General features: G+C 50.5%; 2 protein-coding genes across 4 annotated transcripts; both read left to right on the top strand.

Annotated features, from left to right (window-relative positions):
• The first annotated feature begins 13,562 nt into the window (after positions 1-13,562).
• Lrrc20 (leucine rich repeat containing 20) lies at positions 13,563-85,406 on the top strand. Of its 3 annotated transcripts, none has more exons than XM_077105352.1 (5): positions 13,563-13,648; positions 18,012-18,156; positions 46,721-46,870; positions 61,079-61,246; positions 83,009-85,406. In XM_077105352.1, exons 2-5 carry the CDS (start codon positions 18,075-18,077, stop codon positions 83,161-83,163), a joined length of 555 nt encoding a protein of 184 aa, XP_076961467.1. In that variant the 5' UTR covers positions 13,563-13,648; positions 18,012-18,074; the 3' UTR covers positions 83,164-85,406. The 3 variants fall into 3 exon arrangements, with proteins under 3 accessions (XP_076961467.1, XP_076961466.1, XP_076961468.1); XM_077105351.1 differs by having other exon boundaries at positions 83,006-85,406; XM_077105353.1 differs by lacking the exon at positions 18,012-18,156 and having other exon boundaries at positions 13,579-13,648; positions 83,006-85,406.
• A 12,393-nt stretch (positions 85,407-97,799) lies between these two features.
• On the top strand, positions 97,800-120,608 carry Npffr1 (neuropeptide FF receptor 1). Its single transcript, XM_077105355.1, has 4 exons — positions 97,800-97,856; positions 109,838-110,180; positions 116,731-116,830; positions 119,732-120,608. Exons 1-4 carry the CDS (start codon positions 97,800-97,802, stop codon positions 120,606-120,608), a joined length of 1,377 nt encoding a protein of 458 aa, XP_076961470.1.
• Positions 120,609-125,292: the final 4,684 nt, after the last annotated feature.

Raw genomic sequence — 125,292 nt, 5'->3', positions numbered from 1 at the left:
TTCTGTTTTTCTGACCTTTAGTATTATTACTATTAGTATTAGTAGTACTGGGGATTGAACTCAGGGGTGGCTTACCGCTGAGCCACATCCCCAGCCTTTTTATTTCTTATTTTTTATTTTGAGACAGGGTCTCACTGAATTGCCAAGGCTGACATCAAACTCTCCATCCTCCTGCCTCAGCCACCTGAGCTGCTGGAGTTGTAGGCATGAGCTACTGCTCCAGCCTCTGCCTGACTTTTAGAATAAGATATCAGAAGATAGAGGAATAGATGGAGATGCTGAGGCAGGAGGATCACAAATTCAAGGCTACCCTAGGCAACTAGCAAAACCTGTCTCAAAATTAAAAAAAAAAAAAAAAATTAAATGGCTGGGAGTGTAGCTCAGTGGTAAAGCATCCTTGGGTTCAATCCCCAGTATGTGTGTCACACACACACACATACACACGCACACAGTAGAAAATTCTTTTTTAAAAAAGAATTATTTTTTAGTTGTACACAATACCTTTATTGTATTTATTTATTTTTATGTGGTGCAGAGGATCGAACCCAGGGCCTCTCACGTGCTAGGCAAGCGCTGTACCGCTGAGCCACAACCCCAGCCCCCCCCCGTAGAAAATTCTTAAGGTTATATAAGGTTCCGAACATCCTCTAACACACATAGAGGAACTAAAGACAGTCTAAGGAGCTGCTGGGACAGTTAAGAAGGCCCTCAGTTAAGGGTGATAGCAAACTCCCCTTCAATGTCTGGAAAAAAAAGCCACAGAACAAAATGTCTGGCTACTGCAGCTGGTGGGGACTCCTTTCTCATCACCAGGGGTTGGTGGCAGACGTTGTACTATCAAAAGGCAGGAGGAGAGTCATCTGTTTTATCAGCAATGTAAACACTTGCCCAGAAATCCCCAACTGATTTCTGGTTTTATTTCAGGGGCGTTACAGGTGGAGTTCTATCCTGCTCCTCCCCCATCCTCCACCCTACAAAAGATATGGTGGAGTCCCAACTCAGAACGTGACTTTATTTGGAGATAGGTCTTAACAGTGGCAATCGAGTTAAAAAGAGGGCATTAAGGTGGGTTCTAACCCAACATGAGTGGTCTTTATAAAACGTGGAAATCCACAACAATAAAAATTAATTTAAAAAAAAAAAAGTATTCACACAAAAAAAAACAAAAAAAAATATCAAGAACTATGTAATGTTTTGAACAACCAACAATAATAAAAATTAATTAAAAAAAAAAAAGAGTATTCACACACACAAAAACAACAACAACAACAACAACAAAAAAAAAAAAAACGTGGAAATCCAGACACAAGCAGCATGCACAGCAGGAAGGTGGCATCCACAGGCACAAGAGAAGATGGCCATGCACAAACCAAGGACAGACACCCAGAACAGGTACTTCCCTCACATACTCAGAAGGATCTCATCCAGCTGATACTTTGATTTCAGATTTCTGGCCTCCCAAACTGTGAAACAGTACATTTCTATTGCTTAACCTATGCTGTTTGGAGTCCTTTGTTTTGGCAGCTGTAGCAAACTAGCACAAGTTAACAGATCATGACACAGAAGAGAGGCAGGGAAAGTGAGTGCTTGGCTGGCATACTTCTGCCCTACAAAGATGAGGAGCAGTCGGGCGTGATGGTGTGCGCCTGTAATCCCAGCATCTCAGGAGGCTGAGGCAGGAGGATCACCTGTTCAAAGCCAGACTTGGCAACTTAGTGAGGCCCTAAGCAACTTAGTGAGAGCTGTCTCTAAATAAAAATAAAAAAGGGCTGGGGATGTGGCTCAGTGGTTAAGCACCCCTGGGTCCAATCTCTGGTACCAAAAAAAAAAAAAAGAGGATGTAGTGGTAAGGAAAAAGAGAAGGGTGGATATTGGACTAGCAACAAAGAGCAGCACCTGCTGATATCCTGGTAAGTCGGGGACAGAAAGGCTGGTCTACAAAAAAGACTGAAGAAGATGGATGAATTTATGATTTCCTGGCCTGCTGGTGACTAAACAGTTGATCAATAAACACTTCCTAAGCATGGAGGGGATCTGCATCCCTGTGCTTTGTAGCAGATTCGTCAGTGTCGGTCTCAGCCTTTCTCTCAAGTAGCTCATAATTAGAGAGGGGACACATGGTCTGTATTTACATCTATATATTCATGGGTCTCAGTAGCCTGAATATGAAAAATAATGTTTATTTCTTTGGCTTGGTCCTCACCTGCTGAATTACAGGAACCTCTATCTCAAATCCCTCCTTTTGTAGAGATTGCTAATTTCCTCTTAGTATCCATTTCACCTTCTTCATTTCAGTAATAAAATCTATAGGTTTTAGCTGGGCACTTGACCACCCAGCCATAGACTAATTTCTCAGCCTCACTTGTGGCTGGGTGTGGTCATATGGCTAAATTCGGACTTGGAGATATAAATAAAGTGATGTGTGCAGCATCTGGGTCATCTCCTTCAAGGCAAAGTGGCTTCCTCTGGTCCTGCCAACTCAGAACTGGTATAATAACTCACCTGCCTCCTTGGACCCAGAGAGGCAGGGCCATGTTAAAAATGACAGAATAGGGGCTGAAGTTGTGGCTCAGTGGTAGAGCGCTCGCCTGGCATGTGTGGGGCCCTGGGTTCAATCCTCAGCACCACATATAAATAAAGGTATTGTATGCAACTACAACTAAAAAAAATAAATGAACTATTCCATTTAAACTGCCCAGTGTTGTGGTGGTCTTTGTTATAGCAGCTTAACTGTACTAATTGGTATACAAAGTGATATACAAAGCAGGTATCGCATGAGTACTTGCAGACATAGTTGTCCTCTCCACCCAGACACATCTTTTTATTTTTATTTTTTTAGTTGTAAATGGATACAATATCTTTGTTTTATTTATTTATTTTTGTATGTGGCGCTGAGGATCGGACCCAGTGCCTCATGTGAGGCCAGTACTCAGCCATTGAGCTACAACCCCAGCCCCAACCAGGCACATTTCACAAGAGCTTCATTTCCAAGTCACGTGGCAGACCCACCTTTGGATCTTAGTTTCTCCTAGGACCCAGAAGCTGGGGGTGGGGTTAGAGTGAGGCAAACAAAGCAATGGGTGCCAGACTTAAGGAGGAACTTACTTTCAGTCTTCTTCAAGGAATAGGGTTGGCACTGAAAAGGGAGTGCCTCCTTAAATTTTGTAACAAGGGTGACACTGGTACCTCCCTAAAGGCTTGTTCTTTGACCTAACTGCTACTGAACTCTGACTCCACTGCTAGGAATTCTTCCTGTGGAAATAAACCAACAGGTTTTTAAGCCATATGTATATAATGATTGTTTTCATGAAAAAGTATAGAAATATATAACCACAACGACAGTCATCTAAATGATAATGGGCTGGTAGTTACCTTTGGAAGGTAGGATCACAAGTGAGTTTCCCCATTGTCTTTTTTAATGTTTTGCCACTTTCTGCACACTGCAAATAGCATTTTTGTAGTTGGTGGTAGTGGGGATATTATTTAACAAAATTTTAAATTGTCCTTTTTTTTTTTTTTTTTTCCAAATGTGACTCATCAGGCTGGGACTAATGTGACAGGTCCATTATAGACAGGCTGGGACAAGCATGCTGGGCCTGGGCCTTCCTGAGGGCTTTGTGGGAGGAGATGTGGTAATTTGGGGGCACTGCGTGGTATTGAGTTGCTCCCTGGGGGGGCTCAGCCTACCTGGCACCACTATGGCTGGAGTATAGTCGAAGGACGCCCTTTAGTCTCTGCTCAAATTTTCACATCCCTAAAATGCAGACAGCACAAATGATCCTTCCTTGGGTGGTGTTGTGGCTGGAGTAAGAAAATGTGTATAAAGTGTGGACACAGCCTGGCTCACTCATGGTGACTCGGGAGGTGGGCACTGACATTGTTTTGGACACCCCTGCCTGGATGTGTCAGTCTGACCTCAGACACATCATGAGACATCTCCATGCCTGATCACTCCATTCTCCAAACCTGTTCCTCTCTGTGGCACCATCCCATAATGGCTTGAGCCCGAAGCCAGGTGGTTTCCCCAAATCCAAACCATTGCCCAGCTCTGGTGATTCTTCCTCCTGCTCTCCTGCATCTTCTGTGTGCTGTTGCTATCACCTCTTCCTTGGAAGACGGGGTCTCCTCATTGTTCTTCCTGGACCCCACTAACTCTTCTCCTCATTGCAGATAGAGGAAACTTCAAATACAAACCCGATCGCGTCATGGCTCTGTTCAAAAGCCTCTCGGATTTCCAGTTGCATCAAGACACACCAGATGACCAGGACCAGCGCAGCCTGACCCCTGGTCACCCCTCTGTCTCTAGCGTTCCCTCTCTTTCTCTGACCACCAGCCTAAGGTTCTGTCGGTTCCTCGCAAAGACCAGCGCTTTGCAGCTCTGATCTGTTCCTTCCTCTGCTTGGGACCCTCTTCTTCTCTTCTTCTGGTTCACTCAGGCTCGCTCTCTCTTTTTAAATTTTTTGTAGTTGTAGGTGGACAGCATGCCTTTATTTTATGTGGTGCTGAGGATGGAACCCAGTGCCTCACATGTGCTAGGCAAGCGCTCTGCCACTGAGCCCCTGCCCCAGCCCTCAGGGTCTCTCTTTAGGCCTCTGCGGGATGCACTTTCCATAAAGAGGCCTCCCCAACCACACAATCTAAATCAGCCCTCCCTTTTATTTTCTCTTCCTGTACTTTCCTGCAAGAGACTTTTCACAAACTGTAATACTGAACATGTATTTGTATGTTCCTTTAACATCTGTCTCTACTTTCAAATTAAAAGCTTCAGGCCAGGCCTGGTGGTGTAGTCCTGTAATTCTAGCCATTCAGGAGGTTGAAGCAGGAGGATTGAAACTTCAGGGCCAACCTCTGCAATTCAGTGAGACCCTGCCTCAAGATAAAAAAACTAAAGGGCTGGGGATGTAACTCAGTAGTAAAGTGCCCCTGGTTCAACAATCCTTGGTACTAAACAAACAAAACTTTCAGGAAAGCAGCAATTTTTTTCCTAAACTCTATAACACCTAACATAGTGGCTGGAAAAAAATGCACACTCAGGGGGCTGGGGTTGTGGCTCAAGAGGTAGAGCGCTCACCTAGCAATGCGTGAGGCACTGGGTTTGATCCTCAGCACCATATAAAAATAAATAAAATAAAGCTATTGTGTTCAACTACAACTAAAAAATATTTATTTAAAAAAAGATCAACACCATGGTGCATGCCTGTAATCCTACCCTCCTGGAGCTGAGACAGGAGGATTGCAAGTTCAAAGCCAGCCTCAGCAAAAGTGAGGTGCTAAGCAACTCAGTGAGACCCTGTCTCTAAATAAAATACAAAATAGGACTGGGGATGTGGCTCAGTGTTTGGGTGTCCCTGAGTTCAATTCCTGGTAACCCCCCCCCCACAAAAAAAAAAAATTCTACTGGCCCATGAAGACCCAAATCTGGGAAGTAGTACCCAACAGGGCACTGAACATGAACACCGAGCTGGGAGAAGATGTGCAGAATGAGCAAGATCCTGGAGCCTGAGTGAGTGACTCAAGTTCACCACTGGGTGGGGCTCAGATATAGCAAAACTCAGGAAGGTGGCAGGGCTAAAGCCTGAGAGATGCTTGTTCACAGTCACTTCTGTGTGACTCTTGCTTCCCACAGTAGCATGCATGCACCTTGAGGGCACTGCCTGCTTCTGCAAACCCTGCAGTACCTGGCTTCTGCTGGGTCCCTCTCACCAGGGCGAATCCTGTAGAAGAGTGACTGGGCGAACTGCTTTTCAGTCACAGAATGGCAGAAACTTGAAATGACCTGAGTTCCTGCTGTTGGTAACTGAGCTGCAGACAGAGATGTAGGCCCAGATGGAGGACACAGGGACAGGAGGATACATGGAGGGTCTGACTCGCACATGTCTTCATATTTTGCTTCCATCTGAATATACTTTTCCCTTAAGAGTTGAGAGATGAGCCTGGTGCAGTGGTGCACGCCTGTAATCCCAGCAGCTCAGGAGGCTAAGGCAAAAGAATCCGAGTTCAAAGTCAGCCTCAGAAACTTAGTGAGGCCCTAAGCAACTCAGTGAGACCCTGTCTCTAAATAAAGTATAAAATAGGGCTGAGGATATGGCTCAATGGTAGAGTGCCCAATCTCCAGAACCCACCTACCCACCCCCCAAAAAAAGTGTTGGGGATGTGGCTCAGTGTTCAAGCACCTCTGAGTTCAATTCCCAGTACCAAAAAAAAAAAAAAAAGAGTTCAATCTCCAGTACAAAAAAAAAAAAAAAAAGTTGATAGATGAGGGCCTACATGTGGAGAAGGAATAGAAGGGGAAATGTAAAGCTTTGTATTTGTCTACTAGGGCTTTTATAAATTGGGTGGCTGAGCAACAGGAATACATTGTCTCACATTTCTGGAGGCTAGAAATCCAAAATCAAGGGGTCAGCAGGGTTGATTTCTTCTGAGGGCTATGAGGGAAGAATATTTCTGGACCTCTCTTCTTGACTTAGGTGTGGCCGTCTTCCCTCTGTGTCTGTTCACGTTGTCATCCCCCTGTGTGTGTCTGCATACAGATTTTCCCTTTTTATAAGAACCCCAGTCATATTGGATTAGAGCCCACACCAATGACCTCAATTTTAACTCGATTATATCTTTTTAAAAAATATTTTTTTTCTTTAGTTATGCATGGACACAGTATCTTTATTTTGTTTATTTATTTTTATGTGGGTGCTGAGGATCGAACCCTGTGCCTCACATGTGCAAGGCAAGCGTTCTGCCACTGAGCCCCAACCCCAGCCCTTGATTACATCTTTAAAGAGTGTATCTTCAAATGAAGTTACATCCCAAGATACTGGGCTTTAAGACTCCAACATAGCTTATGTGTGTGTGTGTGTGTGTGTGTGTGTGTGTGTGTGTGTGTGAGAGAGAGAGAGAGAGAGAGAGAGAGAGAGAGATACTAATCAACCCATAATAGGCCTTGAGATTGCTTCTAGAAACTGTCTAATGGGAAGTGGTCCCCATCAGGGTCTTCAGTCACAGAAGTTGAGCTTAGTCTGCAGAGTGGTGCCCCTTTCATAAGTACCCTAGAATTGAGATTTTTTTTTAAATATTTATTTTTTTTAGGTGTAGATGGACACAACACAATGCCTTTATTTTGCTGAGGATCGAACCCGGGTCCTGCCCATGCTAGGCAAGTGCTCTACCGCTGAACCACAATCCCAGCCCCTAGGATTGAAAATTTATGCTGTTAAGTGCAGGGCAGACCCTTCAGGGAGCAGTTATATAACAACTTTGTAATTGCACAAGAGGTTTCCTTGGGCAATTGGAAAATTCACAAGGCTTTCCAGTACCAATCAGGGCTATGTCTAAGGCCTAGTAAGCATTTAAGTCCCTTTCTGTTTACAGGTGAAAGTGTATGGTGTCTGACTCAGGTGGCCAATCTTGGACAAGGTCTCTAAGGATTCCGGACCTCCAAAGATGTTCTGGATCTCTTCAGAGGAACCTGCTTGAAGCCTGTTGAGGTTTTTTTGTTTGTTTGTTTGTTTGTTTTTTCACTGAGAAGTCTGGGTGGGGCTTCCCTTGTACAATCTACCTTTGTGACCCCCTTGTTTTTGCTATTCTGAAACTGAAGATGGAAATGAATGGCTTGCAATTTCTAGTCCCTCCCTGGCAGTGAGAGATAAAAATCTCATTAATTGACTGCCCTAACCAGAGTCAGTAACTGATGTGATTAAAAATCTTAGCACTATTGATAAATACTTACGGAGTACCCATTGTGATCTAGGCATTGCAGAGGTATTTATTGAGCCCTGGTGTAGATTGAAAAATCAGATCAATTCTCCCCTCATCTGTGTACTCACAATCTTTGCAATGTGACTCTCCTCTCTTCCTATCAGGAGATGGGAGTGTCTGTCCTCAACTTGAACCTGACTTTCATCTGTGTAGTTGACATAACTGTGAAAGTGAAGAAGTGTCCGTCTTGAGCCCACAGCTTGAGAGGATGTGCCCAAATCCACTCTCGTTCCTGGGACCTTGCAGTTCCATTTGAGCAACCCTGGGCTGGCCTGCTGGTAGATGAGAGACAGGTGGCCCACTTGCCTCAGCTGACAGCTAACCACCCCCAGAAACAGAGGCTACTGGCTGCCTGGCAACTGGTCACAGATGCATATGGGAGTCCAGCTGTGACTAGAACCACCCAGCTAATCCAAGCCTAAAATGCTGACCCAAATGCATTTTGCTGTCATTTATTTTTTTAAAAAAATCAATAAAATAAAATGCTGACATATGAGACCAGGAACTAAAGCAGTGTTTGTTGTTTTAAGCTACTTCTAAGTTTTGTAATGTTTTATTATGCAGCAAAAGCTGACTGATACAAGCACTTATGAAACACCAAGCTCTGGTGTTTAAAATCAGAGTCTTGCTAGAAAAAGGGCTTGTACAGAGTAGTTCACTCGTGGGTGTAATGCAATAAGGTGTAATGCTCTGGAGAAGTGGACATGGTAGGCATTAGAAGAGGTGGCCTTTGAGCTGGGAAGGAGTACTGTCCCTTTGGAGTTGAAAGGATTAAGATGAACTTCCTGGGAGAGGGGACTGAGCCAGGTAAGGAACGAGTGTGAGAAACCTAAGTTGAGATCAGGAGTCACAGTGTTTGTGGAGCCCTAATTATGGCCACACAAGCCCTGCACTGGCTCTCTCTATCTGGCCTAGCACACACAGAGGAAGACATCCAGATGTGTAAATTGGCCAGAAATGTAAGGCTATTTTTTTGTTTGTTTTTGCAGTGCTGGATAGTAAACCCAGGGCCTCAGGCACATTAAGCAAGTGTGTTGAGAGCCACAGCCAGTCGGAATGACCCCTGGCATTTTGCTAATAGTATGGTTGAGAGGCGACCATTAAGATGATGCTGGATTGATTCAATTGTATATTAGACCTTTATTGTCCACCTGGGCGCTGGCTACTTTGGAGTTCTTGAGAGGATTGCCTGGGGAGTTCTCATTGGTTGGGGAAGTTCGGGGAGAGGGAGTTCTGGTTGGTGTATGGTGTTCCTGGAGGAGCCGTGTGGGTGGCGTTAGGGAGGGTTCCCGGGGAGTGTGTGTGGAGTGCTGTGGGAGTTAGGAAATAAAGTTTGTTCCTGCTTGAGTGGCTCGTGATTTGTGCCCAGCCAGACTGCGGCACAAGTGCTCTACCACTGGGCTATACCCAGCGCTCTAAGGCTGATTTTATTTTATTTATTTATTTATTTTAAGAGAGAGTGAGAGACAGAGAGAGAGAGAGAGAGAGAAGGAGTGAGAGAGAATTTTTTTTAATATTTATTTTTTAGTTTTCGGCGGGCACAACATCTTTGTTTGTATGTGGTGCTGAGGATCGAACCCGGGCCGCACGCATGCCAGGTGAGCGCGCTACCACTTGAGCCACATCCCCAGCCCCTCTAAGGCTGATTTTAAGTGAAATAAAAATATCAGTGTCTGCTTTGTCCAGAGTAACAAGTCTCTTGGCTTGGGCAAAATTGACTCTACCAATTTGTTATTTATATTTGGTGCTTGGTATATATCTGGTGGGGGCGGGAGGAGTGGAGAGAAGATTGAGAGAGGGAGGCCTTCATAAGTCTTGCTGGGAAGGTTGAAGGGGTCAAAAAACCATAGCTGCTCAGGCTTCCACTCAATTAGAAACTCCTTGAGGGTAGGGTCTGTGTCTGAGTTATCACAGTGTATCTGGAGGCACAGGGATCTTGCATATCTTGAGCATTAGTTTTGAAAGATTTATTCTAGAGGTAATTTCCATTCTCTTCCTTTTCCTATAAACCCATTATACAACTTGGGTATCCCTTGTCTGAAATGCTGGGGACCAGAAGTCTTAGATTTTGGATTTCTTTTTAATATCTGTACATACTTAATGAACTATCTTGAGGATGGGACCCAAGTCTAAACACAAAATTCACTTATATTTCCTATGTACCTTACACAATCTAATTAGTGCACCTGCATTTTCTGTTCTGTTCCCCACTTTTTATTGGTGCATTATATATGTACATAATGATGGGATCTGTTGTTACATGTTCATTCATGCACACAATATAACAATATAATTTGGTCAATATCACTTCCTGGCCTTCTTCCTCCTGCATCTTACCCCTTGGACCCTTTCCTCTACTGATCTCCTTTTGATTTTTTAAAAATATGTATTCTTAAGCTTTAGATGGACACAATATCTTTATTTTACATTTATGTGGTGCTGAGGATCAAACCCGGTGCCTTGTGCATGCTAGGCAAGCACTCCAACACTGAGCCACAACCCCAGCCCCTCTCCTTTTGATTTTAATGAGATTCCCTCCCCACACATACCTTTCTTTTCTTTTTCTTCTCTAGCTTTTACATATGAGAGAAAACATTTGACCCTTGACCTTCTGGGTTTGACTTATTTCACTTAACATGATGTTCCTTTGTTCCATTCATTTTCCTGTAAATGACATAATTTCATTTTTATTTATGGCTGAATAAAACTCCATTGTGTGTGTGTGTGTGTGTGTGTGTGTGTGAGAGAGAGAGAGAGAGAGAGAGAGAGAGAGGTATCTTACATTTTCTTAATCCACTCATCCATTGATTCCATAGTTTGGCTTTTGTGAATTGTGCTGCATGGGTATGCCTGTATCACTGTAGTATAACTTTAATTCTTTAGGCTAAATACTGAGGTGTGGTAGAGCTAAGTCATATAGTGGTTCCATATTTAGTCTTTGAGGCACCTCCAAACAGACTTCTGTAGTGGTTGCACTAATTTACAATTCCACCAACAGTGTAAGTGGTAAAAGTGTTCCTTTTCCTCCATATCCTTTCCAGCAGTTATTATTATTTGTATTTTTGATGCCTGCCATTCTGACTGGGGTAAGGTAAAATCTCAATATATTTTTGATTTGCACTTCCCTAATTGCAAATGATGTTTAACATTTTTTTAAACTTTTACTTCTTTTATATTATCTTTATTTTTTAATTTTTATGTGGTGCTGAGAATCGAACCCAGTGCCTCACGCATGCTAGGCGAGCATACTACCACTTGAGCCACATCCCCAGCCCTGTTTAACATTTTTTATTTGTTGGTCATTTGTATTTCTTCTTTTGAGAAGTATCTAATTCATTTGTCCATTTATTAATTGATTACTTGATTATTTTGAAAGTTTTTTGAGTTCTTTATATATTCTAGATATTACACCTCTATCAGAAGAATAGGTAACAGATATTATTTTTTCCCATTCTGTATTTCTTCCCAATCCTGTTTCCTTTGCTTTGCAGAAGCTTTTTCACTTGATGCCATTCCATTTATTAACTCTTGGTATCATTTCCTGAGCTTTAGAGGTCCTATTGAGAAAGTCTTTGCCTGTACCTATATATTGGAGTGTTGACCCTACCTTTTCTTCTAGGAGTTGCATAGTTCTGTTCTAATTCCTAGGCCTTTGATCCATTTTGAGCTGATTTTTTGTGTATCTATATTTTCACTGTGACCCAACACATGAGGTCAGATGTGGAATTTCCCACTTGTGGCATCCTGTTGGTATTCAAAAAGTTTCAGATTTTGTAGAATTTCAGATTTTGGATTTTTGGATTAGGGATGCTTCAACTGTGTTTCTAGGGTTACTATAATAAATTGCCACAAACTGGGTAGTTGAAAAGAAGAGAAATTTATTCTCCCACATTTCTGGAAGCTAGAAGTCTGAAATCAAATTGTTGATAGGTCTGGTTCCTTTTTGGAGGATCTGAGGGACAACCTGTTCCTTGTCTGTTCTTGTTTCTAGTCCTTGTAAAGGATTCTTTGCATTCCTTGGCCTGACACAAAATTCCAGTCTCTGCTTCCCTCATCACAAGTGCCGTGTCTCTTCTCTTCTTTTTTTTTTAGCTGGCCATAGAAATGACTCTCAAAGTAATTGTGGTGCCTTTCAAGGGGTAGTCCCTGAATCTCCTCAAATAATACGCTGCCCCTGAGAGCAGCTGAGCTCTCCCTTTGCCTGTTAATATATGGATGTTCACCATTGTGGCTGGATAGGGGCAGTCTGCACCCTGCACCAATCCTTAGCTGTTATGGCCAAGTCCATAGTTGTTATCCAAATATTGGGCTATCATTGTCTTGGGTGAATCTGTACCACAGACAGACAGACAGACACTCCTGGACACTGACTTCATAGGCCACTTGCTCACCCTTTGAACCCAACATCAAAAATCCTTATACTACTAAATACTCCAGGTGGGTCCAGAGGGAGGACAACATCAACTTCCCTTGTACACTGTACTGAGAATCCTGGGGTGAGAAGTGAAGAGAGGAAGGGGGTCCAGGGTTATTCGGGCTTTCAGAGATGAAGGTCCATTTGGTGTGTGTATAGGCACTCTAACCACTTGTAGGGACCAGCTTTAAATTTACATTCCAATTGGCCCAAGCCTGCATAGTTGTGACCAAGGCAGAAAACCTGTTGGATAGTCTGTTGACCACCATGATGCTCCACCCTCACATCTGTCTGTTTGTAGGAGGGGCATGGCAGTAGCCCCACCACCAGTTCACTCACTGGACTGGGGTTGTCCCCCAAGATGATGGCCAGTGCCTTCCCTGCAGTTGGGGGGGCCTCCCTCTATCCAGGTGGGCCAGGTCTGCAGCCTTGGGGGGCAGCTGCAGCTCCACTGAGAAGTGTGTCCCTTCTCTTCTACGAACAAGTGTGGTTTTGGATTAATGGTGTGCTCACTCCAGTATGAGCTCTTCTTAACTAATTACATCTGCAATCACCCTATTTCCCAAGAAGGTCATATTCGGAGATCAGGCTCTTAACAAGTCTTTTTTGGGGGACACAATTCAACCCATAGCATTCATTAATCCCCAAGGGAATATATGTTCCTTGTCAGACTGCTGAGGCTTCTGGAGGCCGAATTATTGCTTCTTCAGGACTCAGCATACTCAAGACATGCTTTTGCTTATTGGAGCACTTGTCAGGCTTAGCCTTTCCAATTTTCACTGTCGAGGCAGGGCACCCTCTCGTCTTCCCACCTAGCCTTTGGCGGATATGGGGTGTCCTCTCTAAGTGAAGGTCAGTGAGGCAGCGACCTTTGAGCGAGGGGTCATGGCTTGGTTTGGAGGCTGTGTTAAGCATTCGATGTATCAATCCCTTCGATAACCCTGTTAAGTAGGTATTTATATATGTAATTCCTATTTTATAGATGAACACATTGGGCTTTCAAGAGGCGAAATAACAGCCAGAATTATTATTTCTAAAAACCTGAATGGGCGGCAGAAAGCCCCAGATGAAAAGTTCCCCATTCTTCGTCTTCACGTTTTCCGAAGGACCCGGGATCTGGCTAATTCAGTCCATCTCTCGAGAAAACCAAACCTGGAACCTCAATTCTATAGATTCTGGGATGCGGTGCACACTCGAGTCCACACGCGGGGGCCCGCCAGCGCTCCTTTCTCCAGAAGCCGCACACAAAGCGGTTCCTTTCTGCGTTCGGGCGCGCGCGGCGTGAGGAGGGCACGCTGATTGGGTGCGCGCGGCCCCCGCTCCCGCCCCGGCGCCTGTCCCGGCGCGCTGATTGGCTGATCCGAGGTACCGCGGAGCCGGCCGCCCCGCGCGCCCCGGCCCGCGGGCTCGGAACTTGCATGGGGCGCCGCCGGTGGCCGAGGGAGCGTGACTGCGCTGCGCAGGGCGCTAGGAGGCATTGTCGCCGTAAGTGGAGCCGAAAGCGGTCCGGAATCGGGCCACACGCTTCGTGCCCCGCAAAGGAAACGTAGTATTGAGGCCAAGCGTTGAAGGGGCTGGGGGAGAGAGGGAGAGAAATACCCCGGTTTATGTTTCGTCCCCTCCCCGCCCCTCCCCCAGGTCACCCGCGGGAATAGAGCAGCGGCGCACCGGCAGCGGCTCCGGCGGTGCCAACCGGCCTGGAGGCGCCGGCTCTTGTTTGCACAAAGCGACTGCATCGCAGTGGCTCATGGGGAGTGGGTGCAACGCTACCAGGGAAAAGGGAACCTGGGGGCGCGCTCCCGGACGGGCTTCCGTTCCCCTGGGGAGGCGCCTGAGCTGGGAGAGGTTACTGTGTATTTCGTCCCCAAGTGACAATTTCGGGGTTTGCTTCCGCCCTGGAGAGCTGCAGATGCCTGCTCTGGAGCTGCCTCTTGGCCCCACGGCCGCTGTGGGGATGCCTCAGTCCTTAGCTTTATTTTCTCCAGTCCCCGCCTGCCGGGCAAGCCGTGGGCCCGGGACCGGGAGTCACAGAGGGCATCCGGCTTAGGCCAACAGTGCAGTCCTGGAAGGTGCAGTCCGAGGATGTCAAGAAGTCCATAAGGGAGCTCGCACAGGTCTCCTCAAACCCCGTGGCACAAAAAACAAGGCGTCCCGTTCCCAGCCCAACAGGCTCTTTCCCCCGGGTGTGAAAGTGGGTCAACTCTGTACTGGCCTGAGTGGGCCTTTAGAGCTAGTGGGGTCCAAGCAAGTCCTCTGCCCTTCAACTCCCCACCCGTTCCCTAGCTTGGCACCATCGAGAGAACTGGCTAGAACCATGGATGGGAGCAGCTCGAAACACATGGCTGGGGAGGCTCAGGTTGTCATTCGGAGTGGCTGCCAGGCTATAAAATTCCCAGTTGACCACACCAGTAACTAAATATAGGAGCAGCTGGTGCAGATGGGGGTGTTGCAATGGTTCCTTTGCAAAGTTTTTGGGACTGCGGAAAAGGTAGAGTTTTTGCTGGTAAGGGCTGAGTCAGAGGACCACTGACAGGGTTTAAGTACACCCCACCCCACCCCAGCTTTGAATTGAGATGAACCCAGGTTCCGATGTAGACTAATAGCCAGTATTGCCAGCTCCCACAAAGTCAACGATTTTTTTTTCTGGCATTCAATTTATTATATTCAAACTTCCTGTCTACACCTGTTTGATATTTGGAAATGCCTTCATGTGGGCAGCACTTCATGGTTTCTAAAGTCTTTTCTCAGAAGTGATGTATCAGGTATTTTTTTATAACCAGTTTAAGGATGGTGGTATTTCCATTTTGCAAATGGGGCTGCTTCACAGTCCTGGAAACTGTGCATGAATTAGTTGCCCTCCTCAGAGGACAGCCTTGTAGGATGGCCTCCTTTATTCTGGTAACAGACGGGTGGCCTGCTCCCTCTCTCCTGCATCTCTTTGTGTAGCTGGTGCTCAGATCTTGCCTTATGCCTTCATTGAGGTCCCTTGGGCCTGGCATCATAGCTGCAGTGGCATCTGGCTCATTCTGCCTCCTGGTGGGAAGCTTGTTCTGGCCCATACCCTGTTCCTGTTCTCTTACTTCTCAGTGTGTGCCTTAAGGAAGGTCCCACGAGATGTTCATTGGATTTAAACGTATCCTGGGACCATGGTGCACACTCATAGGAAAGGAGAGTTGGGTGGTGTGGAGAGGACCATATGGGGACAGGAGCAGTGTGAGTGTGGGCTAAGACCCTATGTCCAGGGGTCTCTGGGGTTTAGAGTGCTTTCTTGACATATTTCAAAGCCCCTTCCAGTACCTGGAACTGGTTGGGATTGGTAGTACCATCTATCTGGAACATTCCATGCCTAGGCTAAACCCATGTGTGCTGATGATTCCTGTTTCTGTCCTTTGGAATGTTCTCTGGTTCCTTGCTATCACCACTCCTGCACGTGGGGATGACCAGATGCTTCAGGGAGCTCCACACTTGGGCCTATGGGGTGTCCTGGAGTCCTGTGGTTGGGTTTTGGTTCCAGGAGGGGCTGCCTTATGTGCCGGTTGTTCAGATGGTGCTGACATGCAGATTGTAGGTTGTTGACTCAGATTATTTATCTAGACAGGGGCCCCCACAACCTAGGGGCAGCCTTGCCTAGTCCAGAGTAGGTCCGCAGCTCTCTGCCACTTGCATGACTTGGACAATTTTCTGTATTTGGCTGATCTTGTCCATGCCCTTTTGGAGTCCCAGAGGCCCAGTCCAGCTCCTCATTATCCCAAGTTTGTTAGTTTGGACCCCTCTGACCCTGTACTGGGCCCTGAATTACATGGGGTCCTGCTGCCCTTCCATCTCGCAGCCCTGCCTCTCTCTGTCCTCTGGCTTTGGAGAGGGACTGCCCATGGACTTAATTCTCCCTTGTCGGGGGACGAGGAAGTTTTAGGTGAAGGAAGGGTGATTCCTGGCTAAGTAGTGAGGGTGGTGATTTTAAGCACTTAATATTTTAAGTGATGATTTTAGATCCCCTTTGGAAATCTGGGGCACCTTTGTGCTGTGCTCAGAGCATGGTTTGGAATATTAGAAACCCTTCTTCCTAGTGAACTATTCTGACACTTAGACTTTACATGTTGATCCTGTTTAGGCTTTTTTGTTCCCTCTGACCCACAACATTGGGCCTCAGAGCTTACCACTACTGGGAGTTCCTCTGCTTCAGCCTCCCAAGTAGCTGGGATTATAGGCACGTGCCACAATGCCCAGTTGTATGTGTATGTTTGCATGTGTGTCTGTCTGTTGGCTTTTAAAAGCTCAAAAGCAACCCAGATGACTTGTGCTAAGTCATTAAGTGCTGTGGAAACTCACAGGGAAGAGAGAACACTGAGGGCTGGGGAAATCAGGGAAGACTTCCTAGAGGTGGAGAGATGGGAATTCTCATTCCTCAGAGGTGACTTGCTCAGTTTCGCGTGGCAATGAGCTGGGATTAGAAGCTGCTGCCATGCCTGCCCATGTGCTGCTTTATCCTCTCAACTGGAATTATGGAGTATTCAGGTAGATCTATAGATTTTGTTCAATCGTGTTTAACTCAGCGAGGTGGGTATTAATAGACCTACTAGAAGAAACTGGGGCTCAGAGTAGTTAAAAAACTCTCCCAAGCTGCCTTAGCTACTAATGGTGGAGTTGGACATTCTGTCTATCAAACAGGCTTTCCCCCTGCGCCCGTGTGTCTCTGGCCTTCAGTGTCAGCCTCCCCGGTGAAACACACACATGCGAAACACCGTTGACTCTGCTGGGCAGGTAGATGGGCTTGGCCTTGCTCTGCGTGTCCAGCTGAGCCCGTGGGCGCTGCTCTTGGTCTGCCAGCAGCTCTGAGCACTGTCTCCCTCCCTTTCTCCCTGCCTTTCCCGTCTGCCCTCGGAACAAGCTCCCTGGAATCCCTGAGTTATCTGGGAAGCTGGGATTGGGGCCTAGGGACAAAGACCTTGACCTCAGGTTCCTTCTCTCCTTGGGGGGTGCTGCTGTTATCAATATGGAGCAGGCCTGGTCATTGTCACTCCCTTTGACCTTGTTCAGGCCACTTAGCCACTTCCTATGCCTTAGTTTCCTTCTCAGTAATAAACAGAGGGTTGAGGACGTTTTTATATCTTAATACCATATAATTTTATTTTAGCCCCTTATTATTTTATCTCCCTTTCCCTTCTCAAAGGCGTCCTCCCTGGCGATCAGGTCCCCTTCTCTCGTTTCTAGCACCTCCCCCTTTTCTTGGAGATCAACCCAGCATCAGTCTGATAATCAGGTCTGCAGGCTGATGCTGTAACCTTCCCTTCCTGTTGGCACTTGGGGAGGCAATTTCTAGAGACCCATCCACCTGTCACACTGAGCTCCAATTTGCCTTGGTGTCTCCACCTCCTGCCGTGCACGGGGATCCTGGCAGATGTGGGTGGGGTGAACAGGGGAGCTGGAGCAATTGTGCAGATAGAGCCCTGACTCAGAGGTCGCAGTATGGAGGGACAGGTGTCTTTCCCCTGCCCTTGGCTGTGTCCTGCCTCCTCCTTGGTGCCCCACCTGTTGAGTCACAGGCCAGTGCACATCTGAGTCCTTACACCCACCTGGCTACTGATGCAGGCCCGGGCCCTGCGTCCGATGAGGTCACACATGTTGATCCTCCCAGAGAAGCAGCAGGGCCCAGCTGCCCTCACCCTCTGACAGGCGCATCAGCTGTTCCAAAAGCTGAGCTGCCTGTCTCCTAGGTTCTGAGTTCCAGAGAGGAGGTAAGTGGCCTGAGGCCCCCTGTAGGATTCCCGGCTGCCTGGATTCCTGGGGAGGAGGTGCATGGGGCGAGCCCCAGCAGGAGAGCGCTTTCACTGCCCTGCATTTCCTCTAGGCACAGGCCCCTTTGTGAGCAGCAGACCGGCCTGGGGGCTGGCAGCGGGACACCCCAGTCTGCATGCTGAAGAAGATGGGTGAGGCTGTGGCCAGAGTTGCACGGAAGGTCAACGAAACGGTGGAGAGCGGCTCTGATACTTTGGGTGAGTGGGGACAGGGCTTTTCCAACTGACCTGTGGAGTTCAGTGTAGAGATGGTCTGGGAAGAGCTGAAGGGGACAGTCTCAGGTGCGCCTAGTCAGGAGGGAGTCATGGACCTTTCCCTGTAGTGGTGGAACCGTGTTAGTCTGTTCCTGCTGGGTCCAGCATATGACACATTTCTTACCATAGGTCATGGCCAAAGAGGTTTAAAAAATGCTAGAAAATGGGGTCTGGGGCTGTGGTTGTGGCTCAGCGGTAGAGCGCTTGCCTAGCACATTCGAGGCGCTGGGTTCGATCCTCAGTACCACATAAAAATAAATAAATAAAATAAAGGTATTGTTGCCAACTACAACTAAAAAAAAAAAAAAAATAGTGCTAGAAAATGGAACCTGAGGCTGGGTGCGGTAGCACACACCTGTAATCAATCCCAGGAACTCAGGAGGCTGAGGCAGGAGGATTGCAGGTTTGAGGCCAGCTTCAGCAAATTAGTGAGGCCCTCAGCAACTTAGACCTGTCTCAAAATAAAAAATAAAAAGGGCTGGGGATGTGGCTCAGTGGTAAAGTGCCCCTAGGTTCAATCCCCAGTACAAAAAAAAAAAAAAAAAAAAAAAGAAGAAGAAAGAAAAAGAAAATGGAGAGTGTATGCTTATCCTTGGACTGCAATGATTCTGAGTGTGTGTACCCCTGGACCAGCTGAAGATACTGGGCCAGCGCTGGCTGAGTAGCCCTTGTGCATGGCCTTGTGCTGGGTGCCTCGGAGTGTTCTCTTGTTGAACTTCCCTGTGATGAATCATACCTGCCGGGTGTGGCCTGCCCCCCCACCTGCAGATGAGGAGAAGATGCAGGAACAAGGCAGAGTGGGCTCTCTTGAGATCGCTCAGCCGGGAGGCTCCTTTGCACTCCCTTTACACTGCTTGAACTGTGTCGTTTGTGCCTTTCTTTTTAACCCAGAGGCACTCTACCACTGAGCTACATCCCCAGCCCATTTTACTTTTTAATTTTTTTTGAAGTCCTCCTGCTCAGCCTCCCATACAGCTGGGATTACAGTTACACACCACCACGCCCGGCCTGCCGCAGGGGTCTTTTGCTTTGCACTGCTCTTAGCCTGGTAGCTGCTCAGGTACCCCAGGACAGACCATCCCGTTTAATCAACAGATACTTATGACAAGGGTCAGCAGGGGATGCTGTGCATCTACCTAGGTGTGTGTACATGAAGGACGTGTGTGTGTGTGTGTGTGTGTGTGTGTGTGTGTGAGAGAGAGAGAGAGAGAGAGAGATTGATCCCTAGAGTGTAAGCACCACTGCAGAGCCACAGCTGTATTCTGGGAACCCAGAGGACAGAGGACTAGGGCAGTCTTTTCTTGGGGATGATCATGCAAATAGTCAGGTGGCTTTGAATTGGCCTTTGGCCTTTGACACAAAGAAAGGAATTCCATAGGCAGGTGTGTGTGTGTGTGTGTGCGCGTGTGCGCGCGCGTGCATGTCTGTCTATGTTTTTCTGTCCATCTGGCAAAGGAGCATTTCTATACTGGTTACTGCCAGAGCAAAGACCCAGACCCTGGCATTTCTGTGAGCAGCCAGGTGTGTCTGGAATGCAGCTCCCAAGGCAGGGGGTGATGGCTCAGGAAGTGGAAGACACTTAGTCTTTTGGATGGGTTTGGTCAGGGTCTCTTCCAGGAAGCCCTCACCCTGACTCCGTTCACCCCTGCTGGCTTCCTGCTCTCTAGCACTCAGCCAGCATCCCTAGAGGTCAGGGACCCTGTGATCTTTTGCTCCTGTCTCCCTGCCCCAGCCGGAGCCCAGCACAGGGTCAGGTGCTGTGTTGGCATAGGGAGGTGCTGGCTGAGCTGAGCCGAGGAGGGCGAGGCGTCTCCTCTACTAGCAGACTGACTTGACGATGACCCTGGCTCTGGAGGGAGCTCTGATGAGCCGCATGGTGGGGAGCTATTGGCTGTGGGCCCTGAGTCAAGGAGCCCTGGATTCTGCACTAGTCTCTGACATGGTTGTGCTTGACCCAGTATTTGAGGCTGACCACCACTGATACTATAGCTGACAGCCAGGCTTTGGCTCTCGGGGGGCCTGGAAGTGAATCCCCACTCTGTCACCTGCTAGCTTAGTACCTTTGCAGATTGCTTAACCCGTCTGAACCTCAGTTTCTTCATCTGTAAAATGAGCTTGGTAATTGTGTCTACCTCATCAGGGTGGTTAGGAGCAATTATAAAGCCTGTAAGGTGCTTGGTATGTAGGCAGCTCAGTAGATGGCAGTGATTATTTTTAATTTTTTCTCATCCCTGAAAACTAGAGGTGGGGCCTAAATCCTGCGTGACACAAACACTACCTCCAGGTGTCAGCCAACCAGGTCTCTCTCTGCTGGGCTAGCTTCTATTGGCGACTTCAGTACAAATTGATAAATCTCTGGGTCGAATCACCTACACCTATGTTAAAATGTCAGAGGTTAGAGGGACACATACAACTCTATCTCATTCAGTTGTGGCAAGGGTACAGGGGCTGCGGGGGTGGGGGGGGAGGCTTCCTGGGGACAGCTATGAGGACACAGGTATCCCAGGCAGTGGGAGGGAGGGAGAGGCCCCTGCCGAGGTGTCACTGCTGCATGGGGCAGAGGGTGAGGGATGGTACCCAGTAGATACACGGCTTGGAAGGCTATGCTAGGGAGTTTGGGCTTCAGCTTCTGTGGACCAGAGATTGTGAACTTGGATGTCCCCATGGGCCCCTTGAGGGTTTCTGTGAACTGGCAAATTGGCAGCTGCCTTGGGTGAGCTGTAGGGGGCGGTTAGGGGAGGGAGTGCCACAGCAGCTCCTCTGCACCGTCCAAGGTCCATGCCCACCAAGGAACTCAAGCCAGGCCTCTGGCTCCCTGCCAGGCCACTAACTGAACAGCACTAGAGCTAGGCCTTTGCCCTACCACGCAGCCCTCGGTGGGTGTGGAAGTTCAGTGAGTGTGGCAAAGCCCTCACCAACCTGCGCGAGCCATGAGCCATGGTGGCCCTGGCTGAAGGTGGAGACGCCCAGGCGGTGGAGACCAGGCCTTTAAAGGTAGGATTGGACAGTAGGGGGCCTTTTTACCTCTGTAGTGGTCAGAGAAGAAGCAAAATATCAGCGCAGGCCACTGTGGGTGCCTAAAGTCCTGACCCTTGGGAAGTAGGGCTGACCAGGCTCATGCAGCCTGGGAGGTCTGTGATCTAAGCAGTCAGTGGGTAGTAGTGCTCTGGGCCTGAGCCCAGCCCACCACCCATGAGATAGAGAACAGCAACGCGTAGGCTCCAAGCTCGGCCATCAGATGGAGCCCAGGTTATAATTCAGAGGAGGAGTGCGACTGGGAGTTCATATAGTCCAGGAAAGTTTTCTGGAGGAGGTGGAAATGGAACTGGCTGATTCAGGATGGTTCCTGTGTGAACCAGCAAACAGTCTAAGCAGCCTCAGCAACCCGCTCCAGACGATGGCTTAGATCAATTTTGTCACAGCTGTACAGTGTCAGTTGTGTAGCCATTAACCACGGTGCGTAACCTTCCAACATATGCTTAAATAAAGACCAGCACATTCTTATATATGATGTGCTTAGAAAAAAAAAAAAGGATCCCAAACTGTGTATATGATAATCTACCAAATATGTTCAATATGTGTATTTATGTAGAAGAGAAAATGAAAGAAAACAAAACAAGATACAAATGAAAATTAGAAAACAATAGTTTGTATTTTATAAATGTTCTGTGATAATGCATTTTTTAAAATTAATTTTTGAAACAAGATCTTGCTCTGTTGCCAAGCTAGGCTTGAATTCGAAATCCTTCTGCCTCAGCTCCTGAGTAGCTGGAATTACAGATGGGCACCATGGTGCCCAGTTCCTCATATTTCTCTTAAAACTAGAGGAGAATAGAGTTTTAAGAAGGACCACCTGGTACTATAGCAGGTGGAAAGAACACAAGTCAGGGGTGCTCATCTGTTTTTTTTTTTTTTTTTGTACCAGGGATTGAACGCACTCAACCACTGAGCCACCCCCCAGCCCTGTTTTATATTTACTGTGAGACAGGGTAGGATTGGACAAGGTAGTTGCTTAGGGTCTTGCTAAGTTGCTAAGGCTGGCTTTAAACTTGCCATCCTCCTGCCTCTGCTTCTGGAGCCGCTGGCATTACAGGTGAGCGCCACCACCCCTGACTTGGGGTGACTTTAAAGTGGGATCATTACAGCAGAAAAGCAGGACGTGGAAAGGCCTAGGAACTGGACCAGGAGGCATGGCTGCCTTGCGTGGAGGCATTGCCGTGGGCCGGGAAGAGAGGAACCAAGCTCACTTGGGCCGCGGTGTTGGATGGCACCTTTGGTACCTTTTAATCCTTTCAAGAGTCCTGTGTTTTCTGACTCTGAGGATTCCTGTCTGTTCATTTATAGAGAACTCCCGGTTACTAGCTGTTGGTGTGTTGCTCTTACCCATCCCTTGAGTCTCTTCTGTCAGGAATCCCTGCAGGCCCTCCTCTGTATCTCCTTTTTTTTTTTTTTGAGGTACAGGGCTTGAACTCAGGGACACTGGACCATGGAGCCACATTCCCCAGCCCTTTTCTTTTCCTTTTTGATTTTTTTTAGTTATAGATGGACACATATCTTCATTTATTTATTTTTATGTGGTGCTGAGGGTTGAACTCAGTGCCTCACATGTGCCAGGCAGATGCTGTACCACTAGGTACAGCCCCAGCCCCAATTCCCCAGCCCTATTTTGTGTTTTATTTTTAGAAACAGGGTCTCACTGAGTTGCTTAGGGCCTCACTGAGTTGCTGAGGCTGGCTTTGAACTTGCCATCCTCCTGCCTCAGCCTCCTGAGCTATGGGATTCCAGGCATGTGCCAAGGTACCTGGCCTCCTTCTGTATCTTCTTGCTTTCTTTGGGCCACAGCTGAGGGATTTCTTCAGGTCTGCCCTCTATTTCACTCTTTGCTTCTTTGTGTTTAACCCACTGAGCCTTCCATTACATTTAAATTTTTTAATTCCGTGTTTTCAAAAGTTCTATTTGGTTCTCTTAATAATCTGAATATGCTCTGGGTTCTCTTCAGATCCAATGAATTTTATGCCTCTTAGTAAAAAGGAATTTGATTTAAAGGAATAACATCATTTCTTTATTAAGTGTTCAACTCTTATTTCTCTAACTATGACTTCTTTGTACTTATCTTTTGGAACTTTACTTCTTCTGTAAAAGAGTGTTCTTAAGGTGCAGGTCTGTTGTCCCGCCGACTCTTGTCACAGTGGGGGTTGTTCTGGGTGAACCTTAGGTAGTTTTGGGCCCTGGGCTCATGTCTTTATTTATTTATTTATTATTTTTTTTTAACTTTATTTTTTTATTTTTTAGTCATACATGACAGCAGAATGAATTTTGACATAAAATACAGACATGGAATGTACACACATCAATCATATTGTCTATTCTGTTCTGCAGCCCTTCCTATCCTCCCGACTCCTCCCCTCTTCTCCCATCCTTTCTCTCTATCCAAACTAATGTGACACACTGTTTTTTCTTTTTCTCATTACAACATCATATACCGTATTCTGTATAACAGTGAGCTTCTCCTTCCATCTTCCGTGTAACTCCCCTTCTCCCTCTTTTTCCCTCCCACCTCTCTTCCCTATTTAGTGGTAGTCTTCCTCTCATGCTCTTACTCTCTATCGCATTTTGAGTCACCCGCCTTATATCAGAGAAGACATTTGGCATTTGTTTTTTAGGGATTGGCTGACTTCACTTAGCATAATCTGCTCTAATGCCATCCATTTACCTGCAAATGCCATGATCTTGTTATTTTTTAGTGCTGAGTAATATTCCATTGGGTATAAATGCCACATTTTTTTAATCCATTCATCTACTTAAGGGCATCTAGGTTGGTTCCACATTCTAGCTATCGTGAATGTGAATTGTGCTGCTATAAACATTGATGTGGCTGTGTCCCTGTAGTATGCTCTTTTTAGGTCTTTTGGGTATAGTCTGAGAAGGGGAATAGCTCGGTCAAATTGTGGTTCCATTCCCAGCTTTCCAAGGAATCTCCATACTGCTTTCCAAATTGGCTACACCAGTTTGCAGTCCCACCAGCAATGTATGAGTGTACCTTTTTCCCCGCTTCCTCACCAGCACTTATTGTTGTTTGACTTCATAATGGCTGCCATTCTTGTTGGAGTGAGATGGTATCTTAGAGTAGTTTTAATTTGCATTTCTCTGACTGCTAGAGATGGTGCCTGGGCTCCTGTCTTGTGGTGCCTCTTCTGTGTAGTCCTAGGTTGAAGGGCTGTCCTTGGAGCTGTGTTTGTGACTGTGCGAGTGACAGCCCAGGAGCCTGTCTTCTCTTGACTTCTTAGCCCTCGGGGTTTCTGGGCCTTAGGGGTAGTGACTCCTCAAACCCTAAGGATAGGCCTGTGATTTCAAGATCTTTGGGGGAGGTGTTTTGTTCAATTCAGTGCCCAGGCCAAGACAGGACAGCTCTCCAGTTGTCAAAAAGGAGATTTCCCCTGGTTTATTCTTTTTCTGAGAAGGTGGTCCTTCAAACCCCAGCTTTTCGCAGGGCTCTTGGCTCCCCACCTCAAGCCAGGCTCAAAATGACATTTCTGGGCCCCTTTGGGCTTTGAAACCTAGGCCCCTGGGTGGCCCAGACTGACCTACCAGCCCAGGGCCTTGGAGCGTCTGCACCCGCCCACCCTCTGCCTCCCAGACTCCTCGGTGGGGCCTGCTCTTATGAAATTCCAGGCATCATTGTAAGCACCTTTCCAGTTTTGACTTTTTTCAAGTCAAAAAAAACCAGAGGCTAATATCTACTGTTGTGCCTGATGTCAACAGAGTTGTCAGGATGACCCAGGTGATGGTGAGGCAGTGGGGACCACCCCCTGGGCCACTTCCCCGGGACAGATGTCCCTTGGTCAGTTCCTCCACTCCTGCAGGGTCTTCCAGAGGGCAGGTCCTGGGCACGTGGCCTGAGGACTGAATCAGTTCTGGTTAAAATGCCTATCATGAGCTCTGCTCCAGAGCTTTGAGATAGAATCTCTGCGGGTAGGACGGGGGTGGCCTGCCATTTAGCCAGCCTCCCAGGTGACTCTCCTGGGCCTTGAGTGCCCTCCTGTCCCCAGGTTCTGTGTCCTTGGAGTCAGTCAACTAAGGATAGAAACTGCTTAGAAAAAAACTGGGCCTGTTCTGAACACGTACAGACTTTGTTCTTGTTATTATTTTCTAAACAAGGCAGTGTGACAATTTATGTAGCATTTATATCATTTAGGTACTGAAAGCAATCTAGAGATTACAGTCTACAGGAGGGGATGTGGGGTTATATGCAACTGCCTGCCATTTTAATTGAGAGACTTGAGCATCCCTGGATTTTGGTATTGGTGGGAATCCTAGAACCAGTCCCCCGTGGATACCAAGAGAGAACTATTTATTTTATCATGGTATCATTTATATAAATCTATTATTTTAAGTGTGCAATCCTGAGCGTTTTGACATATAATCACGTATCACCACATCATGGTCCCAGCCTTTCTAGCACCTCGGAAAATTCCCTCGTGCTCCTTTGCAAACAAATTTGCCTCTGTTCCCTGTACCTGGAAGTGACCCATCTTTTCCCCACCCCTATGTTTTTGCCTTTTTAAGAAATATGCAAGTGGGATCCTGTAGTATACAGCGCCTGAAGCCGGGCTCCTTGTACTTGGGCATATTGTGATTTGTTTGTGTGAATCAATAGGTGGGTTCCTTTCCTTCCCCCTTCCCCCGCTTCTTCTGCTTCTCCCTTGACCCCTGCCCCTTTCCCATACTGGGGATGGAACCCAGAGTCACTTTACCACCAAGCTACATCTCCAGCCCCTTTTATTTTATTTTGAGTCAGGGTCTCACTAAGTTGCCCAGGCTGGCCTTGGGTGACTGGGACTGTGTGCCATGCCTGCACACCTGGCTTAGAGGGTCCCTTTTGGTCTGAGTAGTATTATGCTGCATAGATTACCATCTTCTCTTTACTCATTCATCTGTTGGAGGACATTTGGATCATTTCCAGTTTTTTTCCATCATAAGTTAAAGCCTGTAAATGTTCACATACAGGTGAAGGCAGGTTTCATTTCTCTTGGGCCCATAAGGGGGTAGGATTGCTAGATTGCCTGTGTGAGAGTGTGTTTGGCTATTAGAACCAGCCCCACTCACAGCCAGAGTTCCAATTCCTTCTTGTCCTCTTCAACACTGTTGGGGTTTTTTTTGTACTGAGAATTGAACCCAGGGGCGCTTTACCCCTGAGCCACACTCCCAGCTCTTTTTAATTTTTATTTAGAGACAGGGAATTGCTGAGTTGCTGAGGCTGGCCTTGAACTTGCCATCCTCCTGCCTCAGCCTCCTGAGCCACCAGGATTATAGGAGTGTGTCACCAATGCCCAGCTCTCTTCAACACTCTGTGTGGTTTTTAATTTTATGTGTTCTTTTAGTTGCATAATGGCACCTCCTTGTGACTTTAATTTACGGTTCTTTGATGAAAAATGATGTTGAACGTCTTTTCATGTGCCTCCTGGCCATCTAGCTGTCTTTGATAAAATGTCTATTCAAATCTTTTGGCCATTTCAAAGAATGGGTTTTCTCATTAAGTTGCAAAGTTCTTTATATATTCTAGAGGCAAATTCATTATCAGGTACGTGTTTTGATAGTACAGTTTCCAGTCTCTGCCTTGTCTTTTGTCCTCTTAACAGTGTCTTTTGAAAAGCAAATATTTTTAATTTGGTGGTAAAGTACAATTTATCATTTTTTTTTTCTTTTTTTGGGAGGGGGATACCAGGGATTGAATTCAAGGGCACTTGACCACTGATCCACATTCCCAGCCCTATTTTATATTTTATTTAGAGATAGGGTCTCACTGAGTTGCTTAGGGCCTTGCTAAATTTCTGAGGCTGGCTTTGAACTTTCGATCCTTCTGTCTCAGCCTCCCAAGATGCTGGGATTATAGGCATGGGCCACTGCACCCGCCCCTCATTTTTTTCTTTTAAATACATTTATTTAAACATTTTTTTTCATGTATTATTTTTTAGTTGTAGGTGGACACAATTCCTTTATTTTATGTTTATGCGGTGCTGAGGATTGAACCCAGTGCCCCATGCATGCCAGGCGAGCACTCTACCACTGAGCCCCAGCCCCAGCCCTTAAGTACATTTTAAATACATTTCTTTTAATTTTTTTCTTTTTAATAATACAGCACTTCTGTTGTTATATCCGGGGAATCTTTGGCTGGCTCAAGGTCACAGAGATGTCTTCCTATCAGATCATCTGGGTATTTGGCTATTGGGTAAACATTTTTTTTTAAATTTTATTTTTAATTTTTTAGTTGTAGATTAACACAATACCTTTATTTTATTTATTTATGTGATGCTGAGGGTCAAACCCCGTGCCTTTCAGATGGTAGGCAAGCGCTCTACCACTGAGCCGCAGCCCCGGGCACAGGGTGATTGTGTGGGTCATGTGCCTTCTCTAGAGCTCTGAAGGTACATTCTCGGAGGGAGCGCCTGCAGATGTACATTTGATGAACTTTGCATGAGTTTTCCCGACCTTGAATTTTGAGAATTCCTGGCTTACTATTTACAGTTTGGAGATTTCTGGGCAGGGCTCTGGGTGTGTGTGAGTGTATGTGAGAGAGAATATGAATATGACATGTTCCTGAGAATCAGCAGCTAGTCTGGGAGCCATGAAATCCCTGAGTAGGGAGACCAGGGCTAGTGAGGGGTAAGGTGATGTGTGGTTATATCCCCCCTCCACACCTGCTCTCTCCCAGGCTCACCTGCACTTCAGCCAAAGTGCTGTTGTCCTAGACCCGCCAGCAGGTGGCACCCTTTCACCATCCCAGCAGGCGACAGGAACCTGAGCCCTGACCAGGTTGTTGGTGGGGGAGTGCCAGGTCCTCACAAGGGCATCCCCTCCCGCCAGCTCACTTCCTATATTTACACTTCAAGATGACCCTGCAGGGATGTGATCTTACAACCTGCTTTTTGGAACAAGGGTACTTAGAAAAAGAGAGCATTCAGGAAGCAATTTAATACCCGATAACTGGATCATAACTGCCTTCTTAATTAAAAAATCCACTTCTTGCTGGGCACCTTGGTGCACACTGTTATCCCAGCAGCTCAGGAGGCTGAGGTAGGAGGATTGTGAGTTCAAAGCCGGCCTCAGCAACACAGTGAGAACTTAAGCAACTCAGTGAGACCTTGTCTCTAGATAAAAATACAAAATACGGCTGGTGATATGGCTCAGTGGTAAAGTGCCCCTGGGTTCAATCCTTGGTACCCCCCAAGATAAATAAATAAGCAAAAAAACTCAATTAAACACACATTGAGTACCTGCTGTGTTTGCTCTGCCCAGGGCACCTGCTTGCAGAGTGTCCAGTCTGGAGGGGGAAGCAGACCACTCTGTCTGTCTGTCTCTCACACATACACTGAGGAGGACGAGTGGCCAGGGCTTCAGCAGGAGCAGTTTGTCTGCCTTGTTGAGTGGTGGCCTTGGCCTTGGTCGAGGCTTGTTGGCCTGCAGTTCTAGGGCAAAGGAGGAAGCTGTCACCTGGGGGGCGTGGAGGGTGTGGACCTGGGGAGTCCTCAGGGTCAGCCAGGTGATGTAGGCCGCTTACACACCTGCATGTCCCTTACCTGTAGGTGTTTTGTGGGCACAGGGGAGAGATGGACTCCCAGGGCAGCCCCCAGACATGGGGCTCCTCTCTCTGCTCCCCACTAGGGTTGAATTCTTGGCTCCGCCATCTTGCTCCCTGCCTCTCCTGGGGCTGCAGGCTGCGGGTTGGCCAGGCAGGGAAGGGGGACAGAGATATATACCCACTGCAGAGCCCCCTGCTGCTTTCCCAAGGGGAGAGCCCTCTCCCAGCCCTGCTCCATGTGGTACGATGTCAGGGGTCACCAGAAACCTTCTTCTTAAAATGCCATCTTTAGACACGGTCTCTGGATTGAGGGTCCTGGGAGGCCAAGAATGACCCTCCACGCCATCTCTCCTGTGAGGGCTTTTCTATTGTGAGGGCTCAGTATTTATTTGAAAGGCAGGCTTTGAGTCTCTGGGCGGGCCTTTCTGTGTCCTGACACTGTTGAGCCTTGGGCTGAATTGCTGGTGGTGGGGGCTGTCCTGTGGTGGGGTGTTCAGCCACTTCCCCAGCCACTGCCCCCCACTGCTGGTTGTCTTCGTCCGTCTGTCCAGGCTGCCTAGCACAGCACCATGGATTGAGTGGCTTATACACAACAGAAATGTACTTCCCGTGGTTCTGGAGGCTGGGAAGTCCGGGACCACGGTGCCAGTAGATTTGGTGTCTTGGAGAGGTTTTATTCCAGCTATTTTCTTGCGGGGTAATCTGACAGTGCAATGGGGGAGGGACCTCTCTGGGGTCTCTCTTCTGAGGCTGCTAGTCCTGTGTTTGAGGGTCCCTTCACAACCTACTCACGTCCCCAAGGCCCATCTCCAAAGGCCATCCTTTTATGAATTAGGTTCCAACTGATGAATCTGGGGGAGCACCATTCTGTCTGTAGCCCTAGTAGTACCCCTCCCCTAGTTGTGACTACCAGAGTTGTCTCCAGACAGTACTAAGTGCCTCCAGGGGGCAAAATGGCCCTGGCTGAGACCCCTCTCTAGGAGGCCAGCCTGTAAGCTGTTAGCACGGGCCTGGTGCTGGCAACTCTGCAGGGCAGGCTTCTGCCACGTGGAGTTTGGTGAGCTGCAGGAAGACAGCTGCTCTCTCGTAGGAAGGGCTTCCACCTAGAGGTTAGCAGTTGGGGTCCCAGACCGCAGGCTGACTCCCAGCTGATGGGCCAGGTTCCCTTCTGTAAAACATGGGACCCCAGCCCTGGCCGGCTGCAGCTGTCTCTGTGTTAACCCTCGATGGCTTCCCTCCACCATGCGGCCAGCGCAGTGGTTTCATTAATGAGGTTCTTGGCATAAAATTTAGCTAGTGAGATCGAAATAAACACACAGACTTGGTTACCTTTTTCTATGACCAGGTCCCAGATGGCTCCCCTCTGTGGTTTGTACCTCTAACCGCCCGGCAGGGCAGCAAGGATTACTCAGGGCTAGCAGGAGAGAGAGAGAGCGAGCACGCCAGGGAGTAGCCTTTTATTGGGGAACAAGAAATTCAGGGGATAATTCCATCCAATGAAGGTTGAAGGGGGGCCGCACTCCAAGGTCAGGGTCAGTGATTGGGCCTCCGGGGTCAGTGGTCAGTCACACCCCCACACAGACAGGTTCTCTCAACAGGAGAGGGCCGGGAAAGCTCCGACACAGCCAGAGCGCCTCAGACCCTGACCGGGAGTCACCCAGTCACGTGTGAGAATGGCTCCCGACACTTCCCCTTACAGAGTAAAGCCCAAACTTGTACCACAGAGCCTCAGGCCTGCTGGGCGGGGTGGCGCAGGCCTGTAACCCCAGCAGCCCAGGAGGCTGAGGCGGGAGGGCTGCAGGTTCAAAGCCAGCCTCAGCAACTTAGTGAAACTGTAAGCACCCTAGTGAGACTCTGTCTCAAAATATAAACTTAAAAAGGGCTGGGGATGTGGGCTGGAGTTGTGGCTCAGTGGCAGAGCACTTGCCTTGCACATGTGATGCACTGGGTTCGATCCTCAGCACCACATAAAAACAAACGAAATAAAGATACTGTGTCCATGTATGACTAAATAATATTAAAAAAAAAAAAAAAAGGTCTGGGGATGTGGTTCAGTGGTCAAGCACCCCTGGGTTCAATCCCCAGTACCAAAAAAACCCTCAGGCCTTTGCGATGCTGCTCCCTTTGTGGAGGGCTCCCCTCTCTGGGCCCCCTGTGGCTGAGCCCTTCTCAGGTTCTGAGGCCCAGCCTGATTTTTGGCCAGGTCTCCCAGACCTTCCCCTTTAAGTGTGCTTCATCCAATCATGTTTCTTTATAAAGCTATAAAAATTTATGTACTTACAGGAAAGTCCATAAGTTCATTGTTGAATAGAACGGTGCAGCGCTCAGCAGCGCCACCACCCAGGTGTAGACACAGACCATGAGCAGAAGCTCCTCCTGTGTCCTGTGTGATGAGCCTTCCCCGTCCTTGCTTTAGTTTTATCATGTGTGTCTGCGTCCCTGTGTCCTGTGTGATGAGCCTTCCCCGTCCTTGCTTTAGTTTTATCATGTGTGTCTGCGTCTCTGTGTAGTCGAGTTTGTGTTGTTTTTACGCTCCATGCGCATGGATTTGTAAGGCATATAGCTCTGTCTGTTTACTGCTCCGCCTTGTGATTTTGAGAAGCCTCCATGGGGGCACTTGTAGCCGTATTTGTTCACGGTTGTATGATATTCTACAGTGTGCACAAACCCCAGTCACTCAACCCATGCCACTGTTGGTGGACGCGCCATGCTGCTGTGACCGTCCCTCGCGCACCCCTGGAACACGTGTGCAGTGTGCACCCGGCTCTGGGTGGTGAGTGCCCCTGGGGAAGGCGTCATTCAGCCTGGGCTCTGGCTACACGTGTGGCACGGGGCACAGGGAGAGCTGGTGCGGTCCATGCCCAGTGGGTCTGCAGAGAGTGGCCTGCGGGTTCTGTCCGTGGCTGCAGAGGCAGTCAGTAAACTCTTGGGGGGACCAGGGGGTGTGAGCCTGGCAGGATGAGCCAGTGCAGAGAAAGGGACGTAGGGGACACCTGGTGTGTGTGTAGGCGTTATTCAGAGGCAAAGAGCCAGTTGGAAAGGAAAATCAGTGGAGCTTTCAGGGAATCGGACAGCTTCAATGACAGAGATAGGCCCCGTGTGCAGCCGGTGAGGCAGAGGGGCAGGGCCTGGCCTGGGATGTGCGATTAGTGCCAGCTCTCCCCTGGGGACCTGGGGCGCTCTGACTGCTTCTGGACTGGACGCCAGAGCAGCTGGTGCCTGCAAAAGTGGATGCCAAGCGCCATGTCCCCGTGTTGGGGGTACAGAGCGCACTGTTCAGGAGCGAGGAGAGGGCCGGGTGGGGCTTCTGGCAAACCCTGCCCCCTAGGCCTGGGTCGAGTCTTACCTCCTTGTTCCCTGGTCACTGTAGGACTCAGTGGGAGCCTGTGTGGACCCCGCAGCCTCAGGGACAGGAGGAGCCATGGCGGGAAGGGGATCAGCTTGATGACAGCCTGTGGCCCTGGGAGGGAGGAAGAGCAGACGTTCCCAGGGATATGGAGAGAGCGGGTGGCTCGGCGGTGGGGCACCCGGGGTCCGTCCCAGCCAACTCAAAAGCACAAAGCAGGAGTGGGGTGAGTGGCTGAGCCCCAGCACAACTGGCCTGTTCCTTGGGTGTCTGTCTCCTGCCAGGCTGCGGGTGCAGGTGACCTGGGGTGCCCTTACAGACTGGGTGAAGGAATTCCTGGTCCCATGGGCCCGACCCTCAGTTCTCCCTGCCTCACTCTTCTGTCTGCGGAAATTGCCCCAGGTGGGAGAACCGGCCTGACCTGAGCGGTCTCCCGGGGAGCCCCACGGATGGTGACAGTCCCTTCACAGGGAGGAGGTTGAGACCCACAGGGTGCAGTGACTTTGGAACCCGGAGACAGGTCACTGGATGGTTGGACAGTCGCTTCGGTTGTGCGACACTTGCAGAACGGAGTGTGAGCTGGGGAGGACTGAGTCCTGCCTTCGCTGTCTTGAACGGTGTGCACACGCGACATCAGTTAAGCAGCCACACTGACGGGTTTGCATGGTGACATTGCTGTCAAACCTTAAAGGAAGAATTGGGGGGTAGGCTGGCAGCAGGGGACAGGAGTGGGGGCAGTCTAGGTGAAGGGTCTGTGTGGGCAGAGGCTGGGCGGCCTTGAGTGGAAGGCTCCTGTGGGGAGGGGAAGGGCTGTGACATAGGAGGGTAGAGGTGGGCACGCAGTGTCACCCTGACTGCCATAGGGCAGAGCCTCAGTTGCTGGTTTGTGATGTTGCTGGTTGGTGCAGTGCACAAGGTTTGGGATCTGAAGAGGGTCTGGCTGGGCACAGTGGCACACGCCTGTAATCCCAGTGGCTCTGGAGGCTGAGGCAAGAGGATCACCAGTTCAAGGCCAACTTTGAACTCAGCAACTTAGTGAGGCCCTAAGCAGCTCAGTGAGACCCTGTCTCTAAATAAAATATAAAAAGGAGGGGGCTGTGGCTGTGGCTCAGCGGTAGCACACTTACCCGGCATGTGTGTGAGGCACTGAGTTTGATTCTCAGCACCCCATATAAATAAATAAAATAAAGGTCTATCAACAACTATTAAAAAAATATAAAAAGGGCTGGGAACGTGGCTCCGGGGTCGAGTGCCCCTGGGTTCAATCTCCAGTTCCAAAAGCAAAGTAAAGTAAAACAAAACAAAGAGGATCTGAGGACTGAAAACTCAGAGAGTCAAAATGACCTCTGAGTAACACTAAGAGCTCACATTTATTTAATACCCCCCGGGGGCCAGGCCGTCCCCGCTGCTCACCGTGCATCTCCTTCCAGCCCCACAGCGGCCTTGTGATTTAATCATCCACCAGCTGTAAAATGGTCCCTCCCATTTTACAGATGAGGAAACCGAGGCAGAGAAGGTCTAAGCGACTTCTCCAAGGCCACATCTACCAAGTGCCGGCAGGGAGGGGGTTAAACCCAGGCCCTCAAGGGCAGCGGAGGCCACTGTTTTGCTGGCTGGGAGCCAGGTGACGTGGCTGGTTTGTGACTAGCAAACCCATGTTGTAGTGAAATATGTGTCTTCAAGCCTGGAGTCACACACACCGTCTGAGTTCAGGAAGTTAAATGAGTGCGTGAGCCGCCTCTGCTGTCCCTGATCTGGGTGGTGATGAGAGTCTCTGGTGGTTTCTGAGGACAGTGACGGAATCGGGGTTTAGGAAGGTCACTGCAGGACATGACACGGACGTGAAGCAGCTTCGGGGAATCCAGGGAACAAACGATCTGGTGCCTTCGTGGGGTGGGGCTGTGGGCGGAGACCCAGGACAGTGGCTGCCCGTGGCCGGGGGCAGCTGGGTGGCTGTCTGCTCACGCAGTCTGAAACCTGGTCATGTTTCACCGGAATAGAGACCTCTGGGCCATCTGGGGTGGATAGGTGGATTCCAATGAGCTGGGGCCCCCAAGGGACACCAGTGAAGCGCATAGCAGGGGACTGGACAGATGGCCCTGTCTGCTGGAGCCGGAGATTCTGCAGAAGAGCCCCTGCCCCAGTGGCCTGCCCCAGGTGTCTCTGGCGCTTGGAGCAGCATGTTTGGAGGGGGGAAGCACAACAATATTGTTTGAAATTGCATGGGTAGTTGGGCATCTTGAAAAAGTGTGTGTTGGCAGAATAAAAATGCACGACCACAGGGAGACTGCCAAGTAGATAATTCTGTCGCATTAAAAGCTTGCATTGCTCAAGTGTGAAGGTTCTCGCCTTGGGGAGGTGATTTAACAAGGCCAAGGAGTTTATTAAAACCAGAATTCTGACGGAAATGTAAACATGGCTCTGATGAGGTGGCGGGGGACAGAAGTGCATGCTGGGGGCGGACTAGCAAAGCCAGTCATTCTGGCATCGGGCCCCCAGCAAACCCTGAGCTGCGGGTGTGGTCACACATACACAATGAGCAATCTGTCATCTGCTGCAGAGGTTAGGGGGTGGCGATTGCTTCTCAGGGACAGGTGCAGCCGAAGATCAGTAGCCTCCTGATGAGGGGGAAGTTAAGATCCTTTTAATTGGCATCTGCTTGGTCTTGGATGACTGCGTTTTGCTAAGATGCACATTTTTGTCGTGTTCCGATTCATCCCCAGGGTCCCTTGTTTGGTCAGGTTGTTTCAGGCAAATGTTCATTCACTGTGGGCCGCCGCTGTGCCTTTCTGTGCACCGCCCTGCCACCAGGATGGGACAGGTTGGGCGAATGAGCGAGGAGGGAGGGAGGGAGCTCACTAGGGCGCGGGCAGCTGTCCCATCAGCTGTTGTGCTTGCTGTTACTTCGTCTGAATCATCCTCTCCTCGCATCTTGCCATGCCCTGTGCTAAATGTCCCTCCCTCTCCAAAAGCCCTCCCTGGCCACCCTGGTAAGGTTTGTCCCGTCTCCACCCCTGTGACCTGCTGTCCCATGATACCGTTTGGTTTCCTGGGGGCAGTAGTCACCGCACAGCCTTCCCCCGGGTACCCGTCTCTGTTCGCTGCTCTTCTTCGTTGCTAAGCATGTGCTCCTGGCGGGCCAGCTCCGTCTGGCTCACCGTCCTTCCTCGGACAGTGCCAGCTGTACTGGGTGCCTATATTCGTCAGGAGAATGACTCTACCTGATTTTCCCAGCAGCCCTGGAGAGGTGGGGTTTGGCATCATCCAGAGAAGGGGAGCTGGAGCTCTGTGGTCTGCAGGGGTTTGCCTAGAGTCTCACAGCCGGCAAATCTTGTGCTGGAATTTGAACTTGAGTTTCACGCTCTCTTAAATATGCAATCCCTCTCAGTGGGACCCAGTTTCTGCCCTCGAGGACTTCTCTGTCCTGCCAGGAAAAGCAAGACAAATGCATTCATAACTGTCATGCTCATTCGGTGGAAGAAAAAAACAAAACAAAGCAAAAACCCTCACATAAGCGACAACTGGACAGGGCCCTCACAGAGCCAGTGAAAATGCCACTAGAGGTTCAGTTACCTTCGCCAGGCATTTCACAGATAGGGAGTGTGAGGCCCTGACAGTGACCTGTCCAGTGACTTGATGAATGAAGGGTAACAGCAGACCAGAATCTGGGTTCCTCAAGAGGAAAGCAAGCTCCATCTTTTTACTTGCTGTGTGACTCTGAGCAAACTCTTAACTTCTCTGAGCCTTAATTTCCTTATGTTTCCTCAGAAGTGGTTGCCAGGACTACATAAAGTGACAGTGTTGCCTGCTTTTATTCTTGAAGATGACCTCAGGGCCACTCCAAGGTCTGGGTTGACCCCATGGCCTCTACTTGGGCCAGCTGAGGTCCCTTCAGAGCTGTTGGTGGCCACGCTGTTGGCATGAGGGTGGCTGCTGTTTTGATTCCCTTTTGTGTTTGCCGTGAGTCGTTGATTAAATTAAAATAACCTAATGTCAAATATGTCGTTTGATTTTGCACTGGGCGTGGAATTAACTTTTGTTTTAAATTAAATGTTGGGTGGTTTTGTCTTCATATTGTCATCTGGCTTGCCAGGAAGGACAGGATATTTTTGGAAAGTTCTGGATCCCATGCTCACACCTGTGGTTGTCCCCTTGTCCTGAGATGACTAAGTGCCCTGCCAGGTGGCCTCATCCCCAAGGCAGGACGGGCCCAAGGCACCTCTGCCATGAATTCCCAAGCCCAGGCCGGATCTTTGCGCCTTGCAGCGATGTTTCCTGTGGACTGTCTGCAGGCACCTTGCCAAGCACCGTGCAGACATTTCATTTCATGCTCACAACAACCTTGTCGTGGGATCGTCTTGTCCTCGTTTTGTTTTAGTCCTGCTCATGTAACATAAAACTCCCATTTTAAAGTCTGTTTTAGAATATTCACAAGATTGCTGAGCATCACCACTGTCTGGTTCTGACCCATTTCCATCCTCCCTAAGGAAACCCTTTGCCCATTGGCCGTCGTTCCCCATCCCCCTCGGCCCTGGCCACCCTTCCTGTCTCCTCTCCTCTCCTGGATGTTTCACAGAAATGGGGTCAGCCGGTATTGGACCTTTTGTGACCTGCTTCTCTCACTTGACCCAGTGTTTTGATTTTGTCACCTGTGTGAGGATGGCACTCCTGTTCTGGGGAAGTGGTATGCCATTGAAGGTGTCTCCCACGAAGGTTCCTGCATTGGGCAAGAGAAAAGAACCGGGTTTCAGCCCGGCGCGGTGGTGCCTGTCATCCTAGTGGCTTGGGAGCTGAGGCAGAAGGATTGCAAGTTCAAAGCCAGCCTCAGTAATTTAGCAAGGCCCTAAGCCAATGGGTGAGATCCTGTCTGTAAATAAAGTATATAAAAGGGCTGGGGACCTGGCTCCACGGTTAAGCGCCCCTGGGTTCACTCCCTGTACGGCACCTGAATCTGCACCTTAGCAGGAAACCTGCGTCATGGTTCCGGAGGTGCCGACGGAGGTGGCGTTCACCCCGGCTGCACGTCAGAGTCACCTGGGGGAGCTTTGAAAACCCGTGATTCCCAAGATCCAGACTCTGCTAACTGAGTCCCCCGCTGTGGGAGGATACTGTGGCATCAGGGTCAATCTGTCCTTTCAGTGCCTGGCCATGTCACTTTGGCAACCGCCGGGATCTTGAGACGGTGGGCTAGAGCCCGGCCTGTGATGGAGCTGAGGGCCGAGGGCCATGGGTGACAAAGCCGGGACCCTGACAATCCTCACCAGCTCTTCAAGTCTCAGTCCGTCCTTGGCGTGCCAGCGCTCATAGGACCCCACCCTGAAGCAGGAGGACCGGTCTGCTCATTGGAAACGCACGAGCCCTTGTTTTTTTGCCAAGCAGCAAACCATCCCAGGAGAGTTACATACCCCAGGAAGCCGGGTAGACTGTGGTTAGGGGCACACCCGGAGGCCCAGCTCTGCCTCACACTAGCCAAGGCCAGCCGCTCTGTGTCTGTGTCACTATAGAAAACAGGAATGGTGACGATCCATCTCCTGGGGTGATAAGGAGTCCATGAGTTAATGCAGATGGCGCTGAGCGCTGGGGCTTGCAGACAGAAAGCCCCTTGGAAACGTTCTTTATTATTTCATGACTGGGTGACCTTGGATAAGTCATGTGACGTCGAGCATGTTGTGTCATTTTTCTGTAACTCAGTTCATTGTCTGTTAAATAGGGACGAGCCTGGTGGTGATCTCATAGAGAGATTTCAGGGAGTCAAGGAAATAATAAGTCCGAAGCTGAGTGTGGTTTCCGGCCCCCTGGCCCGCAGCTAGCATCCGTGGGCAGGGGCAGCGGTTAATGTTGAGCTGAGGTGGGCGCAGGAGAAGCCTCTGCTGGCCGAGCTGGGCAGGTCCTGCTTCTCAAGTGGAGCATCTGGAAGGATCCGATTGAAGGTTCTGGGATTATTATTATTACTTTTTTGTACCAGGGATTGAACCCAGGGGTGCTTAACCCCTGAGCCCCCTCCCCAGTCCTTTTATATTTTATTTAGAGACAGGGTCTCCCTGAGTTGCTTAGGGCCTTGCTAAGTTGCTGAGGCTGGCTTTGAACCTGCGATCCTCCTGCCTCAGCCTCCTGAGCCACTGGGATATCAGGCGTGCACCCCCGTGCCCTGCTCTGGAATGTTTTTGCCTATAGAAGTTTATGTGTTGTGTGGGTGCCAGCAGCTGGGGCTGGGGAGATGGGGTTGTTTAATAAGGGTAGAGGTTCATTTTTGCCATATGCAAAAGTTTTGGAGATTGATATTACAAAGATGCTTAAAAATGGTAAGGAAGTAATTTTTTAAAGAGATGGAGATGTAATTTTTTTTAGAGCAGTTTCAGGTTCCTAGCAAAACTGAAGGTGCCGAGTTCCCATACCCCCACCTCCACGTCACAGCTTCCCTGCCATCAACACCGGCCGTGATCACCTGCCCAGACACATCCTTGCCACCACGAGGCCGTGGTTTACATCCAGGGTCACTGTGCTGTTGTACATTCCGTAGGTTTGGGAGAATGTGTAATGACACGTGTCCACCATGTTAGTATCATAGAGTATTTTCACTGCCCCCCAAACTTTGTGCTCTGCCTATTCACCCCTCTGTCCCCCACCCTGGACCCCTGGAAAGCCTGATAGGATTCTAAATCTTTGTTATGTGCATTTTATCACAGTTAAAAAGAAAGTTTGGCTGGACGTGGTGGCTCAAGCCTGTAATCCCAGCAACTGGGGAGGCTTAGGGAGGAGGATCGAAAGTTTGAGGCCAGTCTCAGCAACTTAGTGAGACCTTGTCTCAAAATAAAAAGTAAAAAGGGCTGAAGATGGGGATCAGGGGTTAAGCACTCCTGGGATCAATTCCTGATACAAAAAAAGATAAAAATTAAGTCGACAATGTCCTCCATGCTCATGGGTGTAAAGGATGGCCGTTGGGGGGGCAGATACACCGTGTGGGGTGGGGAGGGTGGTAGGACAGTGATGGTGGGGGGTGGCTGCTCTGGTTTGAATATGGTCTAGGTGTCTCCCCAAAGGTTCGTGTGTCGAAGGCTTGAGCCCCAGGGAGGCAGTGGAGGTGGTGGGACCCTTAAGAGCTGGGCCAGTGGGAGGTCGCTGGGTCACTGGTGGCGAGCCTGGGAAGGGGTTGCGTTCTCCTGGGGCCCTGGACTAGTTCCAGCAGGAGGGTGGTTCCTCTCCCTGCGCCCTGGCTTCTGGCCAGCCCCACGTGCACTCCTGCTGTCCTCATGCCTCCACTGTGAGGGCCTCCCCAGCACCAGAGCCCTCAGTCGCTGCCTGCAGGCTGACGAACCTCTTTGCTTTATACCAAGGACCAGCATTAGAGAGTTCATTACAGTAACAGCAACTTGACGCAGACCGGGGCAGTTATCAATGTAGTTTATGAAGAGCTCTCTGACAGCTCGAGCCATTCTGTGGAGGGGCCGTGGCGCCCTGTCTGCAGTGTTGGAGGGGGGCTCTTTGCCCTCCAGTGGAGACGGGGAATCTCAGGTCTCAGGTTGCAGGCTTCATCATTCAGTATTTCTCAGTTTTGCCTATTGATGAGAATCATCTGGGGATACATGTCAACAAATTCCTTGGCACATCCCCAAAGCATCCACTGAATCTCTGGGGGAGAAGGCAAGAACCAGCCTCTCTAGAGGAACTTTTTTGATGTTGTTTTTTTGGTACTGGAGATTGAACCCAGGGCACTGTACTGTGGAGCCACATCCCCAGCCCTTTTTTACATTTTATTTGGAGACAGGGTCTCCCTGAGTTGCCTAGGGCCTTGCTAAGTTCCTGAGGCTGGCTTTGAACTCGCGATCCTCCTGCCTCAACCTCCCAAGCTGCTGGGATTACAGATGTGCACCACTGTGCCTGGCTCCATAGGGTTTTTACTGGGAGTTTGGGAAACTTGGGCTAAATGCTCTCTAGTTTCCTCCTAATCCTTAGATTACATGCGGAAAGATTTCTTATGGATGTGGTCACGCTGGCCAGTTTCTTCCTGTAACCCTGACAGCTTTTTTTTCTTGACCACGCCACAAGCCCATCTGAGCCCCGAATCTTGTTGGCTGGGGCCCCGTGACCCTCTCTGCCTCTGTGTTGGGTCCTGCCACCAGGCCCACCTCCCAGGGGGACTGGCAGGGGTCGGAGTTTGTTTGTCTGAGTCAGGCGCGAGCTCGGCCCCAGTGGTGCTCGCTGCCCGAGTGGCGCTCGCTCTGGCTGGGTTCTGCCCGATCCTTTTCATCAGGCATTCGTTAGGATTAATGAGGTAGCCATTCATAAAAGACCCCTGCGTTTTGAATGAAAGGCTTCTTCAGGAACGCAGAGGACTGTTCTAATGAGCGGTTGGGGCATGCCGTGTGGCCCTCTTGCAATGATGGTAATTATGGGATAATGATGCCCTGTGCCTTCTCCAGGGGTCTCTCCGCTCTGGGCTGCAGCCCAGCACCAGCAGCTGGAGGTGCTGGGGACAGGCGCTGGAGTCCAGCTGCCAGCTGGTGTTGGTGGCAGGCCCTGTGTTGTTCCCCTCTCCACTCTCCAGCCCCTGCCGGGGTCTATGGACCTGCACCCCAGGTAGCACCCCGTTGTTCTGGTGCCAGGGGCCTTCCTCCCTGTGCTCGGGGTAAGACCAGGGCTCCGGGAGATCGTGGAAGGCAGGGGCAGCAGGAAGGTAGAAGCCCCCAGGAGAAAGTCCTGGGCGCCCCCAGGTTGCCTCCTCTCTCCTCTGTCGACGTCTGTCCTCCATCAGTCTGAATTTAGGGTGACCCAGCATCCCTATTTGCCTAGGCCAGAGGAGGGCTTCCCCAGGAGGTGGGACTCTCAGCGCTTAAATTAGGGGAGCCCTGAGCAGGCTACCCTGCTGGTCACCCAACTTGACCCTTTGGTCAGGAATCTTTGCATTTGGATTTTTTCTTTGGTGTCCTCCTGGCAAAATGGCCTTGGACAGTTCGCCTGTCATTTCCTTCCGTGAGGTTAACTCGCAGGTTGGGGGAATTAAATGAGTTACTACATAAGCAGTGCCTGGTGCCTTGTAAATGGTGCTGTTGGCTGTGTTTGAGTCCCGTGGGAGCTTCGAGGTCACAGTGGCCTTGAGGCCTTACTGCTGTTTCCCCTTGGTCAGGAGCACTTCCTCTCCGCACTCTGGAGACGGGGCCCACTTTGTGACTCTTCAGTGGTGTCTGAGGCCAGCAGGTGTCATTCCGCAGTTTTTATCCCTGTCCAGTCAGGTCCCTGGCTTTCTCTCACGAGCTCCTTTTCTGTTTCTCTTGTTGATATGGAACTGGCCGCCCTCGATTTTCCTTGAATTTGCCAGATTGCTTTTTTCCAATGAAAGTTCCTGTCGAGGTGACCAGCACCCCAATAAGGCAGGTTCCTGCCCAGGAGGTGTGAGCCACCTGGGAAAATAAAAAGTCTGAAATAATCAGTGAGAAATACAGACAGAGCCAGAGATCAGATGTAAAAAGAGGAGCGCCTGGCGGGCCTCCCAGTCCTGTTAGGAGCTGGAACTAAACAACCCAAACAGGACCCCATTCCCCAATTTAAGGGGGAGCACATCAAAGGCAGGGATAAGGGCTCAGCGGGAGGAGTAGGAGTCTTGTTTGGTGCTTGCAGTAAACAGGTTGATGGGTGTCACTTGCCAAAACGCCTTTCTCTGGTAGCTGTGTGGCTCCAGCAGGTCATTCCTATCCCTGGAACTGTGCTAGCACCTGAGTGGTGAGCTAGGACAGGGTGCCCCAGGAACCGGGCGTCCCGACACCAGCAGGTTCCTACTGGGAGATCCCGATACCAGGCTTTCATCGCTTTAGTTCACACACACGGTTCACAGATGGCTCCCTGCAAGTTCCTTTTATGGTGGATGTATTTTCTATTTTGGGGGAGGGTACCTGAGATTGAACTCAGGGGCGCTCAACCACTGAGCCCCATCCCCAGCCCTATTTTGCATTTTATTTAGAGACAGGGTCTCACTGAGTTGTTTAGCGCCTCACCATTGCTGAGGCTGGCTTTGAACTTGAGATCCTCCTGCCTCAGCCTCCTGAGCTGCTGGGATTACAGGTGTGCGCCACCGTGCCCGGTGCTATACTTTTCTATTTTAAAAGAAGTTCCCTCTACGTGAACTTGACCAGTGGTTTACATAAATATATAGTTTCAGTCTATTTAAGTAAACAGGACTACAAATAGTAACAAGTTGTTCACATCCTCTGAATTAATCACTCTTGACGTGGTGGTCATTTTCATTTCTGTTGTCTTTCCCAGGCAGGTTTGCTTTTTTACCTAGTTGGAAGTACAGTGTGCATATGATTTTTATAGTTTGCTTTAAGAAATTCTTACACTCCATAATAATTGTGAACTGTCAAACAAAGGAAACAACAGACCTGGGTCAGTGATTCCAGTTTAGAAGTTTTACCAGCCTTTGGGAGAAGGAAATATCAGAACTCTAAATAGAAAATAGTGAGAGCCTGGTGCAAAGGTGTGCACCTGTAATCCCAGAGGCTTGGGAGGCTGAAGCAGTAGATCGCAAGTTCAAAGCCAGCCTCAGAAACTTAGTGAGATCCTAAGCAACTCAGTGAGACCCTGTCTCTGTATGAAATATAAAAAAGGGCTGAGGATGTGGCTCAGTGGTTAAGCATCCCTGGGTTCAATCCCTGGTAATAAAATAAAGAAAGAAAGAAAGATGAAAAATAGAGACACCAGCAGGATGATTAATTAACTATTACATATAATTAGTCTCATTACTGAAATCATTGCAAATTAAAGAAAGGGATGTCATTTTCCTGATTATATTAGCAGAGGTTTTTGGGTTTTTTTCCCTCCCTAATGATCCTATTACTTGTTGAGCAGGTTGTATGTAAATTGGCATAAATATTCTAAGAAGCTGTTTGGCAGTACCTATCAGGCTATATATTTGTTTACTAATTATGTTTTTCCCTTGTGAATATCTTATGTCCTTTTTATATCTTGATCAGTTTTCTTTATTCAATTACTTCGAGCATTTTCAACAATAAAAGGAACTCATATACCCTATTTACAGATCGTTTTTCACCATCTGTTGGTCACTTTTTGGTTTGAAGCGGTCTCACTCTGAGTTTGGAAAGTCATTGTCACATATTTGAGTCTATGTACTTCTGATTATTTTAAAAATATATATTTTTTAGTTATCATTGGGACTTTGTTTTATTTATTGATATGTGGTGCTAAGGATCGAACCCAGTGCCTCACACATGCTAGGCAAGTGCTCTACACTGAGCCACAACCCCAGCCCACTTCTGATTATTTTTGGTTGGATTTTTTAAAATACTTCACGGTGTAACTCTACATTGGATTTCTTTCTTTCTTTCTTTCTTTTCTTTAATACTTTTTAGTTGTTAATGGACCTTTATTTAATTAATTTATTTATATGTGGTGCTGAGAATCGAACCCAGGGCCTCACGAGCACTCTACCACTGAGCTCTACCTAGGATTTCTTTTGATTGTTACACTGAGTTTCTCTTTTTTTTGTTCTCCAAAAACTGTTAAGTGGTTATTCTGACATAGTTTAATGAACCCTTACCTTCCCCAAGTTATTTGTGAGGCTTCCTTTAACATTTTTTCCTTTACATTTTGAGACAGGGTCTTGTTAAGTTGCTTAGAGCCTCACTGAGTTGCTGAGGCTGGCTTTGAACTTGCAATCCTCCTGTCTCAGCCCCTGAGCTGCTGGGATTACAGGTGTGTGCTGTGTCCGGTGCACAGATGCATTTTTAAAAGTATTTTTGTGGCTTTTTCTCTTTTTCTTCATATTGGTTGGTTGTATTTCCCACGATGATCGTCTCTCTGTACTTTATGCTGTTGTTGTCTGAAATTGGATCTTTTAAGACTTTATTGCCAACGTATAGGAGTATTATTGTCTTTCCTGTTTATTTTGATTGGCAGCTTTACTGGGCTCTCTTTAATTCAGGTAGTTTTTCAAGTGACAGTTTTTGCACTTCTGATACGGTCCTGTGGTCACTTCATTGGCGCATCATGACCATCTTGTCTGCTCTAGCAGCTGTGCCTTCTGCTCATTGGCCAGAATGTTCGAGGCTGTCTTCAGGGATACTGGTGATGGACGGCCTCCTTATTTTTATAGGGAAGCTTCTGCCTTCCCTTGCTGTTGCTTCTGGTGTGTGTGATGACACCCGCTGCTCCCACCCAAAAGCACAATAAAAACTCCTTTCTGGCCCTTTGTACGCCTGACACCAAGTGCAAGCGGGTTTATTGTTTGAGAGTGTCCCTCTCTAGAATCCCCAGCCTGCCCCAAACTCTGGGCCTGTGGTGCCGGTCTGCTGCCAGCCCAGCCCTGATCCCTCTTCTGAAGTGTGACCTTTAGAGACGTGCCCTTCCCTGGAAGGACGTGGTGCTCTTTTCTGCCCGCCCCACTTCCAGAGCCGGTGCCTGGCGCTGGACAGCTGCGGGCTGAGGTGCCCTGGACCTGAGGAGGCTTCCCAACGGGTTGTCCAGAGCGGGAGGCCGGGGATCCTCGGCCATTTGAACTGTCGCCCTTTCCCAGCTGTGCCAGCTGTCCTCTTGCCTTCTCACACTGTGTCAGCGAGGTCACTAGCGCCCCTCCTCTGCTCCAACCTGTGGGGCTTCTGGCACCGTGCATTGGCGTCCTCCCAGACCAGAGGGAAAGCAGACGCAAGGTCAAGTTTAGGGGCTGGGGATGTGGCTCAAGCGGTAGCGTGCTTGCCTGGCATGCACGGGGCACTGGGTTCGATCCTCAGCACCACATAGAATAAAATAAAGATGTTGTGTCCACCGAAAACTAAAATATAAATATTAAAAAAAAAAAGATCAAGCTTAGTGCCGTGCAAGGTGAGGGGGTCTCATTTGCATTGAGGCTCAGGGGCTGGAGTAGGCGTGCTGAGGGGGCAGAGAAGGCTCCCGGAGGAGCTGACCTTGAACAGGGACTTGGAGCCAGAGGAGAAGTTCTTGGGGTAGTAGGGTGAGGGCTTCAACTGGGATTTCCACATACTTATTTATTATGGTGTTAGAAGTAGGACCCTTAAAATTGTATTTCATTGCTAGCAATGAGAATATTACTGAATTTTGCATATTTGCTTTGGAATAATCTGCAAAGGCCCAGAGGCCTGGGAGAGTCTGGCATCTTTGGGGGGAAAGTCAAGAATTGCCGAGTGAGAGGGACAGTGCCGTCAGTGAGTGAGGGGTCTGGGGCCCAGGGCTAGGGAGCAACATGGGTGCCCTGGAGGCTTCTGAAAGAGGTGGGGTGAGAGCTGGCCTGGAAGCATAGAGAGGATTTGGATAGAGGGGGAGGGCTGGGAGGAGAGGGACGACATGGCGATGTACCTGCTAGGCACTTTATCATTTGATACATTTACTCTTCCCAGGAGCCTTGCCAGGCAGATGATGATATCCCCATTTTACAGATGAGGAAACAGGGGCTCAGGGAATTGAAGTGACTTGTAGGAACTGGACAGCCTAATTTGTGAGCCTCTATGCTGTTGGGGCCCCCCTACTGCTATATATATAAAAATGTACACATATATGTGTACATATATATATTTATTGGCTTTATTGAGATGTAATTCATGTACTGTATAATTCCTGCCTTTAAAGGGTACCAATTTTAAAAAATATTTTTAGTTGTAGATGAACACAGTAACTTTAATTTACTTATTTATTTTTTTATGTGATCCTGAGGATTGAACCCAGCGCCTCACACATGCTAGGCAAGTGCTCCACCACTCAGCCCCAGCCCCAGCCCCCTAACCTACTTTCTGTCCACAGACTTGCCTGCTCTGCACATCTCGTGTGAATGGAAGCATATAGCATATGGGCTTTGTGATGGACTTCTGGGGCGTGGCATGTTTCCCATGGTCTGGTCACATTACAGCGTGCCTGGTGCTTCATGTCTTCGTTGCTGAATAATATTCCTTAACAAGGCTCCATCCCGTTTTGTTGGTCTGTTCTGCAGTTGATGGTCCTTGGGTTGTTTTCACTTCCAGGCTCCTGTGCATGGTGCTGGTGTGAGCACCTGCGGGTAGTGTGGCCATGTGTCCTCATTTCTCTTGATATGTAGGAGCGTGTTTAACACCAGGGAGCTGCTGGGCTGTCCTGGGGGGCAGCTTCCCTCTTGCGACTTATCCGAGGCTTGCATGCAGCGGGATGGGACTGGAAGGTCAGTCCGCGGAGCCTGTGTGCATTTCTGGTTGTCAAGCAGCTGATGTGAAGTGGTCTAAAGACGCTGCTGAGTCTGATGATTCCAAAGGGACTCGGTCCTTCAGGGTTTGAAGGACGCGGCTATGAATGCCAATTGTCATTGTGCCAGCAGGTTCGGCTTTCAGTGTGTTGCAGCTACTAGGCTGTGTGGTAGAGAAGGTGCGCGGCTAAATCCTGAGGTTCAGTCTGCAAAGGAGGGACAGGTGTGAGTTAATGCTGATGAGGGGACTCCTGGAGAGGGAGGGCGGGGTCTGGAGCCTGTCCCTGAAGAGACAGGCAGGAGGTGCGGAGGCTGGGCAGGAAGATGGGCTTTGGGTCCGTGTGGGTCTGAGGCACGTTCCTGGGCAGCCAGGTGGGTAACTGTCATCTTTCTCCTCTGGCTGCAGACCTGGCCGAGTGCAAGCTGGTTTCCTTCCCCATCGGCATCTACAAGGTCCTGCGGAATGTCTCCGACCAGATCCACCTCATCACCCTGGCTAACAACGAGCTCAAGTCCCTCACCAGCAAGTTCATGACCACGTTCAGTCAGCTCCGAGGTAGGCCGCAGTCAGCCCAGCAGGAGGGCGTGGCCAGCCATCTTCCTTTAGACTGACCCTGTGTGAGTGGTGTCACTAGAGCCAGTCCCCAGTCATGAATCACCCACGAAGTCCTTTCTGGGGAAGGCTTTCGGAGGGGCCTGCGTCCTCCCTGCAGCCTGGAAATCTCCAGGGCGGCTTCTGTGCCTTGCTGGCCAGGTCTCTTGTTGGGAGCAGACCAACGGGACATTTGCTCTGAGGTACAGGAAGCGTTAATCCTCCGTAGGCTCAAACAAGCTCCTTGCTCTCCTGAGCTGCTTCCTGGGTTCAGGAGTGATGAGGGCCAGGCCAGCTGGCACATGTCTCTGAGCATTTTCTCTGAACACGCAGAACAGTTGGCCAGGCACCTAGGCGGGAGATTAGCAGGACGAGCATTGTATTTCTTTTGAAACGGCTCCTCTGAATGGATGAGCAGTGAGCACCAGCTACTGTGGCCCTACTCCCGTCTCTAGACGACAGTCCCTCCATCCTCTGTCACCTGGGTGCTTGTGTGTTGTGAACTGATGGGCGGGAGAAATGCCAGAGGTGGTCCTGGAGTTCCCCATTGAGGGGTACGGAAAGGGTCTGAGACCTGTTGAGAGAAATGAGTAAAACAAAATGCTGGTGCTGCCTCAACCGCTTGAGCAAGCAGGTCTCAGCCAGCTGAGCTGGGCAGCTTCCTGAGGAGGCGTGGGCACGGGGCAGAGCCCAGAAGGGAGAGGGAGGCACCGGTCAGCAGACATGGCTCCACAAGGGGAAGGGGCTTATGCAAGGACTCCAGCAGGAGCCAGGCAGGACCTGGAGAGGCCACTGCCCAGGTGCACACAGAGGGGCCAGGAGGAGGGCTTCGTGTGGGTCCTCACTTCTGAGGGACGCTCATAGAGCTCATTGCTAAAGCACCTGTGACTAGGGCGGGGCGGGCCCTCGGTAAGGCTTGCTGCCCAGAGATGCCCACAGGTGCTGTCGCCTGGCCTGGCCTCCCTTCTTTCTTTTCCTGTAGCTGATGCTTTACACAGGAGAGATGGGGCTGCAGAGCCAGCCAGCTCCCCAAAAAGGTAGTTCACATTCCTGCTGGAATTAGAATCACATGAGGAGCTTTTCTGATAATACAGTCATCTTCTTTCCTCTCTTTTTTGGTACTGAGGATTGAACCCAGGTTCACTTTATCACTGAGCCACATCCTCAGCCCTTTTTATTTTATATTTTGAGACAGGGTCTTGCTTAGTTGCTGAGGCTAGCCTCAAGCTTTTGGTACTCCTGCCTCAGCCTCCTGAGCCACTGGGATTACAGATGTGAGCCACCAAACCTGGCACACTGTTTTCTTGATCAGATGAATCAGAATATCTGTGTGGGCCTGGGCCTGGGCATTCATTAGTACCTGCACCGGCCATTCTGAAGTGGTGTCAATCACAGTTAAGGGTTATAAACACAAATACTAAGAGGTTAGCATTTATTGAGTGACTTGGATTGGGCATGTGGCAATAGGGAAAGGTGGGGACTATGGCAAACTAGTCCATGCTCTATTAACATCAGCCAGGGGCGTCATGAGAGGAAAGGGGCTGGCATTGCCCACACTTCTGCTTATTTAATGAAGCAGGAAATGAGGATTTTATGTGAATTTTCCTAAGTTTTGCCTAAAATGAAATCCAATAAAACATATTTGCAAGCTAGATTCATCCCACAGGCCACCAGCTGAAAGATTCCCTGTACCATATCAGCATGGCCTCTCTCGTCGCACTTCATGGACGGAGAAAGGAGTCAGGGAGGGAAGGGCCTGTCCAGGCCTCAGAGCAGTTGCTCACCTTGTCGGCCAGGCTGCTTTTCTGGGCCACCTGGGTCAGCTCGAGCGTCCTCTAGTGCTGTATCTGCCAAGGCAGGGTCGGGCCTTTGCTCTCCAGAGGAGGACAGAGGGTTGAGAATGGACGGTGGGGTGCCTGGGGCCCAGGAAGAGCTCAGCCAGGCAGCAGCTCCCTGGGCTGGACGAGAGGGCCTCCGTGCTTCCTTCACCCGCCCCTCGAGCACCTGCCACCTTCCACACCTGGGTCTACAGCAGGGGACACAGGACAGTACGCCAGGGTGTCACCCCGAGGGAGCCCAGGTTGGCAGGACGGCTCTGAGGCCCGGGATGCGGGTGGGGACGCAGTGCGGGAGGCCACTGCGGGAAGAGGATCGGTCCCTAAGAGGGCGTGGCTGGGCAGGTGTGGGGCAAGAGCTTTCCAGGGACTCGATGCTGAGGTGGTGGCCCCTGGGATCAGTCCGTGGGGCCAGGCCAGAGCCTGGTCGGCAGGGCCTTGGGAACGCCTCTCAGAGCCCGCTGTGGAGACGTGTCTCCTGACCCGCTTGCCGTCCAGTCTGTGGGAGGGTACGGGCCTCCTTCCTCCTGACGCCCCCCACATCACCAGGATATGAAGGGCGGGCGAGCACCTGCCGATTGGATTCCACACGGTGGGTGGCGGGATGTCCTGGCCAGGGCGGGGATGGAGCCGAGTGCCTTACTTGCTCTCAGCGAGATGGCTCTGGTCTGAGTCTTCGTTGTGATTTCTCTTTGATCAGAAAAACCCTCTTCTTTTATGTGTAAAGAGGAGGCCCTGGGAGGCCACGCCAGCCCCACGGGAGAGAACCATCTGCCTGCTCCCAGGGCTTCACTGGGGACTCTCCTCTGAGAGGTTCATGTCCCCCCACCAGGACTGGGTCATTGTTAAGTGATTCCTTCCCCTTGATGGACCCACCGTAGGGAAGGAAGAAGCAAGACCCAGGAGGCCCCGGGCCCAGACAGGTTGGCTGGAATGGCAGGTGGGCCCTGTGCAGAGTGGCCCCGGGGTGCAGCTGTGGCTCTGCTGTCTTCCTGTCTCCCCACTTCCTTGCTGGTCACTCAGCTCTTTAGAGTGAGTGGTCCTGGGCCTGCCAGGCCGTGAGGATACGAGACAACAGCTGTGGAGGTGAACCGAGACGCCCGAGTGGGAAACGCAGAGGCCTCTTGTTCTGCACTGGGCTCGGCCCCTCTCACCTGTACTTGGCAGAGACGCGAAGGCAGGCAGAGGAGAGGGAAGGCTGTGGGTCTGAGTGGTGGCTGCTGGTGTGGGGGAGGGCAGTGGCTCCCCGGAAGTGGGCCATCCTGAATGTCTGTTGGGGGCCCGTTGGTTCTCTGGTTGGCGCATGGTTGGACGTGGAGACAGAAATCAGGGAGCTGTCAGTCTTTAGTGGAGCCAGGCTGATCCTCACAGGGTCCTCAGTGGCTTGCTGCCTCAGATTCCTCCAGTCTGACTCCTCAGGCCCTTGTCCCTGGGAGGACAGGATACCCAGGCCCTCCCAGCCCCACACTTGGTGTGAGATCCTTGTAACCCCATACCCTTTGGAGATGCTAGAACAGCTAAGAGCTGCCCGCGGTCCCAGAGGGGCCCCTGTTGGCAGGGAGGCAGGAGTGAGGGGCGCAGGACAGTGTGAGGGGCGGAGCTGAGGCCACAGTGGGCGCGGAGGAGGCGAAGTGGGCTCTGTTTGGGGCGAGTGGGGAACCAGAAAGCCTCCCGAGGAAACAGCTGAACACCGGGGTTGACAGATGGGTAGGTGTTTGCCGAATAAATAAGGGGGAGTTTTCAAAGCATCTTTCGGAAGATAAAAGGTATGTTTGGGAAACAGCTGGAAAAAATGGTACCAGATTGAATGTTGCAGACCAGCAGGATACAGGGTTGTCAGGGCCTGGCCCTGGGAGCTGTCCACCTGGGGAACATTCAGGAAGGGTCCTGGAGGGACGGTCGGGGTAGCCAAGAAGCTGAGAGAGACACGAGGACAGGAGGAGCCTGGGCAGCAAGGCACGAGGTCAGGAAGGCTGGGGAGATGGCTGGCCTCAGAGGCCAACCCCAGGCTTTATCCTCCTCCAGATCCTGAGGCCCCTCTGCCCTTCACAGTGTGAGGAGCTGCTGTGGGCACTGCTAGGGCTCTGGCTGGTCCAGGTGGAGACCAGCCCACCCCAGGATCCTGGAGCTGGAGGAAACCCGGCCCAGCAGAGGCCCACGGGTCAGAGCTGGCCCCAGAGGGTGGGGGCCGAGTCACTCTGACCTCTGGCCAGGTGGAGCTGAGATGTTCTCTTGGGCTTGTGGCACCTTCTCTGTGATTCTGTGGCAGTGACGGGCTTCTGGTCCCTTTTCAATGTTTCCTTCGGTGTGTGCTCTTGGAGGCTCCTGGCAGGAGATGCCAGCCAGCCATCAGCATCTGGGTAGGACGCGCAGGATCCTCCCCAGGCTCTGGGCCTGCAGCAGGCGGGCACCCTGCCAGGCCTGTCTGCAGAGGGCCCCTGCTGCTCCCCAGGCAGCCCGCCCGCCTCACCACAGGGCTCTTCCCACAGCGGCTCCTTTGAATGTTGCCAGAGAAAACCGCAATTTTCCTCTTTGCCTCAGCCAGCAGGGCAGGTGGGAGGGCTTCTCTTCCCCTCTGGCGAGCTGCCTGGGTCCGAGGGCTGCAGGTCATTTCTGCTCCAGCCTCGCTCCATGGCCGGTGTCCGGGGTGGGTGTGGGCAGAGGGCATGGAGGAGCTAGTGTGACGCAGCTGGGGTCACTGAGGCAAGGGTGAGTGGGACAGGCGGGTCCTCTCTTCCTTGTGTTGTTCTGTCCAAGCTGCCACTGTCCACACGGGTCAGGAATCTTAGGAGGTGTCAGGGGGCCGAGAGGGGCAGTAGACCGTGGGGAAGTGCTTCTCAGGGGCCTGGAAGGGCATCTTTCCTAGGTTCTGGGAGGGGAGGATAAGGAGCAGGTGTCCCCTGTACAAGATAAGTCTCCAGAGCGGGGAGCGAGGAGTCCTCTTGGGAAAGGCCACAAGGCCATCTCCTCCATCAGTTTTGCCATCCTTTCTCAAGGGGGCCTGGCCCCTGGGGTTACTTAGATGACCTCAGCAGAGGCCCAGCCCTGGCCCCTGCATGCTTCCAGGCCGGGGGTCAGCCCTCCCGGCAGAGTTAGAGGGACCCAAGTCCACGGGCCTCCCCACCTTTAGGATGGAACCCAGAGGTGGGATCACCGAGGTCAGAAGGCACGAGCGCCAGAAGGCTGTGCTGCGGAGAACAGAAGAACCGCTGGGCAGAGGCCGGCCAGCTGCAGAGCCGGAGGAGTACGTTCCGTCCCCCTGGGAGGGAGCTGGCCGCGGCCTGGAGAGGAACTCCTGCCGCACTCGCAGGCCCTGGCAGCCTCGCAGCCCACCCCGCAGGGGCTTCATGCAGTGCACATGGGACCCGCCTGGGACACTGGACATCGTGACTCTGATGCCCCTGTCCTCCAGGGCCCAAGCTCACGTGATCCTGTGTGACCCAGGGTTTTGCAGTCGTCGTCCATCCGATCCCCCCGCTTCCAGCTCTAAGTGCCCGCCTCCCCTGCTGCGCACTGTGGTCTGGATGCCCCTCCCCCCACTGCCCATTCAGTTTTGGACGTCCTTCCCGTCCCTGCCATACCCACCCGCTCCACGGCTTCATCTGTAAAAGTGTGTCCTATGTACTTGTTTATGTTTTGAACAGGCACTAGACGCATTCAGGCCAAGAGCTAAAAAGGACACTCGGGAAAAATAAGGCTCTCTCAGTCCTGTCCCCAGATGTCCAGTTCTCTGTCCAGGCACCCTCCATTACCAGTTCTAGAGATAGCCTCTGCTTCTGTGAGCATTTGCTGTTAGCATTTGTAGCCTGCTACTCTATGGGCAGGCGTCCTTGAAGTCATGTTACAAGTATAAAATTATTCAAATCTTCTTGCTTCTGTCAGGTAGATTCTCTTAGTATCTCTCCTTACATGAGGAAAGAAACTGAAACAGAGAGTGTGAGTAACTTTCCCAAGGTCACACAGCAAGCGAAGATGGTGTTGGGACTATGGCTCCAGACCCAGAGCTCTTTGATAGGCTGGGCATGGGAGTAGGACTGCACTGCTTTATGTCTTGCTTCTTGGACTTGGTGGTATGTGTTAGATGTTGGCTCACGTTGGTACAGCGAGAGCTGCTGTAGTGTTTTCTTGGAGATAGAATGTTCAGTACCTCATTTCGCCCTTGACCCAGTTAAAGGAGTGTTTTCCGGCCTACTGTGGAGCAGAGTGGCTTTCGGGAACTTCTCTCCTGCCTCGTTACCCGCTGACCCTGCGGGCAGTAGTGTCTCTGGGTGAAGTCCTCTTGCACTAAGCACGGGCCGTTTGAAGGACACTTCACTGCCAGACTCCACGTCTGACGCTGGCTTTAGGGGATCCAGGAGGTGGGGGCGTGATTGCTGGGTGACACGGGGTCAGAGCCGAGGGACTGATTGACCCTTGATGGCAGGTGTGTTTGGAGCTGCATTGTCCCTGAGGACTGGCTGGGTGACGACCGCAGGCCAGCCTCGCCGTGCCTAATGGAGTCAGCAGGTGTCCCTGCTCTGTCCAGGTGGACCTCAGCACTCGGAGCCAGCCTGGCATCTGTCCAGGTGAGTAATGCAGAGTAATCAGGGGGCTTGGGGAAGGAGAAGTCAGTCCTGCAGGAATAGGACATGAGGACGTGCCATGACTGGGGCTCAGGCCAGGACACCGTGGCAGTGGGATGGCGTGGGTCCATCCCGAGAGCCCAGTTGGTTCAACTGTGAACCTTGTAAGAAGAGAGGAAGGAAGGAACCTTGGGAGCCCATAATGTGGCCCCAGGAACCTGAGGCCCTTGGCCCTCTCTGCCCAAGAGAAGGGCTGGGAGACCCTGGGCAGGAGGTGGGGTGCCATGACCTCAGAGTAAGGAGCAACACTAGGCCTTGCTATGCCTGTGTTCAGTTGGGAAGCTGGCACAGGAGAAGATCAGGTGACTGAGGCTGTGGGCCTCACTGTTGTTCTTCCTCTGAAGTGGAAACAGCAGAGAAAGTGCCCAGGGCAGGCTACATAGGAGATAAAAAGAAAGTAAATTCATCAGCATCCTCCTTGTTGATCTGACTGACCTCACCAGGTCTCAGTTTCCCTGAGAAGTGGAGTATATTAGTTTGTTTTGTGTTGCTATAACGAAATACCCGAGGCTGACTAATTTATAAAGTAAAGAGGTTCTTTTGACTCAGAATTCTGGTACCTGGAGGATCCAACAGAATGGTGCTGGTGTCCTGATGAGGGCCTGCAGCCCCGTCCCAACATGGCTGAAAAGCAAAAGGAAATGGACCACGTGCAGAAGGAGGCAAATGCGTGGGGTGGTCTCAGTCTGTAATAACTCTCTTGAAGACTGATCCATTCCATAAGACCAGCATCAATCCTTCCTAAGGGCGGTGTCCCCATGATCTCTTTACCTTGCACATGACCTAGCTCTTAAAAGTCCCACCACCTCAGCATCACCACACTAGGGACCAGCCTTCTAGCACAGGAAGCTCCGGGGGCACAGACAAACCACTGTCTAACCCGTAGTGTGGGAAGACACCTCCCTATTCCACCCAGGGTCTTGTGAGGTTGGATTGATGGACACAAGGTGCCGGGCGGAAGGTTCTCGTGATGGTGGTTCCGACGCTGAGATGATGGGGATGCTGTGGGGTTTAGAAGTCTGACCACACTGTCAGCAGGAGGGCCAGCCACAGAGACCTGTCTCCACCCAGGGAATCCGAGATCCCAGGCCAAGCCTTCAGGAGTGGACACCCTGAAACTCAGAGGGAGAAGTGGTCTCTCTGACCCACCTCCAGGCAGACGCGAGGCAGGACCTCGGCTCGAACTCTTCGCCAGGGAAGTGGGCCATCTGGTTGCCAGAAGTTTGGCTAATGCCAAGGGGGTCTTGGGGGATGGCACGAGGAGAAGTGGGCTGCACATGATCTTTGGTGGCAGTGGCAGGATTTGGCCGCAAGCACTGAACCTCCTGCATCTTCGTCCTCTTGTCTGTGAGAGGGTGGGTGACGTTGGCGGGTGGCCTTGCAGAGTGGTCCTGGAGACCAGGGGGCCATGTGTGGGATCGGCGGAGACGGCAGGGGGAAAGCAGCGATGCAGTCTGGGTTCTCACTGGGAGTGCGGTAACTGCAGTGATTGTTGGGGGGCTGGAGAGCAGAGCATGGCAGACCCCAGATTGGCCCGTGAAGGCGGGGCCACCAGAATCACCTTCCTAGGTGGGACAAAAGAAAGTACAGGACACCCACTTAGATGGGAGTTTCAGACGAGCAGGGAATGATTGGTAATGTGAATATGTCCCGCGACGTATTTGGGGTGTCCTTGTACTAAAAATGATAACGCTCAAAGGCTGGGGCGGGCAGCTCTCCTGGAGGTGAAGGCCTGGCCACCTGCCAGGGAAGGACAACAGCCTGTTGTGGGGTTAGCCGTGTGCTGGGCTGGGACCAGTAGGGGGAGCTGGGGAATTCAAGGTCAGTCAGCTTGTTTGTCCCCCGTTTACTTGTTCATTTGTGCAGCACACATCTCCCGAGTGCCCGCTCTGCCTCAGGCCCTGGGCTCGCTATGGAGGGTCCCAGCTGAACCCCCGGCCCAGGTCCTAGATCCGTAGCAGCTTCAGTCTTTCTTCTTGGAGCCAAAGCCTGACATCTTTCCGTACTTTTCCTGAATCCAGCCCAGGAGCCTCCTGGGGCACCATTATCCTCTTTGCTGGACCATGTCAACCCTGCCTGCCCAGCACCCCCACATGGCCGCTGTCCCTCACTGCCCCATTGCTGGTCCTTTGTCCTCTGTCCTCAGTGGGGAGCTGCCTTGCTCTCTCTGGGCGATACTTGCTAACCAGCAGTTCCCTGGTCTCCGTGGTGGAGGGGCAGTGGCGTCACCGATGGTCAGCGTAAGGCAGCTCTAGGGAACAAGGAGCCCCCATGCTCCACCGTACCCAGCTCCTGAGGCCTCTCACGTGGGGGCTCCAGTGAGCCTTCAGGGACACCAGGGGCAGCGACTGTCCCAGGTGAGGGCGACGTGGGTAGCAAGCAGGAACAAAGATCCTTTCGCTTGGCTTCTGTCTAGGGTCTTTGGAGCCAGGCAGAGGGCCACACACACCTGTCCCCCTGCCTCACTCCCTCCCTGAAGCTGGATGTGGACAGCCCAGGAGGCAGACCCATTGGAGCTGCAGGCAGGAAAGCCTCTGTGGCCCCCTGAGACCTTTCGAGGGTGTCGTTGACTTTAACACAGTTATGAGGAAGACCAGACGTGCTCCCCAAGCAGCGGAGGGACACCAGGACCTTCCTAGACTGGCTGCGACCCGGGTTCTCATCTCCAGAGCACTGAACAAAGCCTCTTGGCTCTAAGCTTCCTGATGAGGTGGCCCTGCCTGTCATCCCTGTGCTGATCCGTGGCAGGAAGTTCCTGCCCCAGGCCCTGGGAGGGAAGAGAGGCTCCACCCAGCCTGGATGCTGCCTCAGGTCCTTGTGGTCAGAGCTGTGCTGCTGGACAAGACCACTGAGACCTCCAGAGAGCACCCCTGGGATTCTCCAGAGAGACAGAACCAACGGAGGTCAACCATCGATGGAAACAGACGTCGCGTACACGGGAACATCCACAGTACAGGCCAGGCCCACGGGCAGCTCCCGTAATGCCCTGGGAGTCACCTTCAGGAGGAGATGCTTGGGTTCTGAGTCACTAGGGTTATGATCAGACTCAACCCTGGATCGTCTGATAAAGGCTATCTTTTTGTTTTGTTTTGTTTTCCTTCTTTGTCTCTTGGTGCTGGGGATTGAATCCAAGGGCGCTTTACCACTACATCCCCAGCCCTTTAAATTTTTTTTTTTTTTATTTTGAAGCAAATTCTTGCTAAATTGCTAAACTGGCCTTAAACTTGTGGCCCTCCTGCCTCAGTCTCCTGAGTAGCTGGGATTACCGGCATGCGCCACCCTGATCTTTTTTTTTTTTTTTTTTAATAAGAATTCTGAACATGTCAGAAAATTATAGGTAACAAACTCCCCACTATCCACCAGTTCCCCTGGCCACCTCCTGAGCTGTGGGGTCTGGCCTCTTCTCTTGAGGGGACTGGGCCAGAAGGTTCTGAGACCCCTCAAGCTAATGATGTGGCCACATTTTTCTGCTCACTGCAAACCCCTGCTCCTTAGTGCCTTGGCCCCTGCAGGGGCTTTCCCACACAGCGAGGGTGGCCTTGTGTTTACTAAAGCTTCAAGCAAAGAGCATGTTCTTCTTTTCTGAGCCTAAGCTCAGGCAGTTAGTGATTCGAGTCTAGTAGGTAACTGAGTACTAACCAGATTACTCATTCTCTCAGGAGCCGTATCTACCTGCCTGTCCATCTGTCTTTCTGTTCTGCGTGCTTACTGCTTTACTGTGAGCCAGCCCTTCTGAAAGCCTGTTTTTGTGTCTTAATTCATTTAAACAGCACTACAACCCTGTATCTATTACCATTCTCCTTTTACAGTTGAAGAAACTGAGGCAAAGATAAACGAACAACTCGCCTGCGGCTGCACAGTCAGGAGGTGGCAGAGTCTGATTTTGAACCCCAGGACATCTGGCTCCAGAGCCTGCATGTCACCCCCATGCTGTCCAGCCCCTCTCCGTGAGCCCTGGGAAGAAGGTGCAGGGGGGCCTCTCTCCCTGGGCCTGGGGTCACACCCTCACTTGTGGACATGGGCCTTGTGCCCTGGACATCTGCGAAGCCAGTAGATGAGATCGAGCAGAGCACAGCAGGTTCTGGGGAGGGAGAAGAGAGGGCTAGGGTGTGGGGACATAAGCACGCTGATATTCCCAAATATGGAAATGAAAATAAGCCTGGTCATTCGGGGACTCTGGCTACTGCCCGGTCTGCAGCACTGAACACCTGCAAGCAGAGCTCTATCCTATCTTCAGAAATGCCCTGTGAGCCGGGCACGGTGGCGCTCACCTGGAATCCCAGAGGCTCAAGAGGCTGAGGCAGGAGGATCACGAGTTCAAAGCCAGCCTCAGCAACTTGGCTGAGAAACTTAGTGAGACCCTGTCTCTAAATGAAGTATAAAAAGGGCTGGGGATGGGGCTCAGTGGTTGAGTACCCCTGGGTTCAGTTCCCAGGACCGCCGCCCAGGCCAGGCCAGCCTGGCTCCCTAAATGTCCTGTTTCAGGCTTCGATGGCAGACAGGTTGTGGACAGGGGATTGGAGGTGTCGTGGGCAGCCAAACCACACAGATGGTGGCCACATGTTCCTAGAACATGACAGCTTCAAGAAACACCAACCAGCCAGGAAATCGGAATTTGTTCTCATGGAGAGCCCATTTCAGAGGGAAGCGGTTTCTGAGAGCCTCCGCAGAGCAGCTGCCCCTGCCTGGAATGTGCTCTCCTCACCCCCTTCCACCCGGATCATCTGCCTGGAGCCCAGATGCTGCCTGCAGCAACGGTGTCCAGTGAGAACTGAACAACATTATTTTTAGAGAAAGCAATAACAATTTTTTCTTTTTGTATAAATAAAAAAGAACAAATCAATTTAAGGAAGAATGATGGTATATGTGAGGCAGAAATTTTAGTACTGAAATTCATCGATGTGTTCATTTGTGTGCTCATCAAATATTTATGGAGAGCCCTCTGTGGACTGGGCGGGGGTTGTGTTTTTCTACAACTGGGGCAAAGCCTGGTGTGTGTGTGCAGCCTGAGTTCCCAGGAGGAGGCGGACTGTATCCAAACAGGTCAATATGAGAGGAAGCAGTGGACACTGCTGAGGTCAGTTCTGCAGGGGAAGGGGACAGCAATCAGGGGGAGGGGGTTTAGACAGGGTGACATTTAAGTAAAGACACAGATGATGCGACTTGTCTTTAATCAGTAAAAGCACAACAGATAGCCTTGTATGTAAATGGGTCCTGAGCATTTTAAAAGAGGGAACCTCAAGTTCAAGGCTCTGAGGCAGCAGCCTGCACTGAGTGCTCCAGGAAATGCTGTTGGCGAAGGCACACTTGGGAAACACCAGACCAGATGTTGTGAGGGTCACCTCGACCCCTGGGACCTTCTGATGGTGGCCTGGATGGGGTGCTTTCTGATTGGGGTGGGGTTATCTCAGAACCTGACTTCGGAAGGCAACCTAGGTGATCTGATGGAACTTGAGTTCAGGATGTCCCCAAGGATGGGACGGCAGGAGGCACTCCAGGCCTCCCCTGCCCTATGTTTGCCTCCTGAGGGGAGAAGAGTTATGACTCATCAAACATTTGCTGAGTGACCCCAAGGTACCCTGCAGGAGGCTGGTTGTAGGGACAAGATGAATCAGAGGCACTTCCTGCCTGCCCTCTGTGTGTGTGTGTGTAGGCCCTGGGGAGGAGGCAGGGGTTCTGCTCACTGTGGGGAACCCTCGGAGTGACTCCGCAAGCCAGGCTTTAATCACGGAGCTCCGCGTGAGCACGAGCATAGACGGGATTCTTGTTCCGGGAAAAGTGCCTTAAAAGTCCATAGAAAGCCTTTCCCTTTCTTCTGCTGTCTGTCCTTGGAATGTTGGGGTGTTTTCCATTTGCTGTCTCCTGTTCATTTAAAGCAAGGAAAAATAAAAACTTAGCGTGAGTTTTTGGCATTCGTCTTTGTGTTTTAGAATGCTGGCTTTAAGTGCAATTATCAGAGCATTTAACCAGCATGTAAAATCAAGAAATTATAAGGCTTGTGCTGTGTGGCTCATTTCCAGGGGTGCCTTGAGTGGGCCAGAAGGAGCAACTCGAGCCAAGAGGGGGATCGGGAGTCCCCGCTGCCAGAGGGCAAACCCCAGCAGTGCTGTCCTCAGCTGTTCACGACCCATTTGGGCCTCAGTTTCCTCATCTGAACAAGGGGACTGACACTGACCTCAGGAGGGTGGGAGGAGGAAGAGAGTTGGTGCAGACTCACAAGTGCCCAGCCCCCTTCCCTGCACGCACACTTGTGCTCAGGTCTGACAGTGGCTAGGTGTTTGCTCCTACCAGATGTTAGATTACTGTTCTTTTCCCTGGCCAGGGGTGGTTGGGGAAGTTGAGCCAGGTGTCTCCCCTTCCTAAGTTCCCCCCACCCTAAGCAATAGCGGATGGGCAACTCCAAGGATCTTTAAACCTGGGAATCAGGATCTGCTAGGACCTGGTCTAGTGTGGGTGAGAGGCTCACTCCGTCCAAGACTCATCCTCCAGCGGGTCACCCACCAAGCTTACCGAGGTGCTGCTGACCCTGAGCCCTGGACAGGAGGGGCTACCAGTTGTCACCATGCTCCACCCAGATATAGCACCAGACCTATAGGCCTGACTTAGACCTTCCCTGCTGGGAGTGGTGGGTTGCAAGAGTCACAGAGCAGGGAGGGGAAGGGGGAGACCAGGCAGGTCCTGGGGCCCCAGGGAACAGGGGAGCAGCTGCCAAGGGCCTGTTGCAGGAAGGCAGGCCAGGTCTGAGCTCAGCACCGTGACCCTAGCACTCCTTACAAAATTACGAGGACAAAATGATGGTACACATTTTGTACCATTTCAAGATGGTACACAGGACACCCCACCCTGAGACTTCGTCACCCCTGCTCTGTGACTCCTGCCCAGCAGCCCTACCAGGCAGAGATGAGCATCAGCCCTTGTTCAGATGAGGAAACCGAGGCTGAGTGACGTTCTGCGTGAACGGCTGTAGGTGCGCAGTTGGGGTCTGCACCCAGGCAGTGGGGACTCCTGATCCTCCTCTTGTAGCCCTGCATTATCCTCCCTTTGTGTCACTGACCCTGGTTTTGCCCCTCACCCTGCTCGCCCGCTGCACAGGGTCTCTATGGCCTCCCCAGCCTCTATCTCAGACATTTCCGCTTCAGCCTCCACCTGAGTCCACCTCAGCACTGCCTGGGCCAGGTTCCCAGTGGAGGACTCCCACTGGCCCAGCCCCTCTCCCGCAGGTTGCACTATGGGCTGTTGGCCAGCTTTCGCAGCAGCGCCTCTGGGGCAGGAATACGGCCAAGGCTAATTACCTGTGACTGGGCAGGGAGCAAGGACACATGACATGGAAACACTGACTGCCCTTGGTGGCCCCTGGAGCAAAGAGGGTCTTGATGAGTGGGGTTGCTTAGGGGGGCTTCCCATCCTGACCCGCCCCATCCAGGCCTTGTCTGATGGGAAGCAGCACATCCTGGCTCTTTGTCTAGGCCCAGGCTTCTGCTGAGAGCCTTCGTTCTAAAGCCAGAAGCAGGTGGCTTCCGCTGGAATGATGGCAGGTTCTGGGCAGTGGTGGGAACATCGCTCTTTCCGCAGGGTCAGCAGACGTGGAGTGGGCCAATTAGTGGACTTCCTCTGGGGCCTGAGGCTTCCTTGCTGAGCCTAGGCCACCACCAGGCAGCAGTCACGGCGGTGTCTGGGCAGCTCCCTTCTCACCTCCTCTCCTTTCCCCCACGTAGAGCTCCACCTGGAAGGGAACTTTCTACACCGCCTGCCCACTGAGGTGGGCAGCCTGCAGCACCTCAAGGTCATTGATCTGTCTCGGAATCAGTTTCAAGACTTCCCCGAGCAGCTCACCACCCTGCCCTCGCTGGAGACCATCAATCTGGAGGAGAATGAGATCGTGGGTGAGTGGGCACCATCCTCTGACCTGGAGTTGCCACATTAGGCCCTGCAGGGCACAGGGCTCTGGAGTTGTGCTGTCACAGGCATGAGGGGAAGTGTGGGCTTACTGGTCCAAGACACCTGAGCAAAGAGTAGTGGACCTGGGAGGGTGACCAGTGTGTGGTCCTGCCATCTGCCAGGTGATGACTTGGGCATTGGCTTTCACTGGGAGGTAGATAGCCAGAGCTTCCTACAGTGTGTCCCTGAACCAGCTGGGCCCCTGTGGACCACAGGCTGTCCCTCTCTGAGTCTCTGGATGTCTCCAAGACCCTTCAGCTGGTGCCCTCTGTACGCTTACTCCCTCTGCCTTCCCGCCTTCACAGTGAGCTCCTCCCTGTTGCAAAACAGGGACCACTGGACAGAACAGCCTCCCAGGGTACACCAGGGTCCTCTTTGAGCCCGGCCTCCCAGGGCCCTCACCATCGGGCACCCATGGTGTCTGATGTTGCCTTCTGCAAACAGCAGCCGCGGGGGCTGGGTTCTGTTGAGCAGGGGGAGCGGCCTCCCTCCTCCGGCAGCAATTATACACCTTGCCACCACATCAGGACCTTGCAGAGCTGAGCGTCCTCTCGCCTAGCAGCCTAATCTCCCCAGAGAGAACCAGGTGCCTGCTGGGTCGCAGGGTCTCCTCGCGTCCTCTCCTCCTCGGCCCCTCCTTCACTGCCCTGACCCCTTTCACCCTCCCATTTTGCCTCTAATTTTAATGCCGTTCTCGTGTCATCGGTGTTAATTCTAATCCCCTTCAGTTTTGCTCCTGTTTTCCTAAGTCCTTTTACAGTCATTGTGCCATTTGACAAAAAGCAAAGCCTTTCAAGTGGTCTGGGCCCTCTGGTGGGGATTGGCCTGCACCTCATGCCGGCAGTGAGTGCCCATCTGTCAGGGATGCTGCGGGCAGGGCCAGAGGCCTTGCTGACCTGTGAGGTTCCGGGGCTGTTGCCTGACCTCTAGGAAGCCCTGGGGAGGGACTTGTGGTTCAGTGTTGAGCTCCAAGGCCAGGGTCCCTGAGCAGCCTGTGCCTGGGCCAGCTCACCAGTCACTTGGGCCTCTGCGCAGCAGAAGGAACATGCCCAGAAGTGCTCGCTCCTGAGCTGCCCTGGCCTCTAGGCTCTGGCTGCTGGGCCCTTTGGCCCCTGCACTCTGGCCAGGCCCTCCTTGCCGGGTCCTCCCTCCCATGCCTCTCTGTCACGAAGGCCCTTCCTGAGCCTCTGCCTCCTTCCGCTGCTTATCTCAGTAGGACAGGAACCCAACAAGGGCCTTAGTAGCCATGCCAAGGCCAGACTGAGCAAGTGGCTGGCAGGCAGGAGGGTGGGACGGGACCCGGCCTGGGGCAACCCCACTTCCCACGTCAGCTCTCTGTGCCTTGGTTTCTTCTCATCTTTCCTCTTGAAAGTTAAGACCACCCCCAAGAAGGACAGAGATGAGAAGGGGACTGTCCCTCCAGCAGGGGAGCAGGTGGGGTGGGCATCTGTGCTGCCTGCAGTTCACGAAGTGACTTTCACAAAGTGTGCAGTGGGGTTGGGGGCAGACCTCCTACTGCTTCCCTTCCCAGGACAGAGCAACAGCCCCTCGGCAGAGAGAGGCTGCTTTGGCTCCCTGCCTTCTGCAGTGACAGTAATGACTACTCACAGAAGCGTCTTGTAGGTTACCCACGACACTTGTGCATACTTGGGCATATGCAGGGCGATCACCCCCATTTGACAGATGTAGAAACTGAGGCTCTAAAAGCTTCACCCAGCCTTCATGGCCAAGTGCCTGTGCACACCTGGTCAGGTAATCGAGCCTCCTGCAGCCCAGTCTAGGCCAGCTCTGAGGTCTAGGGAGATGACAGAACAGGGGCAGGGCTGGGGGAGCTGCCCCTGTCCAGCAGATGCTCAGCAGACCCCAGGGAGGCCACTCCATGGCGGGAGGCCACTCCATGGCAGGAGGCCATGGTTGTTTTTCTCGGCCCCCAGAGGGATATGGAGGCAGTCATTGTCCCCTGGTTGGAGTCTCCCCACTGCCCCCCTCCCTGATCCGTTCTGGTTCCTTGGGTGGCTTCTCTCTTCCCACACCAGTAAGAGGGCCGCGCTCCACCCTTCACAGCCCCGTGGACGGGGGCAAGCAGCGCAGGGCAGCTGGGTGGGGGCCTCGAGCCGGGTGGTGAGGACTGTGCCAAGCCCTTTGGACTTTTCCAGGTTGTCCCGATCTCCTGCGGGATCTTGTTGGGATAATCAGCAGCGGCCTGGGCGCCTTCAGTGGCTTCGCTTTTCTGAGTCCTCAGGGCATTGGAAAAATAACACCAGATTTTTATGAGAGAGAACTTTGAGACATATGAGTTGTCGTAAAGCTTTAGAACAGTGAGTAGAGAGGGGGGCTCTGAAGCAAGCCCCAGGTCCATCAGAAGGACTCCACCCGAGGGACCTCCTGAAGGAGCCTCGGGCCTGCCCCGGCACCCCCTGTTCCTGAATAGCTGCTTCTGATCTTCCTCCACCCTTTGGGCCATTTTGGGGGAAGAGGAGGATCAAGGCCTCATTCCCTGGAGGGGACAAGGGCAGGGTCCTCTGTAGGGTGCAAGGAACAGACTTCTCTCGTGTCCTTGGTGTTCAGGGTGGCTGAGTGCCTCACGTCTCTTGTCCTTGTGACACGTGGCTGCCTCTGCTGCTGCCACCCGTGCAGTCAGCCCTCTGGTCTGTATGTGGGACCCTTCTGTGTGTGAGGGTGGTCATGTCCTCTCCTCTCGGGAGCCGCCTGTTCCCCGTTCCCGCGGCAGTGAGCCTCTGGCATACAGCAGGTGCTCAGCGGGTTGGGAGCACGGCGCAGAGCAGGAAGTTGAAAGCCCTGAAGCTCCTCTAAAATAGTGGGGACACAAAAGGGCGGATGATTTCAAGTTTCAGGTTGTGATCCACAAGTGAATTGTAATGTCAGATTAGTGGGTTGAGACCATCAATTTCTAAATGGAGCAGAATAGAAAATGCCAGGGTACATCACACGGAGCATAATAATTACTATTTTGTGCCTTTTAATTTCAGTTTTACTATGTGCATTCACAGGTATGTATTCTGGGTCATGATGAAAAATTGTACTTCTTATTATGGGTCATGCGGAAAAGTATCAAAGGGTACGCCTACATGTTGTCTCACGGAGATGTGGGGGTCTGTTCTTGGCCAGCCAAGCCACCCGTCCTCCCCCGCCATGCTCCCAACCACTCATGCAGTCTTCCTCTCACCCCTGTCCCCCGCCCCCCCTGCATAGCCTGTGTTCTCTGTCTGGAAGTCCTTCCTCATGTCTTACCATTCCCTCTACCTTTGGCCAAATCCTCTTGGTCTGAATGTCTGGGGTTTTTGAGTTGAACAGGAAATGGAGCAGGTCAGGGGGCTTCTTACCTCCTGCAGCTGGTGCCCTGACACACACCCAGCCGCAGATGCCTCCCAAGGGAATGAGCAGCTTCCTGGGATCTTGGAGACTGGGCTGTCAGGACATGGCTATTTGCTTTGGACATTTTTGGGGGGAGTATTGAACTCAGGGGCACTTGACCACTGAGCCACACCCCAGCCCTTTTTTATGTTTTATTTAGAGACAGAGTCTCTCTGAGTTGCTTAGGGCCTTGCTAAGTTGCTGAGGCTGGCTTTGAACTTGTGATCCTTCTGCCTCAGCTGCTGGGATTACAGACATGGGCCACTGCACCTGGCTGGTTTGGACATTCTTAAGAGGGAGAAAAGGGTTTGTAGCTCAGCAGGTTTGTAGTGTAGCTCAGACAATAGCCACTTACAAGTTTCTGAGATGTGGATGGTTCTTTTATTTTCCAAACCAGAAAGATGCAATCATTCCTTGGTATCCACAGGTTTGGTTCTAGGACCCCCAAGGTTACCAACATTTGCAGATACTCAATTTCCTTATATAAAATGCAAGTATTTACATATAGCCTAAGCATACCCTCTGGTGCACTTCAAATACTCTCTGGAGCACATACAACGTAGGTGCTATATATGTGGTTCTCCTACTGCACTCTCTAGGGAATAATGACAAGGAGAATAGCTGTACCTGTCAGTACTGATGCAATTTTTCTCTGAATATTTTCCATCTCTGGTTGGCTCAATCTTGGATGCAGAACACAGAGACTGAGAGCCAACTATATATGGAAGGTTTTAAGTATTTATGAACAAGACTACACGGTGAAAGGCAATCTCTGTCCAAGCAGGGGTATAAAGACCAAAGAGTGACAGATCCTGACATCGGGGTGCTTACAGCATTACTGTGAGCAATGCCAGGCTACCAGAGAGGACCTGGTCATAGCTGCAGGGAGGCGAGACGTGCCATGGCCTGCCAGAGAGAGCATGCCCCTGCCAGGGGGTGGCTGACTATGTGACCTTGTGGGAGGCGGCTCCCCAGAGCATGAGGGAGGAGGTGAGGTGAGGCATTTAGTCTGTGAGTGATGACATGGGGTCATAATGGGTCACCCATCCTGTGAAGACTGGGAAATCAGCCTTTTCACCACAGTAGCTGACACATATGCTTCAAGGTGGGCACAGGAGAGTCATTAGTTCTCCCCACTTGCTCATAAGTACTTGATGCTACATAGCAATTCAGTCCTGGAACAAGTGGGAGTGAAGAGAAAATCACATATTAGGGAGACTTCATTTTTCTAAGCAGGAGACTATTTCGACTAAATGAGAATTTTACTTTCCATAGCCCTTGACACTCTGTTTTTCTTTCCTCCATGCACGCTCCCTGTTCCAGAGAGAGCAAAAGAGCATAGGAAAACAAGTTCTAGTTAAGAATTTAATTACCAGAGCTGAGCACAGTGGTACACCCTCTAATCCCAGTGGCTCCGGAGGCTGAGGCAGGAGGATCGTGAGTTCAGAGTCAGCCTCAGCCACTTATCCAGGTCCTCAGCAACACAGTGAGAGCCTGTCTCTAAATAAAAAATAAAATGGGCTGGGATGTGACTCAGTGGTTAAATGCCCCTGGTTCAATCCCTGGAGCAGCAGCACAGGAGGAAAGAGCCCCTGTGTTGCGAAGGGGTGTTTGGGGCTGCGTTTGCTTCAGTTGGCTCTTGTACTGTTTTCACTTGTCATTGTCCCTGCCTGTATTTCTCAAGGTGGGGACCACAAAAGAGCAGCAGCAGCTGAGAACAGGTTAGAAATGCATATTCTTAGGCCCCAAGCCAAACCTATCAATCCAAAACTTTGGGGGACAGGCGGTGCAGCAGCAGTCTGTCAACAAGCCACGTCTCCCTTGTGGTGATTTGGAGGCCTGAAGTTTGAGAAGCCCTGCTTGGGTTTTGCTTTTCAAAGTATCATGCAGCAGCCCAGGTAACCCTTGGGGGTTTGATAGACATGCAGAACCTCAGGCTCTGCCTCCTGAATCAGAGTCTGCACCTGAACAAGATCCGCAGGCCGTTTGTGTGCATGACACTCAGAAGAGCTCGTTCAGGGCATTTTCCTAAAACAGCAGCATCTGGAGGCAGCTCACTGTTCACGGCCTCATCATCCTCCCACGCGCAACTGCTCCTCCTAAGTGCAGATTTGCGGCTGCATGTTCCTCAGAGCCCATGACCCCATGATCCCAAGTGTCTATTAAAATGCATATCCTCGCCTGGGATCCCAGCAGCTCAGGAGGCTGAGGCAGGAGGATCACAAGTTCAAAGCCAGCCTCAGCAATGGTGAGACACTAAGCAACTCAGTGAGACCCTGTCTCTACATAAAATACAAAATAGGGCTGGGGATGTGGTTCAGTGGTCAAGTGTCCCTGTTTAATCCCCTGTACGAAAAAAAAAAAAAAAAAAAGCATATCCTTAGGTTCTTTCTCGCACTTTCTGAATCATAATCTCTCTCTGTGGCTGTAAGGAAGAGTGAGCGAAGCCACATGCCAGCCAGACTCCCCACAACTGTTTGCCCCATAAAATTGGCAGGTGCACAGGGATGGACTCTCTCTAGGGATGGCCAGAGTCCTGCAGGTGCAGGGACAGCTGTGCTCCCTGGCAGGAGTCACACTGCAAGACCTTGGTAGCTGGGGAGGGGTCGCTGGCAGAAGCAAACACTTTTTCCTGCAACTTCCTGCCTGCCATGTCAGGCTTTCAGCTCTTAAGAAGGCCAAAGCAGAGTCGCTGCTCTCTTGCCCTTCTCTGCCTCTCCCCACACCCCAGGCGACTGGTCCGGTCAGTGTGGATTAGCACATGGCACTCTTTGTGGCCTCTGGCACCTACAGCTCCTCTGTCCGCAGCCTCTGCTCAGACTGTGAAACAAACTGCATGTGAAATCTGACTCATCGCCTCTTTTGAGCTGCACCATTTTCTACGTCGTATTGCTTGAGGGTTAGCCAAGTCCTGGTCCTGCTCGGTCAAAGGTGTTGGGGGAGAGACCGCCTCCCAGGTGTCATGTTAAAGTAGACCGTGCCATGGCCTCAGAGAGGTCCAGCTGGCTGCCCACCTTGTAGACCCAGCAGCCCTCAGCAGCATGGGGCAGCAGGAAGTAGGGATCTTGGCTAAAACAAATCATCCCAGGCCCAAAGCCCTGCCTCCTCCCAGGCCAGATGACGGCAGAGCGGGAGTCCTCAGATCTGCCACCCTGTGGATGCAGCTTAAGATCGGTTGGCACCAGCTGCTCTCAGAACGTCCCCTGGGCCCCCGAGGCAGCTACACCATGGGTAAAAAAGGCTTGTCAGTGTTTCCCCCTGGCCGGCCTGCCTGTCTTCTCTCTGGGTGGCACAGAAAGGGAGACAGCCCCCCATGGTGATATAAAAGCAGACATCTGGGCCCCTCCCCTCTGCCTTCTGCTCCTCTCCTGACAGGCTGTGGCCCCTGCTGGGCGAAAGCCTCTGTGTCCATCTTCACTCACCCTGACCACTCTTCACAGCCAGCGCTTGACGGGCGCCTTCCCTGCCTGAACTTTGATAGCAGGAAGGGCCCAGGGGGCACATTCATGAGCACAAACAGGCCAGCCCATCTCTGCGAGCCTGCCGGGCCTCATCTGCAGGCAGGGACAACAGTTTCTCCCCTGAACTCAGGGCTGTGGTCAGGGTTTGCTGTGGTCACCTCCCGCCATGTGCCCGTCCTCCTGCCACTTGGCCCACACCAATCCCGGCTGCACGCCGCCTCCGTCACCCCTTGCCCTCCAGCCTGCTGGACCACTTCTTGCTCGTGCCCAGGTGTCAGGACACAGGAGGCAGAAGATGCTGCTCAGGGAGGTTGACCAGTGGGCCACAGGGTGCAGGGCAGGGGTGAGCTGGCCAGGGAGAACTTGCCACCATTGTCCTTCTGAAGGATCGTGAGTGACTGGCCCCAGTGCAACTGTGCACCCCCCTCCCCCTCGCCATACACACAACTTGAAGCACACTGATCTGTCACTTCTGCCGCTGCTCTTGGGTCCCATTTGGCTCACAGAGAGGGCGGGCAAATCATCTCTGCTGAGGAGGTAATCGACAGGTGAGGGACTTCCCACTTGGCGCTTTAGGGATGGTTGGAAAGGTACTTGGGGACCTGGAGATCTATGTTCGGGTTCCAGCTTTGCCACTTAGTATCCACATGTGGTCCTGACCCTGGAAACGCCTCCTCAGCTGAGAAGTGAGAATAGTCCTCATCCGTATCCTCCCCGCCCTCGTCAGTGGATCCAATGGTGGCAGTGCACTGTTATAAAGTGGCAGGTCCTTCTGTGAGCTTCCAGAAGATTGCCAACTCTTTCCCATGTGAGTGTGTGTTTAAAGGAGCCCCTTAAGTCATGGCTGCATAGATAATCATGAGGACCCCCACAGGCACACGTGATGCCTTCTGGTTACAAAGCTCCTTTTCCATGTGCTACGCCTGATCCCCCAGGCACCTGCTCAGGAAGACCAGGGAACAGAAGCCACGTGGCATTTTAAGAGAAAGGGATACGTGGGGACTTAGGTGCTCACAAGAGCATCGATGCCATCGCAGGGGTTGCAGCCTGGACCACCAGTTACTCAGCCTCAGTGGAGGGAGTGACTCCCGTCATCAGGAAGGCAGAGAGCGGGAGGTCATAGGGCAACATTGGAGGCCGAGACGTTTGGCAGAGCTGCAGTGGGGGAGTCTGGAGGCTGCTGCGGCTGGGTGTGACTCTGGGACACTGAGGCAGAACCCACACCTGCCACCACTCCAGCTTTGACTGACTGATCCTAACTGCAAAGGCTCAAGGGAGTGTGGGCTTATCTTTTTCCAGCAAGGTGTTCAGTCTCAGAGTCTCCAGTCCTCCTCTGGAAAATGGGGAGAATAACAGACCACAGGGGAGACACGGAGGGCAGGTCGGAGCAGGGCCTGCCGAATAGAATCATGGACTGTTAGACTTGGGCAAGACCTTGGGGAGTTGCCCACGGTCCCACAGTGACCCTGATGTAGTGTAAAAGATTAAAGCCAGCAGCTGGGACAGTACAGAATGGCAGGCTGGGGGCAGCGCAGTGGTAGAGCACTTACCTAGCATGTGTGAGGGCCTGGGTTTGATCCCCAGCACCACAGAAAAACAAAACAACAGCAAAAAAAAAAAAAAAAACCAGAATGGCAGTCTGCTGCCAGGACCTGGCAGTTAGTGGAAAATGAAAGAGAGAGAGAGAGAGAGAGACAGACGGACCTCAACGGATCAGCCATGCTTTATTAAGCACAATTTCAAGAGAGAAAATGGCAAGTGGTTACAACAGGGATCTGAGATTTATAGGGTTTAGTGAGACTGATTCACAGCAGAATGTGTGGGTTGGGCAGTCGGGGGGGACAGTTGTAGATGCAGGAAATTGAGGGAGTCCAGAGCCCATGTTTTTCTTCTGTCCCTGGAACCCATTGACTTCCTTTTCTTCCTGGGGTCTGGGACATGTGTTTAAAAGGATATTTCCATATCCTTCAGTGGGGGTCCTTCTTTCTTCCCTCCCCGTCTTTCATGCATCATCTGTAAAAGGGATTTGAGATGGTCACTTGGTATCTGAGAAGAGGCTGTGGCCATGGTGCAGCCTCCAAGCCTGGCAAGGATGTGACTAGACAGGGACCCTCTGGGTGGGCACATCTGGAAGACAAAACCAAACCACAGCACTTCTCTCCTGTTCCTGGATCTGGGTCTCCTGTCTTGGAGGGGAAAAGGCAGCTCCGCCTCCCTGGGCATGGGATTGGCATTTCCCCCTGAGCACAGCCCACTTCCCAGGGAAGGATGACTTGCCTTCCCAGCTGGTGGCCTCCTTCGTCCCAGCAGACGCAGCCCCTCTGCGCTGCAGTCCCTGGCCCAGCAGCCACAGAGCGCTGGATCGTGCCTGTCAATTGTGATGCACAATTGGTGCGGGTGTCCTTCCGGTGGAGGCGGTCATTAATGCTGGGAGCACCTGCTGGCTGTGCGGCCTGGCCCACGGGGGCCTGGGAGAGAGCAGACAGGCTTCAACAGCCATGAGTGTAATAAGATGGAGCCCCCCTGCTTGAGGCCAAGAGCAGCTCCTGTTAGTAACCCCTGCCCCTCACGCATCCACCCACAGGGAACTAGCAATCCCAGTCTGGGCAAAAGACATTTCATATACTTTGTCTCTGCCTAAATGGCACACTGTGTGCCAACCACTGTGGCGAGGTGAAGCCTTGGTAAACCAGAACTTCCAATTCTCCGGGATCCTGTTGGCAGTCTGCTGGCAGTTCACCAGCAAACAGTAAGAAATTCTTTGACACTTGTTTAAAACACAACAAAACACTTCCAAGCTCTGTTCACCTGCCAGTCTCCGACACCCCCGCCCCGGCTCTGGCTAGACTGCTGAGAGCAGCCTCGCGCTCTGGGTCTTTGAGCCCGGCCTGGCAGGGATGCCTTCATCAGATGTGAGAGGCTGGCGGAGGCACGGACGTGGGTTCAGGCTGAAGGTCCTACTTGGTGCCAGGCACTGAGCTGAGACACAAAGATAAACAAGGCACATGCTCTGCTCTTGCAGGGCTCCTGGCACCAGGGGGGCCACGCTAGCTGGTGTTTGGTGACCGTCCAGTTTATGCTCAGCTTTTCTCTATAAGCTCTCTTCAAGGATGCTCTTGCTTAACCTTCCCTACCACCTTGAGGCACAGGGAGGTTAAAGAACTTGGTCAAAGGCTGGAGATGTGGCTCAAGCGGTAGTGCGCTCGCCTGGCATGCGTGCAGCCCGGATTCAATCCTCAGCACCACATACCAACAAAGATGTTGTGTCCGCCGAAAACGAAAAAATAAATATTAAAATTCTCTCTCTCTCCTTAAAAAAAAAGAACTTGGTCAAGGTCATGCCGTGTGGGCAGAGCCAGGATTCCAATGCAAGCAATCTCACTCTAGATCCCTAGCTATTCAGCAAGCGCTTTGAGCAGGGAAAGGAGGGTTTCACACATTAATTGCAGGAAGATTGAAAGCCACAGGGAGGTTATGGAGGAAGCATGTGACTAGTCGGAAGGAGGCTCCCTTGGGGTGGAGGGAATGGTGGAGGGTAATGAGGCAGGTTTCCCCAGGCCCCAAAGGCACGCAGTCGCGCACAGAGAGCCAGTGGGGTAGAGCATCCCAGGGTGAAAATGCTCTGCAAGGATTTTCACCAGATTCTCTCATAATCTTCATCAAGAAGATCAGTGGTGTTCAAATTGCTGACATTGAAATTATCTGGCAAGCTTTTAAGCACCATGTCCCAGACCGTATCCCATGCTAATTCAATCAGAATCTTTAATGGTGGGATTCAGGGTTCATGATTCTTTAAAACCCTCCACATGATTTCAATGGGCAGGGAAGACAGCCACTGAGCTACACTAGAATCTTCCATCAGCAAAGCACCTTCTGCCCCAGCCAGAGAGTCTCTCTTTCTTACTTGGAGGCATACCTACCCAGAGGGAGTACCGTGAACATACACTGCTCAGACCTCATTCCAGCTCCCGCAGACGCTGTAAAACTGGCCCCCCTGTGTCTTTGGGGGCGTGCATGTAGCTACCTCTGGAGAAGAGTGACAAGCCTAGCCATGGGAGCTGACAGTTGACTGAAGTGTGACAGAGCTGAGCTCTGGGGATGTGCCTCTTTTTTCTTCACCTGGTTGTCCCCGGATCCTAAGCATGGTGCTCTGCTGCCCCAGGCCCCAGAACCCCCTTCCCTAGTTCCCCTTAGCATAGCCTGCTCACTTGGAATTTCTAGAAGAATGATTATTATTAAACATAAGACAGCTAAGAATACAGATAGCAAAACCGTGGGCCAATCCCCAAGTAGGTAAGTTTATGCCAAAGAATCTCAGCATACGTGGAGGGGAAGCAGCCTGAGCTTTGGGCCGCGACCCTACCTGGGTGGGCTACACAAGCTGGCCCAGCCGTTGGAGTGCAGAGGCCCTCGTGGTACTTGCTTGAAATCAGCTACGGTGAGAGTGAGGCTGTGGAAATTGAAAATGGACCAATGCTACAAATCAGGGTTGATTTGTTTTTCCCCAGGAGTGGACTATTAAGTATTAGCCAGCGTGCCAATGACTAGGTCCTCCTCACCACCTGCCCTGGGTTCTGAGCCTCGGCGTCATTGGTGTCCTGGTCGCTTCCCTCAGTCTGCACCCCCATCCCCAGCCTGTCTCCCCTTCAGCTCATCTTATTTTCTGGGAGCAGGGCTCCGGCCAGTGCCTGCACTCATCCCACCTGCTAGTTAACCCTGGCCCTTTTCTTCTTTTTCCAATTGTAAGGGAGGCCTTATTTCTCTGAGAGATTGGTACAATTGAATCAGCAACTTTAATTCCCGAGCACGGAGGATTTAGGAAGGAGCCAGCCACATCCCAGGAGAGGCCGTTACCTCTCCACCCTGCGTCCCTGTTCTCCTGCAGACCCAGGCACTTGGCATCCACCAGCAGATTAGGGGGTTCTCATCCTGAGGTGAGATGGGTGTGCACGCACATGCGCAGACACACACACAACACACACACACACACCATCAGCCATGAGAGGGGGAACGGCAAACACTTGAGACAGGAAAATTCTGATTCTTTCTGAGGTCCTCCCCAGAGCCTGTCAGCCAGAGCCTGGGGCGGGGAGGGGGGGGGGGGGGTGCACAGTCCTCCCAGCCTCCAGCAGCGGGAGGGCAGAGTGGCTGCGGAGGAGGAGGGGAGTGCAGGGAGGGAGGTTAGATAACGGCCAGGCCTGGGCCCGGCAATTTGAGTTACTCATTTGGCTGTCTCCAGAGAGGCTGAGAAGACCCTGTTGTCTCTGAAAGGAACAGTTGTGATTGGGCCTTGATTGCATGTCACCTCTGAAATGAGGAGTCTCCGGAAGGAAGGCCGCGGCCGACAGGCCCACTCCAGGCTCCACAGCCCAACTATGAAGCACAAGCCAGGGCTTTTCTCCTTCGTTTTTCTTGCCCTGCCTCTTGCCCTTCAGGGGACAGGAGTGTTTCTGAGTCATTAGTGGATCCTTGGAACACTTGGGCTCTCCTGTCCTTTCAGCCAGGCCGCCCACCACATTCTCAGCATCTCGGGAACCGCATCCTCCTTAGAGAGCACCCTAGGGTCCCCTTCACGTCCCCACAGCCTATGAGCAGAAGGGCCATCACCAAGATGAGAGGTGAGCTTCAGAGAGGTTCAGAACCTTGCCTGAGGTTGCAAAGCTTTAGGTGACAAACCCAAACTGGGGCCTGGGTCTCCAGCTCTGGCCTGTTGAGCAGTAGACTTAGGTCTCCCCCGCCCGCCCAGCTTTCCCTGGAGACTGGAACTCAGCTTGCAGGATCATCAGGGGCCCAGCACGTCCTCTGTGTTCCCTGAGGGCAGCAGCTCTTCTATTTCTGTTGACTTCCTGCCCCACCCCCACTGGGCTGCTCTGTCCAGGGACCTGTGAAGGTGGGGGAGGCTTAGTCACTGCCCCTACCTGGCTCTCGGCCAGCCAGGAATTCGTGGTATGAGTGTGGCCCAGAAGTGTCCCTGCCAGGTTCCATAGTTTGCCTGCTTGTCTCCTGTGGCATTCTGTCATTTTCCCATGTCGTTCAGCTCAGCAGGACTATCCTTGATGTTAGTGGTTTTGGTCTCCAGAACCAAGAACTACACTGAGGCTGAGGTGTGGGTCAGCCCTGGTTGGAATCAGAGGCTGGCTGACCTCTGCTAGGTGGCCTCTGTGCTGGGAGATCACCACCTCCTGCCAGTCTCCTGGGCTCAGACTCAGACTTAGTGCCCCTTGGACCTTGGGGATCCACAGTTGAAGTACAGCATCCTGAGCATTTTTGTCTTGCTTCTTGGCTGGTCCCACTGGCATGAAACGAGTTTGCCAGTCGATATTGCTAATGATCAGTGAGAGGAGCCAGGCTTTCCCCAGGGAGGTAGTGTTCTGTAAATACTGCCATGCGATTCTGCTCCTATCGATTACTCTAAGCTTCCCGCAGATACAGGAGCCCAGGGTGGCTGGCTGCCCTGGGAGGAGGGTCAAATGAGGTGTGCCATCTATCCTGGTTACAGTCCTTCTTCTCTGCCATGGGACAGTGAGTCTTCAGCCTTAGTCCTCACCCAGGACCCAAGGCTTTGAATGGAAGCCTGTTACCCACCCTCTTCATATACTGGGGGACCACAGGAAAGTTAGGGAATCTTCCTCTGGCTTCATAAAAAGATTCTAGACCCTCACATTCTACATTCTGCTAGTCATTGGCTGAAAGAGATGGAGCAAACCCCAGAAGCCTTGTGGACTCCTAAACCTCTCATAATCCGGATTAGTGAAAAGTTGAAAACAAGCCTACTGCCCAACAACGGAAGCAGGTGGCACAATCCATAGCATGAATCTGATGGGGCCATAAAAATGTCACCAATTTATAAGTTGAAAAGAGAATTACAATATGTCATGAAGACAAGCATGTTATGGCATGGTATCCACAAGGCCATTTTGGAAGTGTGTGTGTGTGCACGCATGTGTGTGCATAGACTCTCATAAACACATTAAACAGTTGGAGCCGGCATAGTGGCGCACACCTGTAATCCCAGCAGCTTGGGAGGCTGAGACAGGAGGATCACAAGTTCAAAGCCAACCTCACAAAAGCAAGGCATTAAACAACTCAGCAAGACCCTGGCTCTAAATCAAATACAAAATAAGGCTGGGGATGTTGTTTGGGGTACGCCTGAGTACCTACTTGCCCCCTGCAAAAAATTTGGGCAGGCCACCTACCAGCACATTTGCAGCGATTAATTCCAGATAATGGAACATGGTGACTTTATTTTTGCTCGTCAGTATTTTCTCACTCTCTGAGTTGGATTACTAATGCTAAAAGGCCCATGTCCTGTCACAACTTTGGCCCCTTGAGACCTGGCCCCTGTCTGGAAAATGTGCACAGAATGGGTCCGACTGGGAATGGGTTCCAACTCTTGAACGTAGCTGTGGTCAGAGTTGAGGAAGCAGCAGTGATGGTCGGGCCTCTGTGCACCTAGCGCTGGGTGGTCTCCAGCATGAAGGGACTCATGGTCTAGTTTGGGGGCTATGACCATTCATTCAGTAAGCACTGAGCACCCCAGGGCACTGTCCTAGGTATCACGTTCACAGACGGAACAAACATGCACGAGTTGCCGTGTGCCCCACGCTGCGGTGTGGTATAAAGTGCTAGGAAATTTGGAGGTGGACCAAGGGGCCTTTGAGCTGGGATTTGAGGAGCAGCAAGACATGAGTGGTTGGGGCTGGGAGTGGCCCACTTACTGAGGGGAGAGTGGAGATTCCTCTCCAGGTGGACCAAAGACCTGCTTCGTGACCATGGGCTGCTGTGTGTGCTCTGTGGACAGGGGAGGGTGTTTAACCCCTCCAAACTTTGCTTTTCCCATCTGCCAAATTCAGCTCATCATCTCCCCCCTCCCCACTCTCTAGCCATCGCCCCCTCTTATTGAGATGCTGTGAAGATAAGTGGTCTTTAAGCCTCATCTGGAAACTCCCTCTTGGCCTCCTGGGCTTACCGTTTGCTGTTTCGCTCTGCCATCTTTGACGCATCTGATTTAAATTGCCCGAGTGACTTGAGCGGTTCAAATGGGAAAGAGATGCAGCTACTGCCTGCTCTGCACCTATGAGAGCCGCCATTATCCTTTAGCAGCGTGGGTCAGAAGATGCCACGGACCTGGAGAGGCTAGTTCCGTGTAGATGTGGAAACAGAGGCTGAGACCCAGGTGGTGCGTGCTCCAAGGCTGGGCTGTCCCGGGTCTGTGCGCCATGCTCTGCAACACCAGCATTCCAGGGAAACTTTCCTGCCCTCAGGAGCTCAGCCACTCTGCAGGCTGCTGGCCTCCCTGGCTGAGGGACAGAAGAGTCAGAGTCCAACAGGGGAGGAGTCCTTACCAACTCCCCGGTTCAGCCCCCTCTGGAGAAACTGAGCCAGGACAAGTAGTCCCCAGTATCAGAAGAGGAGACCGAGTGGAGGAGCAGGTCTAAGCCCCCATCTCTGAGGTTGGGTGTCTTGAAAGTCAAGGTCAGGAGGCCCTCAGCCAGGCTCTAGCCCAAGTTGAGTGACTTGGTGAGACCTGCCTGTCCTGATTACCTTCTGGGGACTGCAAGTCGGTGAAAGGAGCAGGCTTTGGCCTTGGCTTTGCCCCTCCAGTGCATGCTGAGCACATGGGCTTTAGGATCAGGAACTCCTGCCCCCATTCCTCACTGGCTTGGCCACCAAGAATCTGAGGTTCAGTTTCCTTATCTGCAAGGTGGATCCCTGTGAGGAACCACCTAGAATAGGGCCTCAAATATTGGTTCCCAGGGGATCCTCTTTTTTAAAAAATATTTTTTAGAAGTTGCTTCCTCCCACCATGCCTCAGTGTCCTCGACTTTGAGGGTCCTCCCAACTCTGATAGTCTCTCTGTGATCTCTGCACCCCGGGCAACAGCCCATGACCATGAGGGCTTCAAGGAACCCTCTGGCTGGGTCTCTCAGATCCCAGCAAGGCCAGTCGGGGGCTGTGACCTCCTGTGGGCGGTGGTGAGGGAGCTGTGACACTTCCAGGAGAAAACCAAGGCTAGCCCTCCTCTTTCTCACGTTAGCGCTCAGCTCAGGCTAGTTGCTGGACCAGCTCTGTGGACTTGTCCCTTGGGTCTTGGATGGTGCTGCTCTGCTGGCCCTAGACTAGTAACAGGGAGCAAGGAACTGACCCTTGTTGAATGTCTATTGCTGGCTGACTGCACACGGGCATGTTGTTGATTTCCGGTGGCCTCCCTGCAAAATGGGCAGTTGACCTCATTTTACAGGTGAGACACCTCAGGCTCAGAAACCCTGCTTAAGGCAGTTCAGAACTAGAAAAGTCAGGAAAAGTCAGTCTGTAGGACTCCAAAGATCAGTTCATGCATCTTCACCACCACCCAGCCCCGACCTCGCCCAAAGAAGGTAGTGGTATTACTGGGCTGCAGGCTGCAAAAGTATCCAGGACAAAAAGGCACAGATTTGTTCTATCCCAGGATCCAAAGCAGAGCAAGGAGGCACAGAAGATTCTGGAATCAATTTGAGTACATTTCCAGGAAAATCAGGAGATGGCTATAACTGGGAACTTACAGGGAACTGAGACCCTGTAATGCTGTCCTCGCTTCTCTTGGAGAAAATGTCCTAGGGCTGTGGAGGGGGTCGTTCCTAGCTAGGTGGCCCAAGGAACCAAGAGCTTTGATTGAACCCGGGGGTGCTTTACCACTGAGCCACATCTCTAGTCCTTTTTATTTTTTATTTTGAGACAGAGTTTTGCTAAGTTGCTGAGGCTGACCTCAAACTTAGGATCCTCCTGCCTCCAGCCTCCTGACTCATTGCTCCTTTGATGGAGCTATCCATTCTGTCCCTGGGATTATGGTGTGAACCACCGTGCCTGGGGAAGCTAAACACTCTTGTTGGGCCCAAGAAACCCTGTAGACACAGACTGGTTTCTTCCTACCTTCCTTTCTTTCTTTTGTTTTGGTTTGGGTTTTTATTATTGTTGTTTGTTTGTTTTTTAAGTTTTTGACATGCCATGTGACCCATAGACTGTTTTCTGTCTCCCTTAACTTAGGGGATTCCTTGGAGGGTTCCCAGGCTGCAGGAGGGTGGCACATGCCAGGCTGGCTACCCGTGGATGATGGCGTACTGGGCCTGGGTCTGGCCCAGCCTGGCTGGCTTCATTCTCTTCCAGCACTAGCCCCCCCGGCAGTGTTCCCTTGGGCAAGTCACTTAACCTCTCCATCCTTTATCTTACCTATCAGATGGAGATAATGACAGTGCTCGTCATTCTGCCATTGTGAGGAGTCAGTAAGTTCATTGACACAAAAAGCGCACTCAGGCACTCACACATTACTTATAAAACCACCACCAACAACAAAACTTGACCCAGCACGGAGATCCAAGGCCCGGAGCCCTGTAGGCTCCCACTGTATGGGAACCCCCGTTGGCACGGAGCCGCCTGCCCATTCAGGGTTAAGCCTTTGGGTTGCTCTCTCCCCTCCACACTCACCTCGCCTGGTCCATCATGAACATTATGGAGCATCCTCTGAGCTAGGTGGCAGCACAGCCCAGCCTTGCTTCTTAACCGCCGTGTGTCATTGAGACAGATTTTTCCAGCCTCAGTCTCCTCGTCTGTAAAGTGGGTAGAAGAACACCTGTGGGGCTCTCCCCACGGCTGCGGAGGATCAAGCCTGGAAGTGCTTCGTAAACCTGAGTGTGGGTGCAGATATGAGAAACTGTCCTGAGTGCGTGGCTTCCCCTTGCCCTCACCCCCCAGGAGAGGTAGCAAGTAGCTACATCCAGCCAGTTACCAAGTCCAGCGAGGAGCACGGTGTCTGTCTTCAGGTGGGCTCTGTCCAGAGGGTAGAAGGCAGAGCCCACCCTGTTCCTGGGTGGTGGAGCCCCAGGCATACCACCCCTTCCCGTGGTGCACAAGGCACGGGGAGGGGAGGAGATTGCAGAAATATGCTGAAGGTCAGGGTCTTGGTGTGCGTCAGCCTGGAGTGGGGTGGGCAGGTCTAGGCGGCCTCTGTTGGAAGCCCCTGGAGAGGAAGCGTGGCTGGGGTTCCCAGTAGACTTGGCAGGCATTCTAGAGACCAGTTAGGCAGAGTACACACACATCCTTTGATGGAGCAGTCCATTCCGCCCCTGGACATTCTCACACCAGTCCTTAGGAACAGATGGGGGCCCCCTGAGTGTCCGTGCTGGCACAGTAGAGAGGAAGCAAGGGGGACACACTGCGTTGGACATTCAACAGCAGCCAAAGGCAGCGGTCTGTGTGCATGGGGCCTTGGGGCTGGGTGGGACTCCAGGCAACACTGTTATACCAGGCATGAATACCCTTCCCCTGAGGGGACCCAGACTTATTGGAGAAATGGCTGACCCTGGGGCTGCCGCAGGGGAAGGCTCACAGTGAGACTTACTAGAAAGTAATGAAGTAGCCAGGCACAGTGGTGCACACCTGTAATCCCAGTGGCTCTGGAGGTTGAGACAGAAGGATCACAAGTTCATGGCCAACCTCAGCAAATTACCGAGGCCCTAGGCAACTTGGTGAGACTCTGTCTCAAAATGAAAAATAATAAGGGCTGGGGATATAGCTCAGTGATAGATTGTCCTTGGGTTAAATCCCCAGTACACAATCAACCAACCAAGGAAGGAAGGAAGTATATCCCCCAAATGCTGGAAGCATTGCAAAATCACAGGAAGGGCCAGTGGTAGACCATATTCCTGACACGTACAGGGCCCTGGGTTCAGTGCCTAGCACTAAAGGAAAAACAGACACAGGACCCAAGTTGACAGGGTTCCCACTGGACAACCCTGGGACAGTTTCAGCAACAAATAAATGCTAGTTAAATTGTAAGTCACTAGATGCGTAGGATTCCATATTGACAATAAATAGAGGAGGGAAGGCTGGCTTTCCTTAGAGTATCAAGGTTCTGTTCATGAGGGAAAGATCATAATTTTGCAAATACCATAAAGATCAGATTGGCAAAAATCAGCAGTGGATGCTAAATCCAGGACAATGGAGGCTAAATGTTGGTGAGCAGCAGGATATTTACATATTTACATGCTCTTGAGAGTATTCCCACAGACTTCTTGATGGGGGGTGGGGACAGCAGTAGTTGTACAGTGGAGAAATGGAGAAATCGCGCACCACTCTAAGTGATCAGAACACAAATTAAAGATGGACTTCATGTGCCCCTCAGCGTGGTGTCCCAAGGAGCACACCCACTGTGCAGTCCTTCAGGCTGAGGATGCCTCCCCCCTGCCTCCATCTCATCATGACAAACACCAAATCAAAGACTCTTCATCTTTCAGATTAGGAAAGTCAGACCCAGGGCGGGTGGTAGAGTTGGTAAAGCCAGGGCCTCGGTTGGGTTTATTAATTTCCGAGTCTGTCCTATGCTACTCTGCCTCTTCATTTAGAAATCTGTCTGTTGGACCTTGAATTAATCAGATCATTATATTTGTTACCAAGTGGCATTTTGGATGAATCTTGAGAAATGCCCTAGTATCTTCACATAAATTGAGTGGCTGACAATTTGAAGCTTGATTTCCACTAGAGCAGTATCAGGAGATGGGTTTGTTTTGATTCCAGAGAACATTTCACCCTTGGATGTTGACCCCCGTGCCCAGCTGGGAACTTCCCACAGAGCTTGGACAGGGCAGTGACATAGGACCGGCGTGGTGTCCAGGGTCCAGAGTCCTGATCAAGCCAAGTTTTAACTGACTTCCTTCGGTGAAGCCACGTTAATTCTTGCTCCTCCTGTGGGACCCCTCAGGGGCATAATGGACCGGATTAGTGATGAAGAATGGTGTTCCCACGGTTAACAAGCATTTCCACTTGCATAAAGCAAACGATATCCTCTGCTTTTATAACCATGTCAAAATGAATTCTAATGTTATCTATAACAAAAAAAGAGCTAAATTTTTTTTTTCCACAAGCACCCTCTTTTCTCTCAGTAGAAGTGTTCTTAACTTCATGCATATAGTATTCTTGGAGATGTTAAGATATGATTCACTTTTTTGTTTGGTACTGAGGTGCTTAATCACTGAACTACATCCCCAGTGCTTTTTATTTTATTTTATTTATTTTTTAAGATATTTTTTTAGTTGTAGAGGGACACACGATATCTTTGTTTATTAACTTATTTTTCATAGAGGATGATCCCAGGGCCTCACACATGCTAGGCAAGCGCTCTGCCCCTGAGCCCCAGCCCCAGCCCCCCCCTTTTTATTTATTTATTTATTTATTTTTAGTTTTCAGCAGACACAACGTCTTTGTATGTGGTGCTGAGGATCGAACCCGGGCCACAGGCATGTCAGGCGAGCGCGCTACCGCTTGAGCCACATCCCCAGCCCCCCCTTTTTGTTTTTTATCTTGAGACAAGGTTTTGCTAAGTTGCTGATGGATTTGCTAAGATGCAAGAGACTAGCCTTGAATTTGAGATCCTCTTGCCTCAGCCTCCAAATGACTGGGATTACTGGCATGCACCACTGCGCCCTGCTAAGATGTAATTCACATGCTATACATTTCACACATTTGAATTGTACAATTCAGTGGGCATAGCATAGCACAGTGTTAATTTTTAAAATTTTGACATATAAAGAACAAAGTTTGACATATAAAGAATAAAGAACAAAGTTTGTACCATTTTCTTAAAAAATATTTTTTTAGTCGTCAATAGATCTTTATTTATGTGTGGTGCTGAGAATCAAACCCTGTGCTTCACGTATGCTAGGCAAGCGCTCTACCACTGAGCTATGACCCCAGCCCCAAATTTGCCATTTTACATTTTTAAGCCTGTCACTCAGTGGCATTAATTACCTTGACGGTGCCATGTACTTATTATCACTGTCCATTTCCAAACTGTTTCTGTCACCTTAACAGAAATTGTAACCACTCCCCATTGCTCCTTCTCCCGACCACTGGTCACCTTGACTGTACTTTCTGAGTTCATGAGTTGGACTATTCTAGATTCCTTATAAGTGGAGTCACACAGTATTTGCCCTTCTGCACTTGTCTTCTTTCATTAGCATGTCAGACCCACTGACAATCTGTAATTCCTGGTACAGCAGAGATGCTTAAGAAAGACACACGCACCCACACGCATTCAGTAGAAAATGAGCACCGTCTTTACTTTTTTCTCTCCTTCTTTTATACAGCATTGTTAATTAAAACAAGGGAAAAGAAAAAACATCCTTTCAGCAGCTTAATCCTTACAAGCATGGATAAACATTCTCAGGAAAACTTTGTTTATGGTCACAATGCTCCGTGTTTCTTATCAATTAACTGTGGTTAGTTATTCCCAGGCAAACACACACACACACACACACACACACACACATATAAAATTTTACACTTGGCAGATCATTCTTTTATCTTCTTAAAACAGCAACAAGGACACAGTTCAAAGAGTTCATACTTTCTCACAGAACTCCTTGTTTTGCTAAGCACAGCAAAACTTAACACTTTGTATGCGTGAGCACACATTAGCACAACACTTTCAAGTCTCATCCATGATAAAACATGTATCAGAATTTTCCCCTTTTTATGTGAGTATATTCCATTACGTGCACATACCACATTTTGTTTCTCCATGAGGCTGTTATGGATTGTGCTACTATGAACATTCACGAAATAGCTTTTGAGGACCTTGTCTTTAACTCTTTCAGTTTCATCTAGAAGTCAGATTGCTGGTTTCTGTAGCAATCCTATGTTTAACCTTTGAAAAAGCCAGTTCTTATTTGGAAGTATGCTTCCCTCCATGGCCCGTGGGCACCAGGTGCTGAGCCCCAAGGGCAGGGGGCAGGGAGAGCTGCCCCTCACCGCTATGTGGTCCGAGTCTTGCTGCTGCACCGTCCTCTGCCCCGCCTACCTGCCCCCACCCCCTCTGACCTGTCCCTCTCTCCCCAGCAGATGTGCCCGTGGAGAAGCTGGCCGCCATGCCCGCCCTACGCAGCGTCAACCTCCGCTCCAACCCTCTGAATGCCGAGGTGCGCGTGATCGCCCCGCCACTCATCAAGTTTGATATGCTCATGTCTCCAGAGGGTGCACGGGCCCCTCCACCTTAGACCACCCTCCTCATTACCATCCCAGGGACAGAGGCCATTGGCCTGTCACCTGAAAGGAGGGAGGCCCATGGGAGGCTAAGCTGGGGGGCTGAGGGTGGGTAGGCCACAGAGTGTGGCGGGAGTGGGGTGCAGGATAACTAGTTTAGAGCAGTAGAGGCCCTAGAGCATTGAGAAGGAGGAGGCTGAGTGGGGGCTGGAGCCTGGATAGTGGGCACACAGCTGCTGTGCAAACTTGGGCAGATCCCCTACCCTCTCTGAGCCTTGTTGCTTGGGAGGAGGGATCCTGGCAGAGGGCTTTGGCCTCCTTTAGAGTCCTTGGAGGTTTTAGCTTCAAATCACCAGGCGCCCTCTGAGCCCGCAGATGAGTGCAGCCGAGCATCTTCTGGGCCTCCGTGGGCTGGAGGCCTTATTTCTAGTGCTGGAGCCAATGGCTTCCCTGAGAGGAGTGGAAGACAACCCTCCACCTGCTGCTTCCTGAGAACTGAGGATGAAGCCTTTCGCCATGCCCCTCCTCCACCACCTGGCTCCCTGGGCCAGCAGGAGCCTGAGCGGGAGACCCGAGAAGGCCGTGGCCTCGAACAGGGCAACACGTTCTGCAGACGCCATGCACCCTGAGGATGGACCTGGGGAGAAATCAGGGCAGCTCTGTCCTTCCTTGTGATGAAGACTGAGTGGGCGGGAAGTTCTGAGCACTCCACACCTCCCCGGGGAAGGACTGTCCAGCTGTGCCTGGTCCTCACCCCTGACCTGCAGGAGAGGTGGCCCAGGGACAACAATGCCGTTTGTGTCTGTGGCTATGGTCCGAGTAATTAGCTGCCCTCCCCCACGGTCTCTCTCCCTTGTCATGGCCCGTTGGGGGCAGAAGACACTGCGGATCGTTGGCTCCAGAGCTACCACCCTGCTGACTAGCCATTGTGAGGTCCTCACCTGGAGTCTAGGGTTTGGCCAGGGAGTATGGTGACCAGCCATCCTGGCTTGTCAGGGAATGAGGGTTTCCTGGGATGTGGGGCTTTCAGTGATAAAACTGGGGCAAGTCGAAATGGCAGGCCCCCCACCTGGCTCTTGCTTTCTGGTAAACAGTGCTTTGGAGAACCCCGACTTCCTGATGCCCCAGGTGGCTACATCTCACTTTCTCATGGGAGGAGCAAGGGCCTCCCCAGAGCCCACCTGCTCTGCACCTAGGTGTGGATCTGTGCAGACCCCTGAGGCCTTGGGCAGAGCTGGGCCACTTTACCACACCTACAGTCCGGCTCTCCAGAGGTCTGACCACCCGTCAGAGCAGTAGCCTGTCTCAGAGGCGCCCCATGTGCTTCCCCCTTGTCTTGGCAAGGAGCTGTAATCTCAGCGACTAGGGAGGCTGGGGAAGGAGGATCGCAGGTTGGAGACTGTAACGAAACCGGTTCATTGTTGGTCACTGAATACTTAGTGTCCCAAGAGAGAGGCCTTGTCCATTCTGCTCGTATCTCAAGGTCTTCCTGTCCTTCTGAAAGAGGGTTTCCAGGGCTGCTGAGTTCAGCTGTGGACACTGGGCAGGTGGGGGCTACAGTGCAGTCCGGGCTGCCTCCCACCCCTACCCCCCACCCTCCGTGCTCTGGAGCCAGGTCTCTCCTGGTGGAAGAGGCCATCTCATGGCCAGAGCCTTGTACCACAAAGCATGATCTGAGGGCCAGCCACGGCTGCATCACCTGGGAGCTTGTTTGCAACGCAGGATCCTGGGCCCACCGCAGTCTTCCTGCAGCAGAATCCGCATTTTAACAAGATTCCCAGCTGATTCCTACAAGTATGTTATAGTTTGAGAAATGGGGGCCTAGGGGTGACCCTGGGCATGTCCTCGGGTTGGAGGGCAAAGGCTTTCTCGGTTCTCCCCTGCCACCCCCAGGGAGGTGAGTCTGGGCTCCGCCTCCTTCCAACCCAGCCCTGGGAGACCCGTAGCCTCTTGGATCTCTCCAGAGTCTGCATGACACTCCCTTTGAAGGGGGTGATCGCGTCGCCAGGAGGTGAGGGTTGGGTGTGCGTGGCCATCTGTTCCTACCTCTGGTTCACCCCTGCATGCCAAGCGGCCTGCTCCAGGGTCCTATCCCTGGCCCTGTGAGAGGCTGCTTCTGGAAGTTCCTTCTGCTCTGCTTAGACAGCAGGCCCTTGCCTCTCTGGGAAAGCGTGGGCAGTCAGAGGAGCTCCCAAATCCAGGCTCACAGTGTGAGCGCGCCCTTAGCTTCAGTCTGCAATAAAGAATGTGTTGGTTCCCTCTGCCTCCGGGTGCTGTTTGATTGGTTCTCCTCACACAGACCACCAGGAGCCCAAATGTCACCAGCCCACATGCCAGGAGGGGCTGTTCCTCTGGTGAAAACACAAGGGAAAGGAAGCTCGAAGGGGACCCTCAGAATAGCCCGTGTGGGTGGAGGCACAGTCAAGCGGAGTGGATGCCTGAGGAAGGATGAAGGGACCTGCGCTCCCCGTGACGCCCTAGTGGTGCCAAGCATTTTGTCCATAGTGATTCATCCCTCTGGGTCCTTGGTTCTCAAAGAAGGGTCTCTGGGGAGGCAGCAGGAGCTCATAAAGGAGCTGTTTAGAAATAGAAATCCTCAGGCCAGGCTCCGGGGTGCAGGCCTGTAATCCCAGCGACTAGGGAGGCTGGGGAAGGAGGATCGCAGGTTGGAGACTGTAATGAAACCGTTTCATAAAAGAGGAGGGTGGGGCAGACTGGGGATGTAGCTTAGCACCCCAGGTTCAATCCCCAGTACAGAAACTAATTAAAAAAAAAAAAAATATATATATATATATAGTTATAGAGTACACAATATCTTTGTTTTTTTATTTTTATGTGGTGCTAAGGATGGAACCCAGGGCCTTGCACCCTGCAAGGCAAGCGCTCTACCACTGAGCTACAGCCCCAGCCCCAAAAAATAATTTTTAAAAGAAGAAAGGAATACAAATGTGCAGCCCTACCCCAGGCCTGTAGTCAGAAACACAGGGGTGGGGTATTGGAGGGTTAAGCACCCCGTTTGAACAAGCCCCCAGGTGGTTCTGATGCAGTCAGTTAGAGAACCATTGTTCTAGGGCTGGGGCTTTGAGTCAGGGGTTTTTAGTATTTTTGTCTTTTTGTTTTGTTTTGTTTTGGGTATTGGGGTTTGAACCCACAGATGCTTTACCACTGAGCCACATCCCCAGCCCTTTTCATTTTTTTTATTTTGAGACAGGGTCTTGCTAAGTGACTAAGGGTCTTGCTACATTGCTGAAGCTGGCCTCGAACTTGTGATCCTCCTGCCTCAGCCTCCTGAGTTGCTGGAATTATAAGCATGTGACACTGTGCCCAGCCAGGTTTTGTGTTTTAAATCTGAGACCAACTTGAGTTTGCCTTGAATTTGAGGCTAGACAAGTACCAGGCAGAGTCTGGTGCATTGCAGATGGTAACTCATCTGGTTCCTGAAACAGTACCAGCTAACTTTGTAATCTGGACAAATCCCTTTGCCTTGTTCCCCATCTATAAAATGAAATGGCTGCCCTAGGACATCCCCAAGGATCCCGTGGCCACTTGTTGGCCGCTGTTTGTTAGATTCTGAAGGCCTTGCTATCATTTACAACTGTCCCCTGTGGATTAGCTCTTCTCTACCCTAAAGATCAAAGAGAGGACTCCTACGTGCTGTTTCCTGTCCAACCCTGGTTCACAAAGATTGCTGGGTCAAGCTCTCTATCTAACAGGGCTAGTCCTGCTGTCCTCTCCCTGCCTTAGGATAATTTCCAATGGCATAGTTTTTTTTTTTTTTCCCCCAGGGTGTCCAAGTGGGGATGAGACTTCAGAGTCTGGTTCTAGACAGGTCTTTCCACACAAGGGAGGAAACCTGGATTGGGATTGACTAAACATGACATGGCTTAGGGTGAGTGGACACAGCAAGGGGGGATTTGGAGGCTGAGAGCTGGAAGAGTCTTGAGGAGTAAACTCTTTTGGTGCTGTTGAGAATTCAGCAACGTGGTGTTCCTTTAAATGACTCTTTCAGAAAGCTCTGGGAACAAACAATAAAGTTATTTACCACTTTCACTTCCCTGGCAAAGGTTTCCTGGAAGAGTGCACTTAGGTTGAAAAAGTTGGTGGAATATAATGTGGACAGTAAGCTGCGTGGGGCCAAAGGAGATTGGGAGTTTCCCCAAAATACCATGCTGGACACTGGAACCAGGATTTGAAACTGCCCTACCTGAAATGTGCCTGTCCCTTCTCAGAAAGCTAGCCAAGGGGCGGGGTGCACTTCTTGGCAGGGTGAGTTGGCAGCCGTCCCAGAGAACCTCAGCGGGGTTCTGGGAGAGTTGCCAACACCAGGAAGGGCTGCCTGGGAGAAGAGCGGGGCTGTGGGCTGCTGGGCAGGAAAACCCTCCGGCCCACAAGTAGCCAGACTGTGCTCCGACTGGTGTCTTAGGGCCTGGCAGCCTGGCCCCACCCAACCCTGGGAGAGGGGAGCCCTCATGGAGGGCCTAGTGTTTCCTGGCCTAGGCAGACACTTGTATCTCGCTCACTTACTTTTAGCAACGCCCATCTTGATGGCTACAGTATAGATGAGGAGCCAGGCTGAGGGGCTTGGCAAGGCACCAGGAAGCAGCAGAGCTCTGGCTGGGTTAGACTCCATGGCTTCGCTGCTGCAAATCCAGGGCCTTTGCCGTGAGCCCAGCCTCTGAGAGCCCGACCAGAATAGAGTAAGTGACTGATCGTTTTCTCCAGCTGACACCCTCTTTCTTCTGTTGTGGGTCTGTGATTAGGTCTCTGAGCCTCTCCTAACCTACTCTATAAATGGGTGCTAACAGTGCCTCATGCCTAATGCCAGCACCTCCTGCCAGTTAACCAGCACATACGGAAGGTAAGGATGTCAGCTGCCCGCCCACTTCACACATGGACAGCCTCCTTCACGGCCACTCACACCTGCCCTCCGTGGGCACAGCCTTCAGCATCTGCCAAGAGCCTCGCCCCTCTCGTGGCAATGCAGAGCTGACGCTGCATCGCCCTAGGGGCTGAGGGGAGATTTAGACCCACAGGGATAAGAGATTACAGTACTCCACTTGTCCCACCCTCATAGCTACGCAGCCGCGTTCAATCTCCCAGGACAATGGATGAGGCCAGGTGCATGAGTCATCCAAACTCAAATCAGCAGAGGCAGCTGCACACCTTATTCACTTCCTGTAGATGGAAAGCACCTAAGTTAAGGTGCCTTCCTGGATGGGCTTGTGAGTCTGCCTCAGTGTTCAGCTCGGGGGTTGTCATTCACAATGCCAACTCCAAAACGGGCGCCATTTACAAGGACAGACCCCCTGAAGCTGGGCAGGGGGTAGTACTGCCTCTGGACCATTTATTTATAAGAGGATTGATCAGCTGCAGGCAGATTCCCAAGCTACCTCAGCCCTCAGTAAACAGCTGCATCGCCCTGGGGGCTGAGGTAGGCACCAGGAAGGAGCAGAGCCCTGGCTGGGTTAGACTCCATGGCTTTGCTGCTGCAAGGCCCATACCTCTGCACCTTAAAGAGTCCCTCTGCACCTTCACAAAGTATGCAGAGGATCATTCCAGATCATCTGCTGCAAGTCCCAAATGACTCTCCTTCAGTGCTGAAGCATCACAGTGGTTTTCCAGGATTGCTGTTCCCTGCCCGCTGTTGCCCCTCTGGTTTCTTTCCCTGCATGCAAAAGACACCAGCTCCCAGCCAGTCCCCCGACATCCCAGGAGCACTCATGTCTTAGGGGCTGTGCGTTAAATTCCTTGCCCACAGTCCCATGGCCGACTCCCTTATTCTCTTCAAGTTTTGCTCAAATCAAGACCTACCATAGCCACCCTCCATTCCAGCCCCAGCACCTCTCCATCTCCCTGAACTGCTCACCTCTGTCTTCACCCATAGTGCTTATTATCTAATAGATGCCATACTTAATTTTTTTCTGTGGCTTCGTGTCTGTTTAATCTTTGTCTTGGTCTCTGCTGTGTCCACTCTCGAGCAATGTGACACATAGTAGGTACACAAGGTCTACTTACTGGTTGGCTGAATGAATGCAATGCCACTGATGTTTGAAGACCTCTGCTTCTGAGAGAATTGCTATCTGATGGGAACTATCAGCTCAAGTTCCGATCCCACATTAAATACCTGAACTTTCCACCAAAGGGCAAAAAACTAGGGGAACAATCTTCCTCACTTTGGTCTTCCCAGGTCCTGGCAAGTCATGGCTTTTCCTGAGTGGCCAGGATCCAGTTGGTATGACCTAAGAGAGGACAGGCAGTCCCCAACCCTGCCCTCTGGCCTTGTAGCCTGAAATCCCACCATTATGAGGTTGTCAGGCATTGCCCTCTCCCTGTGATCTCATCTCAGTCCCTGTCAAGATTGACACAAGGATTCTAGAGACAAGGTTAAGAGGTTGGACAAGGGGCTGGAGCTGTGGCTCAGGAGTAGAGCACATGCCTGGTACATGTGAAGCACTGGGTTTGATCCTCAGCACCACATAAAAATAAGTAAATGAAATAAAGTTATGATGTCCATATACAACTAAAAAATTTTTTTTAAAAAAAAAGAGTTTGGTCCAGACCCTTGCTACTCAAAGTGGTCCTTAGACCATCAACACCAATAGCATCTGGGGGTATGTTTGAGATGGAGAGTCTTGGCTGGGAGTGCAGCTGAGTGGTAGAGTGGACACTGAGCAAGCAGGGCAGGGGGTCCTGAATTCAGTCCCTAGTACCAAAAAAGAAAAAAATAGAATCTAAGAATCTGTCCTTTAACAAGACCTACATATTATTAATGGACATGAACATCCTACTAGGCACCGTCAATTTTGGGCTTATTGTTTCTACTGGACACAAATCACAAGTTGACATGAAACTTCAGAGTCTGTGCCCTTAATTAATTGTAACAAATGAAATTGCAACGGTACGTTGTCACGGGTAGGCCTGTTAAACGGTGCTTCCTGCATGCTGTCACCATCTGGGCCTCTTTTTCTAGGTCTGGGGAAACATATGACAATAGATTTCCCCAGGAGGGTGGCTTTTGAGTGTTAACATTCCTAGGACCAAGTTTATCAGCTGCTCAGTGTTTCTGTTAGAGAAAGGACTGGAGACACCCAAAGGTTGATGGGAAGGGAAAGAACCAGAGGTACAAGAAGGATCAGAAGAGGTGGAAAGCCGCCAACACAAAAATACCCGCTAGCAGGACACGGTGTGTCCGTGCTTGGGCTGAGTGCTCTCCCGTGACAAGCTCATTTCATCCCCACAGTGAAGGGGAGGTCCCTGCCATTTTTTGTTTCCTTTGCACAGATGAAGAGACAGCCTTGGAGAAGGCGGAGGGCCCGGCTACAGTCAGATATTAGCAGGGTGGTAATCTGCCCTTTAACAAGGGACATAAACGTTGAGTTCACGGCAGCTCCAAGAGCAGAGACCCCTCTCACTCTAGGGTGCCCCATCCCAGCATTCTTCCTGGTCACAGGCCCTCACTGGGTGTTGACTGAATGTCAAGCCCGAGACTGCTTGGACCACAGTCCTGGTCTCTCAGAATCAGTGTGCTAGGCCCAGGCAGGGGCTTACAGAAGGCCCCACCTAAGCTGGAGGAGGTCATTGAGCTGTGACCAGCCATCCCAGAGAGCTGCTACCTTGTCCCTAGGGGCTCCTCTATCACCCCTAGAGATGTGTATTTCCTGACACAGTGGCCTGGGTCCTTCTAGTGCTCATCCTAGAAGCTCTGTAACCAACCAGAGTGTGAACCCCAGCCTGAGAGGTGGGCTTCCTCAGGCACCCCCAGTCCTCCAGGGTCTCTCCCTCTCCCCCTCAGTAAGACTCCTTACAGCTGAACTCTTCGGAGGATAAGGCAGACTGAGAGTGAGAGCACTCTTCCCACCGAGTTCCTGAGGGAGTATTCCAGAATGTTCCAGAGGGAAATGGAGAGACTTGCCCAAGCATGCTGGGAGTTGATGGTAGAGCCCAGACGATGGTCCAGGTTTCCTGGCTCCCTGCCCCGGGCCTTTCTCTGGCCCTCCCTGGTTCCTGGGGTTTGGGATCTCCCTACTTGGCATTCTTGGCCTCTCCTCCATGGCTACTGCCGCCCTGGCTGTGCCACGGAAGTGAGTCAGCCATTAGTGCCCTTGTCATTTAAAAATGCAGATAATGACTGTAACCTACTTTCTCGAGGTCAGCTCACTGGTACGCGTTTTAAGACATTTTGAAGGAAATGCTTCTCAGAGCCTCCTTCAGAAGAGTGATGGGTAGGTACCTCGTCGCTCCCAGGAAAGGGACCCAACTCCTGTCTGGGCTGCAATAAAGAGATGCTGTGGGCAGGAGCTGTGAATCTCATTCCCAGAGACTGCCACCCCAAGACCCCTTTCCCCTTCCCCAGGGATTCTGAGCCGTTTCAAAGTGGCGGCTACCCCAATGGCTTTCCTTACCCCAAAGACCTGTGTGCACTTCCAGCCAGAGCAGGAGGAGGCTGAGTCTCCCACGGGAGATGCCTGGCATCCCCACCACAGGGGAGCTATCCCACAGGGCACTCTTTGGCTTCATGCCAACCCTTATTCTGGCCACCTACCAACTTTCTCAGGTACCTCAGAACACGCCTCCAGCTCTCCTCAGAGAAGACCTGGGGCCGGCACAGGCCTATTCATTCAGCCAACACCAGGAAGAGTGCTGGGATGGGGCACCCTGCGGTGAGAGAGGTCTCTGCTCTTGGAGGTGCCGTGAACTCCATGTTTATGTCCTTCCAAAGTTGATAGCTGAAGTCCTACCTACCCTCCATGTGACTGTATTTGGCCATAGGGCCTGAAGGAAGTAATGAAGGATAAATGAGGTTTTAAGGGTGGGGGCCTTGATTCCCTGGGATTAGCATCCTGATAAAAGATACCAGAAAGTGTCTCCCTCATGCACACACAGCAAGGACAGGCCACGGGAGGACACAGCAACAGGCAGTTTCTGCAAGTCAGGATAAGAGCCCTTGTCAGGAAACAAATGGACTGGAACCTTTATCTTGGACTCACCATCTTCCAGAACTGTATGGAATACATTTCAATTATGAAGCCACCCAGCCTGGGCTATTTGTCATAGCAGCCGCATGAGAGGCACACAAAGGGAGAAGGCCCTCCACTAGCTGGGAGGCAGGCCCAGGACGAGGGATGACTACTGCATCATTGCAGACAGCTGTTCTCGTGCCCTGCCACACACTGGAAGCAACACCCTTTCTAAACTGGACCCCACCCCGGAATTGTGGGTTGAATTGTGCCAGGCTGTGACTTGAGCATGGGGAATGTGAGTGTTAAAATCTCCCCGATGAGGGGCCGGGTTGTGGCTCACTGGTAGGGCGCTTGCCTGGTGTGTATATATATATATAAATCTCCCTGATGATTCTAAAGTGCAGCAAAGTCTGGGAATCACCAGCCTCAGAGCTATTCTAAAAACATGGGAGCAGAGAGCAGAGCATGGGAGAGGGGACAAATGGATGGGCAGGTGAGAGGAGTGGACAGGAGTACTCAGGCAGAGGGCACAAGAAACGACAGGACAGAGAGATGCTCATGGAGGGGTCTGGGTCTGGTGATGGAGGGAGAAGCAGTAGGATTTGCAGGGGCACAGGGCCTGGTCCTGAGTGGCTTGGATGGCGTGTGGAGGAGGTCAGGGTTAAAGCAGGAAACTCCTGGAAGCCCACAGAGGAAGGGACACAACGACATTTGGGGAGATTCCTGGGGATGGTATGGTGCACAGGCCACAGGAAAGGCAAGCCTTCATTCACTCACTCTTTCTTCATGTCTCCCACACTTGACCATGAACTCTGTGAGGGCAGGACCCTCGTGGAAGGAAAGAAGCCAAGAAATGTCCTGCTAGTGGTTCTCTCCCTTGTTTATTTATTTTTTTAGTTGTAGTTGCACACAATAACTTTATTTATATGTGGTTCTGAGGATCAAACCCAGGGCCTCGCACTGCTAGGCGAGCGCTCTACCACTGAGCCATAGCCACAGCCCCAGCACTGGTAATTTTGTTTTTTTTTAAACTGGCCTCATGTGATTCTAATGTATGAGCCAGGTTTGGGAACCACAGGTCTCTAGAGATGAAAGAAGTTTCGAAAGGGAACAGACTCCTGACCCCTAATTAGAGAAGGGAGTGGACCACTCACTTTATTTCATCTGCCTAAAACCTGGGATCTTCATTCACATGAGAAAAATCTATTGGTGGCATCTGCTGTGTGCCTGACAAGGACTTGAGATGGAGGGAGGGCCACGATGGACAATTATAGAGACATTTGCTGAGCATCTACTGCGTGCTGGGCAGAAATTTTTACAATGTTACATTTACTCTCCTCAAAACCATCTTTAAAATGCAGAAACTGAGACTCAGGTAAGACACTTGCCCAGGGGTAAACATCTGGCAAGTGTTTAATTGTTTAATTGGGCTGATTAATTCCAAAGCCATGGGTCATATCTAGACATCCCCATTGTCCTGGGAGTGATCAGAGCAGATGGAGCTCCAGCCATCTCCCCTCTGAGGTCCTCCTTGTATCCACAGTTACCTCTGGTGCATCACCTTCTCAGGAGGACCCAGGATCCTGGACACCAGAGTAGATGGCTGGGCCAGGCTGAAAGGGGCACGGACGAAGAGTGGAGCGAGGCTGGGATGCGCGGGACAGGAGAGGGAGTTATTGGGCATGGTTGCCAGGGCTGCAGTAGGCAGTGTGTCCCGTACTTTGGAGTTGTGCTTGGTCCTTGCGGTGAGAGTTCCGTGGGGGAAGCGGGACCGGGGCGCCCTCACTCGGCCGGCACAGGTGTGCCGGGTGCCATGGCGACGGCGCCGCGCGAACCCCTCCCGCACGCCCCCCCCCACACACACTCTGGCCCCACTTGCGTCTGGTCCGGGAGGCGTGGGGCGGCAGGCGGCAGAGTCCAGCGGACAGCAACGCAGCGCTGCGCGGGAGCCTCAGCTCCGGCCCCAGGGGAGCGAGACGCGCGCACTGGCCTGGGCCTGCGAGCTCCCCCTGTGTGCCTCCAACCGCCTCGGACTAGACCAGACCCGCGGAGCGCAGAGGCAAGGCGCAGGGCTGGACAACCGAGCCCCTGCAGAGACTCTCTGCCCCTGCCGGCTGCCTGGCTCCATCAGAGACTGTCCCGGAGCAGGCAAGAGTGGGAAGCATGGAGGGTAAGTGACCCCGGGGCTGGGGGCGAGGGTGGGGAGGTGTATTGACTCAAGAGTAGGGGGCAAGGGAATGAGGGAGCTCATCACCCGTGGCTGTAAGAACCAGACACTGTGACACTGTGTGACAGTGATAGAGAAGGAGAGAGAAAGATCCTGGGGTGCCTCTGTGTCCATGATGTGTATGCGTGTGTGAGAGAGAAAGAGATATCTGGGGGTGTCTGTGTTTATGGTGTGTGTATGTGTGTGTATGTGTGTGTGTGTGTGCGTGCTTGGGCACAATGTCCCATACCTGAGCAAAGGTTCATTTGAGACCCAGTGAGGACAGCTTGGCTATTGGCTTTAGGGAATTGTCACCAACTTTGTCTGAAGCAAGGTGGGGGTAGCAGGAGGGATGGCATTCTAGAAGAGACTGCCTCCATGCAGAGAGAATTTCTCTCCCTGGGGGAAGGGGAGGTAAGGACCTAACCTCCAGACTTTAGGAGATAGTGGCCCAAGGCACAGGAAGCTGGCTCCAACTTATCAGGTGGGGCCTAGACCCCTCTCTCAGCCCATGTGGATGACGGGAACTGCATTTAGGCTGAGAAACTGGAGGACTGAGCACTGGTCCACTAGCTTGCAGGGTCTCTGAGATGGTGCCTAAACCTTTCTGTGCCACCGGTGAGCCATCTGTTGCATGGAGGAACTTACATTCAGCTGGCTTCCCAGGTTGGCGGTGAGGATAAAATAAGACAAGACGTGTTGTACAAATTCATGCCAATAAGAAAGAGAAGGCTCTGCAAGAGGAAGAAAATTCTGACATTCCAATAAGTATTTGGAAATACTGCTGTCAAGAGTGAGAGAGGGCTTTATGCAAGAGGCTGTAAGGCTGCACTTGTAGCTTTCCATTGAGCTAGGGTTTGAAAAGCACGCACCATAGATACAAGGATGGATTTGGAAGACCAGCAGGGTCTGTAAAGAATAATGTCAGCAAAGCAGTAAAGCTCCAGTGAACAGAAACCGGGGGAAATTGGAAAGGACAGAGCAAAGAGCTTTGCCAGTCTAAGCAAGGACAAGAAGGAATCTGCTCTGCTCAGGGCTTGGGGCTAAAGGGCAGACAGAGTAGTGCTCAGGCCATTTTCCTTCACATTGGGAAATGAAGAGCATAAGGAGAAAATTGAAACCTAAGATTGGTGAATGATGGGAAGAGGGCCCTGAGCCACCCACAATAAGTTCACCCCTGAAAACCCAGATGCATGACATCCCAGAGAGCCAGAGGTTTGCAGATGTAATCATTGCCTTAGAGGAAATTACAGAGAATAAAAAAAGTGCCTGAAAACTGAAGACGGGCAAGTGCCTGATTTTCAAAAAAGAGGGAAAGATAATGTATTTTTAAAAACCTATAAAGTGCTAAGATTAATATTGACCTCTGTTAAATTTCCAGAGGAAATGATTGGACACAGAGTGAACTGAGTGTTAGGAGACAATAAAGCAATCGAACATCTCAGAATTTTTTTCAAAGGGAGCCGCCCTGCATGCTTGCAAATACGTATGCCTGAGCATGTTCACCACAGTGCAAAATTGGAAGCCATTTAGATGCCTGTAAATTAAATAAATTAAATAAAAGAGGAGGCACATCCACGATGGCTTACATTAAATGTGCTTTGGATTTTATTTATTGACATGGAAATATGTTCACTGCCCACTGGGAACAGATTATGTCATGTGAGTTTGTATGACGTACAAATAATAAGAGTCCTAAAAAAGTAGGTTTTAGAACACATGTATGATCCCTTTTATGTGAAATTACACAGGCTTATTACTGGAGAGAATAATTTATATTGGAGAGAATAATTTATACTGAATATGAATTTACATGCAAAGAGATAGTCACTAACATCTGCATTTGGATTCTCCTGCTTCTAACAACAGACCCTCGGGCTGGGGCTAGGGCTCAGTGGTAGGGCACTTGCCTAGCATGTGTGAAGCACTGGATTTGATCCTCAGCACCACATTAAAAAAAAATAGGTAAAATAAAGTTATTTTTAAAATATCCTAAGAAGAGAATGTGGATATAGGGGGTTCCTTTGGGAGCTGATGTGGAGAAGCAGAAGTGAAGGAATGAAAAGAGTGAGAAAGGAAAGGAAAACAGCAGGGGATAGGTGTATGAGGGCTGGGGATGAACACTTACCTAGTGCATGGAAGCCCCTGGGTTCAATCCCAAGTACAGAAAAAATAAAAAAATAAATAAATAAAATAAAGGGAGGAAAGAAAGAAATGGGTGCATTCATGAACTAATTTTAGCCGTGGCAGTTGGGGCCTCCATCTTGCTAGGGACTTCCTGAGCAAAGTACAGAATGCACTGGTAATTTGCCCCACGTGAAATGAGATGTCACCTGCATTAGTCCCTCCCTGTTGGCTGAGGGTCGCCCTGCTCCTACAGTTCTGCGTCATTCCTGTTTGTGGCTTTAGAAAAAGTAAAGCAGAGAGCCCCTGAGGTGCAGGCTTGATGGGATATTGGCAGAGCAAGGAAGTGTCCACCCCAGCTGAAATCTTTGGGCCAAGAAGAGGTGGCACCAAGTATCACAAACGCAGCAGCCACCAAGATTACCTCTGGGTTCGAGGTCTCAGAGGTGTTTCCTCTCTCTTTTATTGTGCTCAGCACTGTTTTATAACAAGCTCATCATTTTAAATAAAAAGGAAACAAAACCCAACATTTTCAGAGCTGGGGCTGTAACTCAGTGGTAGAGAGAGCACTTGTCTAGCATGCATAAGACCTGGGTTCTATGCCCGGCATCAAAGAAAAAGAAAACAAGTTCTTTTCAAAAAGAAAGATGATAATATAGTGCTCATTAGTAGCCTATATCAGAGCTCACTAAGAACAAATTAGGCAAAACCTGCCAAGTCTCCTCTTTCAGACTGTGTTTCCGAGAGGTAAAAAGATGAATTACAGCAGTTTAACAGGATGCTGCAAAGATCTGTCAAGAAAACCCTGTGAACTGATAGACAAGGACGCCGGAGGACTGACAATGGGGGTTTCATTAAAGGCTTGGTAGCAGTCCCTGGGTCCCTTAGAGGGAAAATAAGAGGTATGTTTTATCAAATCTGCAGCTAGGAGACGCAACTCCCCCAGTGCAATAGATTCAAGATGTAAGTTAGTCACGATATATTGGAATGCTGGGTTGAAAGCAAGGAAATGAACTATAAATGTACAAAACATACTTGAAAATGTGGAGTCCTGAGTGTAGATCCATAAAGCCAATGGCATGCAGTTACCATGAGGGATCTCTGGCTTGTGCCCTTGAGAAAAATTACTGAGGGGCGAGGGGGATCAAAATGAGCTGATGATGGACTTGGGAGGCTGAGGCAGGAGGATCACGACTTCAAAGCCAGCCTCAGCAACTTAGCAAAGCCCTAAGCAACTCAGTGAGACCCTGTTTCTAAATAAAATATAAAAGGGCTGAGGTGTGGCTCAGTGGTTAAGTGCCCCTGGGCTCAATCCCTGGTACCAAAAGATAAATAAATAAATAAAGAGGTGGATGATGACATGGGTCTGGGGTCCTTCTTCCTGGAGCTGGAGATCCTGGAATGTGAAGGTGGGAAGGTAAGCTTCAGGGAATGGTGCTGGGGACAGGGACTCCCCCTTGTTCTGTGTAGCTCCAGGGAGCAGAACAAGGACTGGAGGTACAGTAAGACAATTCACGTCAACACCAGGAAGACATTTCCATCACTCAGAGCTGGCCTAGAAACTCTCTTTATCCAGTGTGAAAGAGGTCTGATTACTGACTGGGGAGAGGGGAAGCTCTGGGGTGGCTGAACCAGAAGTGTGGCCCAGACGGATGCCTGAGGGCCCAGAAGCCTTCTCCCAATGCTTGGAGACAGACACTGCAGTTTGCTGAGGTCCCCAAAGTAGCTGGGGCCAGTGAGTCTGCCACCCACCTCCACCTTCTCTGCTGGCCCCTGACTGTGGTGTATGCAATGGGGCAAGGCAGCAGGACCGCAAATCAGATCCGCTCCCCAGTCCCATCCCATCCTGACCCCAATGTAGTGGCTTCCTAGGAGCCCCTGGTGGCCCCCACAGCTGCCTACCCAACCTGGGAGCTCTGCGACTGAGAGACGTGTACCCACACTGGCCCCAGGCCATACCTGCAGGGAGGCAGACCACGCATGGGAAGGAGGCCCCTGGAGAAAGGAGCAAGCCAGCTGGTCTCCCTCCAGCTCAGCACACAGTAGCATCTTGGAGGTCCAGGTGAGATCTGCTTTTCCACATCCCTTGGAAATGCTGCTACTGGAGTCACTGTGCCTTCCCCTTTTCCACAAAGCCCTTGATTACCCTGGAGCTGACTATCGAGTCTGGGAGGTGGGCATGGAGACAGCACTGTCCCTCTTTAGCAGATGATCAAACAGAGGCCCAGCACATACAGCTTGCCTTGCTCTGCTGACTCCTTCTGCTCAAATGACCCAGATTCTGGGGACACTCCAGGACCACAGCCTCCACAGAGTCCATCCATGCAGCTCTGTCCTAAAGACCTGCTCCTTCCTGTCTGGCTGGGTGTGAGGAATCTCATCGTCTGCAGCTGGGAAAGCAGAGGCCGGGTGTGTGTAGTTTGGGTTCTCACCGGAGCCATGAGCTACGGGATGACCATGTCCTGCTTCTAGCAGTGAGTTGAGGAGATGATGAGTATTTCAGCTCCATCATTGAATCATCGTGTGGCTCATTCAACTGCAAAGACTCCAGGCACTTACATCCAGGACAGGCCCGCGTAAACGGCTGCTCATCCCTGATTTTACACGTGAGGAAACTGAGGCACAATAACTGGAACTTAAAACATGGCTCATTTGGACCAGTCCTGCTTAAGATACAAACATAAGAGACAGAAATTCAGTCTCCTCAAAAGCTTTTTGCTGCTCTCTCATTAATAACTGAAATTGCATCAAGAGCCTTGCATTTTCTGATTTAAGTTTTCACTCCTTTTGAAATGCAAATGGCCAAAAGATGCACAGCCCTGTGAGCTGTTGTGAGTCACTTCCTCATCCATGTGAACAAATTTATCAAAGTCTTTCCTAAACAAGATCCCAGAAAGTATGGGGAGAGAGAGAACATAAGTAACTCAGGACAGGGATGCTGAGATTTGGGGCAGTGATGCCTATTGGGAAGTACTTAGTGGGGGAAGAATGGATCTCAAAGGGCTTAGGTGTCCTCTTTGATTACTCCTCAAATAAGCCCAGAGTAGCTCTGGTTCTCCCTGTGGCCACTGTGTTCCTTCTTCTGCAGGCAAAGTTTTAAATGATACATATAGGATTCATGGCATTTCCTTTGTAGCAGGATGCTCAGGGAGACAAGGTCCTCTCCAAATCAAGGTTCCCCTGTGGCTGCTAACGGGCACTGGAAGGCTTTAGAGGTGACTAATGGCACTCAGAGAGGATGTAAAAGTGGTAGGCTATGGCAAATGCAGTTATTGGAGGACCCTGAAATCTGGAGTCAAGCAAAGTCTTGGACTCCACCACTGCTGCACACCCTGCATTTCGACAAGTTTTTGTTGTTGTTGTTGTTTATATGTTTGTTTTGTTTTGTCTTTGTGCTTTGATTTTCTGTAAAATGACAATATTTCTCCTGTCTTGTCAGAGATAGCTTGGTGCTGTATAAAATGTATTTCAGTAGCAATGAAAACAATGAAGTAATGAAGCAGAGCCTGTGTGAGACAGCTAAAGCAGTTCTTGGAGGAAAATTCATAGCCTTCAGAACCTGTGGTGATCATCAACACTCATTGATAATCTCTGTGTTCTAGGCCATGTGTCTGTGGATCAGTTCTGTGCTGAATGAAGTATGGCTTCTGTCCCTAAGGCATGTATAACTTAGCGAGAGGGAAAACCCCTCTATGCCCAGCTGAAGTAAGAAGTGAAGGCTGGGGTTAGGGATTGGCTCAGTGGCAGAGCTCTTGCCTGGCATACACAAGGCCCTGAGTTCAGATGTTGGCCCTGGGGGAAGAAATGGTGGTGGGGGGAGAAGTGAAATGTGAGTAGCTCTACAGGTAGATTTAGCAGACAGTCATAGAACACAGAGAAGGAGCTCTGGGGATGTACTTGGCTTTACCAAGAGCAAGAAAGAGGGTAATCCTGTGTCCTTCATCCCCTTTTCTTTCTCTTCCCCTCCTCGTTTATGTCATCTTCTCTTTTTCCTCCTCCTCTGCTGCCGCCTTCTTCCTCTCCCTCTTCCTCTTGTCCTTCTTCTTCTCCTTCTCCCTTCCTTCTCCTCCTCTTCCTCCTCCTCCTTCTCCTTGTACTGGGCATTGAACCCGTGGGTACTTTACCACTGACCTACATCCCCAGCCCTTTAATTTTTTAAAAATTTGAGACAGGGTCTCACTGAGTTGATGAGGGTGGCCTCAAACTTGCGATCCTCCTCTCTCAGCCTCTCCAGTGAATGAGATTACAGGCATGCACCCCTGCCCGTGACCCCTTAAATCTCTTGTACCCCCTCCCCACTTTCTAAGGTTCAGAATTCCTTCAATGGACTGAGAGTATAGACTTAATTAATATGTGATAAAGGCAATTCGATTTTCCCTGAGAGGTAAAGGACTTGAACCAGAACCTTTACTGAATATAGGTTTTCATGGGTAACATGGAGAAAATCACAGAACTCTTGGAGGAAGTGAAGAAAAATAAAAAGGCTTCAGAGAAGACAAAGGAAAGCACATGTGTGATGTGTGTACACACCACACACACACACACACAACACACACACACCACACACATCACACACACACCACACACACTACACACACACACCACACACACTACACACACACACCACACACACTACACACACATCACACACACACCACACACACACTACACACACACACCACACACATCACACACACACCACACACACACACAACACACACACGACACACACACCACATCACACACACCACACACACACACCACGCACACACCACACACACACCACACACATCACACACACACCACACACACCACACACACACACAACACACACACACAACACACACACACCACACACACACATACCACACACACACACACCCCCCACACACCACACACACACACCACACACACACACCACACACATCACACACACACCACACACACCACACACACACACACCACACACACACAACACACACACACCACACACACACATACCACACACACACACACCCCCCACACACCACACACACACACCACACACACACAACACACACACACCACACACACACATACCACACACACACACACCCCCCACACACCACACACACACACCACACACACACACACCACACACACACCACACACACATACCACACACACACACCACACACTACACACACCACACACACACCACACACACATCACACACTACACACACACTACACACACACCACACACACACTACACACACATCACACACACACCACACACTACACACACACACCACACACACACACACACCACACACTACACACACACCACACACACCACACACATACCACACACACACACACCACACACACACCACACACACTACACACACACTACATACACATCACACACTACACACACACTACACACACACCACACACTACACACACACCACACACACACACACTACACACACACCACACACACACACCACACACTACACACACACACATACACGACACACACCACACACACACCACTCACACACACACCACATACCACGCACACACCACACACACACACCACACACACACCACACACACACATACCACACACACACCACACACACCACACACTACACACACACCACACACACCACACACACACTACATACACATCACACACATCACACACTACACACACATACCACACACACACCACACACTACACACACACCACACACACACACACACCACACACACCACACACACACCACACACACCACACACACACACCACACACTACACACACACACACACATACACGACACACACCACACACACACACACACCACACACACACACACCACACACACACCACACACACACATACCACACACACACCACACACACCACACACACACCACACACACACTACATACACATCACACACATCACACACTACACACACATACCACACACACACCACACACTACACACACACCACACACACACACACACCACACACACCACACACACACCACACACACACACACACACACACACACACGGCTTGTTTGGGGCTCCTGTCAGCTGCCCCAGCAACTTGACCCTCAACTCTTTGGCCTTTGCTGACCGAGACGGTTCTTGGAAGCCCCACTTGCTCCTACTTACCAAGAAGGGACCAGGCCTGCAAAATCCATGCTGCTGTGTGAGTGTCTGGGCTCGGGCAGGACAGGAGGAGGCTGTGGCCTCAAGAGGTCCCCTTCCTTGCGCGTCCCCCTGTGCCTTTCACTCTCCCGAGCAGCCCCGACACAGGCCCAGCCCGGCTCGCTACCTCGGGAACTGACCCAAATGAACTGACACAGCACCAAGGCCCCCCAGTTCCCTCGCGGCTTCCCTAGTTAGTGCGGTCAAGAAAGAGCCCCTGGTCTGTTGGACCCTTTAGATTTGACGTCTCTCTGAGCCCACAGCAGGGAAAAGGTGAGACGCGCAGAGCTAAGGAGGACACAGGGATGAAATGCATCTCCCCACTTCACACACGAGTACGAAGAGGGGTTAGAGCCTACGTCACCAAACCCAGGGATGTGTGTACACAGCTCACTCACACACAAAGTCTCTTTGTCAAAACTGTACAAAAGCAGCTTCAAGACAAGAGTCCCAAGCTTCTCCTTCAAACGGAATTCCTGGCCTCGCCAGTGGCGATCATTAGGACAGCCCTGCAGGCCAGGCTTTCCGATTCCTAGGTCAGTGTGCTTGCCTCTCTGCGCAGCCCTGGGCCACAGAAGCCCACAGGACTTGTTAAGAGTGGGGGAGCAGAAGCACAATTTCTGCCTAACCCTTCTTCCACTGTCATTTTTTTTTATTGTGGGGAGGGGTGGACAGAGGTACCAGGATTAAACTCAGAGGCGCTTAACCACTGAGCCACATCCCTAACCCTTTTCTATATTTTATTTAGAGGCAAGTTCTCGCTAAGTTGCTTAGGGCCCCACCAAGTTGCTGAAGCTGGCTTTGAACTTGCGATCCTCCTGCCTCAGGCTCCCAAGCTGCTAGGATTACAGATGTGCACCACCACGCCTGGCTCATCCTTGGGATTCTGACCCTGAACTGTGCAAATCCCTAGGAGGGCCAAGGATGATTGATTTAATCACTTTGTACTAGCCAAGACACGGGGGTTACAAGCAACAAACATTGGGGCTGGGTAGTTTCAGCAACAATGGGAATTTATTGGAAGGGATCAGGTAGGTCGTCCAATGAGAGGAAAACATGGGTTGCCAGGACCCAGATTCAAATTCAAAGCAAAAGAGGGCTGGGCACAGTGGCGCACACCTGTGATCCCAGTGGCTCAGAAGGCTGAGGCAGAAGGAGCGCAAGTTCAAGGCTGGCCTGGACAACTTGGTTAGGCCCTAAGTAGCTCAGGGAGACCCTGTCTCTAAATAAAATACAAAATAGGGCTGGGGATGTGGCTCAGTGGTCGAATGCCCCAAGTTCAATCCCTGGTACCCATCCCCCAAAAAAGTTTTAAAAGGGTAGGGGATGGTGGGTCAGTGGTTAAGCACCTCTGGGTTCAATCCCAAGTATCCCCTCCCCCAATGAAAAAAGAAGTTCAAAGCAAAAGAAGTCCAATTGGGCATCCTTTAGCCAAGCGAAGGTCCAAACTCCTGATTGACAAGAGCAGCATGCAAGGAGGACTGGCTTCCCAAGGGAAAAGTCACAATGCTAGAAAGAACAGCAATGGCTACAGTGAGCCAGGTCTCCAGTGCTCACTGCTGCCTGAAAGAGTGTGTCAGACGCTGAATACTCTTTCTGGGGGAGGATCCAGCGCTGTCCTCTGGACAGGGACCATTCCACAGTGTATGAAGAGAAAGCCCTAGCAAAGTCTCTGTGACAAGAATGAAAAGGCATTGATCTCCGAGAGTTTGGAGACCTCTAAAATGTTAACCACCCCTCAAACCTTAGGCCTTGGGTGGGGAGAGACCATCCCTTCAGTGGTTTTCATATCTGACTGTACATGGATATTACCTGGGGAGAATTTTTTAAAAATACTAATGCCTAAATACCACTCCAAGAAATTCTGATTCATTCACAGTGGGTGTGGGGCGGGGAGGGAATCTGCATTGTGAAATTCCAGGTGATTATGATATGAATCAAGGCTGAGAACCACTGACTTAGTGTTTGATCCCATATATCAGAGTTTCTTTTGGATTGGGTAATTCAAATGCAAGCTAGGAAAAAGGAAAATAAAAATCACTTGATGAAGCATCCTCCGAACAAACACTGTTAATTTTTAAAAATTCATCTACAGTTCACACGAACACATGCACACTTTTATATGGAATAAGGACTCACAGTGCATGTATACACTATTCTGTGACCATTACAACCCACATTTTCAACATTTTCCCCCGTGTCTCTAGACGTCCTTAGGATAAATCTCTAGACGTGGAATGACGGGGTCTGGGAGCAGGTCCCTTGCCAGGGTGCTGGATGGATGTGCCTCTGCAGTGGAGGCTCAGCTGGTTGGTGTTCCCCCTGCTGTGCAGAGCCACATGCCAGCCCTCCCTCAGCGCTTTTCATCTTTGCCAATCTGATTGATGAAAAGGTTACCCTGATGTTCTTTTCTAAATGGCACGTCTTACGTTACCAATGAACGTTTTGTTTCATGTGGTTCTTATTCATGTGTCCTATTTTGTGCTTTGGGCCCTTGGCAGCCCTAGTGTGGCATTCTTCAATGGATCCAGTGCCTGGGTTTAGCTGCAGGCTCTCAGGAGGCGTTGGGAATGGGTGAACCAGTCTTTGGTCTGTAGCTGAGCCCCAGTGTGTTACCAGGACAAACCAGCAGGTGGCAGCAACGATGATGTTCTGAGCTCGAGGGTGAGAGCCCACCCAAACCTGTTCTGGACTAAGCTCCTTCCTTTATGGGGAGTTGCTTTGTCTTACGCGCATCCTTCAGGCTTGGGGGGGGGGGCAAACTAGGTTTATAAAAATACTACACCCACATCCATTGGGTAATGGAACGTTCTCAGGACTGCTGTTGGGCGGTCTGTAGTGAGTGCCTGGGGGTTGTGCTCTTACCCCTTTGGTCAGGGTTAACCTACCTTCGTTTTAACATGAGGAATCTGGATTTCAGAGAGGCGGCCCGACCTACCCGAGGTCGTAGCCAGGTAATGTTTGTATTTCTATTTTAAAGATGAGACACCAAGTTCCCCCAGAGGTGAGGAAACAGGAAGGAGGGATATCCCCACGTGGGTAGGATTCACTGCCAGGTGTTGGTCCAAGTCCTTCTGTGGTTCTCAAAGCTGGTGTGGGGATCTGAATCACCTGGAGGATGCTTTTTTAAAAATACTTTTTTTTTCTTTTTTTTTTGTAGTGCTGGAACCCAGGGCCTTGTGCCTGCTAGGCAACCACACTACCACCGAGCCGCACCTCCAGCCAAAGCTTTAAAATTTAAAACACAGACAACTGAGCTCCAACAACCTGGGTTTTCGGTTCCCTAGGTCAAGGATGAAGCCAAGATGTCTGTTTCTAACAAGTCCCACGTGGTCCTGATGCTGCTGGTTGGGGGGGCCATGCTTTGAGAACCTCTGTGACTGACCTCACCAGACCAGCCTTCAGTGGCCTAGAGCTTGCTCTCTAAGGTCATCAGAGTGCCCTGGAGACAACCATCGTAACATCCTGAGACCTCCAGGAAGCTCCACCTGTAGGGGAACGGCTTAATTGGGTTCAGGGGATGAAAATTTCACAGTCTGTAACCACAAGGGCACCTGTCAGATCTCCGGAAGGATAAGTCCAGGGTGTTAATGAGCTTCTGGCTACTGGCCCGGAGCTCAAGTGGGGTGGAGGCAGGCAGGGCTTTGCCAGGAATAGGGAGATTTTCCTCCTTGAGAATGGATCAGTGTGCAGTGCTGGGAGCTGGGCTAGGTCTAGAGACAGATGTCCAAGCTCAGCGGAGGCACTGGAGATGGCCAGGGTTGCTCCCAGACCCTTCCCATGGACAGACTTTGGAAAATGAGCTCATCTGAGGGCCAAAGGAAGCAGGGTGGTGGGGGGCTGGACAGGCTGGGGTCTAGACTGAAAGGTTCTGGCAATGTTCTCTGCTTATCCACACCCACAGACGTTCCCTAGTCATAGGGACTGATTCAGGGTTGAGGCTCAGCCGGGTGAGCTGCCTAGGAAGGGTCCCAAAAGGCCTCTCCTGGGGTTCTTTCTGGAGGGGCCTGGAGAAGGCCTTCCAAGGCAGCATTGCCTGCTGCAGGCAGGACCCTGTCGCCTGATGTCAGGACCTACCCTCTCTTCCCTTTCTGCTTCCTATAAATATTTATTCATTCCATTATTGTCGATTGTTTATTGAACTCTTGACTGTGGTGGGGCACTCACAAAATACCAGGAACGCTGCCGCCAAGACAGGAAGCTAACTTTTAAGTGCAGGCAAAAAGACAACGGTCCTGAAAACAAAGACAAAAAATATTGAAGAACATAAACAGAACTGTAAGAGATAAAAGTGAGGCACCTGCTTTGAGTAGACGATCAGGTGGGACTTCTCCAGGAAGACAGTGCTTAAGCTGAAAGCTAAAGGAGAGGAAGAACAAAGGCCCTGGGGTTAGGAGAAGCCAGAGTGTGCGGGAACCTAGAGGAGGTCGGAGTGGCAGAGCGAATGGGCAAAGGGAGTGTGGCCACGCCTGAGATGTCAACAGGGATTAGACCTCGCAGTGTGTTGGAGGCCGTGGTGAAGAGTGTAGGTCCTATTTCAAATGCAACCAGGGATCTAGGTGATGCTCATTAGTGACTGCTGAACATGTTAAGTAAAAAGCTGATGGGGAACTTGACAATGGAGGATTAGGCTGACTTCATCTGAACCCACTGAAGCTTAGCATCACCAAGTGAGAGACCAGCAGACATAATCCGTTCAAGCCTCTAGATCTAACTCCTGATTACAGAAAATACAGGTGCAGAAAGCACAGCATGTAACATGTCATCATGAGGGAACAATCAGCAAAAGCCAGTCTGCAAGAAACTCTACAGATCTAATCTTTATGACCAATAAATAGCAGAAGGGAAAAGGTGGGGGTGGGGATCTGTCAATCAAAAGAGATTTAGGAGGACAGCAACCAAGTACAATGTGAGGATGTCGGCAGATTTTATAATAATGGACCTTCATGAATCACCCTGTCAGGTCTAAGCCCTTTTACAACCTAATGTTGCTGTTCTTCCTATCAAGAAGGTAGAAACTGTTTCTCCACTGGCTTGAATCTGGGCTGCCCTTGAAATTTGCTTTGGCCAATTGAATATGGCACAAGTGATATGAAAATTCCAGCCTAGAGCTTCTTTTTTGGCTTTCTTGGACTCCTGAGAGCACCCTTCTCTGAAGGAGCCCTGTCTAACCTCTTGGAGGAGGAGAGGCCATTGAAGGGCTGAGACTCCCCAGCCCATAGCCAGCACTAACCGCCAACCCATGAGGGAGGTCATCCTGGACCCTCCAGCCCCGGTTAAGCTATCCAATGGCTGCAGCTTACATGAGGGATCCCGACAGAGACCTGCAGAAGAACCCCCCAGATGTCAAGCCAAGGTGCCATACCACTAAATATGAGGGTGCTTTGCCACATAATAATAGGTAATAGAAACACAAATCTTGTTTGAAACCTCAAACTACTTAAAAAATTATGAATCAATCAGGGAGTCTAGGTATTTGATAATATCATAATGTGATTGTTAATTTTGTCAGGTTTGATAATGGTGTGATCATGGCTTTCAAAGAATTTTTTTAGGGGCCTTATTTTTCAGAAATGGAAATGTTTGTGGATGAAAAGGAATGATGTCCGGTACGTACTTCAAAATCATCCAAAAAGTGGGAATATGGATAAAACAAGGTTGGCCTTGGTCATTGTTGAAAGTAGATGATGTACACATGAGAATTCTTTATACTATCCTCTCTTGTAATGGCTCATTAAAGTTTATACTGCAGAGTCTGTTCACGGTAATAGTTTCTCTTGTACCTATTTGATGTTTTCTATAATGAAGATGTTTCGGTGCAACTGGAAATCCTACAAGGCCTACCCAGGGCAGTGTGATCCCCTCTCACCATGAGCTGGAGCTTTCTGGCTTTTCCTCCTCCAACCCCACCAGAGGATCCCCTGTGATCCCCTCTGGTCCCTGTAGCCCTGATGGTGCCAGCTCACTGTCCCTGCTCTCCCAGGTATCTCTAGCTCCCAGGTCCCAAACCTCCAATGGACCTGCCAGCCAGTGGCTAAGCTCTGGGTGTGACAGGAAAAGACTCCTCAGAGACTCTCCGTCCCCTGGAACGGGCCACATTCAGTCCCAGAGGAAGGCAGGAGGAGAGTCTGTGAAACAACATCGTGAGTCACCACAGCTAATGACTTCCCAGAAGATCTGTGGTCGGACACTGAGCCACTCCCTTCAAAACATGGCTGGGGAGACACCAGCTCAGGCCCGGTCCGCAGACAGAAACACAGAGCAGGACCACCTGGGACCAGGAACACAGGATACGGACGGTTCCCACCTGCGCGCCTGTTGGTACAAGGAGAAGGAACAATGCCACTGGCAAGTGCTAAAGCCACAGAAGAGGACGTCTAAGTCCATTTTCTGTTGCAATAACAAAATGCCCAAGATGAAGTAATTTATAAAAAATTAGAGGTTTTTAGCTCACGGTTCTGGAGGCTGGGAAGTCCAAGAGCATCGGACCAGCATCTGGTAAAGCCTTCTTGCTGCATCATAATAGGGTGAGGGCTCATAAGATAGAGCAAGTTTACTAGCTCTGCTCTCTCTTTCTCTTCCTGTATAGCATGAATTCCATCATGGAGGCCCCACCTGTGACCACATCTAATCCCAATTACCTCCCACATATGATGTGGGGGATTTAGATTCCAACACATGGACTTTGAAAAGAAACATTCAGATGACATCAAGGAGTCAACCAACAGGATTGAGCTGTCCCTCTTAGGAGAAAAACAACACAAATAAAAAAAAAACAAAAACAGTTGCTGGCAGAATTGGGGCAGGCAGGAGGGAGCCAGAAGACTAATACTCGGACCTCTCTCTCCTCCTGCCCTTCCATCTCCTTCAGCACTTGCCACTGGCTGAACCCAGCTAGGAGCCAGAGGGCAAGAGAACCCGGGGGAGGCAGTCCTTAACTTGAGTCTTAAAGCACAGAGCATGGCCCAGAAGGATGGAGCCTCCAGAGGGGTGGGGAGGAGTTTTGATGGAGGATAACCAACATTGGGGAGTAAGTCTTGGGCAAGACAGTATGAGATCAGTGTGTTGGAAGCTGGGCATTGGTGCTGTCCAGTCGCCATTGGTGTTGAGCATGTGACCAGGGCACCAGGGCCTGCCCAGGGTGAGGCACACAGGTGGGTACTCATCCATAAAGTGAGGTTCATCTCTTTAGCCTGACTCCTCTGCTCCTTTGGTTCTAGGGGAGCCCTCCCAACCTCCCAATGGCAGCTGGCCCCAAAGTCAGAATGGGAGTGAAGCTGAGTTCACCCCGGCTGCCAACCTCACCTTCTCCTCCTACTACCAGCACTCTTCACCGGTGGCCGCCATGTTCATCGTGGCCTACGTGCTCATCTTCCTCCTCTGCATGGTGGGCAACGCCCTGGTCTGCTTCATTGTGCTCAAGAACAGGCACATGCGCACCGTCACCAACATGTTCATCCTCAACCTGGCCATCAGTGACCTGCTGGTGGGCATCTTCTGCATGCCTACCACCCTTGTGGACAACCTCATCACGGGTGAGTGTGGACAAGGGGCCGCGGGGGTGTCCCCTGCCCCCAACTTCAGCTAAAGCCTGAAACAGATGCATGGAAGACAGATCTCTGCTGGGCTGGCTTCTTGGCTAAGATGCCATTGTCTCAAATTCTCAAGATGGTTTTGTGGCTGAGGGATTAGGCTAGAAATAATAGATACAATGGATTAATCATTTTTCTTTGTGCCAGGCATTATGTTACATATGCTTCATGCATTATCTTAATTAATCCCCACAGCAATTCAACCAAGCGTGCTGTGTGATTATCCTCATTTTATGGATGGGGGAAGCATTCCCCGAATGGTTAAGAGATTGGTTTGTAGTTACAAAACTAATAAGTGTCACAGCCCACCTCCTCGCATCCCTAAGAAGCTCCCACGGGCAGAAATAGAACTAATGAGAAGAAATGGTAGGGAGCAGGTTTCCTCTGAACAAGGACCTAAAATTCTGCTTATTTGAGTGATTCTCCCCAGAAGAGGGTCCTGTCATGTAGGTAATGAACTCCCTGTTGCTGGGAGTGTCTAAGGACTGGCTAGGCACTACAGAGGGATCTGTAGAAGGCAATAAGCAGAACTCTGGCTTCTAAATTCTTGCCTGTGTGTCCGGCAGATGTCTGAAAGCCTCCACCAGCACTTACTCTCTCTTGTGATTGGATCGTCTTGTTTTAGAATGGGTTCCCTGAGACTCCAGATGGGGAGGGATTGCTTTCCAGAGCTGTGGCGACCCCTGCAGGTCAGAGCCTACAGTTGCTTGAGCCAGCCTCCCAGGAGCTCCAGTTGCAGATCCCCCTGCTTGGAGTGATGCACGGAGGGAGCTGCTGCTTGGAGTTTCTGTGGCTTCTGAGCCCCAGGAAGTGGAGCCAGGGCAGAGTCCTGGTTCTTCCTGGTGGAACCTTGATTCACTGCTGAGTCCCAGATTCCTTCAGGGATGCTGAACATAAACTCTGCATCCGGCCCCCACAAACATACACGTGCGCTTATGCGCACAGGTGCGCGCACCATAAACTCACACACCGGTTGACAGCAACATAGTGAGGCTACCAGTTGGTGAAGCGGGTGTCTTCCAGTCCTTTTCACACAACTACATTTTAAAAAATTGCTAGAATAAGCCAAACATTCACATGATTCAATAAATCAGAAGCTCCCAAAGGTGACCAGCGAAAAATCTCCCTTCTACCCCTGTCCTCCAGCCAGGCCTCCTCTCCTGGGAGGAAGTGAGCAGTTTCTGGGTTTCTTTACAAAAGTATTATTATTATTATTTTTTTTTGTAAATACGAGTAAATTAAAGAAATGAAGGCGGGCATGGTGGTGCACACCTGTAATCCCTCAGGAGGCCGAGGCAAGAGGATCCCAAATTCAACACAGCCTGGGCAACTTTGTGACACCCTGTCTCAAAAAATAAGAAGAGATAGGTTCAATCCCCAGTACTGAAGAAAAGAAAAAAAGAAAGGCCACATTTCTGTTCAGTTTTATGCCTTTTTCCCCACCCCTGCTTAAAACTGTATCGTATATGTTGTAAATAAGAACCATTAAACCAATTTACATGTTAATATTTCATACTAATAAATAAAAGAGTTTCTCATTCTTTTTTACAACTACTAAGAATTGCATGGCATGGATGTAGTACACCTTTATTTTTGATGGTATTTAGGTTGATTCTAGTAGAATCTTCTCAAGTAAAACTTCAGTTTTTCCTTCCCTTCCCCTCCCTCCCTCCCACCTTCTCTTCCCCTCCCTCCCTCCCACCCTCTCTTTCCTCTTTCCTTCCTTTCTGTGCAGAGGGCTGACATGGGTGCCACAGTTCATAGCACTATGTGACTTCACTTTATTGTGAAGTTCCTCATTTATATTTTGTTTATTTATTTGTTCCCTTCATTATTCCTGTACCACTACATCTCCCTTCTCTGATCCATGGAATGTCATCCTATTATCTTTAATTTGTCTTTATTTTTATACATTCTTATCAGGGCTCCATGGTGCACTCCTATAATTTCAACCGCTTGGGAGGCTGAGGCAGGAGGATCATGAGTTCAAAGTCAGTCTCAGCAACTTAGTGAGGCCCTAAGAAACTCAGCGAGACCCTGTCACTAAATAAATTACAAAAATAGGGCTGGGGATGTGGCTCAGGGGTTCAGTGTCCCTAGTTCAATCCCTGGTACCCCCCCAAAAGTATTCACATTTAAATTATTTTTAAAAATATAATTTAACATACGACAAAATCTACCCTTTGGGGAAGATTTCCACAAGTTTTGATGAAAACAGTCATAGTTACCATCACAATCAATATATGGAAAAATTTTGTCAGCCCAAGAAGCACCCATGTTCCTTTGTATTTGGCCCCTCCCCCTATTCCCTGGAATCAGCAATCAGTTTTTGTAGGGACAGAAAATTCCGTTTTGGCTTTTACAAGGAGGTCATATAAATAGACTCATACAGTACATAAGCTTTTGAACCTAGTGGGCTTTTGTTTTGTTTTCCTTTTATTTTTATTTATTTATTTGTTTACTTTTTGGTACCAGGGATTGAACCCAGGGATGTGAAACCACTGAGCCAACCCTTTTTTGTATTAATACACACACACACACACACACATATATATATATATATATATATATATATATATATATATATATATGCTGTAGCTGAACACAATATCTTTATTTTAATTATTTATTTTTATTTTTATGTGGTGCTGAGGATTGAACCCAGTGCCTCATGCATGCAAGGCAAATGCTCTACCACTGAGCTACAACCCCAGCTCCCTTTTTTGTTTTTCATTTAAAGACAGGATCTCACTGCATTACTTTGGGCCTTGCTAAGTTGCTGAGGCTGGCTTTGGACTTGCAATCCTTCTGCCTCAAACTTCAGAGCTGCTAGGATTATAGGTGTATGCCATCTGGCTCTTTTCCTTTTATTTTGAAACATCTTTAGACTTAAAGAAAATTTGCAAAACTAGTACAGAAAGGTCCCAAGTACCCTTTATCCACCTTTTATTTAGGATATTTAATATTCCTAAATAACCATAATATAATAATCCAAACTAGGAAATAAGCATTTATATACTATTAACTGATCTTTAAACTTTATTTGAATTTTACTAGTTTTCCCACAAATGTCCTTTTCTAAGGATTTGAGCCACAGTCCTGAACCCATAACCCTGAATGTTGGAATCCCAAAAGATTTCTAAAGCCTGAAATCCCCCAAGAGCAAAATCTAGAAAATCGAATTTTGAAAAAAATTAATTTAAAAATTTCTTTAATATACATTTTGTTTGCAATTTTAAAGGCAAATTTATTTGAGAAACACATAAAAACACTGCAGACCACATCAAAGGCACTTTACACAATAAATAGGCAATAATAATAGGCACACAAAAACTAAGGTACACTAATGGCAGTCACAGGGTATAACAGTTTTGAGCACATGAATCGTATTCATAAAGAAATCAGCCAAAAAGAGAAATTATATAAACACATACCACTAAGATTGGTAATTATGTGCACCCAGCTGTATAACTGCAATCATGATGCATCACCAGAATACATGCCGCTGCCCAAAGAAATCTTGAGAAATTTATCTTTCACAAATGCATGTGTACAAACAGGACATCTTATCATCTATTGAGGATATTGCAAAGTTTTTATGTACACATGTAATGCTTAGACACAGTGGTGGTGTGTTGTTTTTGGAGTCAAATTTGCAAAAAAATGCACAAGACAAAGCAGAACTCTCTAAGTTTTTTTTTTTTTTTTGTGTGTGTGTGTGTGTGTGTGCTGGGGATTGAATCCAGGGCCTTGTGCATGCAAGGCAAATACTCTATCAACTGAGCTACATCCCCAGCCCTTCTCTATATGATGTGTACCTCTAGTATTGCAAATGAAGAGAAGAAGAAATACGTAGCACAGTGAATTTTAAAGAATACTGCTGACAGCTGGGCATGGTGGTGCACGCCTGTAATCCCAGCAGCTGGTAGGGTGGGGGGCCTGAGGCAGGAGGATTGCGAGTTCAAAGCCAGCCTCAGCAACAGCAAGGTGCTAAGCAACTCAGGGAGACTCTTTCTCTACATAAAATACCAAATTGGACTGGGATGTGGCTCAGTGGTTGAGTGTCCGTGAGTTCAAACCCCAGTACCTGCCCCCTGCCCCCCCCCCCAAAAAAGAATACTGCTGACAATATTAAATAGTGGGAGAAATTTAAAGAAAAAAAGAAAATTCAATATAGCTGGGTGTGGTGGTGCTTGCTTGTAATCCCAGAGACTTAGGAGGCTGAGGCAAGAGAATCTCAAGTTGAAGTCCAGCCTGAGCAACTTAGCAAGACTCTGTCTTAAAATAAAAAATAAAAAGTTCTGGAGATGTACAGTGATAAAGCATCCCTGGGTTTAGTCCCCAGTACTGCTAATAATGATGATAATAATAAAATAAAAATCAACAGATGAAAAAGTGTATTGTAGAGATAGGTTATGGGCAATTATGGTTATGGGATGGAGGTAGTCCCTTCATGGTCATTAACTACATTACTATATTTTGAAGTCCTGTATCACAATGAATCTCTGCTTGGTTTTGTTGTTGTTGTTTGAGGCCATGGCTCTCCTCAGAGAACACATTTGCATTCATTCATTTCCTGTGAGGTGGATTCTCCCCATCCACACTCATCTTCTGTGGAAACACACTCACAGACATACCCCAAATAATGTTTGACCAGGTGTCTGGGTACTCATGTGCCTGACATGACACAAGGATCCTGCAGACAGCTGCCCACGCTCTCACCCCTTCTCCAGAATTCTACTTTCTACCTCTTCTAGAGCCCTTTCTTTGCTGGAAATTTTGGGTTTTCAGGATTTCAACACCGATTTTAATCTTTCATAAAACCGATTTTCAGGATTTTGGCCCTTATGAGTGTTAGGTTACTCAGGAATATAATCAGCATCACTTTTCTAGCCCAGGATCCAAGCTGGGATTGCACAGTGCATTTGAGAAACATAAAAACACTGCAGACCAACTTGTTAAAGGTCCTTCCTTGGCCTTCATTGTCACAAACTTGACCATTGGAATAGTCCTGATGTGTGTATGTGTGGTCCTGTGGATTGAAGCACTCTACCACAGAGCTACATCTCTGGCATTTTTTTTTTTTTTTTTTTTTGAGACAGGGTCTTACTGAGTTGCTTAGAGCCTCACTAAGTTGCTGAGGCTGTCCTTGAACTTGCAATCTTCCTGCCTCAATCTCCTGAGTTGGTGAGATTACATGCATGCACCTATTCTGTACCTGGCTTGATCCGTTATTTTGCAGGATGTTGTGCAGTTTGGGTTGGCCTGATGTTTTCTCATAATTGGATCCAGTTTATGCGTTTTTGGCAAGAATATCACAGAAAACATGCTGAGAAGCCACATGTTTATTAGAGGTGGTGTTTTCTTTGATTACTTGGTTAAAGTAGTGTCTCAGGTTTTTCAACTGTAAAGCAATTATTTTTCCCTGAATAATTACTTTCATAGGGGTGTACTTTGAGACTATGCAAAGGTCCTAATTCTCATGATACATTTACCCACTGATTTTAGCATCGTTGGTGGTGCCTGCCTGCAACAATTATTGCTGTTATGTTTCTTTAGCAATGATTTCCCACTTAGAACACTCCTAAATTTACTAATTGGAATTCTATTCTGGGTTTTAATCCAATACTACCATTATGTATTTTGTTACTTAAATTGTGCCAGATTGGGCTATTGGGAGCATTTGCAGTTGACTTCTATGTCCTCCCAACCTGCTGCCATGCTTTTTTGAGTATGTTCTTACTTTCTGACACCACAAAATGTTCCAGGGTCAGCTGGTATTGACCTATCATCAGCCCTGGAATTAACCCTTTCCCTAAGGAGCATTTTCCCTTTAATTGGAAAATAGTATTTAGAAACCAAGACAAGGGAGGCAGGAATGCTTATTGCTTCTGGGCTGTCACTGCTTCTAGGCCCTCTCAAGGGACAGAGCTAGGAAATATATGTATATGAACACAGAGTTACATAGTGCACACACACACAAACACACACACACGCACGCACACACACATTTTTGGTACTGAGGATCAAACCCAGGGGCACTTTACCACTAAGCTACGTTGACAGTCCTTTTTATTTTTTATTTTGAGACAGGGTCTCACTAAGTTGCTGAGGTTGGCCTTGAACTTGCAATCCTCCTGCCTCAGCCTCCAGAGTCACTGGGATTCCAGGATAACAGGGATGTGCCAGCTTCTGTAAATAGGGGATGATAGGTTAGTTATGAAGGCAGAAATGGCCTAGAACCTGGGGCAGAAACATGGGAGCAGAAAGCCAGGCAGGGCTGGGGGAGAGAAATCACTGGCCAGCATAAGGCCACCTGTCAGAGCTGTGCATGTTGACATGGGCCGCCTGGTGCCTCCTTCCCGGAAGTGTGCAAACCCAGGCAGGACAAGGAGGGAAGACCCAAGCTTCAGAGGGTCCTGGCTGAGAGGGCCAGAGTCTGGACTCCTGGTGGGGGGGCTTCTTTCATGCCAGGGGGCCTCTGTCGTTGCAGGATGGCCCTTCGACAACGCCACATGCAAGATGAGCGGCTTGGTGCAGGGCATGTCTGTGTCGGCTTCCGTTTTCACGCTGGTGGCCATCGCGGTGGAAAGGTGAGAGTCACCCCTGGCCCGAGGGGACTGGGCTGGCTGGATGGCGGGGCCTCTCGGCTGGAGGGGGGCTGAATCCTGAGCTCTAAAGAGGACGGTTGGAGGCCCGGTTGCCCTCTAGCCTGGGGTACCTGCTCTGAGGACACCTCCACCCCCTTTGGAAGGCTTGGAGAGAGCCCTGGGAAGGCTCCATAGGAGTTCCTGGGCCTGTGAGGAGCCCGGGGTCCTGCCTGCCACAGTGTGAACCAGGGCAGCCAGCGCTGAGGGAGCAGCTCAGGGTGGGCTCTGTGGGCCTGGGGTGTGGTTGGGGTTCTCCCCGCCCCCTCAGCCTACCCCGCTGTCTGCTTGCCGGTCCCTGGCAGTCCGGGTCTTACTCAGTCCCCAACCCCAGCCCATCCCCACCACCTCTGATCTTTCAGCCACAGATTCCAGCAGATTCTCTGATAAGCATGGTTCTGTGAATGTGGCGGGAGGCGTGCATTGGAGCCCGGGGTCAGGAAGGCTTGAAACAGCTCTGAGCCCTAAGTCTCCCTATTCCAGGATGCTTGTCTTCCTGCCCAGCATCTCGGTGCTCTGAGAGCTCCTCTGGGTGCTTTCCCCAGGGAATATGGAAGCAGATGAGCTGGAGGAAGTTTTTACGCTCATCAGTGCCTCGCTGTGTGATGTTGGGTGGGTCACTCAGCTAATCTGAGCTCACCCATACAGTGTAGGCTCATCCGTACAATGGCAACCACCATTTTCAGACAACTAAGCTTTTCTGCCTGAAAAAGGCACAGTTCTCGGCTCAAGGTCCAAAGGTCAGCTGTGACCAGTACTTCTTCAGTACACCCTCACACTCCTCTTTGTCCTCTCTTCAGTGCTAATACTCAGACCTCCCTTTCTAGACTCTCATCTTTTTTCTATTTCTACCCCCCACCCTCCAAACCTACTTTTTTCTTCCCACAATACCTTTATTTTTTTTGTTTATTTTTATGTGGTGCCAGAACTCGAACCCAGTGCCTCATGCGTGCTAGGCAAGTGCTCTATCACTGAGCCACAACCCCGGCCTCAACCTACGTTTTATAACCCAGTCAAGTAGGCAGCTGGACTGAGTGCGGTGGCATATACCTGTAATCCCAGCACTGGGGAGGCTGAGGCAGGAGGATCAAAATTTCAAAGCCAGCCTTAGCAACTTAGCATGGCCCTAAACAATTTAGTGAGACCCTGTCTCAAAGTAAAAAATAAAAAGGGCTGGGGAAGTGGCTCAGTGGTTAATCCACAATTTAAAAAAAAAAAAAAAAAGTAGGTAGCTGGTGTGATGGAGCTGAAGCTGCTTCCTCTCTCCACAAAGCCGCTAACTACTTGGGTGAGTGTGGGAAGTCCCTCCCCTCCACCAGCCTTTATTGATATGAGTATGTGCAATGTCTCCCAGTCGTGTTTGCAGTATTCTTCAAGTGCCTCCTCCTCCAGGAAGCCTTCCTGAACCACCCCAGGATTCTCCTTCACCTCTTAAGTATATGCTTTAAGAATCCTTTGTTCTCTGGAGAGTTTGGGGGTGTGATACTGAGAAGCCAGTGGGTCAAGGTCACCCAGGCTGAGTCAGACAGTGAGAGAGGGATAAGGTGTTGTAAGGCCAGGACAGGGGGATAGGGGACAGGACACAGGTGAGTGAAGTAGAAAGGGCACTTGGCTGGAAGTCAGCTCCACCCTGTATTCAAACTCAGGCTCTGTCCCCAAGGAGCCAGTGACCTTCTGAGAAAGTCTCTTCCCCTATCTGGACCAGGTCCCCCTCCATGAAACAGGCAAGCTGGACATTCCTCGGGTGTCTGTTTTCTTGCCTTGGAAGACTTCTTGAGAAGTAGGAGCCCCTCCTTTATCTCACTATTAAGCATTCAGAATGTCTCTAGAAGGGAGGTGACCTCACTTCAGCTTCACAACAGCCTTCCGGAGTAGGACCCCATTTAGCAGATAAAGAAACTGAGGCCCAGAAAGATTTTTCAGTAGTTGGCCCTTTGGGTAGTTCCATGCGTTTATCTGAACACACTATGGAGGACACGTTGGCACCTCTTCCACCTCCAGCAGCAGATCTCAACCCTGGCTGCAAACTGGAACCATCCAGGAGCCTCCAAGCAAAGCAAAACAAACAAACAAAGCAAGCTAAAACCCCTTCCAGCTTCCCAGACTAATTACATTGGGATCTTTGACTAGAGAAATAGAGTTTCGGGTGTGGGATTCAGTGCATACCTTTTAAATGCTTCAGGAAATTCTAACTCACAACAAGGGCCTACAGCTACTGGTGATGTGGCCTAGTGAAGCAAGACAAATTGGGTTCAAAGGTGGTCACCAGTACTTGCTGGCTGTGTGACCCTGAGCCAGTTGCTTGATCCCTCTGAGTTTCCTTATCTATAAATTAAGGGTGTATTAACAATTGCTGCTGAAAGAGTCTAATGAGGAAATAAATGGTGCAGACTTGCCCTCGTGTGGTGAAGGCAGTGATGAAGGGGCACTGGCTGAGATGACAGAGGGACAGTCTGCCACACAGGCTCCACATCTGACCTCCCAGGGTTTTCTGGGAAATCCATAACAGGTAAAAATTGTATTTGTTGATACCCTCAGTGAGCCTTCTCCAGGGCAGGATGTGCACCTCAGACTGATAGCTCTGCGGGCTGCCAGCGAATCAGTGTACCCCAGAAGCGCAGGGAAGGTTTAATTCATTGTTCCCAGGCTGCGGTTCCCTTCTCCCCGCTCTCCGTAAATCTTGTCGCTGCCTTTGTTCCCCGGGCAGCCTCCCTCCCAGGTGAGAAGCCGGTTTGCTTGCAAACTCACCTAATTAACGTCTGGGCTGTCGTCTGAGCTGCCTTGGGTGCCATGGGGGCCCCGGGGACCCTCCCAGATCCCTGCCTCTCTCCCCCACTCCCGCCACAGGTTCCGCTGCATCGTGCATCCTTTCCGCGAGAAGCTGACCCTGCGGAAGGCGCTGGTGACGATCGTGGTCATCTGGGCCCTGGCGTTGCTCATCATGTGTCCCTCGGCCGTCACGCTGACCGTCACGCGCGAGGAGCACCACTTCATGGTGGACGCCCGCAACCGCTCCTACCCGCTCTACTCGTGCTGGGAGGCCTGGCCGGAGAAGGGCATGCGCAAGGTCTACACCGCGGTGCTCTTCGCGCACATCTACCTGGCGCCGCTGGCGCTCATCGTGGTCATGTACGCCCGCATCGCGCGCAAGCTCTGCAAGGCGTCGGGCCCGGCCCGCGACAACGCGGAGGTGGCGGCCGAGGGCGGGCGCGCGTCGCGGCGCAAGGCCCGGGTGGTGCACATGCTGGTCATGGTGGCGCTGTTCTTCACGCTGTCCTGGCTGCCGCTCTGGGCGCTGCTGCTGCTCATCGACTACGGGCAGCTCAGCGAGCCGCAGCTGCACCTGCTGTCGGTCTACGCCTTCCCCTTCGCGCACTGGCTGGCCTTCTTCAACAGCAGCGCCAACCCCATCATCTACGGCTACTTCAACGAGAACTTCCGCCGCGGCTTCCAGGCCGCCTTCCGCGCCCGGCTCTGCCCTCTGCAGTGGGGCAGCCACCATGGCACCTATTCGGAGCGGCCCGGCTGGCTCCTGCGCAGGAGGGTCTTGATGGAGGTGCAGCCCAGCGACTCGGGCCTGCCGTCGGAGTCGGGCGCCAGCAGTGGGGCCCCCAGGCCTGGCCGCCCACCGCTGCGGAATGGGCGGGTCGCCCACCAGGGCTTACCCAAGGAGGGGCCTGGCTGCTCCCACCTGCCCCTCACCGTACCAGCATGGAACATCTGAGGTGGTCCAGAAAGGGCAGGCCCCTGCCTGTGGCCCCAACTGCACCTGCGATACCTGGACACTTACTTGGCAGCTTGGGGCGGAGTTTGAAGAGGATGCCAAAATGCCTGAGGCTCGCTGCTCGCGTTGTCCTCTCCCCTCAGATGGCACGGAGGAGGGAGAAACCTACTCTCCCCAAACGCTTCCTATGGGGTAGAGTTGACAGCCATCATCTCATTGAATTCCCACAACGCTTTGGAAGTGGGCTTTCTTAAGCACCTTCTCTTCAACAGATGCAGAAACAGAGGCCCAGAGAGTAGAGGTGTCTAGCTCAAGGTCGCTCAACTGAAAATCTCACTTGGACCTGCCAGGCTCCAGTGCCTGAATGGCTTTGCTGTCTCCATAAGGGAATCACAGGGAAACTGTAAATCCTAACCAACTAGGCAGCTGGGAAGAGACAGGAAGCAAGCCAGCAGAGCTTTGATGCTCAGAACCCTGTCCTTCAGTCTGTATGTTCTGTTGCTCAGGCCTGTTGCTCTGTTGTTCAGGAGCTCAGGCTTCTTTGGACCTTTGGCTGGGAGACCATGGTGTGCCTCACCTGCCAGCTCCAATGCGTTGTCTTGTCTTGTTCCAAGAAGTGTCCAGGGCCATTGTCTTTCAGGATGTCGCCCTGGGGAGCCTGCTTGTTACAGGGCATTTTAGACCTGAGCCTACAGAAGGGAGGAAGAGTCCATCTCCCAACCCCATCTCCCAGAGCCCGGCAGACCCCAGTGCAGGAGCTGGGGAGCCAGGTGGAGGTGTGTTTATTTACTACTGGACAAAGGGGAAGGGAGAGCACCTTTCCTGATGTCCACCTTTGGAAACCCATGTGGGAGGCTGCAAGTGAGAAGCACGGAGGCCTTTCCTCACTCATCCTGGGATATAGATGCTGGCCAGCTGACTCTGCAGCTGGGCTCTCCTGGGGGACTCCTGAATCCTTCCCTACATGGATGACTCATGTACCTCAAACAGTGGGAACCAGGAGATCCTCTGTTCTCTTCAGCTCTCAACCAGTGCGCCTGCGCCACTTCAAGAGTGCACCTTCTCTCCAGCAGGTGGGAGGAACTAGGTTGCTTCAGGCACACCTGCAAAAAATCTGCAGTTGACTGGACATTTCCCCCGCTCAATCTATTACTGCTTTTGCTAAAAACTGAGTGAATGAAAAGGAAACATTTCCCGAGGTCAGGGCTCTGAAGCTCTGATTGTTTCCTTAATAACACACAATGACTTAACCCTGTTTATTCCATTCTAAGCACTGGGAACAGGGACAGAAGAAAATGCCAAATAATTGTACTTGTCTAGACAGGTCCCCAAACACTGACTGTGTTATTTCATTCACACAAACAAGGTTGGTGATACTGGTATTGACCTTTTTAAAGTGAGCCCTTAAGGACCAAGGAGCAGGGTCTGTGTGAGGACACGTCTTCTGACTGTTCTTCCTATACAGCCTCCTGCCTTTCAGGAAGGTCATGGGCATGGCAGGAAGGAGAGCTGGAAATTCCCCCAAAGACTTTCTGTCTAATAGTGAAACAGAAAGCCCACGGAGTAGAATCCTGGTGCCCAAGATCTTGGGCTGGGAAATGAATCTATTGTGTTTGCTCTTGTAATTTCCGGCCTGACTTGTTCTGTGGATAAGATCTATGACCCATGTGTTGAGCAAGCTGTCGAGATCCCTTATGACCCTGTCCCGTTCCAAAAGTCTGGGAATGATGGAAGGGGGTCTTGCCCCTCAGTGGCCTTAGCTGGTGCCTTGCATGATCTTCACTTTTTGTGCCATATCTGTGTCCTGAAACACACACACCTGGGAGTTGGTGGCTGTTTATGTGAAGAATTCTGACGCCAGGCTCTAAAAATAGACTAAACAAAGGGCCATCTCAAACCCCAACTGGCTGTGCCTGTGGCTGTCTGGAGCTGTTTGCAGACACTGCTCCAGAGTGTGCCTCCTTTAGTATGGCCTCCTCTAGCACAAAAACCCACCCATTATGTGTATTTCTCTCTCAGAAGTGTGTATGAGAGAGACAGGGAGAGAGGAAGAGATAGAAGGAGAGAGAGAGAGAGAGAGAGAGAGAGAGAGAGAGAGAGAGGAAGAGGGAGACAGAAACCAAGGCACTCACAAAAACCAACCTTCCCACCATGGCCCCTTCACTTTATTTCCCCTATAAAGATGCCATGTTTTGAGAGGTGGTGACTGCCGGCAGAAGAAAAAAACATTCCTGCACACAGCGTTCACAATCCATATATTTTGTTGTATTTTTTATTTAAAACTATCAGAGGCTGCCCATCCAGAGACTGGATCTGAAGGATGACACAACCTGACGCTTTGGTGAAGCCCTGGGGCCTTGTGAGTGATGGGGAACTGGTTTGTTTCTTTGTGAATGTGGTGAAATATACACAACATAAATCTTGCCAGTTTAGCCATTTTTAAGGGTACAGTTCAGCAGCCTTAGGTACATCCCCACTGCCATATAACTATACCATTCCCCATGTCCAGAATTCAGCCTCCCTCCTCAGTACCCATGAAGCTACTTCCCACTCCCCTTCCTCCAGCCCCTAAAAACCCCCATTCCACTGTCTCTGAATTTGATTGTTCCAGGTACCTCATACCAGAGGACTCCTCCAGTATTGATCCTTTTTTGACTGACTTCTTTCACTCAACATGTTATTCTAAGGTTCATCCATGTTGTAGCATGTGTTGGAATTTCCCTCCTTTTTAAATTTTTCTTCTTATTTTGCAGTGCTGGGGATTGAACCTAGGGCCTCACTCATGCGAGGCAAGTGCTCTACCACTGAGCCACTTCCTACCCTTCCTTCCTTCCTTCCTTGGGCTTCCTTTATAAGGTTTCATAATCTATATTCTGCATATTGTGGGTCCATTCACCCAACAATGGCCACTGGCTGTTTCCACCTTTTGGCTTTGGTGAATGTATGGAGCTCTAAGAGAATGCAAGTACTTCTTTAAAATAGTGTCTGTGTGAACACTAAGGTCAGAGACCCCCAAGATCTTATTCAACTTCGAATTTATGTGTGACAGAGAGAAGCTTCCCAACAGCTCTGTGCTCCCATGGGGCTTTGCTTCTTGATTAGAGTGGCTAAAGATTTGTATGTTCTGCCCATAGGATTTTTTAAAATATTTTTTTAGACGTTGATGTTGGTTTTATTCATTTATTTATATGGGGTGCTGAGAACGAACCCAGTGCCCCGCACATGCTAGGCAAGCGCTCTACCACTGAGCTACAAGCCCAGACCCCCACAGGATGTTTTCACGAAGCTGTTTTTCTAATTACAGCTTTTTAATTCGCACTGGATTCCTGTGTCCCGACACCTAGGCCCTGTCAGGAGACTTGTATAACCAAGGCACTCAGGGGCAGGCCATGTGGCTCCCTGACGTGCCACTCTCCACGTTTGGCTTAGTTGGGGCTCCTGAGGTGACTGTCCATTCACGGAGGAAAGCTCAAGGATGAACTGACCATGTGAGGGGGAAACAGGGCCAGAGGCCTGTTGACACGGTGCCCCCACCCCAGAGGGGCTTTTGGAGGGACTCCGTGTCCTGTGGTCCATGGTGTAACAAGAGTGGTCCTTCTCATGGCGGGTCTCCACGGATGAATGGCCCCTTGACTTCCCCAAGATCACGTGGCACCCAAGTGACCAGTGTGAGCTGCAGGCGGGGCCCGCCCCAGCCCCACAAACCACAGTCTGCCCAGCCCTGGGCTGTGGATCTTCTCTAGGGGCCTGGAGAACACTTGCGTTGATTTGGGTTGGAATGGAGGGTGGAGTTGGCAAAGGAGGACCAGAGCCCCCCATCACCAACCTACTGTGTATTCATCCCCAAATCAAGGAGAAAGCCAAAACGAGGGCTGCGTGGACAAGGCATTGCTATTAAGCTCTGTACCTTTCTGCATCCGTCTCCTCAGCTCACCCCTCCGAAATGCCACCAAGGAAAGATAGATGAGAAAGAGGTGACCCAAATGGGCTTCCTTACAAGCAAACAATGTTGAGTCAAAATAGATTCCTTGTTGAATGACCCAATTATTGTTGGTGTGGGTTATTTACTTATTTACAAATTCATTGCATGATCATTGTGGAAATTTTACAGAATTTCGATAAGTACAGAAAAGAAAATTAAAAACATTTAAATCCCACAAGATAAGCATAGTTGTTTTCTATGCACCTGTATCTATATATTTTCAATTTCTGTAACAGCTTCATTGAGGCATCATTTGCATTCACCCATCTTAAATATATGTCCAGAGAGTTTTAGCAATTATTTACATTTGTGTAGCCACCACTACGCTCAGATATATTCATCATCCCAAAGAGTTTCCTGGTGTCAATTTATAGTCAATCCTCTCCCCTCACTCCTGATCCCAGAAAACCACCCATCTGACTCCAGAATGTCCTGTACCTGGAATCAATGTCTATAGATAGCCTCTTGGGTCTGGCTTCTTTCACTAATCAGGATGTTTCTGAAATTCACTGATGTGGTACCATGTAGTTCATTGCTTTCTATTGCTAAGCAGTATCCCATTCTATGTGTGTGTGTGAAGATGTTTTGTTTATCCATCGGTCAATTGATGGTCATTACCAGTTTTTGACTCTCATGAAGGATGCTGCTGTGAGCATTCATGTACCAGTCCTTCTGTGTATGCATGCTTTCAATTCCCTTAGG

The sequence above is a fragment of the Callospermophilus lateralis genome, chromosome 15 (genome assembly GCF_048772815.1).
Source record: "Callospermophilus lateralis isolate mCalLat2 chromosome 15, mCalLat2.hap1, whole genome shotgun sequence".
Taxonomy (NCBI): Eukaryota; Metazoa; Chordata; class Mammalia; order Rodentia; family Sciuridae; genus Callospermophilus; species Callospermophilus lateralis.
This window is presented reverse-complemented; position numbering and strand designations above follow the sequence as displayed.

Excerpts from the sequence above, each read along its gene's own strand:
- Lrrc20 (XM_077105351.1), top strand. The coding sequence starts at position 18,075 with ATGCTGAAGAAGATGGGTGAGGCTGTGGCCAGAGTTGCACGGAAGGTC. Across the intron at positions 46,871-61,078 it reads CACGTTCAGTCAGCTCCGAG|AGCTCCACCTGGAAGGGAAC; the intron begins GTAGGCCGCAGT and ends TCCCCCACGTAG. Across the intron at positions 61,247-83,005 it reads GGAGGAGAATGAGATCGTGG|CAGATGTGCCCGTGGAGAAG; the intron begins GTGAGTGGGCAC and ends CTCTCTCCCCAG.
- Npffr1 (XM_077105355.1), top strand. The coding sequence starts at position 97,800 with ATGGGTCTGGGGTCCTTCTTCCTGGAGCTGGAGATCCTGGAATGTGAA. Across the intron at positions 97,857-109,837 it reads TGGAATGTGAAGGTGGGAAG|CCTGACTCCTCTGCTCCTTT; the intron begins GTAAGCTTCAGG and ends TCATCTCTTTAG. Across the intron at positions 110,181-116,730 it reads TGTGGACAACCTCATCACGG|GATGGCCCTTCGACAACGCC; the intron begins GTGAGTGTGGAC and ends CTGTCGTTGCAG.